General features: G+C 46.2%; 2 protein-coding genes and 1 long non-coding RNA gene across 3 annotated transcripts; all 3 read left to right on the top strand.

Moving 5' to 3' along the window:
* Positions 1 to 36252: 36252 nt before the first annotated feature.
* LOC135401549 (uncharacterized) lies at positions 36253 to 36821 on the top strand. Its single transcript, XR_010424841.1, has 2 exons — positions 36253 to 36327; positions 36750 to 36821. It is a non-coding gene; the product is annotated as an uncharacterized LOC135401549 (long non-coding RNA).
* Positions 36822 to 46930: 10109 nt separating this feature from the next.
* LOC135401539 (solute carrier family 22 member 3-like) lies at positions 46931 to 114696 on the top strand. The gene is made up of 10 exons (XM_064634008.1): positions 46931 to 47285; positions 48454 to 48557; positions 54530 to 54684; positions 58442 to 58610; positions 65785 to 65932; positions 80377 to 80474; positions 83055 to 83278; positions 97604 to 97791; positions 104097 to 104239; positions 114454 to 114696. Exons 1-10 carry the CDS (start codon positions 47070 to 47072, stop codon positions 114620 to 114622), a joined length of 1614 nt encoding a protein of 537 aa, XP_064490078.1. The 5' UTR covers positions 46931 to 47069; the 3' UTR covers positions 114623 to 114696.
* Positions 114697 to 124144: 9448 nt separating this feature from the next.
* Positions 124145 to 125338, top strand: LOC135377675 (uncharacterized). The gene has a single exon (XM_064610270.1). It carries the CDS (start codon positions 124145 to 124147, stop codon positions 125336 to 125338), a length of 1194 nt encoding a protein of 397 aa, XP_064466340.1.
* Positions 125339 to 144179: the final 18841 nt, after the last annotated feature.

The following is a 144179-nucleotide window of genomic DNA, read 5'->3' as shown; positions in this document are numbered from 1 at the left end:
GATGGTGTGGACACCATCAATTGACTCATAAATAAATAAATAGAGCTTGGATTTTAATGCAAATGCACGTTTTTTCCACTCTCTCTACGGTTTCGTATCTGGACGATGAAAAAACACGTTCTTGGTTTGGGACCGATCAGAGGGTTCTATGGTCGATAAAAATGCATGTTTTGAACGATATGGCATATTTCGCGTGAAAATGCATGCATAGTGCATATTCTGCCATATTTTCCGGTGCGAAAGCTTCTTTTTTAATTGATGCTTTTGTTGGGTTCGTGGGTTCTTGCACGGAACTAAAAAGAATAGGTACAACAGCTGTCGCTGCATTCGCTCAATCCTCGGGTATGAGCGCTTGCGTATTTAAATGGGCATTCGATGCATTGCTTTCGTACCAGGAACAATGAAACACATTGCATATGTTCAGGATTTTTACCGCATATTTCGAAGAGTTTCAGTGCATAGTTGCATGCACATTTCGGCATGGCCATACACGAGGGAACAGAGCCTTGAGAGGAAGACGCAGTGCGCGTCGTTGACATTGCATCTTCCCTCCGGGGTCTAGAGTCTCATGTTATGACCCTGATTGACTGGGACACACTGGCAGGCGTTGCCGGTGGTGCAGACCTCAATGAAGAGGACGTGTCGCTGCCGCCAGAAGAACGTGTTCTGTTTCACTATAAATCATAATAATATCAATCATTGAAATACATGAAATCCACGAAACCCCAGTGCTAGGCACAAGAAAGGACAATAAACACACACAGGGCACTGAGCTGTCAACCAAAGGTCTTATTACCCGAGAGGGCGTGCTTTTATACTCTGTATTTCCGTTGTTCTCCTCTTGTGGCAGGAATTATTCCTTCATCTCCTCTCATAAAGTTCTGACGGGTAGACAGACTCCTTTCTTACACAACCATTGTCCGATTTCCTTGGCTTTGTTGGATGTAGCACACTGCTTTGTTTTCGACAAATTTCATTTTCCCCCTTAACGTTACCTTATTGTTGGCATTATTATTTGGCACCCACCAGTTTGGCTACATGAACTTTATTCATCATCGACGTTAGGTTACCTCCTTTCTTTTACACGACATGAAACCTACATCTCTTACGAAACTTTATTGACCTCTGTCACACTTTATACAAGGTATATCTAGACAGGTAGCGAAACTCCCATAGGCCCCTGAGTCTTCTGAATGACGCCATGATAGAGACCGTCAGCGCCATCCGTTGCGCCGACTACTGCGATTGTGAATAAATGACGCCAGAGATGACGTCAGCAGTATGAATAATAAGCAGTGCATAATTAGCCATGACGCGTTTACATTCGCGCACTTCGTTTGCGTTATATTCCAAACAGCTGCAACAGACATTCCAACGCCGTTTGCTCACCAGCCTAACGAAATTTTTCCTTTTCCTGATCGAACAATACTAATCGCCCAGGGCAACAATACCAGACGAGAACAAAGAAAAATAAATCACATAAGGTTTAATGACACATAACAATTCGAAACGCATGCCGTTATGGTGTTGACAACTCCAAGCAGAAGGGTATCGTGATGACCATCACATATATTATAAGGGTTCACTTAACGTCCACTTCTCACACAGAGCTAGATGTACACGTAGTGATTAGCCGCTTGCATTTCTTCAATGATCGGCCCTGTTCGCATACTAACTTCCGTCCCCCACTCCTTCCTGCTGTCCTCTCTCAATTTGTCCACATCTCTACCCGCTCATAGCCACAGTTCATTGCTTTCCGGTGCTAACACAGGATAAAAAAAATCTTCAGTGAGTGGCCATAATGAGTCCGTTGCAAAAACATGACATCGTTGGTACACAGCAGATTCCTGCTAGCGCTCACGCCTACATTATGGCCCGTCTCGCCATAACGGAAGCTTTTTTCGCGGGGCCGGCAACAGGGTATGCATTGCATTCATCCGTTCACACGTGTTAATCTTGGTCTACAGCTCCGAGATGTGAACCTTGCGTCCTGTTTAACCCAAAAAGTGTACTAACTCCGTATTACGGTGAACGGACACACGGCACGGATACGGGTATGCACGGGTAAACAAGCCCACTGTGACCATTCCGCAGGGGATCAGGATATGGATGCGTACTCGGGTGGTAGATGATTTCATATATGTGTACGAGTGGGACAACATATAGTGTATAGTGCGACAACATAGATCGCTCGCGCCTCATGATAATAGCCGTACCGATAGGCCTGATTTCGTATTCCCGCTAGCTTTCGCTACCAGTTTACATTTACCTTGCTTTATGTACATATTAAATTACCCCTGTCTTTTCCTTGGGTTCACCTTCTTCCCTTTGTCTTTTGTTCAGTGCTTTTTGATATAACCTATTGTCGATGTCCATAATTAATTATTTTGGAAAACCTACTTCCTCTACTCGTTCAGTCAGTTCAGTGCTCTGTGTGTCTGTGTGTGCTGTAATTCGGTGTGGCAGCACTGGGGGTTATGTTTTACCGATTTTCACAATGTATAACCAACCTACCAAACTTTTAGCTCTTTCCAGTCTCTGAAATCTAGAAGCGTAGTGCTTTCGCATGCCATGCTACTACCCGATAGAGATGTTTCACATCATCGGTTGACATCATCTGCACTGTTGTTTAACATTACGTCCACTGTGGCGTTTAACAAACTCCTCCCCAGCCACCAGAAAACAAAACCACTGCACGAGAAGACGAGGATCGTGCAGTTGTGGTATATACATAGTAAAGTATATGGGAATTCCTTCCCATTCCCCAGGCCGCGCACGCCCATCCAGCCCGTGGAGGGATGCAAGACAAGCAGTCAAACATCGAAAGGTTTATTCCATACCTGAACACACTAAGGCCGCTCCCTCGGCAGCACCCCGTCCGATCGTGTCGCTAGCCGAAAGTGACACCAGTCCCAACTCCTGCCGTCCCTTTTACCGGTTCCCGTGTCACTTCCAGGGTGTCGAACCGAAACGTTTTTCGTTCCGGTTTTCGTTCCGGTTCTATCATAAACGGTCCGGTACCGGTTCTGCTCCGGAGCAAAAAAATAACGGTTCATACCGGTTTTAACCGGTTCCGCTTCTGGTGGGCATATTTATTCCCAGAAAAAAAAAAATCAATCTTGCAAACTGTAAACCCGTTTATTCCGCATACATGGTATTTAATATGAATAGGCAGCTGTGAAATTGGTAGTTCCTGGCTCCTGTAGGTCTGTTCAAATAAGCTTTCTCCTTTCTTGAAGCGCATCATACAGACGGACTTGTTTGTTGTGATGTCATACGTAAAGTACTTTCTTGCTGGATTGGTGCGATCGTGTCCCATTCGAATGTTTGTTGCTGCTTCAGAGCCAGCAGGCACCACCGCACGAGTACGACGCAAATCGAGGAACACCTTCACTCAGAACCGCGCTTGACGGCTCCGTTTTCTTTTCCTCGTGTCCTGTCCACAAAAGAGGCATCGCTTCGCACGCGCTTCCCCTCGGGGATACATAAATGTATTCAACTTCGCTGCTCTCAAACAAGGGACGCGTTGCGCGACATTATTATTACCGATAGATAATCTGTTATGAAGCCCCCTTGCTGTTTAGTTGAGGAGAGTTTGGGGGTATGAAATTAAAACGAACACTACGGGCACATCGGTAGAGAGTCACAACCGGTAACATGTACCTCTAAGCCTTTGTGCGCGAACGATAAAACGTTACAAAGGAAGCCTAAGGGTCATGGTATACCTGCATACATTCCATCGTAACCGTAACCTTCGTAAAGTATCCATGACATGACTTGAGAGCACATGTGCCCTGAAGTCATGTAGCAGCCTCTGTCAGTCTCTGTCATCAAGCAGCCCCTCAACCCGTCCCCTCCAGTGGCACACCCCACCCACCAGGCGTGAACGCTCCTCAAGCGTCCACCACCGCTGAAGGGGCCGCACATGTGCCAGGAGCAGAAGTAGTTTACGGAGTCACTGAACTCGTGAGAGATGCACATGACGGTCCGTTCAAGAAGCCACTGTCTGGATGTACTTGCAGGCTAACTGGGACCTGTTGACAACGACTGGTCAGGCTGTCATATTGGCGACGGGACCAAGAACTCGATACTGTGAGTTGATTCGTCTGCTACTCGTTGGAAGATTGCATATCGCCGCAGGATGCTCACGTTCTGGAAGCTTGAACCGTTTGACGAAGGCGCGGATTGGTCAGAGTACCATCAAAGGGTTGAGCAGTTCTGTTCGGGAAACGACGTCCCCGCCGATAAGAAGAGAGCAGTGTTTTCAAGTTGCTGCGGCGCAAATACTCACTCTATCCTCGGAAGTCTCCTAGATCCCGCTAAACTAGCAGACACAGTGACGAAAACGATCTTCAGTACGTTAGATGATGCTCGCTTTCCACGCCGAGACTGGGAGGTGACACGGGTTCGAATCGTGGCACCGGCTGTGCGGTCTGAGATTTTCCCTGGGTTTTCCGAAGACTTTCCAGACGAATGTCGGCACAGTTCCCCCTGAAGCCGTCACATGACGCATACTAACCCGCTATCCCCAACTCCTTCCTGTTGTCCTCTCTCCATCTGTCCACGTCTATATGCTACTCATAGCCACAGTTGCTTCGCGGCGGTAACACGGAAGTAAAAGAAAAAGTACGTTAGATGCGCACTTTGCGCCGAAGCATTTGGAAGTACGAGGGGCGTTCAAGTCAAACCGGGACTTTCTGTCTCCTGATGTACAAATGGCTCGCGCTACTTATTTTTCATCATTTTCACACGCGACAGGCCTCCGCGTTCACCACGTAGTGGTCCAAAGTTTGTGCAAAACAGAAGACACGTGCTAGACAAGATGGCCGACAACGAGGTGAGCGCACACATCGAACAGCGAATTGTCATGAAGTTTCTCGTGAATGAAGGCGTAATGTCATCTGAAATTCACAGAAGACTTCAGGCCCAGTATGGCCACGATACACTTAGCCGCAGCCAAGCGTTTGAGTGGTGCAAACGGTTCTGAACCGGCAGTACATCAGTGAGAACGATCCCGGCCGGGACGGCTCAGAGCCCAGTGTCACAGTTCCTGAGAACATCCAACTTGTGGAGCGCCTGATCCTCAATGACCGACGGATAACATGTCTCGAACTGGCTCGAAAGACGGACGGTATTTCCTGTTGTCTTAGCTCCGAAACGTGATGGTACGGCTAGGTTATGCGTCGACTGCCGTCGACTTAACGCAGTAACTGTAAGGGACTCTTACCCCTTCCCGTCCATTGAGTCAACCTTGTATTCCCTGGGCAACGCAACTGTGTTTTCAACGCTTGATTGTAGTAGAGGATTTTTACAAACCCAAGTTACCCCGGAGCATGTCCCAAAAACAGCCTTTACGTGTCATAGGGGTTTGTTTGAGTTTGTACGGATGCCGTTCTGTATGTCGAACTCTCCCGCCAGCTTCCAACGGCTAATGGATACCGTATTGGGAGATGTGAAGTATAACTTCGCGATGGCGTACATGGATGATGTCGTAGCGTTTTCCAGAAATTTTCAGGAACACTTGGAACACCTGTCAATCGTCCTTGCAAGGATGAACGAAGCGGGCATAACGATCAACCCCCGCAAGGTGCAGCTGGCATCGTCGTGACGCTCGCCTACATAAGAGACCACAGGCCTCGTTGGGGAGGCTCTTTTCCCGCTGGGAACCGATGCTGTTGAAAGGTGAATAAAGCTATGTTGTTTGTTTGAATCTGCTTTTGTGCTGCTTGTTCCTTCGTGTGCGGAACGGACGGGCTGACGCCCCGAGGTTGTGGGAACTTAGGTTTCCACAAGTTATAGGTATTTGTGCAGAAATGCTGGTATCCGAGCGTGGAGTAGAAGTTCCTCCAAGAAGTAAAGCACGTCACCTTGTGCATTCCTGAGCTGCAATATATATATATATATATATATATCTGTGTGTGTCTGCGCGCGCTTTTTGTACCTGATTTGGTCATGATGGCATGTCTGGACTTGTTTAGCAGTGTCTTTCTTGTTGTAATTTTACCCGCCGCTAGTACCTTGTTGTTGTCATCTTGTGTTAGCCGTTGAGTTTCGTAACGACGTGCGGTGACCCTGCGATTATTCCTGAGCGCTCCGTCTCAAGCCTTTTTCCTGCTTGCTTAAAGATATCTGTGTACCCGTGTCCTGTGCTTTCTGTACGCAAGGACAATGCGACTGTGTACGTAGAATTATGCAATAATTATCCGATAGCAGAAATGGGTGTCTTTTTCTCAGTTTGTTGCTTCGGTTTTTGAAGTCATAGCAATTCCAGCACAAATGCGTGCAATTTTTCGCTGCTCTTTCCTCCTTTCACTGCTTTTACGCAGAAGAAAGCCACTTTGTAAAGCTGAATTCATGAGAAGTGGCTTTGTTAGATTTTGTTATTAGCTCGGTATGTTGAAGAAGTAAGCGGTTTGCAGTTATAGGTATTTGTGCAGATATGCTTGCATCTGAGCGCAGGGTAGAAATTCCTATGAAGCACGCCACCCTCAGTGTAAATTAATTATTTTGGATGTGAGTCTGCTTCACTGCATGACAGGACACGGTAGGCTGAAATGGCAAGAGAGAAAAACTTCGAGCGCTTGACTGATAGTAATCTAAGTAATACCGAAATTATAGTTTCCATAATGAGTAGAATTTTAAGCGCCCTTAAATTATACTTGAGAGTAGTACGGGCTTTTAGTGATAGTGTTTCTAAACTGCAACGCAGGAGTGAAAATCATTAATATAGTAGGAATGCAATGACATCATATATCTGTTCCCGTAACGGCGTTCTGTCTGGTCGTCCGTCGTGCGCCAATAGAACTTTGCTCCCAGGCTTTCGCGCCTTTTTGCTCGCAGGTGTAGCCTCAGACAATGAATATATGGGCATAGGAAGAGTTGAGCGCAGTGCATTACATAAGCCTGGTGATGATGTTGAGTGTTCCAGGGTCTCAATTCTTGAAAGTACCAAGGGTGTTTTCTGATAAACCTTTGGGGTGAAAATCGCTACTATCAGATGTCATGCATGGTACTTTTTTTTTTAAATTTTAATGTAAGAGTGAATATCATTCAGAGTAGGACAAAGAAAATAACCTTGCGGTTCACTAAATAATAGGAGGGTTTGTCTTTGCCGCTGCGTAGAACCACTCTGCACCTCTTCGGGCAGGATGTGATGACGTCATGCAGTGGCTGTATGCTTCAGGTGTCTGTCTAGCAATGGGCCGTAACTGGAGAAAAAGTGAAGCATCAGAAAATGGGAGGTTGGTCGATGGTGTGCATTGTCCTGGACGGATTTACGATGAGCACTGTTTTTGAATAAGAGGAGTGTGCGTGTGATTAGAAATAGTTTGATGAAGGAGAGTGTGTTTTTTGGATATCAGAAATATGTACTACATTGTGCGCGGAGACACAACTCTAATGCATTGATAGTGCAACAGAGCGGAATTCTATTGGGCAGTTTAGCATGAAAAGCAGAAGAACTAGCTGACACCCTTACTGGCACAGGAAGTACCAACACTGAACAGTTGAAATTGCTGCTGTTCATTGGACATGAAGAGTGATTGAATACCAGAATTGCTGTCTGTTACACATAACAAACAAATAGAGATCATGAAAAAGGGAACTGTGATGGAAGGACATGTAGGGTGTGCCTGAGCCAGTGCAAAGAGAACCAGTAACAAAATTACCAGTACTGTGAAATATATGTAGATCACAGGGACCTGTTGTTATTGGTAATGCTGTTTTTCCACCTTGTACTGCGGCGCACAAGTACATCGATCTGTCTGCAACGCAGCTATGCTGAGGACAGTCACCACGTGGCAGATTGACATTTGTATCGTCTGTGCTAAATCATGGGTATCATTATGATGTGACTGCATATGTATGACAGATCACGTGATCTGAGAATACAGGCATGCTCATTTTTTGCAAGATTTCCTGGCAAATCTCACATGCTATGCATTGTTGACAGCTGTCATGACACTGATGTCATGACATGGTGGCGACACGAATGTCAACGACACTCCAGCTTTACACTGGTGTGATCTGTGCATTTGTTGTGTAGTCTGATATGCTGCAAGGCAAATCTTGAAGAATAGAAAAACATGTTCCTGTGTAATCAGGTCACAAGATTTATTATATACATCTGCACTCACATCCACATTGCAACCATGCCTCTATTTATCATGAATGTCCCAATGCCTGTTCATTTCGTTCTGTTGTGTCTGTCTTCAATGTGTTCTAAATAGCTGAGTTCGAATAATAAGTATAGAATAGTAGAAATTGTAGTAATACTGCATGAACCAAACCAATGGACACTTCTAATATACACTTCACTGTACTTTCAATTATGTTGCAACTTCGTTCTCCTTACACCAGTACAGGTACGTGCTAAGTGCCCACGATTCTTCCTTTTTGACATGTCCTGTATATTACCTGATAGGAACAGGTACTCCCATTTCGTACTAGCTCACCTCTGCCTTGACTCACACTCCACCCCTAAATGCACACCAGTGAATGAAGGATGAACGAAGAATTCTCAAGAACGCTGTATAGAGTTGCTGATGTAATCGTGCAGTACCTTAATTTGCACAATTGGGCAGTGGCAGTTCTCAGAGCAGCCTTGCCAAAGGAGAAGCAGGGGTCACACGGGCCTCTCATGTGATTTTACTGTTAAAGTTCAGCTATCTGTGTCAAAGTGAAGTGGTAACTGCAACTGCATCACCATAGAAATTCTTTCTGAACAAAAAGCCTAAATTGAAAGTCTCAGCTGGCATATTATAGCATGGCATAAGCTGTGGGGAGTTTTTAGGCATTGGTGGTGGTGATTGTTTGGCATGTAATGGTGCAATGATAATGGAAGTGATGTTGTTTACAATGCCAGTATGAAGTCAAGAGAGGAGCTTATAAAGAATGTGCGCAGAAAAATACACAAGTCCCTGACCAGGTATGTAAAAGTGCTTCCTCAATAATATATGACTCTAAACAAGCAAGCACAATGCAAATAGCAGCACGGATTTGCTTGTAGCAGATGTTGCAGCTGTTGTTGTATGTGTTTGCCTTTGTCCATTGTATGTTTGCTCCACCCTTGAAACACCATTATTGAGACATATAAGACCTTCTGTACGAGATATTTTATCAATTTTAACAGCAAAGAAATGATTGTTTGTATTTTGTGTATGGTGGTCTCAATAAACAACAAATGCTGAATGGCTGGGATCTATTGTAACGACACTAAAGTGTGCCCTTTTATTTTTGCAGATACGGCATCTGTGATGTCAAGTGCGCTCAATATATGACTGTAGGCCAAGTGTGTACATTCCATTATATTAAGTTCCAGCAAGTGACAGTCACAGCACAGCCAGTCTTTGTTAGCTGAAGAGAATAAATCAATTCAGTGCTTGATGATTTGTACAGGAATGTTATATGCAGAGATACGCAGATAAAGGAGAACACAATTAACCATAGCACCGCACTGATAGACCACCGCACCGCGCTAACACACACACACACAAAAAAAAAACACAGTCTATTACTCAGGTTCTGACAGTCGGGCTTTGCCGCTTTCTAAAGATGTTTCTAGAGCCAGGCACATTCACCTCCAGCACCCATAGCGTGCGTCATCTGCTTGCGTAGACACGGAGGTCAAATCGTTCCCCATGATTCTTAAAAAGTATCGGTCATCGATTCCTACGGCTGGGGAGCGCGCCGAGGCGGGGAAAAGGTGCCGTGCGCAGTGCGGGCGAAGCGAATCGAGGAGGAAAGCGGGCGCATGTAGAAGAGCGACGCTACCTCGAAATATCTGGCTTTATCAAGGGCCCCAAACCTGCCAATTCCTTTGCGGGATAAAGTGAGGCGCTTCATGCGTTTCACGTCATCGGACGTCAGAAAACGTCATAAATTCCTGGAGATGTCATGGAGACATCCGGTGGCTAGTGATTACTGATTGGTTCCCACGAGGATGAATTCGTTTTCTTTGCGATGATTGGCCGTTTTCAAATTTGATCGCGAGCCCTCGAACAGGCGACAGTGCGGCAGCTGTGCCGGTTGGAACCGGCGTCCACGGAGTCGCCGGCGTCCGTTTCGGACGGCTCGTGTTGTGTAGCGGTTGTGTTGGACTATGAGTTCTGATTTTTCCTGTTTAAAAACGCAAGCTGTATCGTGAGTGTCCTCGAACAGTCACAGCTGCCAGGGAAGATGCCTGCGCAACATTTGTGCTCTGCTTCTTGGTGTAGAAACTATTCGAGCGTCAGAACGCCTCGTACCCGATACCTGGTCAACGACTGCCGAGAGGTAAGTCATTTGTCGTTGCTTGTTGACTTACAACACCGCATTCACTTCGTGTATTGCGAATAATTTGCTTAACAGTTATCGGAATACGCGGTGACCGAGACAGACAGCGTAGCTTTGCAAATACGATGGTAGACTATACTTTTTTTCGTGAAACAATATCATCTAAATGTTATGATTAAATACCCGTTCACGTCGTACTGTATAAATGTATGACGCTACTGTAAGTCTGATTCTCGGTGATTTCGCTCGACAAGTTTCATCCGACGCGTTGACTTAGCAGCTGTTCTGTACGTAGCGCCAAAGCCAAGATTGTCAGGCTAATCTGTCTGAATATATCATTGTGAAGTAGCGCAATAAAAGGTATTTTTGTACTGAGGTCGCTCATCACACCCCATGGATGCGAGCTTCTCGCAACCCTACCACCGTTCTTATTTTTCGCGTTCAATAGCACCTTTATTCTTTCTATTTACATTGCAACTTTCACATGCATAACTGTATATCTGATACCAATTTTTTTCATCTTGCAGCGACTGAGCTCCAGTTCCCAATAGCAGTCCTTGCCAGAGGCAGTCCGACATTATCAGGCTTCTTCAAGCAAAGTCTGGAGCAATATTAATGTCATCCTGTGTACGTCTTGCTTGCATAACCGTATGTCGCACAATAAAATACTTCATGTGACAAAAACAACCAAGGCTCGGTCGTATTCCTGTAACTCCCACTGCATTCCGACAAACGCGGACCAAAAAAAAAAAAACAGTGCATGGAAGAAAAAAAGGAACAACAAAAGAAGACGGGAAGCAGAGCAGAGAGGAGAAAAGTAGTGAGAGAGAAACGGATGACACGTCATTTACGTCATTCGCTATATAATCAAAAAAGAAAAAAAATAGGGTGGCTAGTCCCCAGTCATTGGTCCAGCTCCGGAGGTCACGTGAGTTTTCAGCTACAATAGATTTCTACTACAGCTTCGCGCCCCTGGCTTTATTTTTGGCCACCTCCTGATGTGACTGTCATCTAACTTAAGTTTTATTATGTCACTTCTAGCGAACTGAACTTGGAAATTTCCCAAATAGACGTAGCCTTTTTACAGCACCAATGTGAAGCAAGTGCGGAATTTATTCAAGTTCATGAGAGTTAACACGGATACTGAGGAGCTGCGCCATCGGGAAAAAATAGCCGAACATCATGCTTTTCGGAGCACGAAAAGCCTAGCGCTCGACGACTTTTTGAGCACCCTCGTTGTCAGTCCGACGAAAGCAGGTTGCTAAACCTAGCCCAGAGGGATAGTAGAAAAAGTGCCAGTTCTTGAAATTGGGAGAGGGAAGGCATGATCACAGCGGAAGCCAAATTCGATAAGTCATGCATGTCTCATCTTTTTCTCCCACCCTTTGTCGACTGGGTTTAGCAACCTCATTTCGCCAGACTGAGAGTGAGGGCGCGCAAAAAAGTGGCTGAGCGTTATGCTGTTTGCGTTTCAAAACGCATGATGTTCGGCAATTTTATTCGTTCTCAATATTCGTGTCAACAATCATGAACTTGAGTAAGTTTCGCAGTCCACATTGGTGGGGTAAAAGAGCGACGTTCACGTGGCAAATTTCCGAGTTCAGTTCGTAAAGAATGACACAAGAAAACTTACTGGAACTACTGGAGAAAACTTAAGAGGAGTGCTGGTAGATGACAGCCACATCAGGACGTGGCAAAAAACCGAGTAAGTACAAATGCCGTTGACCACGTTATTTTAGGTGGCGTAGTTTTTATTACAATTTAATGGCGTTTTATGGAACACCCTGTATGGCTAATGTGCATTGTGGTAAACGTACTCAACCGACAAGGATAATAAGTAACAACAGACAACCTTATCCACTTGGTTCTACAGAATTTGCTTTTCTAAGAACTAAACGCGTAATCGCCAAATCTACCACTTATTTGTGCTTTGTGGACAGCCCAAGGTCTTCAAATTTACGCCATCTTTTGACCGTCAGCGCCATGCACCCGTTGTGCAGAGAACTATAATTATGACGTCACTCATGACATCCGGTGACGTCACAGTCGACGTCAGTTGTGACGACAGTTTACGTGTTCACGTATTTCCGTTTGCTGCCCTTTCCCCTCACCCCAGACGCGCTTCGTTTTCCTTTGCTTCCATTATGGTAGCTAGAAAGGGTGGTACTTCGACCGCGCCGCTTCTCCCGTACATCGGAGCACGCTGCCGCTGGAAGACGGCGCCAGCGGGCGCTGGGAGTCTGAGGTATGCTTTGTTCGCCGCGTTCGCGCGTACGTTTTGCTTGCGTCCCCGGCCCCCGCGTCTATTTTTTTGCCTTTTTAGCGTTTCGTGTATCTCGGCAAGTGACCACTTGGTTCTCTCAGCGCACAGGGATGACACCTGAATGCCTGGACAACGTAAGCAGCGTGCCAAACACTGCTTTGTGCCCGGCTGCAACACTGGATACCGTTGCGCAACTCGAAAGTTCGCGCTCTTCGCCGTTCTGCAGGACCCAGAAAGGTTTCAAGAATGAAATCAGCGTACACAAAGTGCAGACATGCCTCTCCAAACGCATTCGTCCGTTTGCGAAATACACTTCGACGCGCTTTTACGCCAACGCACTTGTCGTGAACGTCAAGATCGAGCCGATGAAGCGTGACCGGCCTGCCCTGAAAGATGATGCGGTACGCACATTACCCCCGGAACTAAAAATTCCCGGACAAATTCCAAGAAACTGTCCGCTCAGCGCAAGAGGAGGAACCAAGGGAAGAGCAAAAAAAAAAAAAAAAAGAAAACGATTAAACGGTTTAGTGGAATCCTTTGGTGCAACTGGTTACCGGGTTCTTTGGACTGGATGGTTCCACGTTTATTATGTCCCTTCTCCCCCATTCCCAGGTAGAGTCACTAAATAATGAACGTTTCAGTGCAAGGAGTCGCCAGTGCCTTGCAAAAGAAGGAATACATCTGGTCCTGACATGGGTGATGAAGCTGTGGACGCCGGGAATACGTCGGCAGAGAAGGACCCTTCCCTTCTTCCTTTGAAGCAGCTTTTCACTAGATTTTTCAGCATGTACAAATTACATCCTGACAGCCTCCATGAGTTGACCACCAGTGCTCGAGCCTCTACACACCAAGTTGGTTGTGCAGCTCCACAGAAATGAACTAACAGGTGCTGTGTGCAAGTTTTATTTGATCACAAGGCTTTATTTTTACGTGAAGGGCGTAAACCTCGACAGACAGCAGAGAAGAGTACGCAGGAATATATGTCCAAAGAGTCTTGATTAAACTAATATGGCACGCAGGAAAACCAGGCCAAGCGCTTTATTTATTTATTTATTATTTGTTTAATATTTATTTTATTTCCGTTGCCGTAGCTGCCATATGCTAGTGGCCAATACTTCTGGGCAGGGCTGTAAGATTGTTCTAGTCATAAATAGTCATAAATGTATCCTGTTTGTGCAGTAAAGTGTCATTATTGCTGAGGAAAGGGCGGATAACCAAAAGGTATAATATGTAATTGGAGCAGCCGCGGCAGCTTTTTGCGCTCGCTAGAATCTGTCGGCTGTTATCGTACGAATTGCGTTTTGTTGTTATTGTTTTTCATGTGAAAGCCCCGCATTTGTTAGGAATACACGTAGCCCCTGCTCGTAGTGTCTCGGTTAAAAATAAACTCGCAAGAAAATGCTTCCGAACGCGATTATTGGCGAAACTCATCGAAATGCGAACCGCCGACTGGGGAAAGAACGCATAGCTCCGGCTCGGAGCGCCCTCTGCGCCTTTCTTCCAGCGGGAGCGTGCGCTTCTCTCGCCGGTCGGGGTACCACCCTTTCTAGCTACCATACTTCCATCGCGACATCGAACAGTTGTTCGAAGGCCGATGGATCGCCTGTTTGACCATAGAAGTAGCCCACCGAAGAGAGGAATGAAATACAAGACAGAGAAACCTTCATGTAAGAGTGCACTGGGAACAAGTTTAATGACAAATCACGCATAGTAACATATGACAACTAGTGCGAATATTGAAAGGTTGGTGTGTGTGGTAGTCTGCCGTTTACGGGATCCGCGATCAGCATAGACAAGACTATTCACAGTACAAGACATTGTGTGGCGCACTTATGATCTCATGAGGGATCTGCTCAAGTTTGGATTACAAGAATGCCTACAAAGAAGCTAGTCTATTCCACCATCACACGCCACCGCAACACAAGGTCTACGATCTGTGGGAGTGCACTGCATGCCACTGGTATGGCATGGTACCATATGTGACAACTTTCAATATACAAGCTGTATATCACCTGTAACTTTCACATGCAAACCACAAGTGAACGTAGGACACAACAAGGCAGCACTGGAAAGGGCAAGGAGGGTTACTTCATCTGGCACATTTGGCATAATGCTGTGCGGACATAATGCATGTCCGCACGCATGTGACATGTTTGGCATAATGCTGCCTTGCTTCACCGTTTTAAAAAGTGTTGAGTAATTCAAGGTAGCAATTCTCAGATGCTGAGGGAGAGCAAAAAGCAGCGAGTGTGCATGGCCCCCTGTACATGGTATATGCACATGACAGTCAACCTGAGACATTCAGAATAACAAAATGCCCATTAATAAGCACGAAGTCGCACTATATTACTCACTAAAGCAGTCCATACTACGAACAATGTTTCTAAGCTCCCCAGAAGCATTTACGTGGTCTTCATGTGCACCGAGTAAAATTATGAAAGAGGTTAAACAAATATGTACAAACAGCAGTCCAACAATTACAACTTCAGTATTGCAATTTGCCGTGCTGCCTTCAGATGCACTGTACAGTCTATCAACTCTGCATTTTTTCGTACTCGCGTACCAAAACAAACGCACTCGAAGAAACAGATTGAATAAGTCAGCATACACTGACGGAGAACACAAAGTTGGCGTGTTTCGTTAGACCATATCTAAGATTTCCCGAGAGCTTAGACCTGACCCCTTCGGCGGTAAGGAACCTGTCAACATTGCACTCAAAACCTTCTTCACAGGCGCTAACAAATGCAGCAAAGTTCTTTCAGACTCTGCACCAGTTCACTGGTTGTTTTTGATTGCTGGCGTCGCTGTAGATCTCTGTGAAGTCTTTTTTTTTTTTGTAAGCCTGGAGGCTGTGCAGCTTTCGCCGCAGCTCCTGCAGCTTGCTCCTTGGGTGTTGAAGTGCTGTCCCGTATTGCGTCACATGCTGCTGAAGAAGGAGGCATTGCTCAAGGAATGATGACAAAAGGAAGGTTACCGATAGCAGTAATTGCGACAACAAAGCAACTCAATGGGCGTGCATACCTGCAGCTTGGGTTGGTGGTCCTGATGGCACTTGTAGAACACCCTGAACTGCAGGTGCACAGACCCTGCTCGCATATCGCGGTGGTCCTGAGGGGAGGAGTCATACGTCATGACGCTCAGTAGCTTGGTGGTGAGACCTCTGTCCCATTCCCTGTTGCGCGATGCAAGGTGCTGCACTGTTAGCTTCAGGTTATGCCACTTTCTCGTGTCAGTGTACCTCTACTATGAGGGTGATGACGATGATCCTGAAGGGGTAAGCGTTGTGACCCAGTGCTCCCTGTATCACCTTCTGTCCTTGCAGTTTCATCACGTGTTCCTGCTTTGCACAGAGATGACGGCATATTGTCTGCTGTCCTCCCCATTGCTTCTGCTTTATGCTATATAGTGTCAACATACATCTGTACAACAATGCATGCATGCATTGTTGTACCATAGTACCATGCATCTGTTTTACTCCTTTTGAGGTCATACATATATGATGACAGGAACATAGAAAATATTGCTTAGTTCTATGTTTTTGTTTACCCCATACTTACCAGCACTATATGAAGAGCACTTCATGTGACCGCATCTCACCTGAGCCTTCCTGCGTGTAAAAGTGCAGTCTGTGCAAAGTGCTGTGTACAGAGCAACCCAAGGTGCCAAGGAAACAGAACGGCTCTGCAGCTTCCCGTCACAAAATTCCAGCCATGCTTAGCACCTTGAAAATGGTTCCCATTGTAAGTAGATGTCGCACAACAATGTATGCATGATATTATACAAGAACTGGCCAGTATCCCAAGCATGCATCAGACTGTGTAACACCAAGCCCCAGAGCACACTGCAACACCACGTTCAAATGCACGACCATCAAATGCCATCAGAAGCAAGCAAGCCCAAAATCATGGCCAATTGCCCACCAGGCAAACCACATAGCTCCAGAATCCGTCCAAGTATGAGAAGAAGAAGAAATCATGCAACAAGCTCGTGCCTCTATGGTGGTGGTGGCGCTGAAAGAGATCGCCAAGGTATATCTAAACCGGTAGCGAAAATAAGCGAAAATACTAAATCAGACCCGTAGGCAAGGCTACCATCATGAGGCGCGAGCCATCCTGGGTGTTGACAGTAGAGGTACGATCGTAAACACAAAAACGTTAGAACGTGGGCATGGGTCGTGTGCGTGCTAATAGGTTATTCATAATTTCAATGTAGAAAAAAACTTTCTGTTGCCCCACTCGTGCACATATACGAAATCATCTACCATGCACCCGAGTACGTTTCCGTATCCTGCTCCTTTGCGCATGTGTCGCAGTGGGCGTGCTTATCTGTGCACCTGTGTATCCGTGCCGTGTGTCCGTGCATTGTAATGCGGAGTTCGTATACTTTTTGGGTTAAACAGGTAGCGACGTTGACATCTCGGAGCTGTAGGCCAAGATTAACACGTGTGAACTGATGAATACAATACATCCCCTGTTGTTGGCCCCGCGAAAAAAAAATTCATGGGACGAGCGGCCATGATAGCGTGAGTGTTAGCAGGAATCAGCTGAGCACCAACGATGCCATGTTTTGTTGCAATGGTCACTCATTGAATAAATGCAAACGTCTAATCACTGCGTGTGCGTAGTGCTCTAGGTGAGAAATGGAGCTTAAGTGTACCTTCCTCGTTTCTGTGTGATATCACGGTGCCCTTCTGTTTGGAGTTGTCAAGATATGTGATAACTATATGTATTTCGTATTGATATGTTTCATTAAACCTGATACGATTTATTTTTTCTGTGTTCTCGTCTGGTACTGTTGCACGGGTGAGGAAAAGGAAATACAACGCAAACGAAGTGCGCGAACGAAAACGTGCCATAGCCAATTATGCACTACTTGTTATTCATACTGCTGACGTCACGTCTGACGCCATTTATTTACAATCGTAGTAGTCCGCGCAAAGGATGGATGGCGCTAACAGTCTCTATCATGGCGTCATTCTGAAGACACAGGGGCCTATGGGAGTTGCGTTACCTGTTTAGATATACCTTGAGATCGCCGTCGTCGGCCTCACAGAGGCCACGACTCAACGCTCTGGGGGGAATGTGTGCGTCCTGCGTGCTTTTATGTGAGGTGCAGTGGTGCACACTGTTCAAATTCGCGCGCCCAATAGCAGAAGCGGCAACACACGTGCTTAATATTTCGAGTGCTTACCAGATCAGTTGATGTTGACCAATGCGCAGTAACAGCGCTGAAAATCACATAATATCATTTATGCACCGGCATACTATCATTTGTAGTTGCTCGACAGTTCTTTGTTTTTTGCTTTAGCCATCGCATCATACTAGGGTTGCCACCTGTCCTGATTTCAACCGAACAGCTCGGAAATACACAGCTTCTGTTCGGTGTCCGAGTGAAGGTGTCATCCGCACATAAAATGTTCAGGAATTGGCCAAGCCGTACTAAAAACCTTACGACTTCGAGTTTTTCGTTTGCGTCATTGTCACCATAGATTTAGCAATAGCTAAAATGAGCAATCAATGCTACGTTGATCCACATGAAGATACTGTAGATGGCCTATTATTAAGAACCCTCTGTGCCCAGTGCTCAGCTTTCAAAACTCAAGAATTTCATACGGTCCTTCACAATCCACTTCGTCCAATCCACGACGGAGCAAAAACTGGAGAGTGGCGGAACAGTAACTACCCATAGAACGCATAGTTTGAGATGGTTCACACGGCACTGCAAATGAAATTGACAGGACCAATAAAGATGCAACGTTATGCATTCCAGCCGGCCAATTAGGGGCCTTCCTGCTTGTCTCGCCTTTCAGCGTGGCCGGTTTTCCGCCTGGCGCCCGGTTATTTGTAGTGTGAGATAACTACAGCAAGGTTTGGTAAAGAAAAATCTTTTCATACATCGTATTGATTCAAAAGTCTATGTATACAAAGCCCACTGAGCTGCGCTTGCACCCCCACCCCCACCCCGGTGTTCAGTATTGGAGGACGGGAAAGGTGGCAACCCTAATCATACCCAAAGCTGACTACTTGAAATATGCGTAGATGAGAATAACCGCACATAGGGCGCTTCTTGAAATAATAATGCTCTTCAGGTGCTCACCTGACAGAAACCTGAGGGAAACGGTAGCAAGTTGTGCCGGTTGCGTGGTGTCGTCAGCGACGGTCTCATCTGCCGTTCAGAAAGCACGCCTATGTGTGTATCTCGACATGACTCACGCCTTTAGCGGGGCCTGCAATAGGGAATATTCTGACTAGGTTCAGCTTCTCTACTGCACGTTCAGCTTACCTTCAAGTCCCTAAATCTGTAACTCGAGTGTTCTTGGACGATATAGCAATAAATACATGCAAAAAAATGTGACGCAGTCCGTGCGGCACAACAAACAGAGAAACCTAAGGAGTTGCACATCACGCAACATCGGGAAAGAAGCAGGATGCGGAAACTCGCTCACTCTGCATGACCTTGACGTACGCGTAGAGCAGGCAAAGTGGTACCTTTCCTATGTTGTATAACTGAGTAAGTCAGTAGTAGACACCTAATTTATCTCATCGATGCGAAATAAAAGCTGTTAACGTTGTTTACGTTTGTATTTGTCCTCGAAACATCCAGGTTCGCTCGCGCATCAAAATACCAGGGTTGCCTGGTCAGTGTTCGTATTTTTTCCCGCCTTCCCTACCTTTTTAGATTGACCTTGGACGGCCTCTCATCAGCTGGGTCAGATTGTCGGCCGGAAACATTTTGCGTGTGGTATATTCAAGACCCTCAAAAGCATTACTTAAAGCTCTCTACTTTTTGAAATTTGCGGGCAGCAGCTTGCTACTACTTATTTTCCGTAACAGGTATAATTTTTTTATTCCGTGTTAGCGAAGCGAAGCAACTGTGGCTATGGGCGGTGTACAGACGTCGACAGATGGAGAGAGGACAGTAGGAAGGAGTGGGGGACAGGGTGGTTAATATGCGTCCTGGGTCGACTTCAGGGGTAACTGTACCGACATTCGTCTGGAAAGTCTTCAGAAACGCCAGGAAAAAACCTCAGACTGCACAGCCGGTGGATTCGAACCCACCACCTCCCAGTCTTCAGCACGACCTTTGGCTACCACCATCGAGCGGGACGCCTTAACTCGCTCAGCCATGCCGCGAGCATGTAGCGGGTATAAAACTGCACAGGGAGCAGAGATCACCTATCGACGGGTGAAGAAGAAGACAGTGGGTGTAGTTTTCGAAAACGACATTCTGAATACGAGTCAGGGTTACAGTGCAGGTGGAAGGGGAATACAGTCGCGCGTCACTGGCCGATAGCCCTTTGGAACGATGGCTGCAGCAGGCACGTCACGACAAAGTGGTGAGCGTCCGTCTGCTGTTCAAGTAGATGATGCCACAAAGCATTCGTCGCGGACTAGGCTGCATCTCAGAACGGCTCTAACGGAAAACTCCCATATATGCTGTGGCGATATTCTCGACAGGTATGGCTCCGTCAGGTCCCTTAACTACGGCACTGTTCCTAATTATGATGATTTAAGCGACATCGACCGATACGCGAGCATCCACCCCCCACATCCATCAGAAGCATGCAATGAACATTGTTATTCCTGCGCCGTAGATCGTCAATCCGACCTCGACCGCTACGGAAGTCTCTCAGGTGGATCTCTTCCACGTGATACGCCCAGTGGTGCTGAACGGGGAAATACTGAAACTGCCACCACAAGAGTATCAAATATAGAGGAAATACCTGCACAGCAAGATAAAGAGCCGCAGTTCAACATCATATCTACGACCTTGAAGGACGACTTAGGTCGGGCGTGGACAGTTGTCACCTTCGAGCCCATTCATCGGCAGCCAAGCCTAAGTTCGATACTTGCTAGCCCTGGAGAAAGCGAAGTTCCTATATACACAAATCTCGACAGGATGAACCATATGAGCTCCCTGGGTAACGTGAATACGTCTCTAACAGCATTTCTTCCGGCTCCCTCTGATGTCACTTCCAGTGGATGTCCTGCCCCTGCTCGCACTGAACATTCATTGAAAAATACAGGAGCTGAATATTATACAGCACATCAGGATGGTTCAGAAGAGCATGATAGCCAGAAGCCAGCCCTCCCTTTAGCGAGCTCGGCTGCTACCAGTGATCTCTCAAGCACATCGTTTGATTTATCTTATTCGACATCATCATCAATATTCCAAAGCAAACCGTTTGACTCTGTGCTACCAGGTGCAGAACTACTAACTACGGAGCCCCTTTCTTATCATATAGGCAACCACGAAGGCTACAACGACGTCACTTCGGAGAACACTTGCCAAATTGCTGGTACTCTTGATTTTCCAACGGAAGTCAGAAAGTCATTATTTACAACCCACTCATTAGGGAAAGAGACAACAACAGCCTTCCAAGATGTACAATGCCCTGCCTTAATATCCATTCCCTTTACAGAACAAGTTTTTGCTACGAGTAATATCCAAAACATCAAATGCGACGATGATGAAATTTCTAGTGACCTCGTACCTATTGTGTTGTATGATGCTACAAAAAACGATTCCAAGGATACTTCGCCGAGACGGGCTTTCATGCAAGGTGTGCCACACGACGTTCACTTTGAGATTCCAAAGACACGGCCTATTCGAAAATGTTTCTCTCTCTCGACGGTTGATTTACCGGACATGAATGCTGCGCATCTGACGCAAGTTCAAGGGCCTAACTCACAAGGCTTCGCACAGCCTCCGACTAAGTGGCGTGCCATTTCGGATCCGGAGGCAGCACCTCAGCGAAAATCCTTGTTGAAGAAGAACCTCTCAGTAAATGCAGACGGTGCGGTTCCTTTACACCAGATGCCGATCATGCGGTCTCGCTTGCCGAGCAAAAGAGAACCAGCAAAGCAATCGACCGACTACGAATGCCTAGCTGTGGTTTGCGTGGCTTTGAACGTCTTAATGATCTGCGCATTTGTGGCCATTGTTATGTCTTACGTAGTTTATTCTCCCGAAAATGCGACCATATCTTAATGCCAGCGTTGGCACAACAGCGCTCTTGGCACATATTGGGTTAACGTAGAATGCCATGGGCGTCGTTCGAGAAAATATTGGCATGTGCCCTATGCAGCTGAAATGAGAAGAAACGAAGAAATAAATAGCTTTAGGCTTTCTCTGGCGTTGTATGTTATCAAACAGTATTACTGATCATAGACAACGGATGCAAGATTATAGTAAGCGTGAAGAAGGTAGCATGTTCTTTAAAGGCGATGAGAACTCCAGTCTGCAACTATTCGGTTGCAGGGGTAATACTGTTATCCTACGCTTCGTAATTTTCAAGTTCTTGTTCAATACTACTACTTCGTAACGGGTGCAGCGTTACTACAAAAACGCACTTTTTCCGGATACAGGCGACTAGAAGTACCACCATTCCAATACCTCTATCCATTGTTACGTCATTTGTAGAATTTTAGCACCCAATCAGACGCCAACTCGGTGGAACACATAACGTCGTCTGCTAGGTGGGTGAGCAGTCAAGACGTATATTCTTTTGACACGCCCTGTTTTCTGCGATGTGGTGTTTAGTGATTGCTCTAAGTGTAAGATCATCCAGTGCAATTGACGTTCTTTCTGACGACGACGACGGCACCAGACGCCGTAGGCATTTCGTCCACAAAGCACGCAGGCACCGAAACGCCATTTCTGCGATAAAGTCAGACACGAAGAAATGCATGCGCACGTTGATAACAGTGTCGGACCGACCGACTGCGGAACCGAGCTAACCGAGGTAATAGTTCTGTTTGTTCTGCCTCAGCGTTCAAAGCGTTTCTGCACTATCCGCGTTGTTTGCCAAGGGTAACGGGGAAAACACTTCACCAGCAGTAGGCAAGCAGAGAGATGCTAACTGAATGTGGCGCGAATCGTAATTAGCTCCTGCACAAAATATTGCAGTTTTATTTTGGACAGAAATCCGGAGCGCTGTGAAGTATTTGTTTCCGTTCTTTTTTGTGTTCTTTGGATACCTCGCAGTTTCAGGTGGGTGAAGCCGTCCGATGGCGACTGGATACGTCGGCACTGCATGATGACGAGATTCTTACTGACGTAGCAGGAAATATAGCGCAGTAAGAGGGTCGTTCAAGGTTGTCCGAAACTTTTGCTCGAGAAAAATGAGTGAGTGAATGTGATCAAATAAAACTTTCGGAGGACGAAGTGCAATCCTTCTCGGGTCAGTGGGAGCAGTGTGCAGTGGGAGCAGCGATGCGTAACCAAGCTTTTTGTGAAGGAGAACGTTAAACCAACTCAGATTTCGCAAAGGTTACAGGCACAGTATGGGGAACAAACAATATCAAGGGAAAGAGTGTACGAATGGCGCAGACAGTTAGGCAAAGGATGGAATATGATGACGGATGAAGAGCATGGACACGTTCGCCGCAGGCGTTGAACAAGCCATCCTCGACAACCAATGAGTAACAGCTCGGGACATTACAGCCAAGCGTGATGTTTGCAAGAAGCAACATGGGAAGCAAGAAGCAACATGGGATGGCGACATCAGGCTTTGCCACCACTTAAAAAAAAGCAAGATGCAGCCATCCGCTGAGAATTCCATGGGAAGTGTCTTCTGGGACATGCGGGGTGTCATCCATGTGGACTTCTTGGAGGAAGGGATGACGAGTAATGCCATGTACTACTCCACGCTGATAAGGGGTGCCGTGCGAAACGCAGTAAGCAAGAAAAGGTCTGGGACGTTTTACGGAAGGGTCATTCTTATTCATTTTGCTGGTATTTTGCTGACGGCCAACACGCAATTAGACAGACAAAATGAGTGGGCAGAATTAGTCGCGATATTAAATTCCCGGCGAAGTCCTATTCCGAGCTATATGGGTAGCACGAAGGTGTTGGGAGCGAGAGCACGTGGTATGTGACGCAACGTAACGCTAGCGATGAGAATTTGGTATTCCCTGCGCTCCAAACGCGTCGCCCGTAAACGACGTCGTCACTCACGGGAACGACAGCCTCCACCCTGTCGTTATGATGGGCCATGCTGTCGTTAAGCGGAGCGAGAGCTGTCAAGATGGCTGCAAGTTACTTCGCGTGGCTCCTATCAACACGGCCACGGTTAGCGCCGGTGTTTATATCGGGTGACATCGCGTTTGTATCAAATGAGACGTCTTTCGTGAAACTGCTTCACCGCGGAGGCTATACCGCACTATCATCCATGTCCAGATTATCAGCGCAATATGCAAAGGTCTGCCTAAAGCTTACATTTTCCCACTTGTCACCTGCCCTGACAGCTCCTTTGCCAGGAATTTACGACTACGCAACTAATTCTGCCCACCCATTTTGTCTGTCTAATTGTGTGTTGGCCCGTCAGCAAAATACCCGCGAAAAAATTGCGGAGCTCCATCACGTTACTGCAACAATTTCACATTATTCGTGCGTTGAGCGAGAAGCGCGAGACTTCTTCTCCTTGGTCAACGCGTCGTCGTCTGCTTGCAAAACAAGCCATTCCACGTGATTCTCCTTCTGCTGCGCAATTGGCTGAGAGTATGGCGTCTCGTTCCCTGACGTCTTAAAGGGACGGTCTCGTACAGCCGGGGCGATTCCGAAACTTAGCCGAAACTAGTTTCACGAGTACTGTACACATACAACCGTCAAAGTTTCATTCGGAATAACCAAGTCGTTTTCGAGGAATTTGTCGAAACGTGCCGTAGGAGCAGACGACGAAAGCTGCGCCTCTCTCATGCATACGTCACGTATGACGTCGGCCTGCGGGTGCGTCGTCGTTGTCATGGTAATTGTAACTTGCAGGGGCACCTTGGTTTGAGTAATCCCGGTGCCGTGTATGCCAAAGGGAGTCTGGCCATTAATGGGACCTGCCTATACCTGAGGCTCCACCCACTTTTTGAAGTATCTAGCCAATCACGGGTCGAAATACAGTTGTCTATTGTTACATCCATCCAGTACTTATACCTCACCCTTATTTACTGGGCGCTACCATTTTGGAGAAAATCGATGGATTTGGATTGAAACGGATATCTCTGGTGACAGACCAAAACGACGGATTTTGCGCCCACTTTTATCAACGCCATCTGCACAGAGAGAGGCATGTTGGGAAGGCTCAGAATTGCAGAAATGGTTGCTGGCAGAAGTGATTGGCCAGGATGGCGGTACAACCGCTTCTTCGTAGCAGACGACAGCCGGTATGAAGTTTTATATCACGTAATGTAAGTACATTGAATCAAAAAGGAGCAAAGGTGTATGTATAAATAAAATGCAATTATATAATGCAAAATCCTACGTATAAGGGTCGTCCTTCTTGCTATTTTCCTGGTATCACGATCTTAACTAGGCCTAACGTTAGCGACGAAACATCCCATTTTCACGTAAATAATGATGGCGGAGCGAAAGTTGAAGCTGATTTTGCACATGCGTACATGAGGATATATACTTACAGTATGAAATTAAAGTAGTCTGTGAAAATTTTTTGTCACGAAATCTCCGCTTCGCCGTTCCAAGCACCATCCTCCATTTTGGAGAAAATTTGGTGTCATGGCAGCTCCCATGGAAAACGGTAACCAATGAAATGCGCCTAAGTTTGATTGACAGGTCGAGCCTCGTTTTTAGGCTCCTCCTAATGGCCAGACTCCCTTTGGCATACACGGCACTGAGTAATCCCCTTTGCTCTCGAAATGGGGACACTCAGGCATATACCTCCGCAAGCGGAGAATGTAGTCCGAGCATTGACTGTGGGGTCTCCCATAATGTGGCGCACAATCGGATACGTGAAAGCTAAGTCACGTGTTTTCTTTCCGCAAGTATTTAATGCGGTTCTTAAATAAACACGTACTCCTTCTCCATGTACGTCGTCAGCGACACTTCATTTCGAAGCATGATCAGTGTACAACGGGGAGTGTAATGGAAGCGCGCGTAATATATTTTTGGTCGGAGCTGTAATGCGACCGCGCGCGCCGATGGCCAGCGACTTCAGATTTGTGATTGTGGATGGGGTTGTTCTGCGACTTTTAACTTGTTTCTGAGGATTAGCATAGTTGTTCTGAACCACCATGCTTGCCACTACTTAGAATGCGCGTTTTTTACCTGAGAACTGAAACAAAATGTACGAGAGTTGCCGCGGTGCCCAGTAACTTCTGAAAGTCGTCTGCTCACGCCGATGCATTAGCACGCGCAAAAGCAGACGATTTCTGTATCCTATCACGGACTTACCCGTAGGGCAACGTGGCCGTTCTTATTGTTGCCAACACAGATCGCGGCGTGCTCTGCAATATTTATCAATTTAATTCGGTTATTTAATAACTGCGGCGTGTTTTGTCGGGTAAATTAGCAGTATTCCATTTTCAACAAAGGGCAATCGAATGGTGCACTTTATGAAAGGGGCAGGGGGTACGAGACCGTCCCTTTAACACCTCTCGACAACAGCAAGCCCTTTAAGCACCACTACCACCACCACGTCTTAACCTCTAACCACAGTCAACAAAACAAGTGCACTATCGTTAAAAGCGACATGGGAATACCAAACTGGCAGATGTCGCTCCCGGAGCTCGTAATCGCCTTCTACCGACACTCCTCTATCGACACCGTCGCTGGCGCTCGACAGCGGCTAGGAATAGGGCCCCAGCAGTAGTACACGACTGATGAGAAACTCGCCCGAGCCACCTGGTGGCGCCACCGTCGCGTCTGTGCCGACTTTTTTCGCGATTTTGTTCCGTGACCGGTGGGTTGGCGCGTGAGCGGAGGGCTGCCCGTGCGCTTATGACATGCATGTACATGCAAAGAGGAGTCATACACAAAAGTACAAGTTGAAATACATTTATTAAAGCCCATTCTAATGCCGATAGTGCTGGGAAATGTGCCAATTGTGATGCCAATCAGGTAAAGGACAAAAACCGAAAGACCCTCACGACCTGGAGCAGAAGAAACAAAACACAAGATAGTACATGTAATAGAAAACATAGACAAAGAATATACTTACTCATTACCAATTTCGCAGCTTCCATATGGGTATGACTCAATGGCATTAAAGAGGCATCTCTTATCATCATATGGCATGAGGGCAAGCTTAGTTGTTTCCACAGTATACATGCATTGGCGCTTACTACATGTGGTCCTTTGCGGACGACTTACCTTCACACTATTAAACAAAACATCTTTATATACATCATGATGCAATTCCTTATGAATTCCTTTTCTTGACACCTTTTGCTCTAGCAATTGCGCTGAGGTTCCACTGAAAAGAGTGGCGGGTTACTTACAGAGGTGACGTGGGATTACAGAAGTGCTAAACACAAACATACTGCATAGCGCCAGTGTCAGCATAGCGGAGTCCCGCAGGTTAGCTGCCGTCTTCCGTTTCTGCAGTTGTGGCCGCTTCGTTTGTTTGCCAAACTCTCTCGAAAGGTCTGAAATTTCTTGCAGGAGCCTTTCCTCTTCTGCATATTGTTCCTCAGTGCCAGACCTACGTTGAGTACTTGAGTTCAGCTGTATGCACGACTAGGGCCCGGTTTCACCAACGCTGGTTAACTTTGAACCGAGATCAAATGGTACTAAAACTTGAGGCTAACTCAGTTCCTTTTTTATAAACGTTAGTTGGTGACGTGAATGTTTCAGTGACAATAATTTTCTTTAGTGAAGCAGAGTTAAGCGTCACATTCAAGTTAAGCGACCGATGACCTCGTTTCAAATGTTAATCGCCGTCCGTGAAACCGGGCTTAGGACACATAATTTACACTCCTCGCTGCACTGTCACCGACAAGTCATCCCGCTCCCGTACAACTCCAGCGTTGAATTCGCGCTGGCTGAGAATGTTCAAATGGTCTTTTATAGCCTCCCACTCTGATTGATCGTACGGGCTCGTAGCCACTACTTCCCGCAGCAAATGTAGGTCGTCTTGAATCGTAAATAGTTTTTTTCTTGCTCCCTTTTGCTGAAGCAACGCTTGACACGCTAGTTGCAACCGCCATCTTTACTACGTACAAACGGTTCCAGAGTGCTCCGTTCGAGCGCCTCCAACCGTTCCGAAATGAAGAAACGGTTTGGAGATGTGCCAACGGTTCGAGACGCGTATGCGCAAACGCGTCTCTGTCGAACCGTTCACGAACCTTTCGCTCGAAAACGATTCAATAAATCTCCCTAGTGGGGGATCATGAGAACCATTTCCGGCAGAATGCTCGGAATTCGCGAAAATCACTGCATGGTCCCCATAACGCTGCATTTCGAGACGAGCGATTTCGATACACGAGCGCGTGACAAAGTCACAGTTCTTCCTCTTCTCAAACTAGCGAGCCACTCAGCGAGAGAGTGAAACATTGTCAGCGCCCGAAAATCACCGTCTCACTGACATCTGCATGCGTTCTCTTTATATTCTCGTTCTCGCTTCCAAGATGGCGGACTTAATAAAGAAAAGTGAACGAAAACAAACGGCGCAAGCTGGCACATAATATGATATCGTACAATACAAACTAGTAATAAAATAGAAATAAAACACAACTAGTAATTGCGATAACTTTGACTGTAGTATATCAACAACAAAAGTTAACTCCAGTTCGCATGCGCGGGGCTGTTTCTACGGTATCCAATCCGCCAGGGTATCCAATGGCGCAGGAGGTAATCACAGAAGTGGTCGCCAATGATTTAACCGGTGACAAAAAGTTAGACTTGGATAAACAAATCTATATAAAAAAAGAAACGAAACCCATGCCGCAGTGAACACGCATGTGCGTGATTACAAGAGTCAGTGCAAAAGACACAAAGGACATTAAGAGCAGTTATACACAACACAAAAATTTGTGCGCTTGCTACGTGTAAATCTAATCCAATTACCTTTACTTTTTTGTGTGAGCTTGGTGGATGCACAGAACAAACAAACAAACAAAAAATCCTTGAGCATCACGTTTGCGTCGGTCTCTTATTGTACACAAAGTAAAATAAAAAATAAAAAATCTACAATGGCATCGCGTTATATGAGGAGGGGGAGGAGGAGGAGTGTCGTTGGGAGGAACCCGAGAGGTCTGCCTGCCTGATTAGGCGGCATGTTTCTCGGGAAGGGAAAGGTGGTGGAGAGGAGGAGAGGAAAGGGTGAAGTGGAAGACCAAGCGGAATCCGCTCGGGGGGAGGATAGCTGCGTCCATGGGCCGACTTCAGGGGAACTGTGCCGGCATACGCCTATTACACATCTGAGGGAAACCCAGGAAAAACCCCAGACGGCACAGCCGGCCCGCGGATTCGAACCGAGGACCTCCCAGTCTCCAAGCGCACGCGCTACCGCTGCGCCACCGGAGCTGGTTAGGTGGCGCAGCGGTAACGCGTGCGCTTGGAGACTGGGAGCGTTATATGACTCGGAGGAACTACACGCATTTCGGACGACATGATGAATACGGTCTTCTGCTCCACCGTTTCTCGCGAACACATGCTTGAGAACAGATGTGCTAGACGCGGTGTCGCCAAGCGACAGCCAGAGGTAGCGAGTCCTCGTCCTCGCGCCGCTTTGCAGTTCTCGCTGTAAAACTCTTTCATTTGGGAATATAACATACAGGGTGTCCCAGAAAACGTGTCATTGAATTATAATAGAAAAACTACGCCACCTAGAATCATGCGGTCAACGGCATTTGTTCTTATTAGGTTTTTGCCACCTTGTAAAGTTAATGTCATGTACCCCAAGTTTAATTATGCAAATATTTGCGAACTGAACTCAGAAATTTGCCAAAGGAATGTCACTTTTTTACCCCACCATTATGAAGAGCGTGCCGAATTCACTCAAATTCATGATAATTGACAGTGATATTCACGAGCAATCCCATCGGAAAAAATAGCCGAATATCATGCTTTTCGGAGCAGCGGACCATAACGCGCGATGCCTTTCTGAGCGCAATCGCTCGCAGTCCGACGAAAGGAGGTTCCGAAGCCAGCCCACAGAGTGATAGTAGAAAAAGTAACGGTTCCTAAAATTGGGAGAGGGAAAGCATTATCCCAGCGAAAGCCATGCCTGCGTTATCTCTTTCTGCGATGCCGGGGTGGGCTGGGTTTCCAACCTCCTTTGGTCGGACTGACACAGATTGCGCTGAAAAATTCATCGTGCGCTATTCTGTGCGACCTCCGTAGACCATGATGTTCGGCTATTTTTTCCGATGGGATAGCTCCTGAATATCCCTGTCAATTGTCATTAATTTGAGTAAATTAGACACGCTCTTCACATTGGTGGGGTAAAAAAGTGACCTTTACTAGGCAAATTTCCGACTTAAGCTCTAAAAAATTTACATAATTAAACTTACGTTACACGACATTCACATGAGGAGGTGGCAAAAACCCAGTAAGAACAAATACCCTTGACCGCATGACTCTAAATGGTGTAGTTTTTTTATTATAATTCAATGACATGTTTTCTGGGACACCCTGTATAATTCAAATGGAAATTGCCTCGAGCCGCAGGAGCGCCACGGGAGAGGCTTTCCTTGTAAGTCGAACGCAGCGACTTTCGGCGTCACTTTATGCGACACGGACAGGCATTGCCACTGTAAGCGTCTACTTATCTAAGGAAATTGAGTAGGTGACGAGCAAGCCTTTTCTACATTCCGAAGCAACACTTCGAGCTGCACGCACAGAGGTTTATCTCCGCCAGCGGTGAATGTAGTCCGCATATTGAGACGGGGGCATCCGAGGAGATGGGGAAACCGATCCGCATGTTTTGTTAACGCAAGTATCTTACGTCTTTGCTTGAAATACATCCCCCGGCCGACCAGACCTTTGACATCATCATGAGCGGACATGCAGCAATTTGAAGCACGCGGGAGCATTACGTTGGGACTCGGAGGCGTCACGCGCCAGCCAATACGAAACGTCTTTAAATTTGTGGGCGGAACTTACCCGTAGGAGTTGACTTGTCCCGCAGTATAGTTTTGATGGCATCAGCTGTATTCATCCCAGTCGTCGTCTCCCGCAACAGCATAACAGAGTGTACTTGAGTAAAATAATAATTGGGAGTATATCTACACGCAAGGTGTGTCTGCCTGTTTGTGTGACGACATGCTGCATGTGTCGTAGGGATAGGACTGCAGATAATTTGGACCGCCTGAGCTTCTTTAACGTCCTGCGGAAATCTCCCATTCACGGTACTGGAACCTGAGTTAGTATGTGTGCTGCCTTTCGTTTTCCTTTGTTGTTTCATTCACGCACACGATATCGTTGAAAGCGCTGGTGCTCGAAAGCGCACTCGCAGTGTACCTAGGAAACACCTGCATTTTTGCTAGTATGACTGCTCCTTGGAACAGCTACGTTTAGCCAAAAAAGTTACGCTGTACTGGCAGTGGAGAATTTTGTACATACGTAGAATAATTAAACCGCATCTGCGCCCGAGAGCACACAGAAAAATGTGTCGTTAAACAACATTCAGGTGACGTCGAGACTCCGGAGGCTCTGGTAGATTCGTGAAGTTTCCCATTGGATGCCGTGTGGAGGTCGCACATTCACCTACACTGAGCTGAATATCTGAGTCACGTCTGCACATCCACGAGCCACTCATTGTTGTTCGGAGAAATAACATGTTTCTTGTGCCCTCAGACAAATATAGTCTGAGTAGTGTATCTTGTAGGTACATTAGATATCTTCCTGGCGATGTCGCAATAACCACTTGTTTTAAGAAAACCATCACGCTGCGCCGAATCCACGGGAATTCGCTGCCTTCGAAACTGGACTCCGCAGCGAAGGTTAGAATATTCATCTGCACCGACGTCCACGTCAAGGACACATCCGAACCTGGGTGCATCCGAATAGTGATGCATCGCACATGCCGTCATAGTGCGCGTCACATGTGCGCCTTCGCGCTAAAGTATTGGAACGAGCACTGTGAGCACCGCTACGCGCGCCATCTGACGCTGATCGTCTGCAACGTATATTTAATAAAAAAGGCTCCAGAGGGCGCATAGTATGAGGGACAGCAAAATCGGCCATAATAGCAGACGACAAGAATTTCTCGGAATTCAGCTTGGACACCGAGGCAGTTATGGCGTTTTCATTTGTCTTGCAGTTTATGTGCATGCGCATGGAGAGAAGAAACGACGAGAACTCTGCTGCTAACAACAGTAGTGTGATGCAGTATCGGGATCGACTTGCTGCGCATTTATCCTGCCCAAGGCACACTGCAATCGTCCATGACGACTTTCATGCAACGACGTGGGCAACGGTTGTGTTCTGACAACGTATCCAAGGCTGAAAGCGACAATCCCGCACGGGAAGCATTTGTGTGTAGTGTTATTAATCTATTCGCAAATAAATCATAAAACCGTTGGAGAAGCTGACTGGTTTCGCATGTCGTTTAACATTTCTACTTCAATATTTGTTGGAGACTGGCAGCGACGGCGCCTCGCGGGTTGCTCATCACCGATCACCTCATCTTCTGGGTCTCTCTCTCTCTCCCCCCCCCCCCCCCCCATTTTCCAGATCTTCCAACCGATCTTGCGGCGTTTCTCATTTCTGTGCAGAAGTGCGGAAAACTCATGTCGCTTTCAAATTAACCAAAGAGCGAAGGATACAATGTCTAGTGCTAATACGTATCTAATGCAGATACTAAATTAGCAGTGTAATTGTTCCGCTCTGTTTCGCCTTCGCAGTATGCCCATTTACCTTGGTATGCCGCCATTTGTTCAATCAAAATAGCTGCCAGCCGCCGAAAACTGTCGTCTGCTAAACCCTTCAACGAACGCGCCCTCCCCCGAAACCCGGCGGATGCGGGAAACGCGAAGCGCACTCGGCAAAGCCTGGATCGGAGGAGGCTTCCCAAGTGCGCCTTCTGTGACTCTGTTCTGTGACGCACATGTGCGCCTGTGGAGAATTCGGATGACGCACCATTATGGCGGCACTTCCGGTGTGCGGTATGCGGTGGCGCATCTCGGACTATTTGTACGCACACCCTGTTACCAAATACAGGGTTGACCAGGCTGTAATGAGCACTTGGTGGCTTGACGAATTGCCCAGTCACGCTTAATGTATTATACCCTGGTACGCAAGTTAACGGACATTTCTTTCCTATCTTAATGCAGGGGAACAAATGCTTATGACGAGGGAAGCTTGAATAATAATTCGAAAATATACAAAATACAAAGATATCTGGAATATGGTTTTCGATTGGGCATTGGGCGATGTACCGATGCCGCGTTGGTCGCAACTGTACATCACATTTTCCCAGAGATTCAAGTTTCCGTAATCTCATACAGTCTACAAGGTGAGTTTTAATCAGGGTCCGATTCCGCCCGATTGTTCCCTCCTGGATCAATTTCGGACCAACTCAGATTAATATCAATGTCTCCCATGAATTCAAATCACGTATGACGTTGTATCATGTATCACGTACACGATTTAGTACAATCTGTGCACACGTCTGATGAAAATATCTGAGCGAAAGCATAAACTATCCTAAGCACATTACATGTTATATCACGCGGAGCTTGTGACTATAATTCGCGATGAATGCATGTTTGATCCACGTGTGAACCTGTAAGAACAGGTCGCTTACTGGACAGAAAAAAAAAAAAAGAAAAAGTGGTCAGATAACCACCGAACACCCGATTCTATCAATAGCACCCTGAATTTCAAATTTCAAAATTGCACCCGATTCCCCTCACCCCTTTCCCGGATGTGGGAAAAAAAATTATCCCAAGAAAGTAGAGACACTATTCTTAAACACAAGTGTAGTAATGTGCTTGTCAGTGCACACATGTTTTGGTAATGACTTGTTGCTGTCCACAATGACGCACGTATGTCGCAATCAATGTGTGGGACGTTCTCTTATCACTGGGCAACATCTCACGGGTCCCCTCCTAAGCTGGTTTCCATTATGTTTTCTCGGAGCTTTTCGAAGGATTGCATATTGTCACGGATGAAAACAGACGAGCGAGACGGCGAATACTCGGCGAACGCTTTATTCTAGCTGCTTAGCTCGTTAGCACAAGAGCGACAGCTCTTAGACAGAACTAAGGTAAAAGAATACTCCGACAGCGAAAGAAACGCAAATCGTGCAGAGATATTAGGACAAGTCCACTGAAGAAGAAACTCCGCATGTTGACAATCAGCAGATAGATCCAAAGTGCAAAGGATGATCCTCCTGCGATCTATAAATGTAATAATCAACAAGCTACCTAATCCAGCTAACCCCCTCCCCCCAGCCGACATACAAGCGAAGAAGAGGAACATACTCCTCAACTAAAAGAAATGGAGCAGCAGACCCCAAACTCGGGCGTCACCAAGCTCCAAAACGCAGCTACTTCTACTCTACTCTACTCTACCGACTGGGAGCTCACAAGCTTTTATACACAGCGGTGAACATTGTAGAAAACACGCGTCGGTGGAGAGAAGGAAATACAGAAGCCTCTCCAAGGTCGTCGGTCCGTCCTTGAGATTGATGCGCGCGAAGGAGCTTCCAGAAGGATCGCTTGCCATTTAGCGCGACGTGTCGCGGGCCCCAGCTTGTCGTTTGACGCCTCGTTGCCTGTTGTTGTTGTTGCGTGTGGTCGCCCCAAAGACAATACGTGGCATTGCCCCCTCCGTAGACGTGGCATCGTCCCGATGCCAGATCTTGTATCGAGGGCGCTAGAGCAGTTTCGGCTGGCGTTCCGGGCTCTCGAAGTACTCGAGGTAAAGAAGTAGCCAATTTTCTTCTGGTTCCGGGGATCGTCCAAACTACCTGAAGTAGTACGGCTTCAGGCGAATGACGTGAACTATTTCAGGGGTCAGGGTTCGCGAGAAGCTGTGCTGTCTTGAGGTACAACTTCGTAGTCCACCTCTCCTATGCGTCGGGGTATTTTGTATGGGCCGAAATAGCGTTTGAGAAGTTTCTCGCTTAACCCTCGTCGTCAGATTGGAGTCCACACCCATACCAGGTCTCCTGGGCTAAACTGTGTGTTTCGTCGACGTAGATTGTACCTTCTCGTATCCTCGCGTTGTTGCTGTCCGATCCGTAGCCTGGCGAGCTGACGAGCTTCCTCAGCTCGTTGGGTGAAGTCCAGGGCATCGCTTTCTTCTTCACTTGGATCGTGAGGCAGCATCGCGTCGATCATCGTTGCTGCATCACGTCCGTGCACAAGGTGAAACGGCGTGAACCCGGTTGTTTCTTGGACTGCCGTGTTGTAGCGAACGTGACGTACGGCAGTATTTCGTCCCACGCCTTGTGCTCTACGTCGACGTACATCGAAATCATGTCGGCAAGAGTTTTGTTTAGCGGCTCGGTGAGGCCGTTTGTTTGTGGATCATACGCCGTCGTTCTGCGGTGGACGGTATGGCTGAGGTGGAGAATTTCTTGGGTGAGTCTGCTCGTGAATGCTGTTCCTCTGTCGGTGATTATGGTTGTGGGAGCTCCGTGCCGGAGTACAATGCATTAAGCGAAGAACTTCGCCACTTCAGCGGCAGTTCCTTGAGGGAGGGCTTTTGTCTCGGCGTAGCGTGTTAGGTAGTCCGTCGCCACGATTATCCAACGATTTCCGGAAGACGATCGCGGGAAGGGTCCGAGTAGGTCCATCCTCATCTGCTCAAACGCAACGGCGGCGGAATCGGCTGAAGGTATCCAGACGGACGCACTGGTGGCGTGTTTCGGCGTTGACATTCCCTACAGGTGCTCACGTATTGGTGGACAACTTTGGCTAGCTTTGGCCAGTAGTATTTTTCTCTTATGCGGGCCAGTGTTCTGCTGTACCCCAGGTGACCCGAAGATGGCTCGTTATGACAGGATGCGAGGATTTCGGGGCGCATTTCTGAAGGTACAACTAGAAGCCATGTAGCGCCTTGTGGCTCGTGATTCTGCTTGTAGAGGACACCGTTACGTATGGAGAGGCTGGGGAGCGATCGTCTGAAGACGGCAGGGACGTTGCCAGCCCGAGTTTGCAAGTAGTCGATGAGAGGCCTCAGTTCTGGGTCGCTGTGCTGTTCTGAAGCCATAGTGGTCGCATCGACGAGGCCCAGGAAACTGTCGTCGATTTCGTCGCCGCTGTCTGTTCTCTGGAGTGGTGCCCGCGACAAGCAATCTGCGTCGTTGTGCTTTCTTCCCGACTTGTAGGTGATGGTGACGTCGTACTTCTGTAGCCGAAGACTCCACCGTTCTAACCGACCCGACGGATCTCTCAGGCCGGCGAGCCAGCATAGAGCATGATGGCCTGTCACTACTTTGAACGGGCGTCCGTATAAGTAGGGACGCAGCTTCGTGATGGCCCATATAAGTGCAAGGCACTCCTTCTCTGTGGTCGAGTAGTTTTTCTCGGCCCTGGATAGCGTTCTGCTTGCGTAAGTGATGACACGTTCGAGGCCGTCTTGTAGTTGAACCAGCACCACAGAGTAAGAAGACTAGGAGATGAAACTTCACTCTCTCCCGCGACCAGAGATTGTAAACTCGGTATCTGTTCGTACGTTTGCGTTTTTTCTAGTTGGTTGCGCGTTTAGCAACAACAAATTTATTCGAAGACGATAAGATACCGACAATGCATCACCGTACAGCAGCATTTACTCGTATCATTGTGAGCCATATTTAATTTGTTAAAATTTGTCGTCGTACTTCTTCAAAAATAAAAGCGCAAGTCGGCGTACTTGAATTGATCTCCTCGAACTGCTTACGTCGAACGTCTGCAAATGTTGTACTTATGTGCCTTCGCGCACCATACTAGGCACAAAAGCATATCTGATTAGAATAAATACTTCAAGAGGAAGTCATTCAAATACATTGTTATTTATAGCTGGTTTTCCATTCCAGGCATATGGTATGTAGCTGCACGGAGGATTCCGAAAAAGAAAAACAACAACATGGCTAATAGGATGTTGCTGCCCAGGGAGTCCTGGCCGAAGAGGTGAGCTGTTAAGATCATCATAAGGTTCTGTTGTGAAGTGAGAAATTTTGTAGTAGTGCACAAACGTTAATTAGTGCACTACCTTTATAAAAAAGAAACCAGAAATGGAAAGTTATGCATGCATCATTTCATGAATTGTAATGTATCACTATTTGATATTCACATGTCTCCATTAAAGGAATGAACTACTGAACCTATATTCATATCATGGTAATGCTCTGTGTTTACCTGGAAGTCACATTTTTAAGGCTTGTCATTCTTTTGTCTAGATGAAGATTTATGTTAACCTTATATGAAATAACAGACACGTATCAACACATGTGCAGCTTGTGCACATTAAAACCAGCCATGTAGAGACAAATGCTTGTGTTTTTTTTTTTAAATATTCTAGCCTATTCATGGTTGCTCTTCGCTTCTTGCAGGTTTACTCATTCCAGAAGCAAGAATTGTACAATTGTAAGGCGAATGGAAATAAACTGACATCGACTGAGATAGGTGTTCCGTCATGGCCAGTGACTGTAGGATGGCTCCAAAAGCGTCACAACAAAGCCAATATTCATCTAGCTCTCTACAAGTAGCTAACTCCACATAGTAGCCCGCTTCACAGCAACTTCAACACTACCTTGTGGGAGTACACATTACACAATATGTTGCATTGTGCTGTGGTACGATAACATACCGTTTGTCTCGCAATATGTGTATATAAATATGATAAGGGCCCTAAGGGCACAGTGCATGCCTTATACCCTGCTGAATATATATCCATACCTGGCTGTGACATTGCATATCAATGCAGGTTACAATACACATTTTCACATTTGGCCGTTATGAGACATCTTCGGCCGTAATGAGACTGCATTCGGCCGTATTGAGACTTTGGCCGTAATAAGACACTTGGGGATTAAAGGATTATCGGCCGTATTGAGACATCGGCCGTAATGAGATACAATCCCACAGTGAGAATCTGCAAAAATTTTCAAGATAGAAAAACAAGCAAAAACACGAGTTGAAGAGGTCGTGCCCTCTGGCCATCTGGTGTACCTCTTGTGCGCTTTTTGAGGCACGTGAAAGAGAGTACAATGTCATCGTCGCTTAGAACGCGTGCCGATTTCGACGACCATCTACGCAGGGGATGCGGCAAGCGACGGATTATGTCCTTCGGGCTTCATCCTATTTTATTAAAGACGAAATTATATTCTAGGAAAATATTACTACATTGCTGCATTGTGTGCTACCTTATGACTACGAATCATGACTACAACGTATACATTAGTTGTACAGCTGCTTCCCTTGGCAGTTGGTTTCTTGGTGGCGTGCCAGTGTAGAGCAGTCTATCCCTCCGATTATTCCCAGGCCAACTGGGCGGAGAACCGTGCCGACATTTCCCTTACAACGACTGAGGAAAACTCGGCGAAAATGCGGAGCCAGCAGAGCCGGGACGCGAACCCGGGTGACCTCTTTTCATTTTAATTGAATTTTATTTGTATTTATAAAATACTACGAACCCTGGAAAGGGTCATAGTAGGACGGGCACGGAAAGTGTTTTTTCATATAAGGCGGCCATCTTGGCCTTTCGCAGAGTTAACAGTACGGAGCCGCTGGGGCGTGCCAGGTGCTGACCGACGAAAACACGTCGACGAAAGTGTCCGCTCGTTAGTTGTACGTAGCCAACGTCATGGTGAAGGCTGGGAGGTGGTGGACCCTACCCCCGGCTGTGCTCACTGAGGTTTTCCCTGGGTTTTCCGGCAGCCTTTCCAGACGAATATCGGCGCAGTTCCCCCTGAAATCTGCGCAAAAACGCATACTAACCCCTCCCCCTCCTCGTCCCCTACTCCATCCTGCTGTCCTCCCTCCATCTGTCCATATCTGTACGCCGCTCATAGCCACAGTTGCTTCTCGGCGCTAACACGGAAGTAAAAAAAAAACATTCTTTTTAAATTCTTTGTTAGCGCCGCGAATCAACTGTGGCTATGAGCGGCGTACAGTCGTGGACAGATGGAAACAGGGCAGCAGGATTGAGTGGGGGACATGGGGTTGGTATGTGTCCTGGGCCGACTTCAGGGGGAACTGTGCCGACATTCGTCTGGCAAGTCTGCCGGAAAACCCGGGAAAAACCTCAGACAACACAGCCGGTGCGGGGATTCGAACCCGAGTCACCCCCTAGTCTCGGCGTAAAAGGCGGTCATCGTAACCACTTTGCCTTAAGTTTGGCGATGATGAAAATGAGAGCTTTTCTCCATGAGCGAGGCCCAACTGATGTATACTTTATACAATAAATACTGGGCAGGTTGGTACCTATATTGTGAGAAGCGACGAACAAAACAGTGACACACCGTCTGTGCGTCCTCCTTGTTTTGTTCGTCGTTCCTCACAAGGTATACTTGATAGTTTGGCTCCAGCTGGCTGCATCTATCATCATAGTCACCATCATACCTAGTTTATCGCAAAATGTAGAACGACGTATGGAGAACAGTGAGTAATATACGTACACTCCCTACTTTTTTTCTTTTATTACTGCTTTTATTACTATTTTTGCTCTGCATGATAGTCGTTGGTCTCCTGATGTAACCACGCTAAAAAATGTTGTGCTGCTGCTCTGTGAGAGCAGAGGCCTCGTCAAGCCACGTGAAGTGACTTTCTTGTCTCGTCCCAATCACTCTGATCATTAGTGATCGAATAAATATAATATTACTTCACACACGTCACACTCATTCTTCTAAGTACGAAATACGAATTGAGTAAGACAAATATCGTGGACTCTCTCTTGGAGAGACATTGAGTCAGCCGACAGACAAGCGAGCCGGGGCGAGCTCCATCTAGGGACAAGCACAACACATAGAGCATTCAATAGCCTAGGGAACAGAGTCAACAAGTAATTCACGAAAAAGCCAATGAGTGCCAGCGCCAGGGGTTGAACCTCAAGGTTTCGGGGTTGAAGCCATGTTTTTTTTTTTTTTTTAACATGGTACCCTTAAGCCCGGTTCACACTATTGCGTTTCAATGCGTGCGTGTGGCTGCGTGCCAGCGACGTTGAGCTGACAGGGAATCATTGCAACGGAACCTCCTTCAGGATAGAACGAAGGTACACGTAAGACGCTGTACGCAGCCGTAGACGCTGTAATGTGAATCCGCCTTAACACTACCATGCGCCACCGTGCCTCCTGTATGAATGTGTGAGTGAATGAGAAAAAAATCCAAGAGTGAGTGGAAATGATTGTATGACCTGTCCATCCCAATTACTTGAGGCTCACCAATTCACGAGAAGGCCATGCCAATGTGGTGTAAGGGTAGCATCCCTAACTGGTAATCAGGGGATCCAGGTTCGACCCCTGGCGCTGGCACTCATTAGCTTTTTTCGTGATGTACTTGTTGGCTTCAGCCGTATAACCACAAAGTTTTCCGGACTAAGAAGCCTGTGGTATCTTATTATTTTCCTGTGTTTATGGCTGGCTCACTTAGTTACTTCTGCTCTAGTACGTAACCTTGACATACACTTAGGCCAGATAAGGTGATATGTTTTCATTTCTACGTCCGTCATATAGCCCTTCGCAGGGCACGCACTTCTCGCTTACTCCGTGACCAGCACTGCCCTGAGACCTTCGTTGCTTGCGTCGGTGTGTATTTCCGTTTCGGCGTTGGGGTCGAAGTGTGCCAGCACAGGTGCAGTGTGGAGGCGTGTCTTTAATTCGTCGAAGGCCCGTTGTTGCGCTTCGTGCCACTCAAAAGAAGCTCCACCCTTTGTCAGTGCGTTGAGCGGTGACGCGGTTTTCGAGAAATTTGGGATGAAACGGCTATAGTAGGCGCAGAGACCAAGGAAGCTTCGTACGCCTTTAACATTAGAAGGAACAGGGTAATTGGCGACAGCCGCTGTCTTTTCGGGATCCGGGCGTATGCCGTCGCCGCTTACGAGATGGCCGAGAAACATTAGTTCTCGGTAGGCGAACAGACATTTTTCAGGTTTTAGCGATAGTCCCGCAGCTCTGATGGCCTCGAGAACTTGTTTCGGTCGTTCTAAGGTTCTTGCGAAGACGACGACGTCGTCGAGGTACACAAGGCAAGTTTGCCATTTTAACAACAAACAACGTTGGGCTAGTTGGTAAGGATACAGCATGGTGGAAAAAGCGCACAGAAGACACGGACAAAAAGGGAGACGACACCACTTGCGCTACTCACAACTCTATATTTAATCAAAAGACACAAAAACACAAAAACACGCACATCGCAACGCCCCTTACGGCAGCAACAGCTTCAGTCAGGGTCATCCCAAACAGCGATAAGAGGCCTCCACCCGCTGCTATCAAGGAAGAAAATCTCCCTCTCCGATAATGTTACCGATGCCTGACTCACACACTTAACGCCCATCTTACTGATAGCATAGGCCTCTACTAATTCTCTAGTCAAGGCATTAGAGGACACCGCAACAACTACAGTGTCTTGAAAAATCGGGTTGCACACACATCTACTGCAATGCAACGCAAGATGACCAGAGGGTGTGCCTCCCAAGGATGAAGCATGCTCTCTGAGCCTTATATTGACGCACCGACCCGTCTGGCCTATATAACATCGACCACATGAGAGGGGGATACTGTAGATCACACCCAGCCGACAGGACACAAAAGGCTTAACATGCTTGACATCACATATAGGCTTCCGTGCCGGAGACTTGACAATCGCCTCTTTGACAATGTGTCTTTTGATTAAATATAGAGTTGTGAGTAGCGCAAGTGGTGTCGTCTCCCTTTTTGTCCGTGTCTTCTGTGCGCTTTTTCCACCATGCTGTTGCCATTTTAATCCAGCCAGTACGGTGTCCATGACTCATTGAAACGTAGCTGGAGCTGTGCAGAGGCCGAACGGCATAACCTTGAATTCGTAAAGCCCATCCGGAGTAACGAAGGCCGTTTTCTCACGATCGCGTTCGTCGATTTCCACTTGCCAGTACCCCGTCTTGAGGTCCATGGAGGAGAAGAATTTCGCATTTTGGAGACGATCGAGTGTGTCGTCGATGCGTGGTAACGGGTAAACGTCCTTCTTCGTGACCTCGTTTAGTTTTCGGTAGTCGACGCAGAACCTGGGTGTTCCGTCTTTTTTCTTCACGCGTACTACCGGCGACGCCCACGGACTGGTCGACGGCTGAATAATGTCGTCGTCCAGCATTTCTTCTACTTGTGCTCGGATGGCTTCTCGCTCTTTAGGTGACACCCGATACGGCATACGATGAATCGGCCGGGCGTCTTCGTCGACTATGATGCGATGCTTTCCTACCGTCGTCTGTCGCACTTTGGACGAAGTGGCGAAACAGTCACTGAAAGCCTGTAGTACTTGCAGAAGGGTGTGCTTCTGCGCCGCAGTTAGTTGAGGCAGTCATGGGCAGTATCGAAGATACATGTATCTTCGATACTATCTTTCGATACACTTCGTGTATCGGTATTAGGTATCGCGTGCCAAAAATGAGAGTATCGGAGTATCGGTATCGAAAATACATTTTTAGTGTATCGTGTATTTTAATGATACTCGATACTAAAATAAAAGACGCAAATATTGAAGCTGTTGTGAGACTTGGTGTCGGCGGCGCTCGCTCAGGCGGTAGTACAAGCCAGGCCTCAGCAGCGTAGGCATGTCGACCATAAATTCGCTCGAAGCTTACCTCGCGCTCGCGCTCCATCGTCAAGGTCGCCGTAAGAGAAGGCTCTGGGCCGTGCTCTGGGTCGCGCTCGCGGCCGCGCGTGGCCTCTAGTTGGTTGCTGTTACTTTTTGTTATTTTCCTTCTAGCTTTTAACGAAGAATGTTCAACTTCAAACGTCTATTATCTCAGTGCTGGCAAAATAGCTGTTCGGTTCCCCAAGCGCACGGGGCTTGCACCTTTTAGCACAGAGCAAAGTCAGAGGCTATCGGGTAGGTACTGCAGTACCAAACCAAAAGCAGCAGAAAAAAGTTTCAGGTTTATTCGTACGTGTAGGCAAGTGCTCACAGACCGGTACGCATGAAGAACATTATCTTAAACAATTGTTTTTTGCTAGGCTGCTTATGGAAGCGATCGTTTCAACGTGCAGCTTCATTAAATCCGTGCGGTCAGATACGTCGAAGCCCTTCCAGAAAGAGTGCGCTAAAAATACACTATAGGTTACAGAAATAACTGAGAATTTTTTTTTACTTCCCTAATCATATTACCAGCTTTATTATACTGGGATTTCAGTGATGTAAACTTCGCTAATCATAACACCATAGATTGAGAAGTTACCCATCAAAAAGAACTCGTTACGAGTTAAGTTACCGTGTGAAAAATGTAACTAAGTTAGTAACGAAGTTCTTCAGCCTGAAATGTAAGTCGCAGTTACGGAGTTACTTAAAAAAGAACGAGTTGCTTCCAAGTTACTTTGGACACAAAATAGCACTACACAGGTGCAGCGCGCATGAGGAGTTGAGTTCGACCTTGCGCTGCCTGCAAGGAGTGCAGTACGCTTAGATCGTTTTCGTTTATGTCCAACAATTCGTACGCTTTGCATCTTACTCCCTGTGGGCGCACAATGGTGAGCTTCATTTCTGTGGCAGCGGTTCTTACTCCCTGAATAGAATACTGTCATTGATCGAATATCACGTTCTGCGTGGCATAAAATCCCATGAAAGAACCGGAGAGAAAGGAAGAAAATAAGTAGACGTGAGTGAAAAGCGAATTAAAAGTAACTTGGAACTTAGCTGAATTTACTTTGGCAAAGATACCTGAAAAAGAAACGAGTTCCTGTGAAACTTACCACGGCACAAAAGTACCGAGTTAGGTTACGAGTTACCAAAAAAAAGGAACTCAGTTACAGTAACGAGTTACTCGAACTCTGCATAACACAAGCTTTATTGTATACGGGATTTCAGTGACGTATCGAAGTATCGACGATACAGTATCGAGTATCTGTATCGAAAATCAATTTCGGTTCTGTATCTTGTATTGGTATCGGAAATAAATTTTTGAGGGTATCGAGTATCGGTATCGAAGATACTTTTTTGTAGTATCGTGTCCAGCCCTGAGTTGAGGGTTTACGTTGAACGGGCGGTCGTGGTGTTCTGTAGCGCAGTCGGTGCGTCCAGCTATTTTTGTGCCACTTGTGAGGTGCTGCGGTTCCTGGCTAAAGTTCGTAATCAGTAGCTGCATTTTTCCGTCAGGCACAGGCACAATTCGTCTTGCTATCCCGATGCCGCGTTGTAGGAGGAGATGAATGTTTCCTTCGGCCAACAGAGAGCCATTCGGGGCTGTGTCACTCACAGCAGTAATAATACGTGATGACAGGAGAGGAAGGTTGACCCGCTGACTTGCTATAGGTGCCACATGCGTATTTGTGCGCTTCTCCGGGCTTATACGCGTCAGCCACGCATTATCGTCGTCTTCCCCTTCTGGCGTCTCTAAGGAAATTACTCCGTTGGTGAAGTACGTTTTCGTTTTTGAAGTACGTTGGTGAAGACCGCTTTATTTTCTAGTAGAAAGCCAATTCCGAGGATGACGTCACGTGGGCAGTTCGGCAGGACGACGAAGCTGACGACGTACTGGATGTCGCGCACTTGTATGACTGCCGTGCATCGGCCAGTCGGTGTTACGACGTGCCCACCAGCAGTCCTGATGTCAGGCTCATTCCACTTCGTTTGCACCTTGCCAAGCTTCTTAGCCAACGTAGCACTTATAACAGAGTCGTCGGCGCCGGTATCGATTAACGCGGTCGTCTCATGGCCGTCGATGAGTATTTGCAGGTTAGTGGTAATTTTTCGAGCGTCGCGGCGGTGCTGCGTTGCTGTTCGTCGAGTTGGAGGAATTGTAACTTTTCGTCGGTCCGCACCTTCACCTCCCAGAGCTGCAGTCTTCAGTTTCCCGGTTAGGGCTGCGCCACACAGGTCGTCTTGCCGGTGACGGTGAACGTGCTCTTCCAGGCGACCTGCTGCGGTGGGGGACGCTCGGGGACAGGTCACGTCGTGAGCCAGCAGAAGCATTTTTCTGCCGTAGGTAGTCTTCGATTGCGGCGGGGCGACTACTGCGCTGAGGGCGGGGGGCGTCGGGTGAAAATCCGGGTAGACCCAGTCGTCGGTACGGGCAACGGCGGGAGACGTGATTGGCTTCGCCACAGTGGTAACAAAGCGGCCTCAAGTCTGACGTTTGCCATACGTCTGTCTTGCGAGTGCCTTGTGCGCGTGGCGGGTAGCTGAGTGGTGCAGGTTGGGCGGGTCGCGAATGCGCCCAGCTGTTGCCGTACCGCGCTGCCTGTGGTGGCTGTCGCAGTGCAGCGGCGTAGGTTGGCTTTGGTACCTCGGCGACGGGTGGCGGCGCTTGGAGTGCCTGCTGCACCTCCTCCTTGATTATCGCCCCGATGGAGGCCATAGGAGCTCCTGTTTCTTCTGGGCGGAGGAGAGCTCGTACTTCTTCCCGGACCACCTCTCGGATCAATTGCCTGAGGGAGTGTACGTCGTAGCCTGCAGGCGCGGCGAAGGCTTGGTAGTCCCTAGGTCGCTGTCCGACGGTGGACCGAGAGAGTAAAGCCCTCTCAATCCTGACGGCTTCGGTCAGGAAAGCTTCTGTCGTCGTGGTGGGTTACGGGATAGGGCGTGAAAAATCTCCTCTTTCACACCTCTCATGAGCCGGTGAACTTTTTTTTCTTCTGAGGCTTTCGGATCAGCTCGGTTGAGAAGCCGCAGGACATCTTCAACGAAGCCGGTGACGCTTTCGTTTGGTAGCTGAACCCGACTCTGGAGTAGTTGTTCGGCGAGTTCCGTTCGTTGCTCAAAAGTGAACGCCTCACGGAGCTTGTCCTTGAATACCTTCCAGGACGTAAAAAAGTCCTCCCTGTTCTCGAACCAGGTCCGCGCCGTCCCGTCAAGAAAGAAGTAGATGTTGACGAGCTTCTGGTCGTCGTTCCACCTGTTAAACCCAGCGACCCGATCGAAATGGTCGAGCCAGTCGTCAACGTCGTCGTACAGTTCTCCAGTAAATGTTTTCGGCGATCGTGCAGGGGCGACAGGCGCGGTGACCGGCTGCGCCGTTTGGGTGGTACTTTCCGTAGTCATCTTCTTGCGGGTTGGGGGTCCCAATGGGCCGATTTCCGCAGGTAGACCACGCTGTCTTCGACTCAGTCGTTGGTTTTCTTCCAGGCCGTTGAGCAGGGATTGCCCCGCACCTTCACCAGATATGTCAGGGATGAAAACAGACGAGCGAGACGTCGAATAATGGGCGAACGCTTTATTCTAGCTGCTTAGCTCGCTAGCATAAGAGCGGTAGCTCTTAGACAGAACTAAGGTAAAAGAATGCTCCGACTGGGAGCTCACAAGCTTTTATACACAGCCGGTGAACACTGTAGAGAACACGCGTCGGTGGAGAGAAGGAAATACAGACGCCTCTCCATGGTCGTCGGTCCGTCCTTGAGATTGATGCGAGCGAAGGAGCAGATGCTTCCAGAAGGATCGCTTGCCATGTAGCGCGACGTGTCGCGGGCCCCAGCTTGTCGTTCGACGCCTCGTTGCCTGTTGTTGTTGTTGCGTGTGGTCGCCCCAAAGACGGTACGTGGTAATATGAGTAATTAGTATCTATCTTAGGCATATTCGTTTCATAGCTGAAATGTGTGTTAGCTCGTTGTGAGGCGAAACAGGGGCGTCCCTGTGGCCGTTTCCCTTATACCTTCACAACGACCTTAACCCAGCTTGACAGAAGGGCCACCTTTCTGGTATCGGATGTCTTTACCGTGCTTGTGTTCGACCAACTAGCACTACAGACGACTAGACACTGAAACTATAACATCACAACGAGAAATGAGGCACTGCTAGCTATCCACCTTCGTAGCCATTGGTATCTGTTCTGTTGCTGGGAAGGATATACGACAGCGACACTTTTCATCCGTGATCGAGGTATTAACAAACGAGATGATGATGATGATGATGATTCGTGTTTTATTGGCGCAGCGGCAACTACAACAAACGGGAGGAACGCTCTTTCTTTGCAAATAAAGTTTAAAAGTAAAGCAGATCATATAAGTTGCCTCATTTTTCCACTGTCGGGTGCGACAGTCGCAGACCTTGCTGCTGCTGCCACCTGTGTGCACCGGACACCTTCGCTCCACCGGCTAGCCACGTGGATGTTCGATTTCCGGGTATCTGACACACACAACACAAAACCCTAGAAAATACTTCCGCTATCATAATTGTTTTGCATAATACGCAGATCGATATGCACTTATCAAGAGCTTTATCAAATCGTTTATCGAGCAGTTCATTTCACAGAAGCATCAACTTCCTCAGCGTTTTCGAGCCATATTAAATCGAAGGCAGGAAACAGTTGATTAATTTGGAGGTACAGTATTGATTACAGGGGGTACAGTATTATTGATCGATTGATAGTAAACGTCGCACAGAAAACGAATAAATAATGATTAACGCAAGGGGAAATTTTCTTTCGGGACTACGCGGACTGATTACCTTTGCTGGGTATGGCAGTAAACAAAAAGTAAAAGACGCGCTAGTGATATAAAATGTGTGATATAAATGCTAGTGATGCAACTCAACAGCGTGCTGATATTATCCATAGTTGAAAGAAGAGGAAAAGGAATGGAACGTTCTGCTTAGTCTTCGGCGCCATGTCAAGTACTGAGACGTTACAGTGCGCGGGTTCCCCTTCATCGAGTCCATCGCCGTTATTTGAGAGGGAGTTAAGGGCTGTCTATGGCATTTCCGGTCCATTTCAACAGCACATCTTTCGTTTTACGTCCCTGGTATATTTTGTGATGTCGCTTCATACTCTAGTGGAGAGACCTTTACTCTCTGACATGGACTATTGGTGCGTGGAGGCAGGGTCTGTTAACGTGTCGGAAGAAGAATGGAAGAACATGAGCCTCCAGGCTCATGGATCAAGGAATAGATGTCACATAGTAGTCGCAAATGGAACCGTAGTGCACTGCAGCCAGTGGGTGTTCAAGAAGAAGAACTCCTTACGGGCTGCGGTAAGATGAAGTGATTGTACGTGCGCTAAGTGTTATCCTTTTCTTATGGAATGAAAGGGTAATATGTACACTACCCTGGGTTGATAATTTGATAACGTGTCCGCCTGCCGATTCCAAGGTTACTGGTTCGAAGCTGACCGACGGAGCCGGTAAAGTTGTGGCAGGATGCATGTTTGCTGTCAATGTTGGAGACATGTGATGAGATCTTTCAGCACAGCTACGAGACCTTAATTCATAAATCGACTGCAGACGCACTGGTAATCATATAGTTGCCTCCATGAAGGAAGCAGTACTCTCTGGCGTACGTACGATGAGTCAATTCACACGCTTGTAATGAAGTAAATGATCTCGCAAAGAAACTATTACCAGATTGCATCAGCTACTATTGTGGAATAGGAATCGGGGTGGACTGCGTCAATATAATCGCACTACTACTATGAGAGAACTGATGTTCTGAGGCTGGAACAACATAGAAGGGACAATCACATTTTCATTTCATCTTTCAGCACTACGACTACTATTTTTGTAGGCATGTAAAGATATGATTTTGTAGCACGTTTACGCATGAACACTACGCGAGCTATTGTTGCAGATCCCGCATTCTGTTTGCTTCAATTGCAATAACAGAACTTCTGTACAATTATTCTTGTCTGCAATGAAAGCTTGGAATCGGAAGAATCGAGCATCCAGATTCCGCTAAAATAATACGCGCTCACTTCAACTGCATGTTCCATAAAATACATCTGACCTAAACGACACTCAAAGCGTCCTTTGCGCAATTTGAGGACTGAAAAGAGATAGCATAGAACGTAATCAGCACGCTTTGTAACGAATCAGTGGCTTGACTGATGGCTTCATTGACAGCGACGTCACGGGATCATAAGTTCAATTATCATGATATGCTACGAATTTTCTTGAAATATTTTGAACGGTGATGCTGAGCATCATGAAGCAGCACATGACAGGGCTTGGTTTATGTCCAGAATGTCTCTTCAAATAGTGGTGTAAACGAAATGGGCAACGTCTTAGGTGCCCATCCTTTGAATAGTCGAAAGCAAGCACTACAAGGGGTGACGGGAGCAGACCAAGACACAGAGCACCACTGGGTGTCCTGTAAATGCCGTTCCCATTTCTGGTCGTCTTCTGAATCTAACAAATTATGTTTCAGTTCCAACTGGTGTGCGAGAGAGATTGGGCGGCAAAACTCATCGACGCAGTTTTCTTCGCTGGCTGCCTTACCTCGGATACAGTCATGGCGAAGACAGCGGATGTGTAAGGACACATTCTATCTACGAGTCTTCTAGAAGTAGAGCTCTCTGTTTGAAATTAATATGTGGCACTAGTTAATCTGACCCAACTACTCGTGTGGTTAAGTTTCCATGGTTGGTGGCTCTACTTGGCCAACGGAAGGCATACGATACACACAGACGACGTAACTGTTGAGTAATGTATGCGGCTCCATTGGCTTAGTCAATGGCAGCTCGTAACGTTTGGCCAGCTCGTGTTGCAGTTGCTGTAGAAATTGTTGTAGAAATTCGAAAATTACTCACGGGTTGCGAGTAAAAATTTTTGAATCACTCGGCGTTCAAAATGGATTGGGTTTCACTGGTCACGTGGCAAGAAGGTGAAAAAACACCCTTGAATGTAATAGAGCAAGAAGGTAGTCATCACATGGACAATGCGACTGCGAGTCGCCAACTGCAATGCTTACTCAAATGACCACTGCGGTGACCCTCCCCCCCCCCCTTTTTTTTTCTTTCGCTGCGGCATGTGCTGAAACGAATAAAATGAGTGAGGTGACCTATCTGTGACCTATGAGGTGACCTATGAGTGAGGTGATCGCGCGCGAGGTCCTCTGTTCCGCACAAAAAAAAAAATGTATCGGAAAAAAATGTATCGGAGAACGAGATATCGTCGTGACGTAACGTGGTCCCCGGGCACGTGACTTGTGACCTGCAGCGGCATAGCTCAAGCAGGTACAAGCGCCCCGTGAGCTGAGGTGAAGGAAACAAAGAAAAAAGGCAAGGGGCTTTGCTACGTTACTCGAGCATCGTGTCTGCCGTCCGCGGATGCTTTCTCAGACTGTTTTCGTAAATTTGATTGTACAGTGAAAATACATCGCAGAGCGACATTTTTTTGCATGGTCGCTCCTGATCGACAGCTTGACGCATGAAAGGGGTTCGAGCCATGTTAAATGTCACCCCGCTGCTACTTTAAGATATGCTTCCCACTGACACGTCTTCCTCTGTACAAAGGTCGATTTCAGTCTCAGGGGAAAATGTGAACTACCGAAGGACTTGTTTTGTAGAGAAAAGTGATATTAGATGCCATACTCGTCTGCAAATGGAACTACTCGAAACCAGCTATGTCGTTACCGAAGATGACAAACGTTTGCATACTGGAAAGATAATCGATCAATACGTATCGGCATCAATAAGTCTCCTAATACAAGAAATACAGAAAGCATAAAGCCGTAGGGTACGCAGCTACATTAGAAATCGGCTAGTGACATTATTAGATTGTGCAAAAATAATATCCTGTAGAAGTAGTTAGGTCAAACACTTCGAATACTCTTCACATGCATGATAATGTGGTATAGTTGCGCTCGACATTTGATGAGGAAGTATTTCACACATGAGAACAAATTATTTAGCGCATCCCATAACCGACTATCTAGGACGAAAATACAACCGAAAATTGTATTCCTAATTCTGTGTTAGGGCCGCGAAGCAACTGCAGCTATACCGGCGTACAGATGTTGACAGATGACAGGTGGAAGGAGAGGGGGACAGGGGGTTCGTATGCGTCTTTGGCCAAATTCAAGGGAAATTCTGCCGATATTCGTCTGGAAAGCCTGTCGAAAAACCCAGGGAAAACCTTAGACAGCACAGCAGGTGCCGGATTCCAACCCACTTCACCTCCGAGTCTCTGTGTGGAAGGCGATCATCCTGACCGCTATACGGTACGCCAGATGGTAAACTGAAGATTCGCGCCAGAATTTGGCAAATGCTAGGTTCACTCCACCTAGGTGCCAGTCCAATTATTTACGAGATGAAGCTGCATGTAATGAACCCATTATGTCAGAATTCTCGCGACTACTTGCTCTTGACTGAACTGAAACACCTTTGCGTCATGACATGCATAATCTCAATTTCGTCAGCGTTACTATGTGAAAAATTACGAAATAACTACGTTCTTAGCGACATGTTCACGACATACAGGGTAGCGAGTACATATTTTCTTTTTATTTTCTTAAAAAAAAAGGCTATGCCAGCACCAGATGTCAGTTATGCAGGAGTTTCAAGATGGGCGTTGTATTCCACGCGGACCCTGCGCTCCAGAGAGTATGTAACGGCTAGGTTGGGAACTAACCTAAATTTCGGAACGGCTCTGAACAGTATAGATCTATTGGGACCTTTTGGAACTTACAAGCAATTTGATCGAATTGTAATTAAAATAAGTTTAACTTCTTTATTTGAATGAGGAAATTTGCTTAGTGTAAGTAGCGTTCCCTCCTGAGAATCAGGAAGCGCATTGCAAGTTTATCCAAACCACTACGAAATACGCTACCAAGTGTAATGGTGACTTGTTGGGAATATGGTTGCTTGAGAAGTGCTACTGCAGCCTGGGTAAGAGTCAGTGCTCCGTCAGGTGAGAGAAGGAAGCGTCGGAACAAAACGTTGGCCCTGGTTCTGTTGCCTCCTCACAGTAGTTACTTTGAGAAAGAAACTGTTGAAGGAAATATCTATGCTGTTGTAACCTTGGTGGTGTTCAATCGACACAAGCATGGAAACTAAACTGAACTACGAAAGGGAAACTAAAGGGGCAAGTCCATGTGCTTCTCCTGGCGCAGAGCTGAGTGCGGCTTAAGCTTCCACCACCTGCCACCATTGCACTTCCTGGCGCGATGGATTTGGGAAAATTCGCCGTGCGCCTCATGTGTCTGATAACAAAACGTTAATGTAGCTTAGCACATTTACAGAGTTCAATTCGAGCAGATTCGTTCAATTAAATTTTTAGAAAATTGTACGTGGCAAAGTCCCCCGCAGATAACTGCCGTTAACCGTATAATCTGTCATAATTATAATTTTTTGACATAGTCCCCATCTGTATGCCATACAGGGTTGCCAGGTCGAAACTCTAAAAAGTCACCAACGCGCAACGAGAAAGTACCGAAAACTGTAGCCTGTTTCCCTTTTACATAGCCAGTTCTGGAGCCAGTGGTTATACAGAGTGTCTCAGTTAAATCCCCGGGCTAAATAATTCGCGAACGGGTGCACCAATCAAAGAACGTTCTTTTTTAAAAGTATCTGTCTGATACCACCTACAAGCTGCGCACCGTGCGAATGAGTGGGAGGCAGTCATTATTTAAATAAAAATTCAAATGAGTTTCGTGAAAACATAACTTCTACAGCAGGGCGCCGTTGGCATTAAAATGGGTACTACCCGTTTTGGGACCTTTGGTGGGCACCTTTTAGAGAAAAATCTGCCACCGAAGCGGGTCATTAGTTCCAGTAATTAATTGGTTTTGATTTACATATCTTTGCCGCGGCTGGTCGCGGTGAAGCGCAAAAGGACACTCTTCCGCTCCCTTATCCACCGATGAATTACCTGTTCGTGAGCTTACTTCGCAACGGGGAGTGCCGAAGGAAAACTAACAGCGTCAGACAGACTTCGTCAGTCCCACACCCCGCTTATCTGACTGATATGCGCCCTCTCTCTGTTATGATCGCACGGACGGAACACAGTTAATAACAAAATACCTTGATATCACATGCTTTCCACTTTTTCTTCAGCACTCCCCGTTGCGAAGTAAGCTCAAGAACACGTAATTCATTAGTGGATAGGGAAGAGCGTCCTTTTGTGCTTCACCGCGACCAGCCGCGACAAAAATATGTAAACCAAAACAATTTCGCTACTGCAACTAATGACCCGCTTCAGTGGCAGATTTTTCTCTAAAAGGTGTCCACCGAAGGTCCCAAAACTGGCAGTACCCATTTTAATGCCAACGGCGCCGTGCTTTAGCAGTTATGTTTTTAGGAAACTCATTTGAATTTTTATTTAAATAATGACTACCTTCCACTCATTCGCGCGGGGCCCAGCTTGTAGGTGGCATCGGACAGATACTTTTAAAAAAGAACGTTCTTCGATTGGGGCACCGGGTCGCGACTTATGTAGCCCGGGGATTTAACTGAGACACCCTGTATTGGCATCATATATTTAATGAAGGTCTCTTCAAAGAGAACGCCAGCATACAAACAAAATAGGCCGAAGAACATCGTGCCGACTGAGAGAAGGCCACTTGTCAAGGGAAACAAGAATGAACGGACTGTGCGCACTTCGGCATTCTGTGGTGCACGGTGAAAGCTATATCGATATAAGTGCACAGGAGTCTCAAATGCAGTGTGAAGAAGTATCAAAGAAGCCACAAACTAGCAAAGTCGCCGTCGCCTGAATTTCGGCGCCACGACAGTCAGAAATTAGCCAATTTGGCGCAGAGTAACAAAATCTGGCAACACTAAACAGCTCGACGATTATTTCCAGTTATTATGCTCCATGAAAGAACGTGGCTCACGATATCCAAATATGGAATTCATTTACCTCTAGCAAGCGTCTTTGCCACGAAACAATGCCATTCATAAGGCATAAACCTGATGACTCTCTCCATCCCTGGAACGGGGTCACGTCACCACGTTCCAACGTATAGCAACACCGCATTCCAGGCGCTGTAGATGGGGGACATTTCGCTCTCCTATAGCCAATCACAGGGGTGCCACCCAATGCATTTCTCCATAGAGTAAATTGTGCTGCGCGAACGCAATGCAGTCTGGACAGGTCATGGTCACACGTCAGAGCAAACGTCACCGCACACGTGACCTTAAAGATGTCCGCGCCGGTGATCGGTGGCCAAACCGTTTGTAAACAACGCGTTAGCTCAATCTGTTCGCCGTTTTGGACGTATTTCGATCCCGGTAATTATTTTGATCATATAATCTCGCAGTAAAAGGCACAGTTTTGTACTTGAGGGCTCGTACTGTTGACCACTTCCAAACATGTGAAGACGACCTCGCGGTAAGATGCACTGAGCCGATGCCATGTACTTAAAGTAGTATAGAAGTCATTTTTCACACCCTGTTTTCTTCCTATAAAACCGTTAAGCAGGCCAGTAAGATGCACCATGCGAAGTAATTCACACCACAGAGTCATAATTATCGCAGAAAGTGAATTTAACGTACGCCGCAAAAAGCGACCGTGCGCAACGGCGGTGGAGAGCAGTACCAGCCTGTGATCTGCCTGGGATCTCGCGCTGACGCTACAAGGATCACGCCCGCTGACTGGTCCAGAGAAATGCTGTCTGCTACTCGGCTGTTCGGGGTTCTGAAAAAGCATTGCTCCTGGCTCGGTCATGATTCGGTCGCTCCTTCTATCCCCAATTCTCCATGAGAACTGGCAAAACTGGTTTACGGCGGCAAAGGGACAAGGCGCTGACCCCCACTGACCGGCGGACCAGAACGAGTTCCCCCTGTAAAGTCATCGGTGACGTGCATCATACCTTGTTTTACCCGGAGTGGCGCGTTAAGGGTGAACAGGCGGAGCCATGTTTATGTGAGTTTTTTTTTTTTTTTTCTGGGAAACAAATTGCACACATCAAAACCTTTCGCGCTATTCGGTAAAATGACACACACACTTTCATCAGACGTCTTAACGTTTTTTTTTTTTTATGGAAGAAGCATAGTATAGTTTACGTTGGTAAAATACGTTCATCTCTTGACTTTATGCCAACGGGAATATGTCGGCAAGAGCTAAAACGACATATAAAAAAAGTCACATGACCTCAAAACTACGTTGCCTATGACGTGTGACCGCGACGAGATGGCGGTTTTGCTAAAAGCACCCGAGGGTTAGAGCAACAGAGGGTTATTTCTCGAGGTTATTTCTCGCAAAATTGTGCCCTATGCATGTCGCAAGGCTTTATATCACTCGACATATCACGGTTGACGGTTTAGTCCCCAGAAGGAGTAAAATCACTCCATTTTTCTTACAGTGCATACAGATGGGACTGAGTTCGAAATATCGGCGGCTCTCATCCTGAAGCTCTTCGCGAATATTTTCTGCAATAGTAATTCTTGAAAAACACTTACATATTGATACTGAACTGAAGTATGCCACTGAGCGTTACGGCGCTTGTGTTGTGTTTGTCCTTCTACGTTTAATTGCTCCCTCCACGACAACGTTACGTGCAGATATGGTCGCTATCCAGTCGTTTCCATCTGTGCCTTCGCCTTGGTATTTGGAGATCTGGCCTTCTTCTTCGTGGACGACCTGACCTCCTTCCTGATATGTCGCTTCACCGTCGGCTTCGCTTTGGAAAGTGTCTGCAACACTGGAACCATTCTATGCAAGTCTTTCTCAATCAATTGGCACGCGTGTTCCATCTATTGTCCATTCTTGACCGGAATAAATAACGCTAACCCTTTCAGCTATTAGTGAATGAGTAGCTCTTAGTCAGGTATACATGGCGTTTCCTTTATCTCTCACACAATTTTTATCATAAAGCTATGAGAGCAGCATAGATGTCGTTTTTACAGTTGAGTTATGCGGCCAGACGAACATCCCCTCGAAGAGAGTATGTAACTGCAAGATGACCCGAAACTAATTTTTTAACTCTTTAATTAGGACATTCGTGTAAAAGTGACGTTGTAGAATGGGAGGCAATCCTCGCTGAAAGACATTCTACCCTGACAAAAATCCTGAAACGAGAGCGTGTCGTAAAATATCCATAGCTGAATTTCGCTATCCAAAAGAGCCGAAACCAAAACATTGCGCCTGAAGAGTGCATTACCTTCGCAGACGGAAGCTTATCAGGGCCGGAAAGCGGTTGATCTGCCCAACAGATCACCACCTGCTCCAATCAACTACGCCTCTCCTATACTCACGTGGCCCTCTAACGCGGAATGAGCGCTTTCCTCCCTGCTCCCCCGGCGGTCGCCGCGGCTTCGAGTCATTTGAATATCAAACTTCGGCGATGGACATTTCAACGCACGTACGCGTTTCAGGATTTTTTAAACGTGCAATGACTGACTTTTAACGAAGATTGTCTCCCATTCTGCTATCTCCCTTTTGCCCGAAATCCCCTAATTAAACAGGTAAGTAATGAATTGTAATTAGTTACACACTTTCTTTGAGAAGATGTCCGCTTAGCCGTATAACTCAATCGTAAAAACGACGTTTATTACGCTCTCATAAATTTTTATTTAAAAAACGTAAACTGATAAAAAAATGCCCTGTATATGAACACAAAGAAAGCTGGAGCTTCGATGTCATTGGCAGCTGCTGAGTGCGCACCAAGAAGGCCGAAACGGCTGTCCAGTGGTGGTATGGGGACGTTTATATCGACTTAGTTATAAACTTGTAGAGTTAGATATCTGGGGCATGATATTTGCAGTACTCCAGCATGTACCACTGCATGAGCCTTGATTTATCGCTCTTGTCCGGCCCCTACCCTAAGCCCCAATGCCATTCTTGGCCTTTGCCTGACCTGGTTGCCGAGACTAAGCTCGGCTACCTTGGGCCACATAACACTTCCCTATACCGGAATATAAGGCACGGAAGTGACAAAAGGGAGTGAATTGGTGCAGCTCTGAAGCTCGTAATGAACCTTTCCCCAACGCTTCTGGGCATGCTCTGTGACCTTGACGGCGCCGAAGAAGGTTCCGTACATATTCAACAGATGGCGTCAATATGGCGCCGGCTGTGCTTTGGCGCGCGCCGATCGTGTTTCGCTGGACAGTCGCTAGGATACGACGCAAGTGTGAAAAAGGTCCATTATCTTCATAGAACTACCTCTGCCAGCGGGGCGTACATTACCGCGTAGTACAGTTAAACACTCCGTACCGCTTTTGATTATATATTGTGTAAGTACAAAGTGTAGGATAAAGTGCGATGCTCAAAATGAAACTTAAATGATTAAACGTGGTTCTTGCGTGCTGCATGATACGTCGAACACATAGACATCAGGCTGCTGAGCCCTGTGGGTGTGTCTGCGTGTTGGCGCCAGTGCTGGTGTAGTCTCATAAGAATCGAAAGTTTGCAGCGATTTTATATTTGCTGCCATTTGAAAATTCCGACGCATAACACGCACTTCTGTTGTTTTACTGCTACTATATATGCCTTGTAGCGTTAATCGGAAAGTGTCAAAGTGTCAGACAATTCAATAAAATACGCTGCTAATAATTCGTTACTTTCCCTACGTTTTTTAAATTCCGAAGCTGAAATTTTTCGATATCATTTTTTCGTTGTCTAAACATCACTTTCCGAAGTCTACATATTTTTTGGTGCCACAGTTAACAAAAGTCGCACAAGATGACGACCGACAAAAAAACGAGCCCGACTCTGGCGCGACAATTACAGGACTGGACACAATCCCACCAGTCCCTGTGGTTACTGTTTTTAGACTAACATGATCGCCTTCCACATCGAGACCGGGAGGTGATCCGGGTTCGAATTCCGGCACCAACTGTGTTGACTGGGAGTTCCCAGTGGGTTTTCCTCAGACTCTCACAGGGTTTTGGGGATCAGCCTTCCTCTCCTGCAGTGCTACACTCCAGTACGCAATATATTTGCAGGTAAATATGGGACACTCCTAGAGACACACACTCCCCAGGAGCTGTCCTATTAGGTGTCCAGAAAAAGTGTGTAAGCTCCCAGAGTAGTCACGATTTTTCTACGTATTTAAATCCATTGAACGTTTTCGAAACCATGAAATATGTATTTCCTTTCAAATATTATGTCGTACGCGTTTATGCTTTTCATGCAAAGCTTGTGTTTTCAGTGATATACATGCAGAAGTGCTGCCGGCTTTGCGAACAGTCCAAGTGTTAAGCGGGAACCACTGTCATCAAAAACCACCATAGTTCTCCCCGAACACATGTAGGGACCAAACTTACATTCGTGCATAATAGACCTCTACCTGTTTGTAAACAAATGGCGTCATACTGTTCGACAGCACCACGAATTTGGTAGACTTGACCTACGTTCAAAGCTAATGGCGAACAAGGTCGCACCCGAAAGCCACGGTCTTGAGGGGATCACGGTGGTCTCTGAAAGGGACGCGGCCTTCGGTTCTACTTTTTTTTAAATAGGAGGCTGCGAACAAATGCCCATTCATGGAACCCAGCTCTCCCCTTCCGATCTGTTTCGGTTTCAGTCTGTCTACCAACGTCATGATGACGTTTCTCGGGTAGAGGTTTATTACGCGCTACCAAACTGGAAGCCGAAGTTCGGCCGATGACTTCTGACCGCAGCAGCTGACTTTGAGTCACATTTCCCTTCCAGCCCAATCTGATAATCCCTGTATCCATAGGAGGATGAGTCGCCCACGTAGCAAAAAGGCAGCGCGTTTGCGACGTCATTCTTGCTATGGTTCCCCTTCGGGCTCATCGGCTGCTTGCTATTTGTTCGACTAGTCCCAGTTTCAGCGCAGAAATCTAGCTTTGCCAGATCGTACCAGATTGGGCTTGAACTCCAATCTTGGAATTCGGTCCTGATTTCGGTGCGGAAACAATTCGACTGGTTTTCGTGCCCGGTTCACACTTTATATCTGTCTGTCTTTGCAATCCTCGTTTCCAGTAAAGTCGACGGAACAATGGCAGACAGTGCTCATCATTATCAGCACAATGAGCTCGTGGAGGAATAACAATAGTTAAACAACAACTTTATTTTAAGATCATGAATGGAGAACAATAGTTCAAAAATGTATATGAGTGGTACAGAGAAAGGCTCCGCTTGTGCAAAGTTGCTGTAGTAGACGAAAGGGACCGTTTCACAAATGCATTACATGTGTATTCACCCCTACACAATTATTTAATATTATAATATTATGTTATTTTATTTATTATAATATTGCATTATTATAATATTATTATTATAGAATATATATATATTTTATTTTATTTTTATGCTTAGTATCATAATGTTTCATTAGAATTCCCGTAAGCGTCAAGAAACTATTAAAAGCTACAAATTGATATTATGCATTAACTAACTGATACGGGTTACGCCTCTTGCTCGTGAGCCAGTTCCTCGTCGGACAACAATGAATGTCATTTCCCGTCTGGTCCACCGTAACATATCGATGCGAGAATTACCTTTTGCAGTATGCGAAGTTGCGGACAGAAAAGATCGGTCCCTCATGATATTGGCCTGCTTTCTCTCATGGGGCATCGGATATCTTGCCATGTGGCCGATTGCAGCTCTCATTGACAGCTGGAAACTCGTACACATCATCATAATGCTACCGACCATGCTCCTCGTCCTTGGAACCTTGTGAGTCAATATAATGCTTTCTATTATCACCTATAATAATTTCTGCACTGGGCTACCAAATATAGAGTATTGTGTAGGACACGGCTGCTGCAATCTCCAAGCCGTGGCGGATCCTATTGGCGAGAGCCGTTTATGGAAAGAGTTTGCCCATTAGGGTGTGCCGAACTTGAAGCGCGGCGTGCCACGTCGCGGCTCAACGACATCCCGCGCCGTGCTCTATTGTAGCCCCGTCGTCAGCCTTGCCGCCGACGCGATTTTGGTGCGGAGCGTTGTAAGGAGGGAAAACACGTGTGTTCTTCGTCTTTCGAGAGCTCTTCGTCATATAAAATTCTTTCAGTTTGGCAACAAAGCCCCCTATATCACAGGCGGCTGCGGGTCATTAGCCGACGATTCCGGCAGATTACATTGAGCGCAACAAAGCACATGTCGACCAGTGTCGTTTATAGACAGGGTTTGGCCATTTTCTGATATTTTGCCGCCGCGTGGATGTAGCCTGTTTTGACGTCACAGTCGTCGTTGCGCCGCCCAAAAAGCCTGAATCCAAGCGGAATTCGCGTATCAGCCATCTTGTGGGCGCCATTTTGGTGTGGCATGCGTGTTGTTCGACACGTGCTTTGTTGCACTTACGTAATCTACCGGAATCGCCGGCATATGACCAACAGCAGCCTGTGATATGGAGGGCTTCGTTGCCAAACTGAACGAATTCAAGGACGAATACCTTTCGAAGGACGAGGTACGCAATTGTCTTCGCTAGCATCGTAAACAATGCTCCGTATCAAAATGGCGTCGGCAACATTCTGACGACGGGACAACAATAGAGAAAGGGAGGGAGGTCGTCAGCCGTGACGTCGCATGACGCGCATCAAGTTCGGCTCCTCCTAATGGCCAAACTCTCTCTATAAACGGCTCTGGTGTCGACCATCTGCAGACACTTGGCCTTCGGGAGAGGAAAATGAGTTGCGCTGCGCATGCGCTAGAAGTGATGTCACGTGTCTTTCGTTGCCGCCGCCTTGCTGTCTGCTCGCTTCGCGTACGCATGCGCTAGCAGACAGCGGTTTGTTTGCTTGAGCTGCTTGAGCATGGCTTGAGGATGAGATTTGTGGTAGTGGTGAAGCAGCTTTGCCAGATATTCCGTTCAAGTTCCTCGCTGGATGTCTGGCTCGTCCGTCAATGTTCAACAGGTGAGGGAACGTTTCAGCAACGCCTGCGAGTTTCGTGATCGCGGTTCAAAAGGTGAAGGCGTCTGTACAAAATTGTAAAATGGGCCGCTCTGTTACTACAGATGCAACAAGTGCCAGTCCACTTTTTCTCAGCTGCACCTTCTCAGTCCAGCAGCAGCACCAGGTGAATGTAGGTACACAACTTCCAAGTGAATTAAGACGCACGAGTGCAATTCTGGTAAGTACGTCTCATGCTCTGTTACACTAGTACACCTATACCATTCGCATTCAACGCCCTTATTTTGCATGTGTTGTAGCAAATGATTCAGTGGCATAAACGGGCAGGCTGATGCGTAATGTACGCCCATAGTGTCGAGTTGGACTAATTCGGGTGGCGTGTTCGTACAGTCTGTGCAATCGGACTGTCTAACTACTACCTGTTCTATCTTAACACCGAAGTCGGTATATGAGTAAGAAATATCGTGGTTTCGACAATTATCAGTAATCTTTCGTTGTGCTTAATGATTCCTATTATTTTATACTTGTGTTTTTACTCAGAATTCTAATACTGTATTCTTAACTGGAGCAACAAAATTACGAAACACATGAGGATGGTGTTGAAACTGAGGACATTGCTTATTTTTACTGATTTCAGCTTTTCAGGCATGGGGAGAAGAAATGCGGGATGCAGCCAAGAGTCATTTTACTAAAGGCACAGGGGTAAAAAGATTGAAAGATGGAAGTTTAAAGTGTTATTATATTTGTAACTGATCGGGTGCTTTTACAGAGAAGAACATCTAAGGAAAAAGGTCCCCAAAATCATAAGGTTCCGTTAGGCGTGGGGTAACCTGCATTGATGATTCGTCTGCAACGTTCCAGACTGGCAAAGTTCCAGGACATAACGGGACGTATGCTCCGGGGCCCCATCTCGCTCATGATCAGAGCCGACAGTTAAGGCATAATGGTTTCAAATTTCCAAAGATTGCAGTTGAGAATTTGTATGAGTACAACACAACAGCGTGTTCAGCCCGAGACAAAAGTTCACGGCACTGCGCTTTTCTTCATCGGAGCGGCCCCCTGCCAGCTACCAGCAAAAGATCGAATAAGAAACGGGTCTATCTCTCAGTATGTGCGTCCGCTCTTGTTTGATGCTAGGGTGTCACTCCAATGGAGAAATGTGACACCATGGTGGTCCGTAAACATTTGTACCAAGCTGTACACTGCACAACCTCGACAACTAACAAACACTGCTCGGTAAGGTCAGTGTTCCAATTTGAGATTTTGCTGCCTATTTCTTCCCAAAAGGCTGCTCTTGCAAAAATGCTTAAGAAAGTCATTTGGGTGAACTCTGGTGTACCAAGAAAAGTGCAGAACAAAAAAATTATAGTAGTATAGTTAGACTATATAGTAATTTATAGTATGCCTTAGTATAGTTAGACTTTGAAGGCAGTAGTCAACATAAATAAGTTTTACCTCTGAGCGATGATGGCCCATTCAAGGCAACAACAAACTCATAGGTTCACCACATCATCTAAACTTCCTCGGCCTGTTACAGCTTGTTTCTGTCCACAACATCTTCAAGGTGCATATTCTGTGCCATGCAACCAGAGGAGTGGTTACATGAGCTATCATTCATCGAGCATTTGTGAGGAGATTGTTAGAGGAATCAGTCAGACAGATGTGTTTCAGATGATTTTTTTTTCATGTTTTTATTGTTATTTCATGACAGTATACTCTGATACTGGGCAAGCCCTGTTGAACAGTCCAAGACACAGTCAATGCAAATGTCTACACAATTTGAGGGGAACAGAAATACCAAGAACACATGACAAGTATAAGAAACAAATAGCAAAGATATTGCACAAAAGAGAAATGCACATAATCAAAAAGTAATTGCATGTCACCCTACGTATCAGCAGAAAAGTCCTGTTTGATGGTGTTTTTGAAGGATGCCAGATTATTGTTGGAACGAATGCGTAGAGCAGTGTTTCTCAAACTGTGGGTCATGACCCCCAAATGGGTCATGAGCTGTTGAAAGATTCATTGTTTCACGCCCAACCAGAGGGTAAAGCTCAATTCATGTTCAAAGCATTAGTGGACTGTCATGTGTTGTCACATGACAGCGCTGCATTCATGAGTAAATGATGTAGATGTGAAGGTCCTTAAGCATGAATTCAACAGAAATCCTCTGGCTGGGTGTATTTCCTGCTGCTTGGCACACTCTTGGAATCTGGTTGAAAAGCTGCTTCTGAAAGCTGCCCTGCTGCTATGGCTTTCTTCACACCATCTGTGCATCAATATTCGAACAGAGTGGGACAAAAGTTTATGGAGCACCGGGGTGTTGCATGTCTTTATGGGAGTGACACCCTAGCAGCAAACAGAAGCGGCCACAGACACTGAGAGGTGCACAGAACAGCCAGTCACCTGTTTCTTATTCGATACCTTCCTGCTAGCCAGCAGGGGGCCGCTCCGATGAAGTGCAAGGCAACAGGCTCATTGATATGGTGTCCAGCTGGAATTTGTGGTATTTTGGAACAATGTATTGCTAACGAGACCAGTAAAAATATCGAAAACTGAACCTGGACTGCGTGTTTGGCTCACTGAGGTTACCGAAGAGCGTTTCCTTGAGGTGTGAAACAAAGCTTGATAAAATGAATCAACCAAGTTGTGTGATCTAACTGGCCAATACTGAGTAGATTTACAATATAGATTTTCAATATCTTGAGGACTTTTGCCTCTCTTGAAACAAATGCTAAATAAATGCAATCAAGCATACATTGGAACTCAGTTGCTGAGACAAGACACATGAACATACAAACATATGTGATTGTGCTAGTTATTTTCATGCATATAGTATGATCTTCTGAATTCCCAGTAGCTGTTCGAACATCAGGTTCCAGAACTGTTGTTCCTATTTGCATTTCTGCAGTGGTTGGCATCTTTGTTGAGACAAAGCGGAGTTGTTTGGCAATTTTTGTTCAGTAGTGTCACAGCATGTTTAGCATAGCATAGCCAACAGGGGCATAGCCAGGCGGGTTCAAACCCCCAAGATCGTACCTTTGGTAGTGCATCTGGGAGGTCCCCATAGAACCTCCCACAATATTTTCTGGCTACCGCACGGATATCAAACGCTAGCATGAGACAAGATAGAAGCAAACTTGAATATACAAGGCGTACTGATGTGCATGAAAAATTTAAAAATGACTGAGCATTGTATGTGGATTACATTATCAGAATGTTGATGAGAGTCATGTACCCCGGCCACCATACTTTTGATGACAACGAAAGACTGCAATTGAGCTGGTGTGATGGCAATATATTTGTCCTTTAATCAAATTAAATAATTATGCGTTATATAGTCATGAAGAGTTTGCTCGTGGTTGTTGGAAGGGTGTACATTTCCTTAGATAAATCATTCACAAGAATACACACAGCGGCTTTGAGCTCACCAAGGCTTTATGCGTGCAATGCCAACTGATGTTAGTATTTTCATGGTAAAAAGCATCTGTTGCAGCTGAAGAAAACAATACAATCAGTCAGGGGGCAGTTGTCTCGTTATATTGCAAGAGAGTACTCAGTACTGGAGAGATATAAACACACAGAATAAAACAAACTGCCTAGTGCAGTGAGTGGAAAGTTTATTCCACTTCTTATTGGCAGAATATTAACACAATTTTTTCTACAAGATTTCTCAGGTCAGAGCACTTTATAGGATATACAAATTGCCAATTATGTGTGTTATGTGTATGTATGTCACCACACTTAAATGTATTTACCTGCTGTAATATACCCCAGACCAAGCTCAAAATGGGGCATATTGTCTTCAGTTGAAAAGTCAATGCAGGAGAGCATGCATTGCTGTAAAGTGTTTCACCTGAACCATTACCCAAAATGTATGAAGTGGCAGTACACAACTATCACATTGAATGACCCATCTGTGGTGCTATGTGTAGAATCTATGCACACTTTTCTTTTGATGTTAACATTGCCTTGAGTTTGAGGGAAAACACAGGACGAACACGGGACGAGACGAACACATAGACACACGAACCAGCAATGAAGATTTAATACACAAAGTGCAAGAGGAGACAGGGTAAAAAGTGTACACTTCGGCATTAACATCAAGTCAACACCAGCTAGCTTTCCTGCTCCTCCTATGTTCATCACACTTTTATTTTGCCCAAATGCCTTAACAGCTGTTTTTGCATGCCTGTCATGAGAACTAGCAAGAAATCCTCACCTTGCAACAACTCAGTATTTCCTCGTTGAAAGACAGTAGGATCATCCTTGCCTTTGTGTGTGAGGGAAGGCACTGGACTGTTTGTTTGGGCTCTGATAGAACTGAACAGGGCAACACTGTTTTGGTTGTCGTCGTGTCTCCTCTCACCGTAACATATATTATAGTCCCTCATGGTGGTGTACAAGTACTGCCTTGTAGTGAGGTGAATTGGATCCTTTGAAACGTGCCATCCAGCACACCCCGAATACTGAGCTGCATAGTACGCTGAGCGCACTCACCCGTCACATAGATTCCCTAACAAAAACAAATAGTTTCTTGAAGGTAAAAAAAGGGCATTCCAGTACAACATAGTGTTTTACAAGTGCCTGCACGGGCCGCCTCTATTGCATCTTCCTCTGTTTTTGTCAATGGGGTGTGGGACAGCCCCAAAATCATGTGCATAATAGGAAGATTGGAAGACAAACGAGACCTTGCCAGTTTGGAACATTGCAGACATATCAGCAAGGCTGGTGTCCCCACGCCTGACGGAACCGTGTAATTTGATGGACCTTATTTCCTTTGATGTGTCCTCTCAAAAGCACCTGATCAGTTACAAATATAATAACACTTTAAACTTCCATCTTTCGATCTTTTTACCCCTGTGCCTTTAGTACAATGACTCTTGGCTGCATCCTGCGCATTTCTTCTCTCCATGCCTGAAAATCTGAAATCAGTAAAAATAAGCAATGTCCTCAGTTTCAACACAATCCTCATGTGTTTCGTAATTTTGTTGCTCCAGTTAAGAATACAGTATGATAATTCTGAGTAAAAGCACAAATACAAAATAATAGGAATCATTAAGCACAACGAAGGATTACTGATAATTGCCGAAACCAGGATATTTCTTACTCATATACCGACTTCGGTGTTAAGATAGAACAGGTGACAATTAGATAGTCCGATTACACAGATTTTACGAACACGTCACGAGAATTAGTCCAACTTGGCACTATGGGTGTACATTACGCACCAGTCTGCCGGTTTATGCCACTGAATCATTTGCTACAACACATGCAAAATAAGAGCGTTGAACGCGAATGGTGTGTAGCATGAGACGTACTTACCAGCTTCAGAATTGCACTCGTGCGTCTTAATTCACTTGGAAGTTATGTACATACACCTGGTACTGCTGCTGCCTGAACTGAGAGGGTGCAGCTGAGAAAAAGTGGACTGGCACTTGTTGCATCTGCAGTAACAGAGCGGCCCATTGAACAATTTTGTACAGACGCCCTTACCTTTTCAACCGACCATGAAAGGCGACAAGTAGCACACAGCTACCACGAGCCCTGTGGGAAGCTGCACGGCACAACTGACGCCGTAAAACTGACGTACTTAAGTTTTTATCTCATTTTACATCGATAGCGGTTGTAAACTGGCAGGATTTTCTTCCTTACCCCCAGCGCTGAGCGCACATGCGGTAAGAGTTTTGTGCGGACATGCGAATGCCGACGACGCCGACGCGATCTTGGAAAAGTCTCCACTATACAGCTGACGCTGTAAAACAATCCTGAAACTGAAAGTTCTCAGTGTTATTTTTACGCCCTCCACATGTCGTTTACCAAAGTTTCGGCGCCTGTTGTTCCTGGGATATTTTCTACGAAGCTGAAGAAATGCCGCACGTAGTCTCGGGAAACCTCGCATATATCTAGTAGAGTTTGACCCCCGTATAGCAACAAAGAATATTTGGATGTTGCGGGAAACACTTTTTTAATGGTCCTTGTCCGATCCATTCTAGCTGTATTGACGAATCGCCGAGGTTCCTGGTCGCCATGAGCGCCGTGGAGGATGCAGAGACTGTCATACAACGAGCTGCTAAGAAAAACCAAGTGAAATTAGACACCAACAGCCCAAGGTGGAATAAGACGATGGACCGCATTGCTAAGGTATTCCTGTCGATCTTATACCATTTGCTTCCCGTGGTTCAAAGCGAGATTTTAGCCACCTACCAAAGAAAAAGGAGACTCAAAAATAACGCTTCGTCACGTCAGAAGTTAAGGCTGGTTCACATTGCTGCGTTTTACGCTTGCGTCTAAAGCTTGCGTTTATGTGCTTTTCATCGCGGAGCAGATTCACGTTGCCGCTCTTGTAGTCCCCGTTCACATTAGTGCATTGTAGCGTCACGTTCCTGCATTGAACGAGTGCCGTTCACAGCGAGCCCGCTAAGACGGAAACGGAAACTCCGCAGATCCCGTGAGCTCCGCCGCGCACAGAGTGCGCATGAGCTATACTCTCCTCCTATTGAACACTTGGCTTGCGGTTGCGATGCTTGCCTCGAGAAAGTAGAAGTTGGCTGAATTCCTTCTATTCCGTTTACGTACTGCGTTTGCGGTTAGCGGGGCTTTGTTGCCATGGCGATGATTCGCCGCAAGCACAAGCGCAACCCTAAACGCAGCTATATGAACCAACCTTTAGGATTACAATCGCTGGGATACATATTCGAACAAAAAGTCACGGTACCCTTCGGTGCACTGCCAAACGCGTACGAAATGCGACAGCATTGCGGAACGGGAAGAACGACGACTGCATTTCGGGTGCTCAGGCCATTCGTTGCTCAGTCCATCAACGTTAACCGTGAATCAAGAGACACCGCTTCTGTCTACTGCATATGTGTGTGTGTCATCATGCGAGACGCGCTCTGCAGACACTGAGCGAGCGCGAACGCCGCAACGTTGCTTCTTCTCAGCAGAAGCGGCACAATTGTACGATGCTTTCGTCGTTAAAGGGGCTATCGAACCCGGAAACGTGTGTATGAGACCAATTCAGTAATGTTCGGCACAACTTCAGTCTACTTGGCTAAGTTTCTCTTCCAAAAACAGCCAGCATAATAAATAAACAAGTTTCAAAGATTCGCAATCCCTCAGCAGCTAAGGAAGCCCCAGCGATAGTAACATCCTGATGACTTAAGCCAGGCAAACGAATGAGAGCGCAGCGCAAGCGATTGTGTGCGAGCCATCTGCTTCGGGTTCGCACCGCAATACACTAAGTGGAAAGCCCTCGGTAAATACATATCAGTGATGGCAGTTGAAGAACAGTATGCGACTGAACGTGGTCATGCTTGTGTTGTGTTTATTGTTCTATGTTTAATTGTCTCACCCACTCGAACGTTACTCGGTCAATAACGTTCGCTTAGCAGTGAGAGCTCTGACTCGACCATACCATGTCGAACATGGTGTTACGCTCCTCGCTGTACGAACACGTCCGACGCTAACCCAGAAGTAACATTCCATAAGCCGAACACAGACTCTGTGCGACCTGCAAACGCCCTCCTGCACGCTTGCCGATCGCCAAAGGCCGGCCGCTCCCTGACTGCACTTGTCCATGCCAATGGCCGCTCTCTGTTTGGCTTTGTCCGAGTGACGTTTTCTCCGATTTCCAGAGAGGAAATTCCGGCATACTGTCAAAATCCGTCTTCCGCCCTTACCATACATCAAATTGCACATAACCTACTACACTAATCAGCGTCACACTTTCGGCGTTATTGCCGGTGAAGAACGAGGAGCTTCGGAATCGACCGGGACGGATGCGGCGTCACGACGTTTCCTCATTCCCCGATACGGTTTCCAACATTGGAGGATTTTTGACAGCGTGCGGAATAGAGGCTTTCGCGTGCTGCAGGTCACCTGCGCACGTCGTTATTTCGCAGGAGCTCATTTCTCCGTTATTTTCTCCGTGTGAGTCTCCTTGTCAAGTTCGTGTCCGCTGTCCCTTGTCCCGTCCTCAGACTCAAGGAAATGTTGTTCGCTTCATCTACACACCAGCTCGCTTGGCTTCTTCTATTTTGCTCTTCATTTTATTCGTTGCAGAACACGCCGCAGCCAAAACCAAAATCACGCCAGTGCTCCTTCAAAGATGACGGAGAGGGCTCAGAGCAGAGATATCACCAACAAAGTTCCACCAAACGGAGGGCTCGTTCGGCTTCTTCTTCAGGGCAGGTTTGGTGGAACTTGGTTGGTGATATCTCTGCTCTGAGCCCTCTCTCTTATCTTTGACATTGGTGTCAAACCCCCTCACGTACAAGGGTGAGGTCGCGTCGTGAGGGGACCACACTCCGCCTCAGGCTACAGCGAAACACACGACGCGGCTTCGACAAGGCTTCCAAAGAGTGTTAAAGAGTTAAAGAGTGCTATCTCATTTAAAAGGACGAGTACAACTCGTGATTCTGCTCTGCAACGGAACTTTAAATCTCGCTGGTCGGAAAAATTGCTTCCCTCTGCTGCCAGTCCGCGACGTCACGTCATTCGCCGAGTGGCCAAGCATGAGCATTCTTTTTGAATTCGATAGTATTCCGTAAACGCACTTTCGAAGCTTCGGTGTAGCCGTGTCGCGTCAGCTAGGTTGTAGCCTGAGGCTCACTCTCGCGAGGCGCCCTCTCCTCCCGCTGTCTGTAACGACGAGGGTCCCGTACTCCGCGCCGCCTCGGCTGAGAAGAAGCGTCGCGTCGGGCGCGCCCGTACGTGCTTTGCAGTGCGCTAAAGATTACTGCGTGTTTTCATTTCTTTTCGCGGCTGTATTTGGCACCGCCCATCCCGCGTCTGAAGAAGAGCAGTAGACCCGTCGCCATCCTCCTTCCGAGCCAATAAATGTGCTCCGCTGATCAAATGTAGCAACACGCCGGGAGGAGCTGGGAGAAATCTCCACCCCAGTGTTGCCAGGTCTACTGAAATTTCAGTAGATCTACTGGACTTCGAATTGGTCTACTGAAATACTGGGAAAAGATCAAAACGCGCTTAAATCTACAGTTTTTTCGCCTGAAGGGTGATTTTACATAGCGAACTCCAATTCACGTTTGCTGACACTGTCGGGTTGCATCGTAGTCCGCGTACGAGCGAGAAAATCACGTCGTTTTGACATAGTGAGGGGTCTGCGCGTTATGTGGCATCTGCAAGCGGTCACCTTCAAAAAAGCTAGCAGCTGCCCAAGTAAAACAATTTATAGCAAATACACTGCAGAAGTATGCATATTCCGCAGGACACCCGGTAACGTAGCAAACATGAAGACGTTCCGACGAGCTTATGTTTCCGTCGTTAGGAAGTTTCGTTGTAAACCTCCTCTGCTAGCCACATTCGAGCGCGTGCGTGCAACGGATATTTTCTTAGGTGAACCCAGTGGCGTAGCCAGACCTCCAAAGTATGGGGGGCTCGATACGAAAACTCGCCCCCCTCCACTGATCCTGGGTGCAACAGCACACACATACTTGTGCACACTGCAAAATGCAGATGAAAAAAAAAAAAAAGGAACGCAAATAATTGATTTGGACGTCCACAATACGATTACATGTATAGGCCGTCATGAAGTGTTGTACATAGCGGCGGTACTAGTAGCGCCGCTACCGTATTCGGTACTTTTTTCACTAGCGAAGTAGCGATCGCGCTACATTTTAAATTGGTAACGGAAAAAGTATTTCCGCTAGAAATACGGGTAGATGCGGACTCTTTCTCCGCTACCCCTTTCATAATATGGAAGACGTGGAACACAGAGAGAAAAAGTGAGATAACGAAGAAGCAGAATTTCTTCTTGTTATTCCTTTTGGTTACTTCTTAATCACGCAAACTAGTGTGACAATCTTCCTCAATTTCACTACCTTCCATATGCTAAGGGCAATTGAATAGTTAGAAAACGTACAGAATAACCCAGATTATATTCCTAACTTTTTAGCTCACATTGGCCAAACACAAACAGGTATGTATAACGTACTGCAAAATATTGGCTACGAAGCTAGTTTCCGTCATACAATCAGTTGCAGAAGTAGTGTGACCGTGAAGGATGAAAGTCACTGAAAAGGTTAGCCAGCTGTAGGGATCGAACCCACATCTTCTGGATTACCGGTCCAGGGCTCTAGTGTGACCGTGTTGATAGCACATTTAAAACTGTGTTTTGCAGCTTCACTGTTCGGAGCAGATAAACAGAACGTCATTTCTTTTGGAACAGGAATACGAAAATATACCTGAAACACAATGACATACCGCTATAGTCATTCATTACACTCGAAACGTATCGCCAACTTTGGTCTAAGGTGTTGCGCCCCAGGTGAAGCGTTTCTAGCGAGATAATGCGGTCTAGTTATTTTCTCACATTCCATACGTTACACTGTGGGTATATGAGCCGCACAAAATGAATAAGTAATGTTATTGGGGAGTCTGTGTACGCCAACATGCTTATTAATGCTCTCTGCACATAACTTGATGGCGCTAAATAGGCGATTACCCTTCCAAGCAATTGATTGCTGACAGCGTTTGACATGTTCAAGGAAAAGCTACATGATCTTTTTTCTCTCTCTCTAAAAGTTTCTTTACGGAGCTAATCTCAGACGGGTAGACCCTTCCTGAGGAACTCATGCTCCCGGAAAAAGCGCCTTAAACGCAGATCTTCGTATAGTCGAACGCTTTGTAATAGAAGCCAGGGAAACTGAGTGTAGGCAACAATATTAACGCCCAGTTTCACCAACGCCGATTAATATTTGAACCGAGATCATCGGCCCTGTGCTTAACTGTGCTTAACTGTGCTTCACTAAAGAGAGTTATTGTCACTGAAGCAGTCCTCATGTCACCAACTAACGTTTGTAAAAAGGACTTGAGTGTTAACTTGAAGTTTTAGCAACCCTTGATATCGGTTTAAAATTAACCAGCGTTGGTGAAACCGGGCCTAAGTCGTAATTTCTGTGATACCTAAGTTTTGGTGCAGTATGCCAACAGCACTATGTTTGACCCTGCCGAGGGCAAACAATATGCCATTATTTGATCTTTTCACTTCCTTGTAGTCACTTATTGAGGGCTCGACCAGTGCTCGTTTATGATGGCAGTTGCGCCACTTGATCACAGGGAAAACTGATGAATCCGTCGACAGGAAGCAGACGGAAGAGGTTGGGATCCGCGGATAGCAATGACAAAATACTGTCATTGCAGAAAAAACGCGTTGTGTTACAAACATTCTGACAGCAAAAATTAAATGCACACATGCGCTATGCGCAGTAAATTATGTCTTAAATGCGCATAATCTCAAGGTCACGATCAATGTGAAGTAATATATATTGGCTGTAAGTAGTGGTATACTTTATACTGAATGTGAGGCAACTTAAATAATGCACCCTCTTTAGAGACTTTTGACATACGTATGCCTATATACGGTAAGGTGTTGCATAGAGAAGGGTAGAATAGTGGATAAGTAGCCGCATAGTATTTACGTTACTTTTATTTGGTAACGGTAGCGGTATCGCGTTACTTTTTCAAATTTGTAGCGACGCTAGTATTGCGCTACTTCTCTGTGGGGTAGCAGGTAGCGGTACAACACTGAGGTGGTGTCACGAGATTGGAAGTATTCTGAAAAGCTCATACCTTGAAAACCATTCAAGACTGCTGCTTAGATAGACGCCATGAACTGCAAGAACTTTCGCGATCGTCACACTGCCCCCCCCCCCTCATATATTATGTTCTCCTCGGATTTGCACGATCTGCATGGGTGGGTCCGTGGCAGGTAGGGGGGCTTGAGCCCCCCCTAGCCGCCCCATGGCTACGCCACTGGGTGAACCTCATGAAAACGAAAGAGCTCTCCCCAGCAACTATCACTGGACTGCTGCACACGAAGCGACTGATAAGAGACAAGGGCTGCTATAACTTCACTGTGACTTAGTAGAAACTGAATATGTATCAGCGAGACTATGTGATCGAGTGACGGTGTGCAAGCACGTTTTTACACCAAACGTGTACACCAAATAACAAGTATATTTTACTTATGCTATCGCCTATATATCGTGATAGTTCATGTTTATTTATCATATGGCCCACTAGTCAGGTAGCCGTGGAGTGTTTCGCCCTTGTTTTTAGTACATCTACTGAATTCTACTGAAATTTCTGATGCCGACCTCCTGGATTTTCGCCTAAGTGACCTGGCAACACTGCTCCACGCTTTCCAAAAGAAATACTTGGCGTGGCGGTTCCTGAAGGTGGTATGTTCTTACCACGCGGTAAAAAGATGCACTTTGTATTGTATTTATTAATGGGAATGCTTCATGTGCCGCTTGATGGTGCATTACATGGGAGTGTCAGAACAACGCAGTGCATATAATGCGAACAAGTGTACGTCCGGTCAATGCAAAGGAAAATGGCAAGGTCCTCCCTAAATTCATCAAACTCTGCCATGGCGAATGGCAGCTGTGGACGATCATTCGATTCATTGAGAGTTTGTGGAGAAAATGAGTAGAGGACTGCGCTATAAAAAACGCTGAATTTTATGGTGATGGGAACTTTAAGTACAGGGGAAACGTAAGAGGCCGGCAAAGATGCAATGCGATTTCAAGGACTGATTAGGAAGATATTTATCAAACTATATTCCTACATCGAAGGCCATTACACCCACACTCGACAACACTTCTCCCGTTAGTCAGATCACGGCATCACATTAACACCAACAAAAGCGGAACCACATCCTTATACTTCTTGGCCGACAAGAAATCACCTGACGGAATTACGCCGCTTCCTTCCATGGTGAAGTTTCCCCGACCTACTGCTTAAACAAGATCCGCCAGTCCTTGCGCGGGCATCCTGCGTCCTCTTGAGAATTATCTCTCATCCAAGACGAACGCCCCCCAACCACTCACCTCGACAACCGAGGCCACCGGTGCGTTCTTGAGGAGTAAAGAAGCCTTGGCGAATGCTACTCTTCTGGCCCATCCCCAACCAGATACACCAATCTGCATAATGGTAGACGCGTCTGCCATCGCTGTAGGAGCTGTGCTCGAGCAGCGGCTGTCCGACGACTCGGAAGATTTCAAGCCGATCGGGTTGTTCTCCCGAAAGTTACGTTGGGCGAATATTCGTTAAAGTACATTCGGCCACGAGCTCCATGCCATCTACCTCACTGTCAAGCACTTCGGACGCTTCATAAAGGGACGTCAGTTTACTATCTGCACCGATCTTGAGTCGCTTGTTTATGGATTGCTGTCCTCAGGAGCGAACTATGGTGCCAGGGGAACAAGCTATCTTGTTTTCGTCTCGGAGTTCTCGACCTGCATGCGTCACATCCAAGGTCTTCTCAACCCTGTTGCAGACGCTCTCATCCGAGACCAGCAGGAACCAGACATGTAGGACCAGAGATGTCAATCTCTGGTCCTATCTCAATTCCTGCTACCACCACATCACTAGACTCATCGTTGCGCAGCAGCTACACGATGAAGAGTTTTGGCCAATTCGCTCGACTACATCAAGCCTGCAACTTCAACATGTCACCCTTAATGGAGCTCATCCCAAGATGTGCTGAGACATGTCATGTGGCACCCATAGGTGGGCATTTTGGTGAAACATCACTCGCCCTCACCCTCACGACCCTCACAAGCGCAAGCCCTCACTCGCCCTCACCCTCACCGCCCTCACGAGCACATGCCCTCGCTCGCCCTCGCCATCAAGGCCCTGACAAGCGCATGCCCTCACTCGCCCTCACCATCACGACCCTCACAAACGCAAGCCCTCACTCATGAGGGTCATGAGGTCTCCTGTGAGTGCACTCATGAGGTCTGACAGGCCCCAGGTCTGTGTGAGTGAAGTCATCCGTGAGGCCTGAGGGGTGTGATGTCAGTATGAGTGCATTCAGAAATGAGGTCAAATGACGCATGCGACACGTGCGCAAATTATGAAGGCACTAACACGTGAGGACGCGAAGCCTGTTGACGGCGCTCAAGCCATGAGGCCTATGGTGAGTGCACACACCGATACTGTTTAACACTCAAGCAGTTGCAAAACCGTATGAAGGCTCGTATATGACTGATAGCAGTGAAACACATTATAATGAATTTTTACTTTTCTTATGGGGGGGGGGGGGTGGACAGGGTATCTATTTCTTGGTAACGAAAAAACTAGAAGGAAAGGTCGGCAGGGACCACTTTGTTGTGTTTGCGGCGCAGCCATCTGAAAGGTGTACATACAGGCATGATGCAGTTTAAAGGGCTGGTGTGTACGTTTTTAGCAGTTTCCTCTATGTCGCACTGGGAACACAGCGAAGCGTCCTGAGCTGACTGATTACTTGGTGATATGGCTCCTGCGACACAACTACCGGCAGGGTGCACTTTAAAGGGCTGGGGTGCATACTTTTAGCAATTCCCTCTATGTCGCGATGGGAACACAGTGAAGCGTCCTGAGCTGACTGATTACTTGGTGATATGGTTTCAGCGACACACCTACTGGCAGGGTGCACTTTAGAGGGCTAGTGTGTACGTTTTTAGCAATTTCCTTTATGTCGCACTGGGAACACAGCGAAGCGTCCTGAGCTGATTGATTACTTGGTGATATGGTTCCTGCGACACAACTACCGGCAGGGTGCACTTTAAAGGGCTGGGGTGCATACTTTTAGCAATTCCCTCTATGTCGCGATGGGAACACAGTGAAGCGTCCTGAGCTGACTGATTACTTGGTGATATGGTTTCAGCGACACACCTACTGGCAGGGTGCACTTTAGAGGGCTAGTGTGTACGTTTTTAGCAATTTCCTTTATGTCGCACTGGGAACACAGCGAAGCGTCCTGAGCTGACTGATTACTTGGTGATATGGTTCCTGCGACACAACTACCGGCAGGGTGCACTTTAAAGGGCTGGGGTGCATACTTTTAGCAATTCCCTCTATGTCGCGATGGGAACACAGTGAAGCGTCCTGAGCTGACTGATTACTTGGTGATATGGTTTCAGCGACACACCTACTGGCAGGGTGCACTTTAGAGGGCTAGTGTGTACGTTTTTAGCAATTTCCTTTATGTCGCACTGGGAACACAGCGAAGCGTCCTGAGCTGATTGATTACTTGGTGATATGGTTCCAGCGACACAACTACCGACAGGCTGCACTTTAAAGGGCTGGTGTGCACACTTTTAGCAATTTCGTCTATGTCGCGATGGGAACACAGCGAAGCGTCCTGAGCTGACTAATTACTTGGTGATATGGTGCCAGCGGTACAACTACCTACAGGGTGCACATTAAAAGGCTGGTGTGCAGGGTTTTGGCAATTTCGTCGACATTGCGCTGGGAACACAGCGAAGCGTCCTAAGCTGACTAATTACTTGGTGATATTGCCAGCGGTACAACTACCGGCAGGCTGCACTTTAAAGGGACTGTCGCATCCGGAACCGTGGTTACGAATCCAATACCAATGTGTTCGGTACACTACCACGAGCTATTTGCCAAATTTTCTCCTTCCAAAACGGACCGGGTGATGAGGAATCGAATTTAAAAGATCCGGTTTCGTTTTGATCCTCGAAAGCGCCAGCGCCAACAACATCGCGTGACGCAAGGTCGAATCTGGCTAATCGGCTGTGAAGGACGCTGTCGTCTGCCGCCAAGTCTGGGGCTGCTTTGTTTTTTTTGCGGCACGTCGCCCGTATTCACATGTGACACTTTCTAGTGACTCGGATACTATCGCTACGCTTGCATCCTTCGCGTGGGATGTCGTTTGGAAACCGACGCAGCGTTCCCGACTCCAGGAAAACATCCTTCGAAAACCTCGATGTTTTATTTCGCACGCCAAGGATACAGCTACAGCCCGACCACAGACGAAGCGAAAGTTGGAAGCAGCTACATCACTGGCGGGTATCCAGATGAAGCAAGGAGTGTTCATGCTGTCCGTGTATGCTCCTCGCATTTCACCGATAATGTGTACCTGGATGAGAACATCATGGAAGTGCAACTTGGATTGACACAAAAAAGGAACGAATTGAAACTTGACGCCGTTCCGACAGTGTTCCACGAACAAAGCGAGCCAGCAACTTCGACAGTAAGTCACAATGTCTATGTAGTTTTCCAATCGGGTCTGTCACTCTTGCGCGTGAGTAACTTAGCAGCAAAAGACGAAATCGGTACAACGTAAGGTATCCCCTAACCTATGATTAATAACTAGATAAATAAAATACAATAAACAAGTTCAAGTGATGTCATTCATATGAACGTGATTGACTTTTCTCGTTGTCGGACGCGTTATCATGAAACTTTCACTGTTACTGAACCTGTGACTTTTGTGGAATGTGGTAGACATGATTGGTTTTCATGTGTATTACAGCTGCATGCAGTTCGACAGGGTCAAGCGCAAGTGGTACGTATATGACTTAAATACATATAATGTGTTTACAATTTTTGGACACAGAACAATTCGCAAACTATGAACCCCGATCACTAAAAGGAAGAACTGACGCTGTTTGTGTGCTGGTGTTAGAAACAGGCACTATACAAACAGTACCTCTGTCCGTAACATAAGCGCCATAACCCACTTCCCAGTTACCTTTTATCTCTCTGTTTGTGAACTGTTTGTGCGCTGTAGGGCGGCGGTTTTTGCGGTTGTCGTAGCCAACTTGAGGTGCACTTTTGACGTTCTGTGTTATAGAAGGACCAGGTGCTGCTGATCAAGTCCCATCCATCCATGAAATGGCATCAAACAATGTACGTGTGTGCACGGCAATTTTGCTGAGAGACCTGGTTTTTACACTAATGTCTTTACGACGCCTCTCACAAATTAGGATCTTCCAGAACAGTGCTTTCTTCATCCAAGTTCAAGAAGTAAAGAGAATGACTTCATGGCTTCTACTGACATCTCACAGCTACATGCCAAGACAAAATAACTTGACAGCAGGAAATGAAAAGAAAAAAAAAAGGTCCGTTTCAGGTCCACCCAAATCTTTGTGCAGAGGCTGACAACAACAACGCTATTGTGAGATGATGAATGATGCTGATGCAACGTCGAGATTAAGCCCCTGTTTCCTTTTTTGCAATGCTATACATTACTGCTGGTTAAATGTAAAATGATGCACCTACCTCCAGACATTAAAGGGGCTACCAGAGATGTAGTGTCAATTCAACAGAAAACCTGCATGTTCTACGAGGCACTGTCACATAAGCATTGGCCAAATTTGCTGTCCTGTGAGCTTTGATAGGTTATGCCGTAGATAGTAAGAGGCCTCTTACTGTAAAAGGGAGGTGCATTAATCGAGTAGTGGGGTCTGAGGCATGAGGGCCATTTCAGAATGTACTAACCCTTCTAAAATTTTACACTTGGTTATGCCCAGAGATCGATCCAGATCCCCCCCAACACCCCGAGTTTTTTTCCTGTGTACCACTGTTATAATGAAACCGTCCAATTTACTGTCCAATCGTCCCGTTTTCATTGCAATTGAAGTACATACAAAACTGTTTATTTTATTTTTTATTTTTGTGAGTCCCCGCTTCAGATCCCAAGGGACATTGCCAGTGTGGTGCACGCTGATAACTGTCTGTGCATAGCAAATAATAAATATCTGTGCGTGAAGAGTTGGATGTGGACTTGTGCAATGGCTCTTGAATGGACAATACTCAGTCAACACAAAGATTTATTCACATTTGCGTAACTTATTGCCTGTCATTATAGTAATTATTATAATACATAGACAAGAGGTAATGCTCTGCCAAGGATCTCTGAAGTTACAGTCTTGAAAGCTGTTTTCAAGACAGTGGTGCTAAAAATTGGATCAATGGCAGGTATCAAAATTTGTTTTGCTGTATCAAGGCAGAACAATCTTCCGTGGGAATGACAAATTTTGGACATTCCCAGACAGATGTATCACTTACTATGATAATGAGGTGTAACTGTACCATTAGTGAGTTATGAAACGTTACCTGAAATTATTTGACGTGTTATATCCCTCACATGCTATAATACTGCCAACGATAAGAAGCATTACACTATCATTAAAAGTATAACTGTCACTTATGGCCAGGTAGTTTATTGCTCCTGCCTATTCCTTTGCACTTCTCGGGATTACTGTGGTAACACAGATTCTGTTTCACACTTCTCAATTGGAAACTACGCAAGTCTATTATGGTGTAGGTGTGAACAGGAAATGAGGCACACTAAAGATGATAGTCCTGATAGGACCAGGATGGAAAAACGTTGGCGAATCATGCGGACGACACACCCAGGTATCTGTCATCTGTTTTTCCGTCCAAGGAATCTCCAAACTCAGCTTGTAAACACACAATAAGCAGTGAACCTGACGTAGCTGTAAAAAGAAAGGACACTTTCCTAAACACGTAGCATAGTTAATTTCCTGACAATCATTCTAATTCTAACCCGGCCCTTGATTTGCACAGTTGGTTAGAGCCTTCGTAACTTTCATGGGGCATTCGTCGTGTGTGCAAACAACGACGACAACTACGAAAATAAGGATTGCTCGACGTACCTATCTATCGTGGGCACAGTAGGCGAAGACTGTGATCGTCGCTGCAATACTGCGGTAGATACACCACTAGAAGTTCTGGCCGATGACAGGGAGCTGGGAACAAAGTGTGATGCGTGCGTGTGGTGCGTGCCGTCATTGCACAACTCTACCACTTCACCAGCACTGCAGCATATAGGTACTCATCCAGTTCCTGAGGAACACAGACGCCACACAAACACTTGGATTGTTTCCTGCGTCGTAGTGTGAATGTCACGGGAGTAAGTATTGAGCACTCCGATCATGAACGTACCTAAAGCAGTGGTCCTGAGGCTCGTTCTGTTGCGCTAACGCAGCTGCGGCACGTACATCACCAGCGACTTGCAGAATAAGCGGATCCGTCGAATATGGGCCGTCATCAAACATGTATATTCGTCACGGGAGCTATTACTAAAGGCATTTGAACAGCACGATTCGCCACTTCCGCGTTCCGAGTCCGCCATCGCCGTATGTGCCTTCGCCTTCGTCTCCCTGACCTTGCTCATGCAAGCTGCAAGCCGCGGGGACTCCTCTGGCTCGCCGCGTTCTTATTGGTCAGATTCCATGTGACGTTGCTAAAGATTCTCAGCAGGGAGTTCCGCTTGACGCCCGCTTCCGTCGTCTGATGTAGCGCCGCTTACACACTAATTATGCAAAAAGTCTTCCGTCGATCGGAGCGGGACTTTCGGAGTCATGGTCAGTGAAGGACGGGGAATCTCATTTCACTGTGGTTTCGGAATCGATCTGTGATCGATGCGATCGATGTGATCGATGCGACTGCCCCTTTAAAGGGCTGGTGCGCAAGTTTTTGGCAATTTCGTCTACGTCGTACTGGGAACACACGCAATATCATCAAGTAATCAGTCAGTTCAGGAGGCTTCGCTGTATTCCCAGCTCGACATACACGAAATTGCTAAAAATGTGCACACCAGCCCTTTAAAGTGCACCCTGCCGGTAGTTGTGTTGCTGGAACCATATCACAAAGTAATCAGTCAGCTTAGGACGCTTCGTAGTGGTCCTAGCACGACATAGACGAAATTGCTAAAAGTGTGCACACCAGCCCTTTAAAGTGCACCCTGCCGGTAGTTGTGTTGCTGGAACCATATCACCAAGTAATCAGTCAGCTCAGGACGCTTCGCTGTGTTCCTAGCGCAACATAGACGAAATTGCTAAAAACGTGCACACCACCCTTTTAAACTGCATCATGCTTATATGTGCACTTTTCAGATGTCTGCGCCGGAAACACAACAAAGCGGTCCCTGCCGCGGTCTAGTTTTTTCGTTATCAATAAATAGATACACTGTCCACCCCACATATGAGGGTGAGGGCGTCGCGCTACTCAAGGCCTCACGTGTGAGTGCATTCATAATTTGCGCAAGCTTCGCATGCGTCATTTGACGTCATTTCTGAGTGCACTCATACTCACCTCACACCCCTCAGGCCTCACCAGTGACTTCACTCACACAGACCTGGCGCCCCCAAGACCTCCTGAGTGCACTCACAGGAGACCTCATGAGGGTAAGAACCTCATGAGTGCACTCACAGGAGACCTCGTGAGGGTAAGAACTCATGAGTGCACTCACGGATGGCCTCATCGCGGGCTTGCCGTCACTCACCCTCACCTCAAAGGCGAGGGGCACTAATGAGGGCCCTCATGAGTGAGTTCGCCCAGCTATGGTGGCACCCAGCGCCCGCTTTTGCCATTCGCTTCCTTATGCCCTACTTTCAAGCAGCTCCACTCCATGGCTCATGCTGGGGATCCTGGCTGCTCAGAAATTAATTTCTGCTCGTTTTGTCTGGCCTCGCATGCAGAGTCACATTTTAACCATTGGGTCCAACCCTAGTGATTCCACAACTCTGCCCAAACACCGTCCCCACGTGAAGTGCACTAGGCGTCCCCTCTCTGCACCTTACATTCCTACGACCGCTACGCTGAGGCAGGGGACGGGGGAGGGGGTTCTAGCGGAATAATCATCACCACCGTCTCGCGTCGGCGTGAAAGGCCATTCATTAAAAGATCAGTTGGGGACTTGCCATCATCCTTAGTAGTCGTGATTTTTTGTGTCCCAAGAGAACCCTATTTGCCTCAATGTGAACCTGCAGTCCAATTCACGAGCGCGCTGTGTGCTCGTGCAGGAACTGAAACTACGTCCGCAGCCACCGCTCACTTCTATCCTCCTCGACAGGAAAAACACAAAGTTCTTATTCGCGTTACTCTGCATCAACTTCACGTGGTGAGCTTTCGGATTGCCTTATTTCCAGTGATTTATCCAGGCGCCATACACTCCCATTATTGGCGGCACCCCCTGCCCTCCTTCCCTGTGCATCAGCTACAGGAGGGGTCTTTGGTTTCAGCTTCGACACATATGGGCGATGATGCATAAAGCTGTTACTTCGTACCTGTTATAATCACCACAAAAAGAAAAAGAAAAAAGGGATCCAACGCCCTCCGTGCTGGCGATTCTGGATAAACCACTGCTTCTTTCTACAGCACGCAACACATTTACAGGTTTTCTTCACCCTTGATTTATGACCACGTAGAAGATGTGGGCTTTCCAAACACTTATGATGCCTGTTGACACGGGTATATAATATCTATACTCCGAGACAACTCATGAGCTAAGGCACAGAGGTGTATCTCCAGCAGTGAGGAATGTAGTCCACGCATCGAGATTGGGGTGTATGAGAAGGTGGTGAACGCCAGGCAGATGGGGAAGCCGATTCACATTTTTGTTAACGCCAATATTTTATGTGTTTGCTTTAAAAACACGTAAATGTTCTCTCAGTACGTCGTCTGCGATGCGTGGTTTTCGCAAGATTATCAGTATAAAAGCAACAGTTCGAAGCAAGCGGGCGCACTACGTTGTGACTCGGAGGCGTCATGCGCACGCATAGGCGCCCCTAGATTTATGGGCGGGGTTGACTTTTCTCGAAATATATACTACCCCGCAATTGAGGTTTCTGGCATGCTTTTGTCGAGAGCTGTGAACATCATTATTCGTCGATTTTTTTTTCTTTTAACCTTCGCCTAACCCTGCGTACCGGTCCATCATACTCTGCGTGAGGCATTTCTTCATCTACAGGGTGTTGTTTTACCCTTATATTTTTGTAAAGGTGGGAGGGCAGCACTGATGCTATTTCTCCAGGAGGGTGATGCTGCGAGGCGGGCAGCCTGTGCGAAAGCTCCTGTAAGTACTGTGCGACTAATTACCTACAATTTATGAATTAACTTGTTAATTGGATGTTTTCGGCAAAATGCTAGAGAACAGAATTGAAGGCAATGTGTACTTTAATCTACCCTCTTCTTCAAAAATCCAGAAACGAACACCTACCTTGAGATATGAATCGCCCAACTCTGATATGCAAATGAGCTGAAACCAGAATTACGCACTTCTCGAACGCAGAAACGACGTGATTTTTTGCTTATCTGGCCAGAAAAGGTCTATCTGGCCGTCAGATCAGCGCCTATTCCAGTCAGCTTCATCGCTACAAAACACGTGGCACTCTGACGCGAACGCCCGTCGCTCATGTACATAGCGAAATTTAGCGATGTATAAGTACGTTTTCGTTCCACGATATTTAAAGAGGTGAGCAGATTTCAAGAATGACTCTCTCCAATTCTGCTATCTCGCATTTCCCTGAAAACAGCTAATCAAGGAAAACAATAAATTGTATGTAATTAGCCGCCTAGTAGAGACGTACGCTTTCTGACAGGATGTCCCCCTGAACCCCTAACCCACCGCTGAATCCCATCTAGTTACCCATTTCATACTTCTATCATAAAAACTCTGTAAAAGAAAAAACATCACCCTGTATACTTGATTCTACACATGCCGAGCATGGCTGTGGGTGTAGGGCATGCACATATATCATAGGTAGTTTTAGTACCCACTATACGATAACACGTCGATTGATACGATCTCCGAGAAACAGAAACGACTCGCGAGTCAGCGGGAGTGATTGGTAAAATGCTACTCCGCAGTTTTAGTTTGCAAACGAAAAGTCACCGAGAACGGCCCCACCGATGCGGAAAATCAAGCGGGACGCCATCTGCCCGCACAAATCATTCATTTACTTGATTTACTCGTATCATAATTTAGGTTCCAGTTAAATTATGCGCATAAAACGCGAGTTACAAGCATTTGTCTCAATGCTTGTGGAAGACGTAATGTTGCTAAATGTTCCTCTGCGCATTTTCTGCGTCGGCAACAGCTTGTGGTCAAAAATCGTCCAGACATCCAGACGGGGGAAGTCACACACGGCGTTAAGTACACTACGACTTGTCAACAGTCCGATGTCCTTGCTTGAGAACATCCACTACTGTCCCAGTGGTTGTCACCCAGCCATGATTTCGGGAAGTTGCAGGAGAAGATCGCCGCGAGCGAACGATGTTGTCTCTCTGGTGGTCAGGCATCTTGTTTGTAAGCGCACGCTCTGCGCATGCTCCAGCTGAGTAGGAGCACGAAAGCGCGCACGAAAGAATTCCGATAAATTCGGGATGAGTGGGATGCCAATATTTTTCGTAGACGATAGAGATCTCCGACTCAGCTTACGGATGCGCACTTTGCGGAAAGCTGAGTCGGAAAGTTATCGGAGGAGCAGAAGCGGCTAACTAAAACTCCCTTGTTTCTCCGGTCTGCCGCATTGTTTATAGCGTCTATTGTACCACAGCGGAAAGTGTTACGCTAGCTCTTCTTGTTTGCTTGCCGTTTGCGGAGCGACAGTATACCCCCTCTCACTGAGGCGTCTACCTCCACTTTTTCAGTTATTTTGCTCATATCTTCATTACCCTGACAGTTGCTGATTATTCCCAGGTGCGTGTCAACATTTATGTATTACACCATGACGGTGATGAGCGTCAGGGAATACAAAGGACAAATATCCATCAGCCTCGGGGAAGCAGAAGGATCTGCTCTAGAGTTGCTGGCTTTTGTGCTCGCAATAATGAGCATGAACCGATTCGGACGCCGTAAACCAATTGCTGCTGCCCTGATCAATGGGGGACTCCTGGCATACCCAGCGTTTGTTCTACACCAGTGTAAGTGCTGCTTTATAAGTTGATGGTGATGGCGAACACGCACATTTTAACTGCTGCGGTATATTGAATAAGAGGTTGAGAATCCATGATATGAACCAGATTTCATAATGCTCAGTACTTAGGGGCATACTTCATAATGGGGCGTGTTCAATACGATTCGCCCAGGTTATAATAGCTCACCCCGCAGCGCTTTATACATCCCGCGACCACACGACCACTATCGACGGTAGTATCCACAGGTATCAGACTTGCAATACAAGTAGGTATTTTAAACTATTATACGTTTTTCAGAGCTCATTACGGCCTTCCGGGGTAGAGTTACGAATAGGCCATTCCTCTCTCGGGACACTCTGTTCCATAAATAAATGGTCAATAAACTGCTTCCTTATAAAAATGTTAACTAAGACCGCGTGACTTTTTACGACTACCGCTTGGGTATAAACATAACCGTGAAGCCTAAACGTCACCTAAACCTAAAACCGCGTAAAAAGCCACACGCATCCTTTCGGGATGTAAACCTTTGAGGATTTAAACCTAGTGTGCCTGCGTAGTCCCACAGCGGTGCTTGGACCCGCGTCTGGCACTAGGAAGCAATCGTTTCCATGAGCGGCGTACACACGTCGAGATATGGAGATGCTGTCTTGGGTCAGAACTGATACCTCTCTTACGAGGGTAGGGACACTTGCGATAGATGTGCGTGATGACATCATTTACACATTGTATCGAACACTAGAGCACTCAGAAAAAAAAATGAGTATTTTACTATTTCTACGCGTCCTGCCTAATGACATTTTCACTACATATAACCAGCAAACACACAGGTATAGACACCACAACTACTAGTGAGCTCTGACATCAGAGCCCTGGTGTTGTGTCTTTATTGTTCGTGCGCGTGCTGCGCGAGGTGACCAGGTCGCTGACAGAACACAGATGGCCATGCCACTAATACACAACACCTTTCCCCCTTAATCCAACGTAACCGTAGTTAGTGCACACTTCACGTAACTTTTGAAGTCCAAGAAATTACCAACAATCCATTGAACACGCGCACTCAGTCCAACATCAGTGTTTGCAGTGGAAGTCGTTCTCTTCGGGGGTACCTTGGCCTGGGGTTTCCCACTTGGTCTGGAGGCTGCTGAGCATGTACAGGAGACGCCGACTTGATGGCTGTCGGGGTATGTGCCGCTTCTTTCGGTGAAACCTTTTTCTCAGATGCTGACTCCACTAATTCTCGGGGTGAAGGTAGCTCACCTTGTGAAACATCAGTCGCTAGCATCCTTGAAGACCGCGGTGTGTCGAAGGCGGCTTTCCGGTCGGCGATAGAGCTATCTCGTGCGACCGGAGATCGTGGGCAGTCGACACGCCAATCTGTAGATCCTTGGTCTACAGGTTTTCCCGCTCATTTTAATCCATTGGTCACTCAATTTAATCCAAGTGCTACCCAATTTAATCCAGTGGTGAACCAAATTAATCCAGACACCAACCAATTTAATCCAAGCGCTACCCAATTTAATCCAATTGTGTACGACTGTGTATTCAGTCATGTCATGACCGTGACTTTAATGATTTCGCCAATGTATCATGAGTTCATCCATGACAACTGATTCAACCACCCCTGGATTTTGCAGTGTCATGCCGTGTTTTATGACTGCCTTTTGTCATTATGACATTTCATGACTATTTTGAAGACATGTGCCATGAATCGATTTAATGGGACTACCGCTGCTTCAAACAGTGTCTTACGGTGGTTTGTGACTACCGAGGGTCATTGTGACATTTCATGACTATTTTTCATGATATGTGCCATGAATCGATTTTATGGGAATACCGCTGCTTCAAATAGTGTCTTACAGTGGTTTGTGACTGCCGACGGTCATTATGACGTTTCACGCTATTTTCGTGATATGTGCCATGAATCGATTTGATGGGACTACCGTTGCTTCAGTGTCTTACGGTGGTTTGTGACTACCGACGGTCATTGTGACATTTCATGACTATTTTCATGATATGTGCCATGAATCGATTTTTTGGGACTGCCGCTGCTTCAAATAGTGTCTTACGATGGTTTGTGACTACCGAGGGTCATTGTGACATTTCATGACTATTTTCATGATATGTGCTATAAATCGATTTTATGGGACTACCGCTGCTTCAAACAGTGTCTTACAGTGGTTTGTGACTACCAACGGTCATTGTGTCATTTCGTAACTATTTTCATGATATGTGCCATGAATCCATTTTATGGGACTACTGCTGCTTCAAACAGTGTCTTACAGTGGTTTGTGACTACCAACGGTCATTGTGTCATTTCGTAACTATTTTCATGATATGTGCCATGAATCCATTTTATGGGACTACCGCTGCTTCAAACAGTGTCATGCGGTGTTTTATGACTGCTTTCTGTCATTATGCCATTCCATGACTATTTTCATGATATGTGCCGTGAATCGATTTTATGGAACTACTGGTGCTTCGAACAGTGTCATGCGGTGTTTTACGACTAACGACGGTCGGTACGACATTATATGAGTATTGTCATGATATGTGCCGTGAATCAATTTTATGGGACTACCACTACTTCAAACAGTGTCATGCAGTGTTTTATGACCACCGACAGTCATTATGACATTCCATGAATATGCCATGGTATGTGCCATGAATAAATTTTTGTGTGACCACGCTTGCTTCAAACAGTCATATAGTGTTTTATGACTACTGATGGTCATTATGATATTTCACGACTATTTTCATGATATGTTTTATGAATCGATTTTATGGGACTACCGCTGCTTCGAACAGTGTCATACAGTGGTTATGACTACCGATGGTCATTGTGATATTTCATGACTATTTCATGAAATGTTTTATGAATCGATTTTTTCTAACTACCGCTGCTTCAAAGAGTATCATACAGTGTTTTACGACTATTCTATGACTATTTTCATGACATGTTCTATGAATCAATTTTATAGGACTACCAGTGTTTGAAACAGTGTCATGGAGTGTTTTATGACCAGCGTTGGTTATTATGACATTTAATGACTATTTTTATGATATGTGTCATGAATCGATTTTATGGGACTGGCACTGTTTCAAACTGTCATACAGTGTTTTATGACTTCTCGCTGTCATTATTACATTTCATGACTGTTTTCATGATATGACCATGGATCAATTTTATGGGACCACCACTGCTTTAAGCAGCGTCATAGTGCTTTCTAACTACCAATGGTATTTAATACATTCCATGACTATTTTCATGATTTGGGTCATGACTCGGCTTCATCCAACTACCGTTGCTTCATACAGTGTCACGAGTGTTTTAGAGGCAACAGACGGCCATTATGACGTTACATGGCCATTTCCATTATATGTGGCATGAACCGACATTATTTTATTTAATTTTCTTAAAGACCCTTTACGTAAAGGCGTTACGTAGGGGAGAAGGAACAGAAAACAGAAATTTTTAGACAAGTCCGTGTGTTACAATCAAAAGAATATTTTCTCAAGTGCTATCTGAAAGCTACCAAGATCTGACAGTGCGACAACGTCTGCTGGCAAGTCATTCCATTGGCTAATACCTAGCCACCAGTGTGGAGTATTTATGTGTGTCTGTGTAACCTTATTTTGATTCTATCTTGTAAGGATACACCACATCTCTACACCACGAGAGCAAAAATGAGCAGGGGTAACATATCAACCAGAATTATATAATTTATATATAAGAACAAGCCTGGCTATTTACGTCTCACTGCCAATAACGAAATTGTATACCGCCTTTTAATCTCGGACATACTTGCTGTGCGATCACGTATATTAAAAATGAACCTCGTAGCATTGTTCAGAACAAGCTCTAGCCTATCACACCTGATAACGACTCCGCATACCGGCTGCGTATCCCAATATTGACCGTACCAACGTGTTGTGCGACTACCGCTGCGTCAGACAGTGTCACATAGTTTTATGATTACTGACGCTCATTATGACATTCCATGATACTTACATAATATCTATCATGACCGACTCGATGCAACTCAGCTGCTTCACATCGTGTTATACAATGTTTTATGATTATCTACGAATACCTTAGTGACCATCGGTATTCCTAAAACTGCATGACACTGCGTGAAGCTAAGGTATCTGCATAAAAGTCGAGTCATGACCCGTATCATGAAAATAGTCAGAGAATGTGAATATGACAGTGTTTGAAGTGCCACAAATTGATTCAGGGCACGTATCATGAAAGTCCTCATGAAATGTTATAATGACCATCAGTAGTGACAAAACACTGTACGACACCTGGTGAAGCAGCGGTATCCCCTAACATAGGTTCATGGCACGTATTGTAAAAGTAGTAATTGAAAGTCATAATGAGCGTCGGTGGTCACAAACCAGTGTATGACACTGCTTGAAGTAGCGGCAGTCCCATAAAATCGATTCACGGCACATGTCATGAAAATAGTCATGAAACGTCGTAATGACCGTCGGCAGTTATAGAACACTGTATGATACTATTTGAAGCAGCAGTAGTCCCATAAAACCGAATTATGGCACATATCATGAAAATAGTCACGAAATGTCACAATGACCGTCGGTAGTCACAAACCAATGTAAGACACTGTTTGAAGCAACGGTAGTCCCATAAAATCGATTCATGGCACATATCATGAAAATAGTCATGAAACGTCATAATGACCATCGGTAGTCACAAAACACTGTAAGACACTGTTTGAAGCAGCGGTAGTCCCATAAAATCGATTCATGGCACATATCATGAAAATAGTCATGAAATGTCATAATGACAGAAAGTGGTCATAAAACACCGCATGACACTGTTTGAAGCAGCGGTAGTCCCATAAAATCGATTCATGGCACATATCATGAAAATAGTCATGGAATGGCATAATGACAGAAAGCAGTCATAAAACACCGCATGACACTGTTTGAAGCAGCGGTAGTCCCATAAAATGGATTCATGGCACATATCATGAAAATAGTTACGAAATGACACAATGACGGTTGGTAGTCACAAACCACTGTAAGACACTGTTTGAAGCAGCAGTAGTCCCATAAAACCGAATTATGGCACATATCATGAAAATAGTCACGAAATGTCACAATGACCGTCGGTAGTCACAAACCAATGTAAGACACTGTTTGAAGCAACGGTAGTCCCATAAAATCGATTCATGGCACATATCATGAAAATAGTCATGAAACGTCATAATGACCATCGGTAGTCACAAAACACTGTAAGACACTGTTTGAAGCAGCGGTAGTCCCATAAAATCGATTCATGGCACATATCATGAAAATAGTCATGGAATGGCATAATGACAGAAAGCAGTCATAAAACACCGCATGACACTGTTTGAAGCAGCGGTAGTCCCATAAAATGGATTCATGGCACATATCATGAAAATAGTTACGAAATGACACAATGACCGTTGGTAGTCACAAACCACTGTAAGACACTGTTTGAAGCAGCGGTAGTCCCATAAAATCGATTCATGGCATATATCATGAAAATAGTCATGAAACGTCACAATGACCGTCGGTAGTCACAAACCACTGTAAGACACTGTTTGAAGCAGCGGTAGTCCCATAAAATCGATTCATGGCACATATCATGGAAGTAGTCATGAAACGTCACAATGACCGTCGGTAGTCACAAACCATTGTAAGACACTGTTTGAAGCAGCGGTAGTCCCATAAAATCGATTCATGGCACATATCATGGAAGTAGTCATGAAACGTCACAATGACCGTCGGTAGTCACAGACTACAGAGGGACACTGTGTGAAGCAGCGGTAATCCCATAAAATAGATTCATGGCACATGTCATGAAAATAGTCATGAAATGTCATAATGATAAAAGGGAGTCATAAAACACGGCATGACACTGCAAAATCCAGGGGTTGTTGAATCAGTAGTCATGCATGAACTCATGATACATTAGGGAAATCATGAAAGTTGCTGTCATGACATGACTGAATACAGGGTCGTACACAAATGGATTAAATTGGGTAGCTCTTGGATTAAATTGGTTGGTGTCTGGATTAATTTGGTTCACCACTGGATTAAATTGGGTAGCGCTTGGATTAAATTGAGTGACCAATGGATTAAAATGAGCGGGAAAACCTGTAGTAATGTATCCTCAAGGCAACAGCTGATCTTGATGTCTGCGCCACGTCCTACCTGGAGAACCTTCGACGTTGTATAAGAGAGAACCAGTGTTTCTGGCAACAGCAGCAGATACCCATTTTGAATTCCCATATTCGATTCCCGTATTTCAGCTATTCCCGCGAAAGGACTTCATCTCCCGCTGTGATATGCCTCTCGCGACAAGGCTTTAGAAGGGCTTGCCGAAACTGAGACTTTATCTTTTCCTCAAAGTTAGGTTTAAGACAATCTATACGGTTTTGCAAACGTCGTCCTAACATTAAACACGCTGGTGACTCCTCTGTTGTCGCATGTGGTGTATTTCTGTAGGACATCAGAAATCGAGATAACCAGCCGATTTCCTGAGCCCATCTTTCTCAGTCTGAATAAACCTTTCGGCCAAGCCGTTTGTTGATGCATGGTACGGTGCCGAAGTGATGATGGTAATACCTTTATCCAATGGAGGAACATTGAACCTAGGAAGGGTCCAGCAAGCTCGATATGGATCCTTTGCCATAGCCTTGACGGAAAAGACCTTGGATGTAACGGGGCTGGAGAAGGGTTCTTGCAGTGCAGTTGACAACGAGGACATGCTTTTATACCACTTTCGGTGTCCTTGTCAATTGAAGTCCACCAAACATAGCTTCTAGCGCCTTCTTTCGTCCGCACTATCCCGGAGTGGTTCCGCTGCAGTTCTTGTAGTACCGCATCCTGCAGACTTCAAGGAATCACTACTCCCATGTCCTAGGCACCATTGGTGCACCGAAAGTTTGTGTCGCCGAACAAAGAAACGTCTTAGCTCCGGGCTTTTCGGCTTCTCTTCTTTCCACCCAGTCAAAGTGAATTCTCGTACTTTACTTTGGAGGACATTGCGCGCTGTAGCTCGGGCAATACTTCGACTGTCGAGTGGAGTGTCGTCCAGATAGTTGCACATGACGACTGTTACTTCCTCTCCTGAGTCCCTAGTGCTGTCAGTATTGGCCCGTGGCGATCAAGACAACAAATCACCCATGGCATCTTCTTCTGACGAACGGTACACGATGATGAACTGATGCGCCGATAAGATACACGACACTCTTTGCAGTCTTGCAGCTCCCATGAAAGGAATATTAGTCTTCGGTCCTAGAATGGTTTGCAGAGGTTTGTGGTCCATTATCAATGTAAACTGATGACCATACAAGTAATAGTGCAACTTATTCACTGCGAATATTATGGCAAGAGCCTCCTTCTCCAGTTGCGTGTAGTTCTTCTCGTGCTCAGTAAGAGTCCGAGATGCAAAAGCAACGAGCCTGTCGCTCCAATCCGGAAACTTGTACGAAGTTACGGCTACAACGCAGCACTCAGCAGGCGCATCACATGCCAACACTTTTGGCTTCTCTGGGTCAAAAGCGCACAAGACTGAACTGAGGCCACCATTTTCTTCACGTCGTTGAATGCTTCTTTACACTTGGCGTTCTAGCTCCAACGTATTCCTTTGTGCAGTAGCTTATTCACTGGCTGTAACTTTGTTGCGAGGTTCGGGAGGAACCTTCCGTAGTAGTTAGCGAGTCCCAAGAATGATCCCAACTGCTTTACGTTTCTCATAGATGGTGCGTGCAACAGCGCGTTCACCTTGTCGAAACATGTGCTTAAGCCGTCTTCACTGATCATGTGTCCCAGGTACATTACTTTCGTCTGCAAAAACTGACATTTTCCTTTCTGTAGCTTTAACCTCTTTTATTGCAGTCGGCGCAGAACTGTCTCGAGGTTACAAAGTTGTTCCTCTTCGTTCCTTCCCGACACTAAGCTGTCACTCATGTAACAGACAGTTTGTTGCATACCTTGTAACAGCTCATCCGTCATTCTCTGAAAGATAGCTGCATTATCGGCATGCGATTTCCTGAGCGCCGTAATGCTCGTCCAGTCGCGCTTGATACTTCTCAACCACTCCCGACCAAGTAAGGGTGGTCCATTGTGTGCTACAGCTTGCATTTCGAGCCGATAGCTTTCATTGTCATGCAGCACGTTGACTTGCACTTCCCCCAAAGGCTTTATCTTTTCCGCTGAGAAAATTCGTAGAAGCACAAAGCTAGGCTGCAGGGAAGGTTTGCGAAACGTCTTTGATATACAGGGTGGTCCACCAACCGTGATAGAAATTCATAGTAAAAAACGTAAGCCCCGGAGAGACATGCGGTCAAGGGATTTTTTTCTGCCAATAACTTTTGCCACATATTGGTAACATTTTTATTTCATTTCAATTGACGGAAAGTTAATTTCTTGAATTGAACTGCGAAATTTCCCAAGGCAACCTAAAGTTTTCTTTGCGGAAATGGGTTCCCCGTGCTCACTTTACTCAGTATAGCACATAATCCCACTCGTAATGCAATGGCAATTGCCGAAATAAATTCGCCGAAAATCCGTGGAAATGAGCCCTTGGCTTCGCCTCTTTTTTGACGGCTCGTAGTTTGAGCGCAAAGCTGCGAAGAAAGGAGGTTACACTGGCAGGCCACACGAGGGGGAAAGGGTTACAAGCCTTAGGGTACATTTATGCTGCAGCATCGCTGCTGGCACATGGCACATCGCTGTTTGGCGATGACGAAACAAACACATGTATCTCTGTGGGCGCGTTCATGCTGCAGCATCGCTGCTTGCCAAAGATGCACGCCATGATCATCGCCACAACAATGCTGCCAAACATGTTTGAACATGCCCGGGGACTACCTGACTTCTGGCGATGACAGGTCAAACACAGAGCTTTCTGTTGGTGTATTTACCCTGCAGCCTGGCTGCTCGCTTATCCTCGCCGCTGCTTGCCGCTCTGCTCGCTGCACCTAGGAATGTAAACATGTTTGTCTTCCTGGTATCATTGATGACTGGCGTCTTGAAATCCGACCTGCGATTGGTTGTGATGAAGTCGGTTTCCTCCTTCCCACTTTTCCTCGTTTCCATCCTTCCACAGTGAACGCTGCTAGGCGACTGATATAGCGAAAGCGAGCAGCATCTTGAGCAATCTGCAGGGTAAACGCACCCTAGCGGTTATGCGAGCAGCGATGTGCTTGAAGCACTGATCTCTATGTATAAAGGCTGGATCGCGTATGGGAGAGGGGCTCGTGGGAGAGAGGTACGCATTCGGGCCGCCATGTTGGTGGGCCCTAAAACGCTGTGTGTGCCCATTGGAAACAATGGGAGGCAACAGAGATTGTGAGTATTTATTGCGCTACAGGCGTTGATCATTGTTTGTCGTCACGCGATTTTGTAAGGTGCCAGTATACTGATGCATCCTAACAGTGTTTTGCAGGTGCCCTGCTTTTCGATTCTTAATAACGTTATGTTTTGCATTCCGAAACTAGACTGTCACTGCAGTGCAACGCTGGGAATTGTACTACAGCACGTTTCCCAGCCAATATTTCAATCAGAAACGATGTGAGGTTAACAACAACCATGTATATAATATCCTGTGCTGCGTTCTGGACAAATATTTTTCCGTCACGAACGGTCCGGGAAAAGATATACTCGCATGACAGAAAGATATCGTTCTGTAGACTCTCAGCCGTTGTTTTAGCCGTGTATGCGTTTAGTATGATTTATATCAAGCATCGCCGCAGAAAGAGTCTTTTAGTGAACGACATGGGTGCCATGCCTCGCACATATGGACACACCGTCAAGCAGCTCAAATAATTACTTCACGCAATTCGTTCGCGCTCGTTAGAACAGTTAGTCAGGTTGTGATGTAAGCTTAATCAATTAACTTACTTAGCAAGTGGTGACACCTGCTTGAGACACAGGACTTATCTCTTTTTGAAGTACAGCCCTTCTATGTTTGTTTGTTGCTTCCTTCATTTGTTCTGCGTATTTGCAGGCGCGGTTGTGCCAAACTGAATGTCCATCCAGCACTGGCTTTGTCATGTTTGTTATGTGAAGCACGTTACAAAAAATGCAGCTCCACATCTGAAACACCAATCAGTATCATCGTCATCTAAAAGGGGCACCGTTGTGAGACCAGACACGCTTTCTGGAGATCTTCTATGGCACTTTCCGCAGTTTGCACAATTTTCTTGCAATTCAACAATTTTCTTTGCACATTTCGATGCTTCACAAGCATCGAAGTCTCTCATAGGAACCACTTTCATTAATGACTCCCATCTTACCCTTTGATGTGCAGGGGCCCTCTTGCACTACACACGTATGGTCTGCAAATTGCAACAGAACGATTTGGAGCTTGAAACAGTTGTGCTTTTGTCATTTTGGACCTCGTATATCCTGTCTGTGAAGCGTAAACAAAAAAGTCTAACACGATATGCTTTTGTAAAGAAGATCACTGATGATGAGTAAAGAGAGTATACATTTTTCAAGTTCAACATTTATTTCTTGCACTTATGCATCTCAGGATACAATGAACGTGCAGGGAGGTCGCAAAAGACAACATTTATTGTTTTGTGACCTTCCTACAATGACAATATATATTTTAGGGATGACAATGGACAGGTACACTCTCTAAATTTGTAGCACTCAATTTTAGGTTGGAATGAGCAAAGAATAGCAACTTCCCTCCTGATATTTTCTCATATATGCTGAATTTTAAATTTAATGTGATCAATGGTAGATGTAAACAACATCAGTACCAGATAAATGCATCCTCAATAAATAAATTTCTTCTTATAGCATATATGTGCATGCCTATTAACTGAAACGATTATCACAGTTCCCTGACATGTTTTAATTTCTGAGAGTGTACTGTAGAGGCTGCTTAGATCTACAACAGTTCACACAAGGTATTATATACTGTGAATGCCTTTAAAAATCCCATGTGACACATATGCTTTTACTTTCTGGAGGTGCTGTGGTAGTCAAAGTTTGTGGGCATTACGAAGGTTCTGCACCCATTTCTTGAGTATGTCGAGGCAGCTGTGAAGTAACCTGTATTGATGATTATTCCAATTTTTATGGTGCATCGACAACAAAGGCAATATAATACATCAGAACATTGGTTTGGGTGCAACCAGTTAAAAATGAATGTTGTTTATTAAATGCATTGGACAAATGTTAAAACATCAGTTTAAAACATGGCTTACAATCCCTGTATCTTCTAAAAATTGAAAATATTAAAACATATTCTAAAAAGAATATGGGGAACTCTTCTAAAAAGAATTATAATTATTATATTGCTGGGTGAAGGAGCCTAAGGTGTGTTTCTGATGTCAACATGTATGAAAATGTGCAAATTTGAGAGAGGCTAACCACAGTGCGTGCACTGCGGTGGTTCCTTCCTGTAAAGTAGAAACCAGTGGATGAGGAACTTGATACTTATCTGTACACCCAGTCGTATCACACTGCACAGATTATTCACTGGGTAGTCCACATGACGAAACCTGTATTGACGAGACACCACTTTTGTCTTAAAAACTGCTACAAATAGCACGGCACGCTACAAATTATTATTATCGTAAGCTGACGGTACAGGTGAGACACAAGGCGTTATCCAAGTCGCGCCACACCACCGTCACGTAGCATTCTGTGTCACAAATCAAACCAAGGCACAAAACAATACCAATACATGAAAAAAGGTGACAATCTTGGTCTAGTTACGACGTAATACCGAACTTGTGCGCGAAGGTAATTCAAAGAAATGAATGTGCACTCGCTTCCGTAGAGAACACCGTGTACCATGCTAGCAATGCATGCAAAAAAGCGCTCGAGTGCTCGCACATATATTGATGACAACACTACCAGTGTACTATAACATGTTCTTTCAAGCACATTATGCACTCAAACTGTATTTGTCACCAGGTAACATGCAAGTGTGCTCGATTGAACCTCGGAAGAGCGATCAAACAACCTGCATCCAGTGCTCGTTTTGAACAAAAAAACACTTCATAATGGTCAACTAAATATACAGAATGGACGCCTATTTATTCCTTGATAAAGAATTACTCACCTGTAGAAATTTAGGCCCTGTATCCTTGCCAGTACGGTTGGTACGACCGTAATTGCAAGAAGTTGCCATGATCGCTGCGGCGACTGTTGTGGGTACAGTAAGATGGCGGCCGGTTTCCTCACGCTCGCGCTCCCCATCCGCGATCCAGCCTTTTACAATCGAGATCAGTGGCTTGAAGCTGCAGCGAGCAGCGAGCAGCGATGCTGCAGCATAAATGTACCCTTACCCACGGAACAAACACGCGCGGTGAATGCGGGAATCAGAACTATCTTATCAAAAATAAGGTCACCCGACGGCTTGTAACCCTTTCCCCCCTCGTGTGGCATGTCAATATAACCTCCATTCTTCGCAGCTTCAGAAGTTCGATCTGAAGGAACCTCCCCCCCCCCCCCTTTTTAACTTAGTTAATTTTCTAGTTACTTTCATATGACTGCTTGCGACAGCGCTGAGCGCACACGTTGGCCGGTGGAAAAGTGTTCTTGAAGGTGGCGCCAATCCTGAGCATTTCTTTTCCGTCAAGCGTCCAGTGTTCCCTGCTATACAGGGTGTCTCAGTTAAATCCCCGGGCTAAATAATTCGCGAACGGGTGCACCAATCGAATAACTTTCTTTTTTACAAGTATCTGTCCGATACCATCTACAAGCTGCGCACCGTGTGAATGAGTGGGAGGCGCTAGTTTACAGAAAAATTCAAATGAGTTTCGTGAAAAACATAACTTCTAAAGCAGGGCGCCATCGACATTAAAATGGGCGCTATCCATTTTGGGACGTTCAGTGGACACCTTTTCGATAAAAATCTGCCACCGAAGCGGGTCATTTGTTGCAGTAATTAATTGGTTTCTGTTTATATATCTTTGCCGCGGCTGATCGCCGTGAAGCGCAAAAGGACGCTCTTCCACTTCCTTATCCACCAATGAATTAAGTGTTCTCGAGCTTACTTCGCAACGGGGAGTGCGGAAGCAAAAGTAATAGAGTCAAACCTGCTTCGCGAGTCCCCCACCCCGCGCATCTGACTGATATATGCCCTTTCTCGGTTATGATCGCACGGACGAAACACAGTTTATCGCATAGTACCTTGTTATTACATGCTTTCCACTAGCACAGTACTGGCCCAAACGTTTCCTTCAGCAGTCCCCGTTGCGAAATAAGCTCAAGAACACGGAATTCATTGGTGGATAGTGGAGTGGAAGAGCGTCCTTTTGCGCTTCACCGCGACCAGCCGCGACAAAAATTTGTAAACCAAAACCAATTAATTACTGCACCAAATGACCCGCTTGGGTGGCACATTTTTATCGAAAAGGTGTCCAGTGAAGGTCCCAAAAGGGGTAGTACACATTGTAATGCCGTCGGCGCCCTGATTTAGAAGTTGTTTTTCACGAAACTCATTTGAATTTTTATTGAAATAATGAGCGCCTCCCACTCATTCACACGTTGCGCAGCTTGTAGGTAGTATCGGAGAGATACTTGTAAAAAAGAAAGTCCTTCGATTGGTGCACCCGTTCGCGAATTATGTAGTCCTGGGATTTAACTGAGACACCCGGTTTAAGTCCTTCAAAAATCCGTGTGCCAAATAACCCAATCAACACACCTTGAAAGAATCGTCGCATGTTTCCAATTCGCGAATTTCAGAGGGCAAACAAAGTAGGTGTCAGAAAATTAGTGGATATATGAACAATGAAAAAAAAAAAAAAAAAGAGTTCCACAAGTACGCAAGAGGTGCAGCAAGGTGTCCATGATTTGTAAATGGGTGTTACCACTTTTATGGAAATGCAGTGAGCAACTGGTAGGAAAAATGAGCTAAGCAAACGAGTTTAGATATACTTTACCAACATTTAAAACAGCTGTAAGGTGTATTCGTAACATGTTTCTGAGAGGGGTCCCTGAAGCTGCGTACAACTTCAGGGCCGGTTGCTCGCTAACTGTTAACAGAATGATGTAATACCTCTGGAACACGAGCGCGTTCGAACTCCTTTTCATTAGGGATTCTTTACAGCTGTAAAGAGGACACCTTCGCGAAGGGAGTTCGTGCCGGTGATACACGGCAAGAGCGAACTACTTCTGTTGTTTCGCTCTTGGAGATTCGCCTTTGCTGCGTGTCACGCAACGCAACGTCTTTCCGTTAGGTGTCCCTCTGTGTAGAGGAGTTCAAGCGTGCCCGTGTGTCAGGGATGTAACCCGTAACGTTAACCCTATACATGCAAGGGAACGTTTACATCATTCGTCTTTCCTTCGTCGTTCGCTTTTTTGCAGGGTTCCACTTTCCACAGGTCTCCATTCTGGCGCTGGGAATCTCTAAGGTTTTCATAACCACTGCTAATAACATCCTACGTATGCAAACATTGGAACTGATTCCAACGGTGGTGCGCAGTCGAGTGTATAACATGTGTGCATTCTGCGGCCGCCTGGGAGCGATTCTAGCTATATTTAACGACGAAGTGGTAAGAGTTGTAACATGTCCTTCCTCTTTAAGTGTTCGCTATGTATCGTAAAATGTGACATAAAAGAAACGTTCTTGTGGATGAGGCAATTAAACACAGAAGGGCAAACCCGACGCAAACTTTACAACGCCCAGTTGCATACAATTGAAGAAAATGCACTAGAGGGTGCGGGTTCGAATCCCACTGCTGGTGTCCTGTCTTCAACTGCCATCATTGAACATAAGATAAGACCAGACATAAGAGCCCTCCGTGACTAGCGCGCTCGCGCAAGAACGTGCGCATTATTCAGTAAGGTCGCTGCCAGCATGATTGAAAGATGTATAGCTGGCAGGAGCGTACGTCTCCAAACTGTTAGGAACCCTTACTACATGTTTTGTCTCCGTATTATTCTCCGCAGCAGGGGCCTCCTAAATAAATCAGTTACGCAGTGCTGTGTATTAAAAAGGAGTCTGGCCATTAGGAGGAGCCCAAAAAACGGGCTCGACATGTGAATCAAACTTGGGCGCCTTTCATTGGCTGCCGCTTTCCATGGGGGCCACCAAGACACCAAAATTTCTCCAAGATAGATGATGGCGCATGGAACGGCGAAGCGGAGATTTCGTGACAAAGAGTTTTCACACACTATTTTAATTGCGTGCTGTGAGTATATATCCTCATGTACGCATTTGCAAAAGCAGTTTCAACTTTCGCTCCGCCATCATCATTTACGCGAAAATGGGATGCTTCGTTGCTACCGTTATGCCTAGTTAATGCCTCTATCCCAAGAAAATAGCAAGAAAGACGCGCTTGGTGTTAAAGATTTTGCATTACATCATTGCATTTTATTTGAATTTTCGATTCAATCTACTTACGTTACGTGATTTAAAAGTTCATACCGGCAGCCGTCTGATACGAAGAATCGGTTCTGTAGCTTTCCTGACCAATCACGCCTGCCAACAACCATTTCTGCAGTTCTGAGTCTTCCCAACATGCATCGAGAGATGGCGTTGATAAAAGTGGGCGGTCTGTCACCATATCTGTTTCAATCCTAATCAATCGAGTTTCTCCAAAATGGTGGCACCCAGTAAATAAATGTGAGTTATAAGTATTGGATGGCCTGCAATAATAGCAAACGGTATCTCGACCTATGCTGATTGGGTAGATACCTCAAAAATTGGGTGGAGCCTCAGGTATACGCAGGTCCCATTAATGACCAGACTCCCTTTAAATATACGGCCATGAAGCGACGTGAAACACAGCGCCCCAGCATCGTCACAATGTCGTCACACTGATGTCTCACATACGCTTCTCCGCGCGGCGACAATTTCGAAAAGCGTGTATTCTAATGAGTTACACTGACGATAATAATTTATACCGCTCGAATCGACGAAAAGCGAAGCAGGGCTTCCGTATACAACGAGAAATGTCCGAAGCAGACCACAATTAGGGACGACACAGATCCGTAAACCTCAAAGGCATGCCTCGCATAGCAAGCCTCTTATTATTATTATAACAATAATAATAATAATAATAATAATAATATTAATAATAATAATAATAATAAATTTATATATGTATTTGTTTATTTCCACGAATAAACCGCGGAGGGAGAATGAGAGGAAAAGTTAGAAATGTGACTTGACAAGCTCGCCGCTCCCATACGGACTGGCATGTATTAATTTGGATAAGAAAGAAAAGGAAGTGTAACACAAATGAAATCAATACCTTCCTTGAGCGCTTAAAGGAGCATTAAAGTGGTATACAACACGGCCAAAAACTGCTGTCATCTTGTAAAGCAGTATGTGAAAAGCATTCCTACAAATATTTCTGTCCAAAGTTGTTTCACCGCGGCGCAACTAATTTCCAAAATCTGCTGCCGTGGATACAGGTCGGAGCGCTCCAACTGCAGACCACACCCACTCTACTAGTGTGACGGTTGTGGTAGAGAGCCCCTTCATTCGTTGGTAGAAAAAAAAACCGTCTGCTACGAACATTGCGTATTGTTTCTTGTTGACTGCTATTCATTATATGATTTATATCACGTTTTGTGAAAAACAAAGCATATATGCAGCCCGACAAAATAAGATTGCGAACACAAGAGTAATACCCGTGGCTTCTGTGCAATCTTTCATTGTACGGATACAACTGGGGAGCGACGTACGGGCCAATGCTCCGTTCAAAGCCAGATTACTTCCGAGGCATTTGCTGCCGCACGTCTCTCCGATGTATTCGCTAATTCACAGTCTGTTTGATCTGTCGTGTCCCTACCTACATCAGTAAAGTGTGTGGCCGTATAGCTCACCAGCGCGGAGGTCAGGGTTGTGGGAATACGAAAGGCAACGCCTGACTGTCGCTTGCACAACGTTCCGCCGAATGGGCCAGGAAGAAGCAAGACGCTCGCATTAATTCAATGTCAGGACAAAAACCCTGATACAAACCTTCGAATCTGCATTCTATACTTCAGCGAGAGCGATCATCAATCTCCGCCGAGCGTTTTTGTCGTACGTCAACGATGGAACAGTCGCTCCCCCCCTCCCGCTCGATCGGCATGGCGATGCAACTACCACACGTACACACACGTGCACGCACGTCCTCACCAACTGCCACGTCCCGATGGCGCCACTGAAGACCTTCCTGTTGCGACAGCACAGTACACAGTACCTGTACCACACAAGGAAAAGGCACAGGACGCACTCGCTGCTCATAAAACTCACAGTAGCAGAAAGCAATGACAGCGCTATTGTGGCGCCACCTGTTAGCCATTGAACCAACTGTGCGGTGAAAACTGTCAGCCAGGCTGCACACTGTCGGGAAGCGCTGGGGTATCGCTGTACAACACATTGTTAGATTCGTGCTGCACCACTCGTTCTTTCCGTGATGTCAGCGGTCCCAAAAAATCGAGGTCGTGTCGTTGATAGCCTTTAAATCCTCCGTTTCGGACATCACGCAACCAGAAAACGCCTACAGTCTCCGAAGCGGTAGCAGACGCTCCGGCGGCCTGCGCGGTGTTGCTCACCTCGATCATCTGCTCTCAGGTCCAACGAGGAGCGTCCTTACCACTCACGTCACATAGTGACGCGCGTGGCGGCGCTCCTCACGTGTCTCTCGTGAAGGCGAAGGAGGGTGCCCTCCGAGGGTGCCGATCAAGTGTCACTTCCCTGCGCCGGGCTGACGAGCTCCAAGTACAGCGAAAGAGCTGTCCTCGGCTGGGAGTGCACGATCAAACTGTATATTTTTCCCTTATATATATATATATATATATATATATATAAGGGAAAACAATTAGCAGAAGAAAGAATTAGCATCTTTGGCTGCACATATAGCATATGTTTGTAAGTCAAACGTCGCCATTCCAGTACTGGACAGCTGTTTCGGCCTTCTTGGATCTCATCAGCAGTACGCAGGCAGGCAACGTTTGAGCGGATGGCGTCAGAAGGTCACGTGGCACCTCCCGTCAGGGTGTGATGCCTCCCGTCAGGGTGTTTTAAAACACCTCTGAAAGCCCAGTGCAAAGCCAGTCAAGCATATAAGGGACTGGTTTTGCACTGGGCTTTCAGAGGTGTCTTAAAACACCCTGACGGGAGGCATCACGTGCCACGTGACCTTCTGACGCCATCCGCTCAAACGTTGCCTGCCTGCGTACTGCTGATGAGGCCCAAGAAGGCCGAAAGGCCGAAACAGCTGTCCAGTACTGGCATGGCGACGTTTGACTTACAAACATATGCTACACGTGCAGCCAAAGAGCTCCTGCTAATTTTTTTTCCCTTATACACTTGACTGGCTTTGCACTGGGCATTCAGAGGTGTCTTAAAACACCTTGACGGGAGGCATCACGTGCCACGTGACCTTCTGACGCCATCCGCTCAAACGTTGCCTGCCTGCGTACTGCTCATGAGGCCCAAGGCCGAAACAGCTGTCCAGTACTGGCATGGCGACGTTTGACTTACAAACACACACACACACACACATATATATATATAAGAGAAAAAAATAGCCGGAGCTCTTTGGCTGCAGGCAGTACGCAGGCAGGCAACGTTTGAGCGGATGGCGTCAGAAGGTCACGTAGCCACGCGATTCCTCCCGTCAAGGTAAGCCAACTCACCACTAAAAGCCCAGTGCAAAGCCAGTGAAGTATATTAGGGAAAAAATAGCCGGAACTCTTTGGCTGCACGCACAGCATATGTTCATAAGTGCTCAAACGTCGCCACGCCAGTACTGGACAGTTGTTTCGGCCTTATTGGGCCATCATCAGCAGTACGCAGGCTATTTAATTAAAACTAGTTAATTAAAAAGCGCTAAGAGAAATTTAAATTCAGTCTACGTTGCGGCGGAGGCTTCGCCTCCGTCAGCCTCCTTCGCAACGTAGACTGAATCTAAATTTCCCGTAACGCTTTTTAATCAACTAGTTGAATTCATAATAAACCATTTTTTACTTAATACTCCTACTTCTGTTGTCCACTTCTCGTTTATTTTGTATTTATATCATTTCGTGCCCATCCGACTTTTCATCTCTTACCGTATACGTATATACAGGGTGTTCAAAATTAAGCTTTCACGAGCGCTACGAAAACACAGCTATGACAGGAACCCGGATGATAACTTTACGCTACTTGTGTAAGAAACAGGTGCTGCTAATTACGTAGCACCTGTTTCTTACTCAAGGAACAGAAAAAATAGCACCAGTTTTCTTTTGTTCGCCTATTTATAAAGTGCTAGTGAAAGCTTAATTTTGAACACCCTGTAGTAGTTGTTTTAGTTTACAGTTTATTGCTTAGTTTAGCTTATAGTTTAAGAGGGCACCAGAAAAGTCCCAATGCAATGTCCTAATTAAGTTTCAATAATTAACGTTTTAATTATAAAAGCTACGAAGTTTTCCCAAGGAGAACATCTAGACCCTACGGTCACCTGATACTGTAGCCGTTTTCAGAACAAAAATCCGTTCGATAGGTCGTCCGCAAAAAATTCCTGAAGGAACACCATTTTTTCTTTATTTTGTTCATTGCGTATTTCCAGAGATGCGTCTTCCCTTCACTCCCGATGTGAGAGATATTCCTTCACGAATTTCTTGCGGACGATCTATGGAACGGATTTTTGTTCTGAAAACGGCTCCGGTATCAGGTGACCGAAGAGATCCGATGTTGTCATTGGAACAACTTCGTAGCTTTTATAATTAAAAAGTTAATTATTGAAAGTAATTAAGACATTGCCTTAGGGGTTTGCTAATGCCCTCCTAAGGAGTGCACTTGAGCCTATCCTATAATGCATTTAGCTGGGACACCCTATATATACATAAAAACGGACGTCCAATCTACCCATCTATGTTTGCGCAAAATGTGATTCTTTCTGGTGAACATATTTTCAGGCTTGAAACAAAAAGGCAGTAGAGAAAGCTTCCGCGCGCCACATTACTTTGCATGCATTCAGGTACTTCACTGAGATATATTACACTGCCACCCTGCAGATATTGCACTTCTCTGGGAACCCTGAACATATGATGTGCTTGACAAAAGTACTGCTACGAAAGTATGTTGGTGTAGGCGTGGGACAGGCTGTCTTGAGGGGTAGATCAGATAGCTAAAGCACCATACCTGCGGCATGTCGTGGCAAAACGAATACAACTACCCGCGCAATTAAATTAATGCACAATCACAAAGCACCACCAATCAGCGATGGACGCTATACAATTTCGACGATTCCTCCACTGAAGCGATGACGGTACGGTTGCCAACATCAGGTCTATATCTCGTCAAGCCTAGCGCAAATGCTCTGAAAGCACACAGCAAACCACGAAGAAGACCTCGGTATGGCTGCCCCACAGTTGGCCGCTGGCTTCCCATAGGAACGCGTGGGGTAGTGGGGGAAGTTTGGCTTCTCTGTAACTCTGCGGTATAGGGAGTCATAGCCGGGGCGCGTTTACGATTCTCTAAACCTCTTTAATATCTCCCCATATGATAAAAGCTTCCAAGCGTGCTATGTGGGCGTGCTTCTTGGGGTGCCCCTTGGGAAGTGGGCTCCATTTCTTTTTTGTGAGGTGATAAGAGTAGACAGCTCCGGCTGTGACAACCATGGCTTCCCGGTGCATGGGTATTTGCTTAAATGGCGGGTCCGCACACGACACATCAAGACCATAAACATTCCGCGAGGGAGTTTCCCAGCACCCCCTCCCCTTCCCCCCGCAGGGATATTCCCGGAAATATGCCTTACCATGGTGCATTGACAATGAGGTTTAACGTATAGTGTCAGGTTGGGGTTTACCACTATTTTATAGGCGCGCCCCATTTAGATCTGTATAGTTCTGAATGTGATGCGTTTTATCCCACTTACAGGCTTACTTGTCGTCGATATCGGGAGGTCTTCTTCCCATGTTTTCTCTGCTCTGCATAATTGGAGGCATCATGCAGCTCCGCCTCCCGGAAACGCTGCATAGAGCTCTTCCTGACCATTTTTCCGACATCGAAGATATATTTGGGTGAGATATGCACTTGCAGCGTATGATATATTCCAGCGTTCCCTTATCTCGCTTGAGCGCTCCAAGGGTTTGCAATAAACAATAGGGAGAAGCCGCAACTCATATATTACATTTCAAGAAGGGAAGGGGGTCAGTTCCAGGCCACCACCGCCTTGTGAGCAACCAAGTCTGGCTTGCAGATGGCATTATTGCTTCCTAGAATTGCCCCCGTCACCTTTAGTGTAGCTAAATTGAGTCACTACGGGCGAACCCGAAACGTTGTCCGACGCTCGGCGATGCACTCTTCCATGATAGCGAAACCCCGAAGGGAGCGGCAAAGGAGGGACATACAGACACAACCTTGCTCCTCCTCGTCCTCGTCGCTGGGTTTCGCTATCATGGGTACCTGTGGCTATACATGGGTAGTCGCTTGCTTCTTAAAAAGGACGACGGAAACGAAAATAGGCTGCAAAGCTATTTGCCTCATATTGCGATGTGTACCAAAACAATCCGGAATTCGACTTAGATTTGCGTATATTAGTTGAAACGCCGCCACAATCGCGATATAAAATTCGGCCGTGGAGCACTCTGAGCCCCTGGTGAGCGTCGCCGCGCCGCCGTAGCAGACCACGGAAGTGACGCACGTTGGCTCTCCTGTTGGAGTTCCTGACTTTCATTTCGCTTCATTTCATTTGGGGTTTCGGCGTACGTCTAATTCCTGCTACGGGGAAAGAACGAAGACGAAGAAGCATGTACGAACCCATCTCTCATAGGATATATCGCCTTCAGACTTCCACGAGATCTCCGAATCAAACATCTTCAGGCGTTATTCAGAATTCGCCGTGTTTGTACCGGGCAGCCGCACATGGAGCGCGAGAGATATTTGACGTCACGCGCTCCTCAGATTTTCCCGCAATGCTTGGCGCGCTCCATGGGCGATCGTGTCGAGTGGGCTGCCCAGCGCTCTCGTAATCGTCAGAAATATGGCCATCCGCACAGCGTACTTGCAAAATACTAGTGGCACCATAATTTTACATAATATTTACACCTTGTTCGGTCCTCTTTTTGCAATGGACAAATTTCGTTTCCGTTGTCCTTTAACCATCATTTCAGATGTGTATATGATATATACCTATATATATGCTTCCTATGAGAATGTGCATATGCATGCATGCTCCCGGGATGGAGAGCTTATACGCCACGTATTTAACGATTTTTCATGGTACTACATTGCTAACACTCGGGGTTGGTGTCTTCGAAGTCGTGTAGATTAGTGGCTTGGTGTGGCTTAAGGGCGAGACATACGGCACGACAATACACGACACGTCGTGCGACGAGTCGCGCAGTTTCACCTCACGACTGACCGAACGCTGCATTCGCAGATTTATTGACGGCGACATCCCTACGACATATCACTATGGGATACCACTTTGTTAGAACACTGTGGCCAGAGGTGCACTTTCACTCGCTTGCACTTTATTTTCCGTAGCTAAATTTGCTGATATTATCGAATATAGTAAGCGAGAACAATTCGTTCCTTATTTCGTTTCTTCTTCACTACGCAACACGACTAAATCAGCCACTCGTTGTACTCTGAACGTACACTGTCCGCCATTTTCTTCTCGGACCCATCACGTCTACGAGATAGGCAGCATCGTTGGTTGCTTTATCTTGACCTCACCACCTCCTCACGACAACCCGTCGAAAGGCGCGGAGAAATCCAAGCAGTTTTGTCGCACCATGACATGTTTGGCGAGAGCTGCTGCGACCATAGAATTAATATAGGAAGACTCTTGTGAACGTACCTGGCGCGCCATCAATGGGACTATCCTATCCCCGAGCGTGACCGCCCGGGAGCAGCCATCCGTTGGTCATGGACAGTGTTAGTGGACGAATTTCTGCCTCAAGCCGCAACTCCACTCCAGCGGAGTTGCTCCTTTGGTTGCCAACCCTGCACAGTTACGTGGGATAACAAACGGGGAAACGGGCCGATGGAGGCATGTGAAGGAGGGAACGACGTCCAGCGAAGGAAGCGAGGCAAGCAGTGTAAAGCTGGATTCACACATGCGTTTCTTGAGGCGGCGCCGCGCGCTCTGAGACCGCAAGCAAGCTGTCGCGCGGCGTTTCCAGACGGTTTTCGAGAACCGCTCCGTGCGTGCTGCATCTCCGCAGCACTGTTCCACAAACGCTTTTTCATCCAGCCAATCGGAGCGCTCGGAGGGGTCCTCCCGATACCGCGCTGGGACCTTTTGTCATTTGTGTCTGTGTTTGGTGCTACCGTGTGAGTAAATTTTTTGTCACCAATAGTTGTCTGTGGTCTGACACACACACACACACACACACACATAAATGGGATGATGATGTGGTGGTGGTTTTGTTGTCTGAGCTGTCAACGATGAGCTGGGAATTTGCGCAAACCACGGAATCGACGAAAATAAATACGACTGGTGTGTGACCGTGTGTTGGTCGTCGGTAGGTAAACATGTGTCTCGCTTTTTCTGCCGTTCTTTCTCTGCATCCGTGTTATATTGCGTTACGTCTGTCGTTACAACGAGTGATGATTCCAGCAGAAATGCTTCGCAATAATGGTAAAATAAATAACATGCTTCACCATGTAAATGTGGAGGAAGAGAGCTCGAAGTGTCGGTGCGATCTTGACGTAGCAACAACAACAACGAACCGTTTGCACCACTCAAACGCTTTGCTGCGGCTAAGGGTATCGTGGCCATACTGCGCCTGAAGTCTTCTGTGAATTTCAGATGACTTTACGCCTTCATTCACGAGAAACTTCATGACAATTCGCTGTTCGATGCGCGCGCTCACCTCGTTGTCGGCCATCTTGTCCAGCACGTGTCTTCTGTTTTGCATAAACTTTGGACCACCACGTGGTGAACGCGGAGGCCTGTCGTGTGTGAAAATGACGAAAAACAAGTAGCGCGAGCCCTTTGTACACCCAGGAGGCAGAAAGTCCCGGTTTGACTTGTGACAGGGCCCTCGCGGCGCCGCTTTTTGAAACTAAATAAATAAATAAGGGTTTACGTCGCGAGACAACTGAGATCATGAGCGACGCCACAGCGGTCGGTCTGTGGATTGCTTTTGCCCACCTGAGGGTTCTTTAACGTGCGATGAAAGCTCATCACACGGCACCCCGTATTTAACGTCCCTCGCGGAAGACGGCGTGTCTAAGCAACTTGTACCCTGCCACGAAGTTGCTGGCGTCCTCGGCCGGGTTCGAACCCGCGATCTCGGGATCAGAAGGCGAACACGCTACCGACTGAGCCACCGAGGCCGGTTCTTTTTGAAACGCATGTGGGAATGAACCTTAAAGGCTGGTTCAAAGTCCGACGTAGACTTCACCCGTCGCCGCCCGCGTTCCGCGCCGACAGCCAGTTCGCTACGCCACGCTTCTTCATCCTACCGAGATGATAGTCTGACGCCATTCGGGGCAGCGCAACGAAACCACTACCGGAAATTTTCGCATTTCGTAGTGGGAAAGCGTATCTGGCGGCTGTACCCACGTGCTGGAATCCGGCTAAAGACAATCCGTGTTCCTCATGGTTGGCACTTATGTTATGTTTTTATATGTTATGTTACGTTTTATGGCACTGTTGTGTTTTATACTGTAATACGGTTGGTGCCCCCTAACATGGACACTGAATTGAAGAAGAAAGCCGCACGTCTTCCCAGCTGTTCTCCTTCTTTTGCTTGTCTATATAGTCAATCCGTCGTGTATTATACAGGGTGTCTTTTTTACGATACAGATTTTTTATAAAAAAACTATAAGGGCCATAGACATGCTGCTTTCACTTCTATCATCTCTGGTCCGGCGGACGTTCTTGGCCATAAGTGGCCCATCCGTCAAATGACTAATTACCTAAAAATCGTTAATTAACTTGTTAATTATAAAAGCTACGAAGTTGTCCCAATGAGAACATCTGTTCCTTTCGGTGACCTGATATCGTAGCCTTTCCAGAACAAAAATCCGTTCGGTAGATCGTCCGCAAAAAAATCGTGAAGGTACACCTTTTTTTCTTTATGTTTATTGCGCATCTTCGGAGACGAGTCTTTCCTTCACCCCTAATGTGAGAGGGGGGACGGAGCCTCATGCGTCGAAGATGCCGCCACCGTACGCGCGTTTACATGAAGGCGACATAGGTCGACCTAGCCAGATAGGTCGACCTCCGTTCTTCATGTAAACCGGCCTACGTCGACTGAAAAGGGAGGTCGACGCAGAGGAGGGAGGTCGCTAGGACGGGGTAGTTCAGCCGACAATGGTCGACTTCCCTTTGCCATGTAAACCGGTTCAGTCGACCTGGCGATCGGTGTCCGTTACGTCATCAGCGAGCCCTTCCCATATTGCCCGCGAAATTCCGGATTCGCGGAGGAAAGCAATCATGGCGACGGAAGCAAGCGATGTTCCCGCTACCCCTTCGCGATGCGTATGGATCGACGAAAGCACTAAATCAATGTTGTCCATTATTCGGGAATTAGACATCGCATCGCAGCTGGATTCGAAGGGGCAGCGGAGCCAAGCTATGTTTCAGACTGTGGAACGAAAAATGGCAGGGGAGATTCCGCGGAAAGCCTGTAAAATGCGTTATAAGACACTTCGTAAATAAATATACTGCGAAAATACAATATATTTACTAACATTTTAACGACGTGGCGGCGCTGCTGCTGGCGAGTAAGGTCGAATGAATTTCGGGACCACTAAGGCGCCTTATCTAGTTGCCATGTAAACCGTGGATGGTCGACGCTCCCGATCAGTCGACTGGGGACTTCAGTCGACGTTCGGGCCCATATAAACGCAGTTAGTGCTGCCTCATGCCGATCATGCGTCAGAGATTAGCTTTAACTTGCGGATACAAAACAAAAACACATGTATCGGGTGACGCTATCAGAACTGCCCTTATCTTGGGTTGCATTTCCTGTTTTCTTTTAATCTCTTTCCAGGACGCAAGAGGCCACAGTGTGCTCTTTCACCCTCTCAGATTGGGGGTGAAGTAAAGACGGGTCTTCCAAGATGCGCAATGAAGAAAATAAAGAAAAAAAGTGTTCCTTCACGATTTTTTTGCGGACGATCTACCGAACGGATTTTTGTTCTGAAAACGGCTACGATATCAGGTCACTGAAACGAACAGCTGTTCTCATTGAGACAACTTCGTAGCTTTTATAATTAACAAGTTAATTAACGATTTTTAGGTAATTAGTCATTTGACGGTTGAGCAACATATGGCCAAGAACGTCTGCCGGCCCACAGGTGATAGAAATGAAAACAGCATGTATATAGCCCTTATAGTTTTTAATGAAAAATCTGTATTAAAAAAGACACCCTGCATAGGCACGGATGTTCCTTAACAGGTCCGATCAAAAGTGGGCGACGCCCTGTTGGGAAATGCGAGTCCACCGGAGCTCACGCCGCGCACAGCTCGCTGGCCACCTCCAGATGTAAAGCATTGCTCTACTTCCCTGACGGCGGCTGACGTAGTCGCGCGTTGCCGCCGCGCCGCGCTTCGCCGAGTGTCGTCGAACTATGAACTCACCGGCGACGGCTCGCGATGCGCGGGGGTGCGCTGCGCGTCGTTACGCCCCGCTCCGTCGGACTCTAAACCAGGCTTAAACCAGCCTTTCTTGCGTTCAGTATGTACGAACCTTTTGGATACGTGCAGAATTGAGTAGTGCTATCGGAATCACACGGGAACAACAACAACAATAAATGAAGGATAAGTGATGATGACATGTAAACATATGGTAAACGTTGTCATATCAAACGTGAATCATATTTTATCTGTGAGATTGCCTGCGACACCACCAATCCTTTGCTTTCCACCGACACGGATAAAGATGTTTACCGCCTATGACGTGTTGAAGTGGCGTTTGTATGTTTTGCGAGCGAAATCAATAAATCGTTACCCATCGTAACCGATGTAGGCATGTATTTCCGAAGACAACAGTAATCGAAAGATACACAAAGAAAGTACACAGTAAACAGTCATTTTCGTGCTGCTCTGCGAACCAACCAGAACCGGAAATGGCAAAAACGAAACCACCCGCCACTCCATGTTCTTGTCTGTCAAGTTTCGTGATAATAAAGTCACGAACGAACCACAGCACACAAGCAAGTGATGTAGTGGGAAAATATTCACTGCTTATTTGTTTAACAAATACATATGAGATACGCACATACTACGGCGAATTTAGATAGCAAGGGATGAATTTAGGAAAACGAGCACGCCAAGTTTAGCGGAATGAAGAAGCCGACGAAACGCCTTCCATGACCAACGGATGGCAGCTCCCTTGTGGTCGCGCTTCCTTGAGCGAGTCCGACCCCCCTGGCTGCGATGGCCTCTTTCTCCATAATGCGTCCGGGATGCTTTGCGTTGTGAGGCGTCTAACGACTCGTGGCGCTTTTCATCGTACGCACGTCTCGCCCTTTAGAAGCACTGTACTGCGTGGACACCAAATATTTGCCCTATCCACGTAGGTAATGGTAATCACTCCTCCAACTACTACTTGACATAGTTCACCTACCATCAAACACAGGTGGTTCTTCTTTAGTCGCGTGAATAAGCCTTTAAGTTCGCATACCCGAAAAGTCGACCATAGCGGAAACATGTCGGATTTGGGACACTTATAACTCAACAAAGGTAACAGATTTTGACAAACGAAGCATGCCGTTGTGTAGAGTAAGATGAGAGCGTCTAACCTTAGTTCCACAGGCCGCGGTTATACATGAATGCGACAGAGCGGCATCGTATCGAATTATCGCACCTCCTTGGACCTATGCCGTCTAGTGGATTGTATGACTTGGCCCTGTTGGAGAGGAAATGAGAGTGAGTTGAAATGGCGATGCGACAATGGCGATGCGTCAATGCGACACGATTTTGGACGCCATCGAATTGAAATGGCGATGCACAAATGGCATGCGACAAGACATCCCGACCTCGCGATGCGACACATAGATGAAGACAATGATATTCTTCACATCATTGCAGCAGGGCGCAGCCTCATTTTGCCTTCCAGTGCTGCAGCAACGTAACTGTACGCTGCAAACGAGATCGGGATAGAATGCAACCCACATTGCCATCTATGCACTTATCGGTCGTTCGCGTGTCTTCTTATTTATCCATTCATTCATTATTATTCTTTCTTTCTTTTCGTTTTTTTACTACTGTCACTGCATTTTTGTCGACATATTGTCCCAATTTTTCACTTCTTGACATGATCTGTGGTGGTGCTTAAATGCGTTCAGCGTTACCGTGATTTTCTGCGTTGACACTTTGGATGATTTCTTGCAATGCATGTAATGCTAGATAAGTCACGAGCCCATCTTCCTAACTTTTTAGCTCACTATCTTGGAGAGCCATACCTATGCATTTTTCCGCGCATCCACCGCGTGCACCAACCCAGTTTGGACTTTTCGTCTTCGTGACGTAGAGTTTGTCTTTCTGATCGTTTCTGTGGCTATTAAGAAATTTCGTGTAAGGTTTTCGTTACGGTTGGGGTGCGGTTAAATTAATTAACTGATGCAATTAATCTATTTGCTTAAAGGTACTGTAAAGCAGCACCGATCAAATGTCATTTAGTGTGGCTATTCGATAATCCAAGCTACCAGGACAAAAATTGTGCAAGTTTCATTCCAATCGACGGTGCAGTTAATTAGAAAATTACAATTAAAGGTTACGGACAACACTGTACTAGGTATTCGAAATGAATCCGTACTTCTGACACATACGGCGGCAACAACATTGCATGCGTAACACACTGGGCCCGACATAACAATCCACCACAATCCACCATAAAATCCGCCCCTGCAATCCACACAACGATCCATATCTGAGGATAAACGGATAAGCGAACTGAAATGAAATGCTGAGCCGTTGAAAAAAATGTGTCAGACGTTCAAGAAGCCAGACAGCGTCGGGACTTGTTTGTTCACAGAGGTTCACAGAGAAAGTTTGTTCGTTCGAAAGAGGTCGCGAACAAAAGGAGCGCGCAGGCGCAGCAGAGAAGTAGAGAGAGCCCCCATCGAACAGCGGCCAGCACTGGGTTACTTCGCAAAAACAGGGGTTAACAGGTTAAACTGTTAGCAGGGGTTTCAGAATGCATAGGTAAACAGGAAAACTAATAATATGATTACTAAAATAACGAAGTTCCGATGTCATAGTGTGTAATACCAATTTTCAGTGTTGCCCGCTGTACAGGGGGTTGTTTGACACCAGGCGTCGCACCGCTCCACTACGCCGCATCTTTCATGGCAAATTAAAAATATTTATAACGCGTTGTCGGTCGTATGGGTCCGCATATGGTATTTCGAAGCAACAAAGTCTCTAGTCACATCTCCGGCATATCATGCTTGTCTACTGCTTTACAGTACCTTTAATTGAATAAATCATTTTGCTGGTTCGAGCTGTCGTCTGTGTCGTCCTTGTTTTGTTTGCTGCCCGAGTTCAAGCTGTAGCCAGAAAAATATTTCGGAAGGGGTTCGATGGGAACTTTACATGGGGGAGGAGGATTTCGCACTCGCTTCCCTCTCCCAAATGCACTAACAAAGGTACGCTATCCGGAGGGGTTTGAACCCCCCCCCCTCTTTTGCGCTACGCCAGTGTTCTCCATGAACCTGGTCCACCAGCTGAATTGATAAAATTGAATATGTAAAACAAATTAAAAGTCGTCAGCTATACGCTCAGAACCTCGCGGACCTCTTCAACACAGAGAAATCCCCCAAATTGTTATATCCGTAGCTACAGTGCTAGGAGTGGCGGTCGCAGACCACATGGAGGGAAATCCCTCCTCGTTTTCGTGCCATCTCAGCGTCCTCTGTGGCGAATGTGATTGGCTATTAACTGACGAACACAAGGAGGGAACGAACACGTCTTGTCAGGTGTCGCCGTGGCAACCAGGGTTGCGAAATGAGGTCACCCATTTCATTCCAATTCAGTTCCGAGGAATGGAGATTAGTGATTATTCCACTCCTTTCAATTCCTCGAAATGGAAAGGTGTGGTCCATTCCTACTCCTGGAATGGCTCGACAATCCCATTCCATTCGTTTAATTCCATGAATAAAAAAGAAAAGAAAGAAAGGAAAGAAGGACTGGTAACTGGTACTGGCTAGCCCAGCAGTGTTAGAAGAGTTTGGCATTACCCAGCACGGAAAAAGCACAATGACAAGGTGTGGTGAGGTTGCCAACATCAAAACAACATCGATACGCTACTAATTGTGATGATAAAAATTTTTTTCTAATTCGGCCACGTGAGCAATCTTGCCGATCACGGATATCGTGTGTTCACAAAGATGAGGTGCTGAAAGAGGTGCCTGATAACCAACTTTGCTGTGCTGTCATAATATGCGAAGATACCGCGGTGATGGTGATGTGATAAATAAAAACTGGGAGAGCGAAGAGTTTCCCTGTATTATTTCCCAAATGAAGGAGAAAGGAAACCCCGTTTCTGCATGACGAATATTCAACTATATTTTTGTGCTAACTATATTCAACTATATTATACTATTCATTAACTATAGTATACTATTATACTATGTTCAACTATATTATATGTGTGCAGGTGCGGTGCGTGTGTGCAAAGGGCGCGAGGGCAGAAAGTAGTAGGCTGAAATCAAAACTACCACCGGAGCACCCAGACCATTCCATTCCATTCCAATTCCATTCCTGCGAAAAAATGCCTAATTCCATTGTCATTACATTCTTAGGACAGTTTCTGCTGTTCGATTCCGATTCCATTCCAGGCTCTGATAAATTTGGAATGATTCCGGAATCATTCCAACTTCGGAGTGGCATCTCCGCAACCCGGATGGCAACGAAGAAAATTGGGTAATGGAGGAGTTTTCCCTCGGAGGGAGTTCTCACGTAGGAATCTCTTCACGAGCATTTCGTGCAAACCAGTTTGAGGGAATTCTTTCGGGAGGAGAAATCGACGCGTGAGTGCCCTCAGCCTGAGGGTATTCCCAAGTGGTTAGTGCAAATGGCCCAGATCATCCTCTGATCAGAGGGTGTGGATTCGAATCCCAATGCACGTGTTGGTGTCGTCCTTCCGTTTGTGCCCATGCTCAGGCTCTTGCACTTTTAGAGTATATATAGCTATTTTCCAGTTTAAGGACTGCACTTCAAGACGTGTATAGTGTCTGGTAGTGTCTTTAACAAGATACGGAAAATGCGTGTTTATCACTACAGCCCTTTGAGGATACATATTTACATGACAATGTTATTTTGTATCAGGCCTTTCAAGACTTCAGTGCAAGCTCTTTCTCCGCGCCGTGCATCCTTGGAACTTCAACGTCTGCGAAGCTTGGAGCGGCGAACTGGAACTACGTTGACCTCAATAGCTTCGAATGATATGGATCAGAGTGCACAGAAGAAATCCAACATTGACAGCTCACTGCGCTGAGTGCGGCTGGAGTGCGCTGTGAAATGTAGTTTAATAGTTTTAGTCCTCTGATTGAAATACACGTTCTTGTAGCACAAGAAGCAATGCATAGGGTCTGTCGTTTCCAAGGTAACGGGTTTACTCCTAAGGGTGGTACAAAAGTAAGACACAAGAAAGGTATAATCCTAGACCTATTGCCTGAACTGAGGGATAAAATTAGTCTAGCGTTCGGCTTTATGTGTAATACCTAGGTCTGGACATACACGTCTGGAAGTCTAAATCTAGACGGCCAGGTAGCGCTACGTTCGCACAGCTAGAGGAAGGCTATTTGACGGATATTTGCCACCTGGTGTATACCTACGCATCCTTTAGTGGTCCCTTTTTTTCTATGTTTAGACATTATATAGGCGTCTACAAGCCCATCATGTGCTCCCTGGGTTACCATATATTGAGCTGTCGTCCGTGTTGTCAGCACTGTGAACCAGGTACTCATTGATCGCAAAAGAGAAAAACACTGTTACGGTAGCGTACCGTCTTCCGCATGACGTGGAATACTCGGGCACCTGGTTGACTGGGAGTTTGCCGAGATTATAACACTACTATGGAGACTAAGAGGTCGGCAGTCTCTACCAAAGTTGGTCAGTTACCATAGATGAAGAAAAGAGAAATGTCAAGCACCTTAACATTTATATGCCGTCCAGTGCTTTGAGGATACGTTAAAAATATGCTTTGGAATAGCGATCCGTTTTTACAGCCCTAGGGTATCGGGATATTTAAATGTGCAACCCGGGACTGAATCGGGATTTTTTTGCAACTGCCCCAGGATGTCGTACAGGACTGTATCCACATGCACGTTCATGGTATCACAAATTACGATACAGGGTGCGTTTCCTGTCGTCCTTGAAAAAAAATTCACGGGGTAAAATTTGGACGCCTATTATATTGAGAATTCTCACCGTGCCGAGATACTGACATTGCGTTGGAATGTGTGTCTAAAGGCCAGTTCCAACATATAGCGATTTGCTATATAGCGTGAGCAAATAGCGCGATATTTTCCCCCTCGCCGTGCTCCAAACCGCCGAGAATTAGCGCTCGTCGGAGTTGAGCTCGTGTCAACTTTTTCAGCGCTAATATTAGCACTACATTCGTGTTGGCCAACGAGGAGGCCCTTCAGCGATAACGTCGCGGAAGTAATGGAGTTGTTTTGGTTCCGCATTTCACGACACGGCGACCGCATTGAAACCGGCGAGTCTGTCACCCAAAATGTCTGGTAATTTTTCTTCTTCTTGATAACGAGTTTAGTCAGTTGAATGAAGTTGAACTTGTTCGTCCGCATGCTGTCGAACTCCGGAGGCGCCATGATGGGAGCGACCGGAAACTACAACCGAACTTCTGCTAAATTATAGCCCTAGCGCCCCTTTGCAAGTGCGAACCATCCAATAACAGTGAGCGCTGTTGTTATTAGCGCGCTGCTATAGGGAGTGTGCGACAAACTGGTGGCGCCGCGATGCGGCCTCCGGAGAAAGTACCTTGCGTGATAGCCGCCGGGTAGCCAGCTTTGTTTACATGTGAAGTGCGGGCGTCTTTTTTTGCCACACTGGAACTGCTGCATCGCTAACTGCGCCAGCACCTAAAAGAACTCTTCATTAGGGACCAGATGTTTCATTTCTCGTGATTTCTATGCTTCCAATGCCACCGAGGGCACTAGACTCGCAGCGAATAGCGTTTGTGACGCGCGTTCGGCCATTGCATGAGGTGTGCACAACATATTCTATTTCTTTTGTTCTAGTTTCAATGAAACTGAATGAGGACCTGCGAAATTATCAATGATTTACAGTTGCCACTTTCGTGACGCTGAAACGCCGCTGGATACTGTATCACCGTCAAATGCACCGACCAAACGGCAACCTATTTCGAGATAATGATGGAGGTGTTACATCGCCAGTGCCCAGAGCCGATATTGCTCATGGTAATCTGGTTGACGAGTGTCACGGTGAGAACGGAAGTTCTACGTTGTCCAAAAGGTTTAGTTTTAGTATTTACGCACCGACCATTTCACAGCTGTCGTGCCGCAAGCCTACGGCGGTAGCCGAAGTAAAAACTCACAATTTTTTCGTTGAGGATCTCTTTAGCGTTATTGTATCTGAAGATACTGGAAAAACTGCAGTCCAAGTTTAGACAATAAGTTGTGACCTCACGTGCTTATTTGTATGGATAAAACGGACGCACGATGTAGATTTCAGTTGATGAAGCTATGTGTGTCCAAAGAGGACGAAAGGAATACAAGACTCAGTCAAAAACATGATATTACAAATGGCTGGAATCAGAGAAATACTCGTATATAGCCTTCGCTAGCAAGCCAGGATTTTGTGAGGCGTCAAATAACCATCCTCCCGACGTATCACTTACAGGCGTTTTGACCAGACAGACGTGAGTGGCTGTTCTCCTACCGCACTGTTAGATACATTATAAATACGGTGGTTGCTTCTGTTCAGTGCGTCTCCATTCGCTTCGTTCGCGCCCCAGAATGGTTCCACATTATTTGCAATTCGAAATTAGCCCTTCTAATTACGGCGGTCGCCACGCAAGCTACGGTTCCACTTGAGAATGCATAGAACGGGCGACGTGGTGTCACGTCGGATACTTCCAAGACCGCCACTAGCAGCGCTGTCGCGACGGAGCAGCGCGCCCCCTTTAGGTGTCGCACGGTCCCTATACAGGGTGTCCCAGAAAACGTGTCATTGAATTATAATAAAAGAACTACGCCACCTAGAATCATGCGGTCAACAGCATTTGCTCTTATTAGGTTTTTGCCACCTCCTAATGTGAATGTCATGTACTCCAAGTTTAATTATGTAAATATTTACGAACTCAACTCGGAAATTTGCCAAGTAAAGGTCACTTTTTTACCCCACCAATATGTAGAGCGTGCCGAATTCACTCAAATTCATGATAATTCACAGTGATACTCACGAGCTATCCCATCGGAAAAAATAGCCGAATATCATGCTTTTCGGAGCACCGGACCATAGCGCGCGCGATTACTTTTTGAGCGCAATCGCTCGCAGTGCGACGAAAGGAGGTTCCGAAGCCAGCCCACAGAGTGATAGGAGAAAAAGTGACAGTTCCTAAAATTGGGAGAGGGAAAGCATTATCCTAGCGAAAGTCGGACGTGATAAGCCGTGCCTGTTTTATCTCTTTCTGCGATGTCGGGGAGGGCTGGGTTTCCAACCTCCTTTCGTCGGACTGACAAAGACTGCGCTGCAAAATTCATCGTGCGCTATTCTGTGCGACCTCCGTAGAGCATGATGTTCGGCTATTTTTTCTGATGGGATAGCTTCTGAATATCCCTGTCAATTATCATTAATTTGACTAAATTAAGACACGCTCTTCACATTGGTGGGGTAAAAAAGTGACCTTTACTAGGCAAATTTCCGACTTAAGTTCGCAAAAATTTACATAATTAAATTTACGTTACACGACATTCACACGAGGAGGTGGCAAAAACCCAGTAAGAACAAATGCCATTGACCGCATGACTCTAGGTGGTGTAGTTTTTTTATTATAATTCAATGACACGTTTTCTGGGACACCCTGTATGTCGGAACAGGCCCTTATTGTCGTCTACTACGGAATATCTTGTGGCTGCGCCCGGGGACATTGCCAGCCGTTAGCGGTGCACGAAAAAACAATAGGTTCAGCACTTGTATATAGTTACGCGGCAGCTAAACGCAATGACGTTTTTCCTGTGATACGAAACTGTTGAATTTCCGATGTCCTGTTCTTCCTGATGAGGGTGTATGGTGCCATCGTACTCTTAACAACTTCAATGTGACACAAAACAAAACAAAAACTCACTCCGGAAGCACTGTGTTTATCCATCCTATGGCAATACAAACTCACTCCGGCTCCAGCTAACAAATTATCTTACCCAGTCACAAAATACAAAACTTCGCCAGGAAAATAAGGATACACGATAATATAACACTCTGCGCTGAAAAGCTGCTCATAAAAATTAACGTCAGCGCAAGGAAATTCGTTTGGAAATTCAGTTTGGAAACGCGCTGCAGTGGGTTTCCAAACAGGCGGTTTTTCGATTCCGGCTTTAGCAATAACAGCTGTTTGTCCAGGTCCACATTTTTCAAGCACCCACCCCTGGCACAGCGGATGACCACTTCTTTCCGCATCCCGAACAAGACTGTGGTAATTATAATTCGTGGCTTACGTAGACAACTATGATCATGAGCGACGCCACAGTGACCGGTCTGCGTATTGATTTTGCCCATCTGAGAGTTCTTAACGAGCTCTGATATCTCCACTCACGGCACACCGTACCGTACACGGTGGACACACCGTACAGACGGCGTGCCTACGCAACTTGTACTGTGCCACTAAGTTTTTGGTGTCCTCGGTCGGTATTGAACACACAACCTAACCGCACTTTGAGAAGGGTGTGTGTCTGTTAAGGCGAAGTCACTACCTCAAAAATGATGCTCTTCAACCATGCGTCCTTCCTTCTACGTCCACAATAAGTGCTCAGCCAAAGACCCAAGCTAACCGTTGGATACCGATGTCGCTTCTGATTCGTGGGAAACACAGGGTTTACTCCTTTTTGTGACAAATATTATAACTGCTTAAAGGTACCGCAAATCAGTTGAGGTGCACTCTCACAAAACGCGCTTGTTCAATAGCGTAAGCCCTGATGTATGCAACCTTCATCATACGCACTTCAAAGCACACTCCGTAACCCATAAATAGAAGTAAAAAACTTGCAAACTTTTTACCTCTATTTCTAGAGGTAACTATGTTACCTATACTCTGAATAAGCCATAACCTGTAGTCACTTTCCACGTTGCTGCCCATGTAATTCTTACACAGAGGTTAAAGTGTAACCTATACCCACCCACTGCGTTGCTACGTTTGTAATCTTTATAAAGTTATTCAGTGAAGCCATCTACACAGGGAGGCGGGGTGAGGCGTCCCTGAGAACATTGCACGAACTCCTAATAAAAGAAGCACACCACAGAGAAATGTGTCCTAACAGTATTGGGTAATCATAACTATGCGCTCGCGGATGCCGATTTGCCTGTACCTGAAGCAGAGTAAGCTCTACACGCGCATCTTTTTGGAAAAATAAAAAAAACACAATACTAAAAAAAATTGTGGAGCTCAGTTGCAAAAAAAAAAAAAAACGAGTAAGAATGGAACCACTGAAAACAAATTAAACGCATGTCACGAGTTTCCAAAAACCTCACGGAACTAAATATCGTTCACTGCATGCCGCTATGTAAAGTATTTCATTAACTAAAGGGTTGTGACACGTTCTCAAGGACACCTTGCCCAATAAAGCGCGGGAAATGCTAAACGAAAATATGAAGCTTTTCTTTGCAAACACAGCGTTACTTTATTATCAACGGTTCATACTACATAGTATTCTACGCAAAATACTCGAAAAATATACTGTAAAATTCTTTATCATCTTCATATGACACATGGAAAGACCATTCAAACGATGAATTGTAACATATTAAATAGGAGTAATATTAAAAGTTCAAGATGCAATACACTTTGCACTGAAAGTCAAAATCGAGTTCACAAGTCTCTTCTTCAGTGGAGCAAAATATCTCCGAAGGATCATGCAGAGAAAAGGCATATATGAAATATGAGTATTACTAAACTGCAGAACACCTTGCACTGAATGTACATATAACGGAACTGAGTTGACAAGTCACTTTTTGACTTTAGCAAAATAGATAATTCGTAGTCATCTTCACATGACGTGTAGAAAAATTATCTAAATGAAAGTTTAATGAGATAAAGAACCCCAACGCATTTTGCACTTAAGGCACGTTACAAAAAATCAGGGGTTCCTCATAATGCAACTTCCGAACCTGATCTGATTTTACCAAAGTGGTGTCAATCTGCACACCCATTTCCTGAAACAATTCCTCTATGCTGCTTACAACGCAATCGACAACCACCTTGGAGCACATGTGGTGGCCCTCTGGGTAATGGCATAAATAGCCTTTTTTTTTTTCAGATTATTCTTCGAACTTTGATCTGTTCTTTCCATCTGCTCAAGTAGCTCACCTATACATTGTGTTGGCTGGCTCATCCTGTCATGTTATGTCATCCTGTACTCGTGTGCTTAACTAAATACAAAAATTCAAATGATGTATGTATCTTTAGATGGTTTCAAACGTTGTTCGACAAGTATCACAAGAAGGGAGAAAGCCACACCCAACACACTGAACAACGTGGTCACAAAAGCACTGGAAATACCTAGTCGACAATCTACAATGTTGGCAAATATAGGTTCGTACATGGCTGGCTGGCTGGGTTTGCGACGAATCCCGAGCTTGCGGAGTTGTGGGAAGGACCTGGTTTGCTGCTATCTCTCTGAGCCTCTGCAGAGTTATAGACTGGGATTGGGCTGCTGCTGTATTTCTGCTGGACTGTTCGTATGTACTTCTGTGGCACAAGATACCTAAATATAAACCGCAACGTCAAAAGGGGGCGCGCTGATTATTTAATTTTTACACGTATCCCCACAGTTTACGAGTGCAGGAACCATTACCCACACTATTCACTTACCCTCTGCCACAATACTGCCAGGTAACCCATGGCTGTGTCCATCAAATTTAGAACCAGTGGAGCTGCGCTATAGGTTACCTGCGAAGAACAATCTTTTTTACTGCAATATTCTGCACAAATTGCAAGGCCATAATATATCGGGTGCTTTTAGTCCTACCACTTTCTGTGCTATTGCGCCGAATGCAATTGTAACGTTAAAAATGCTTTGCTCATGACGTCTCAAGTTCAAAACAACCTGCGAAGAGCCAAATGATAACGGTTACACAAGTCTGACGTGGAAACGCGCAGCTTGCTTATCCTCCTTTCCGGGATTCTATCATGTAGTCACAGGCAACCAAGTGATGATAACCGACATTTCAGTGCAATGACAGAAGAAAAAAAAAAGACCATAAGCGACCGTTAAAATAACTGGTTAGGAATCGACTTAAACAATAGTGAAGGAAAAGAACGAATGTCTAATTCAGGATGAGGAAGAAGCAGTCGCAATTATGATGCGTCTTTGGGATCACTAAAAGCGAATGCATCAAGAAGTTTCACGCAACGCAATCACTTGCTCAACGCATGCATAAAGCGCGTTCCTCGTGTTACTAACCTGTTTCACTCAGTGCTGCATGCTTGGCTCGTGCATGGTGACAATAACAGCATGCTACTTCCAGTGCATGTCCATTTTCGTCCATTTCTCCAATAAAAGCATCACGATCACAGCCGGCGTCCGTGCAACGTCCCTGTCTGAAACCTCGAATGTCTGTGTGCGTCCGTCACATCATATATCCACCTGCGAGCTTCGCCCATGCAACATTGCACTAACATGAGAGTGAACTACGCAGGAATGTAATAGCAAATGCAGAAGGTTACTTACTATGTGACTTTGAATTCCGTTGTTTCCCATGCAACGGATGTCGAAGCGGCGAGGTACCACACAGCAAGCGAAACGCTCCTCCCGCTTTTTCCTGATACACGCGGTTGCCAACTGCCACTTGACGTGCAACCTCCACCTGCCGACGTTCGCGAAACTGCGGACCACTTCGCTTTTATAAGTAACGCTGGTAACTTCTCCAAAAGCGTAACGCCGTCCTTAGGGGTAACATTCATCGTGATAAAGCAGCACAAAGACGCGGACAAAGAAGGAAGACAGGACGACTGCTAACTCTCAACTGGCAGTTTTTACTAAACAAAACATGTTTATATACACAAAAGAAAGGGGGGGAGCCTGCTTCTAGTCACATGACACCATCGGGTTACACTGCAACGTGTTCCCGAGATAGCTTATCTCCGCGGGGGAGAGGCTCAGTGACGGAGCGCTTACGCATTGATCATCATCGTGTTTTGTAATGAAAAATGCCTCTACTATTTCCCTTGTTAGCTGCTCATTGTGTACTGATAGTACATCTGTTCGCGCGAGGTCTGGTTTGCACCCACAGTCACGACAGTGCAAAGCGAGGTGCCCGGATGGTGTTTTCTTAATGGATGCCCCATGTTCTTGAAGTCTGACGTTAAGACATCTTCCGGTTTGCCCTATATACACGCGTCCGCACTGCAGTGGGATCCGGTAGACCACTCGTTGTTGGCATTCTACATGTGGGTTCCTATGTTGGATGGCACACCCTTGTCTTTTCTTCGGTCGGTTGACCTTGGCGCACAGGAAACTAAACTTGACGGGTGCTGACATGACGACGGGAACGCCATGCCTACTGGCGACGTTTTTTATATTGTGGGCTATGGCGTGAACGTAGGGGATACACACGGGTCGACCCGGGGGTCGCGGTCTCGCTGGCTTCGCGCTCCCTTTGATCTTCTTCAGCAATGTCTCGGCCACTTTTATTATCATCACCTCTGGGTAGCCACCCTTTCGTATCTTTGCTACCTGTGCGTGAAAACTGTCCGTAACACAGTGCTCGCATGATCTGGCAAGGGCTGAGTCCAGGGCGTTCATGACAATTCCCCTTTTGACGATCTTAGAGTGGGCTGACTTGTACGGGAGCACTTCCTTCTTTGACCTGGGATCATATGCCCAGCACATATGGAGACCCGCGTCATGTAGGCGAAGGTCAAGAAAGTGAATGGTCCCATCCACGGGGATCTCGTATGTGAAATTGAGTCCCTTTGCGCACGTTCTGAATGTATTTAGGACGTCCTCTTTTGAGATGGGGTTACTACTTGTCACTCCCCGAAAAAAAGACCAGAAAGTCATCCACGTACCGGAAGATTTGAAAGTCACAGGTCCCTTCGAGAGCCCGGTTGATGTTAACGTCACAGGCGCCGAGATATATATCACATAGCACGGGCGAAAGTCCTGAGCCGATGGGTGTTCCACTCTTTTGTATGAAGAGCTGATCTGCTTGCCTGATGATGGTTGAAGACAGATATGCTGTAAGAAGCTCCATGAAAGCCGACGTCGCCATGCCTGTGTTGTTTTGGAATGCGATGATTCCAGACCTGTCGATCACTTCTTGCACCTCGGGGAGAAGGACCTCTTGAGGAATGGAATAAAATAGGTCTTCCACGTCGATAGAGAAGACGTTCATGTCCTTCGAGGAGCCCTTCTGTAGATATTGTATCACAGGGTCCGAGTTTCTTACGAGGAAGGGATCCTCTATCTCTAGTCTGGACAGATGTTTCTGTAAAAAGCCCGAAACGCACTTCTGCCACGTGCCCTTCTCCGAAACAATGGCCCTGAAGGGGATGCCCTCTTTATGTGTCTTGGCCGTGTAGAAAAGTTCCAAGTGCTGTTTGTTGTTGCCGTCCTTGATGCGTTTAGTGATCCTTTCTAGGTTGGATTGCTTGCATATTTGCAGGACTTTTGAACGCGCCGTTTTTTCTACTTGCGTAGAGACTGGGCGAAAATTCTTCTGCAGGGCGGCCTCACTTTTCTGCTCATACAGTTGGGTTGGAATGATGACGAAACCCCCTTCCTTGTATATATATCTACAGAAGGGCTCCTCGAAGGACATGAACGTCTTCTCTATCGACGTGGAAGACCTATTTTATTCCATTCCTCAAGAGGTCCTTCTCCCCGAGGTGCAAGAAGTGATCGACAGGTCTGGAATCATCGCATTCCAAAACAACACAGGCATGGCGACGTCGGCTTTCATGGAGCTTCTTACAGCATATCTGTCTTCAACCATCATCAGGCAAGCAGATCAGCTCTTCATACAAAAGAGTGGAACACCCATCGGCTCAGGACTTTCGCCCGTGCTATGTGATATATATCTCGGCGCCTGTGACGTTAACATCAACCGGGCTCTCGAAGGGACCTGTGACTTTCAAATCTTCCGGTACGTGGATGACTTTCTGGTCTTTTTTCGGGGAGTGACAAGTAGTAACCCCATCTCAAAAGAGGACGTCCTAAATACATTCAGAACGTGCGCAAAGGGACTCAATTTCACATACGAGATCCCCGTGGATGGGACCATTCACTTTCTTGACCTTCGCCTACATGACGCGGGTCTCCATATGTGCTGGGCATATGATCCCAGGTCAAAGAAGGAAGTGCTCCCGTACAAGTCAGCCCACTCTAAGATCGTCAAAAGGGGAATTGTCATGAACGCCCTGGACTCAGCCCTTGCCAGATCATGCGAGCACTGTGTTACGGACAGTTTTCACGCACAGGTAGCAAAGATACGAAAGGGTGGCTACCCAGAGGTGATGATAATAAAAGTGGCCGAGACATTGCTGAAGAAGATCAAAGGGAGCGCGAAGCCAGCGAGACCGCGACCCCCGGGTCGACCCGTGTGTATCCCCTACGTTCACGCCATAGCCCACAATATAAAAAACGTCGCCAGTAGGCATGGCGTTCCCGTCGTCATGTCAGCACCCGTCAAGTTTAGTTTCCTGTGCGCCAAGGTCAACCGACCGAAGAAAAGACAAGGGTGTGCCATCCAACATAGGAACCCACATGTAGAATGCCAACAACGAGTGGTCTACCGGATCCCACTGCAGTGCGGACGCGTGTATATAGGGCAAACCGGAAGATGTCTTAACGTCAGACTTCAAGAACATGGGTACAGTGCCCTAGATGATTGTAGTGGAAAATGCGACGCTCCCTCTGTGAGGCTCTTGAGGCGGATGCCGCTTTGGGGCGCTGGCGTAGTTACCCCGAGCAGAAACTGGCGCCGGCGTATTGGGTCATCGCTCTTCCTATGATTGTTATTTGTGTGTGCGTGTCTCTCTGTGAATTATTCCTTGTTACCTCTTTCAAAAACTTTTACTGCATGACACAGTTCTACCGGCATATGCCACATAAAACAGGAAGCACACGCAATGAGGGAGACAGGTTTATGCTTCCAGTTATCGAATGATCGCAGGCTCTGACGATGTAAATTTGGCTGACAGGTACAAGACACAATATTATAACGACCACAGAGTATGAATATATAAAAAAACAATGAAACTGCAATTAAATGCAACATTGGATGCACATAATGTAAAGAACAAAATTAATTACTGGCAGGTAAAAATGACAAGTTTTGTGCAGCGACTGCTTCGGATATTTTGCACAGTAGCGTCTCTGTGCTTTGGCCTAGTGGTGACATAAAATACCATAACTTCAGCATTCAGTTGCTTGCTATGTTCAGTGCAACCAATGGCATCCTGTCGAGTTCTATGAAGAAGTGCAATGACGTCCATAATGCTTTCATGGTGAAGTTCCTGCGTACTGAAGCAGCTGATGGTAAACACGTTTTCCAAATTTTCCACGAACCTAAGCATAAAGCCTGATGGATACAACAGCCCCCCCCCCCCTTATCTTTCAGCTGGGACGTTAAATACGGGGTGCCGTGTGATGAGCTTTCATCGCACGTTAAAGAACCCTCAGGTGGGCAAAAGCAATCCACAGACCGACCGCTGTGGCGTCGCTCATGATCTCAGTTGTCTCGCGACGTAAACCCCCAATTATTATTATTATTATTATTATTATTATTATTATTATCTTTCAGCTGAGTCAGCTGAGCTGCCTGCAGGTTCTGTACATCATTCTTGTCACTAAGCAACAACTTTCTACACATGTCACACTTTGATTTAGACAGGAATTTTCTGGCAACATAGCCAGAGCTCTATATAAAAAAAAATAGTCTCTGGTCGCTTCTTGAGGATACATATGCGACATGGTCTGTTGACTTTTCAATTACAAGTTCGGCGCTGCTGAGGTCACCATCTCCAATGAACTTGTCTATCAGAGTCTGCTTTGCGCATTTGTATTCCTCTATGCCGTTTGTACTGAGCAGAGCATATCTAACGCATTTCCATTTGCAACAGATTTTGCCATACTATAAAAGCTAAGGCAAGAAACAGTTATCAAAAACTGTTGTGGTGTTGGATGTGACAGCCTGAGGATTGCCTCACGATGCCAAAAACGTTGTCAAGCGGACCTTGACTTCGTGATGTCACGATGAACTTATACCCGACGTGCCTTGTTAAGTAGTCCATCAGGGATATCGTGCTGGTAATGGTGACCCTTAAGTCCACAGCTGTTTTAGGCTCGACAGAAAGCTACCCGGGTAGCCAGTCTTGCAACGGGGCGCGAAACAATGTGTCTCTAACTTCTTTTTCTTCTTCTCCATCGAGGACTAGCACACTCAAATACCAGCAAAATTTACAGGAAGCTTCACTATTTTGATGCGTCACACATCGCCTTCTTTCGGAGTCACCAAAGCATCACGCAAACCATGCAAAAATAGCAAAAACGCTGCAGCGGACATAGGCGCTTCACAGTTTCTCCTCGGGAATTCGACAGCAGCGCCAGGAGATCCAGCAGCGGCCGTCCGCTCGTCCTTCCTCAGCTATCGGTCTGAAACCGGTTCCGCTCTTTCCACTATACTCTTCTAGGGCACTGTAACATGGGGCATCCATTAAGAAAACACCATCCGGGCACCTCGCTTTGCACTGTCGTGACTGTGGGTGCAAACCAGACCTCGCGCGAACAGATGTACTATCAGTACACAATGAGCAGCTAACAAGGGAAATAGTAGAGGCATTTTTCATTACAAAACACGATGATGATCAATGCGTAAGCGCTCCGTCACTGAGCCTCTCCCCCGCGGAGATAAGCTATCTCGGGAACACGTTGCAGTGTAACCCGATGGTGTCATGTGACTAGAAGCAGGCTCCCCCCCTTTCTTTTGTGTATATAAACATGTTTTGTTTAGTAAAAACTGCCAGTTGAGAGTTAGCAGTCGTCCTGTCTTCCTTCTTTGTCCGCGTCTTTGTGCTGCTTTATCACGATGAATGTACACCAACTACCCCACCTTCACACACTCCTTAGGGGTAACGCCACTGTTTCTCTCGCAATGTAACCTGTAAGAGCTCCCGTACGAAACTTCCTGAATAACCTGAATCAGACCTGATTCCGGGCACTATCCGGCTGATTCCGGCGGAATCCGGCACTGTTCAGGACATTCCGGCATAGGTCCAGCCGGATTCCGGACGGCGCTTTCCTGAATCCGCCTGAATATCGCCTGAACCAAACCGGAAGGACGTGCCTGATACTTGGTCGTCAACCGGGATTCCTTTGATAATCTTTGAAAATATGTCAAGTGTGGCAATAGATATTAAGTAACATGATTACAGAGATCCTCGATCACGTTGCCCTCAAAGTCTGGAATTATTAAATTATATGTAGCGTATCTACGACCGTTATCGACAGAATCCCGCAAAACATTTTTTCCCGATTATAGCAGCAGCAGAAACGGAAATACATTCAAGGTGAGCAAATACTCGGGATCCTTGAACACAATACACTCATGGACATTTTTCTGGAACCACGTGCTGTGTGTACATTATTTCGAGATTCCGTGCATGGCCAGACGAACCAGCGATGAGATGATGTGATTGCAGGACGATCAGGTGAAGTGACCTTGGTAGCGCGGGACTATGTTATGCTTATGTTTGATGTAAAGCTACGAATTAGTCTTATTTCTTAATTTTCTTTCTTTATTTATTTCTTATTCCTTCCTATTTCTTTCTTTCTTTAATTCTTATCTTTTCTTTTTATTTATTTATTATTATTTCTTATTTCTGGAATAGCAAGCCGACGTCCCGGTTGGCTGACCTTTCCCCGTTTTTTTTTTACTTTTCGTCTAATAAATATACCCCCCCCCCCCACGAAATAGTATTAATTGTTATTGCTGAGATAACTTTCTGGGCACGGAAAAGGGACACCAGTGAATGCCGGAAATGCACAGTATGATATGATTGATAACTAATGCGTAAACAGGTTGACAAAAAGCAGTAAAGCTTAATATATCATGCTTATTTTTTTTTTCTTTTTGATAACTTGATAATACGGATGTGTTGCAAAAGTTCCGTTTGGCTTCGAAATCACCAAACCACATGTACATTGCAGTCCCTCTGGACAAAAGTGTACGAGGAGCTAAACTGGTTTTGACTTTTTAGGTCAGCGGGAAATTCCAGAGCTCAATGGGAAGCATACACTGACCCTTCCCCTTCTGCACTGCTGCTCCCTTCGGGCTGATAGGGAACATACTTATTCTTGGAATATTGTCAGTACTTGGAGTATTGTCAGTCACCTGACCTCCGTAGTCATTTGAAGTGCTAGGCCCCGACAGGATTCATTCCCCATCGTCAGCATCAAGACGTCCTCGTGTGAGACAACGCTTTTTTTTTTGTGTGTGTGTGCGTGCTCCACATAGAAAACTACAACAGTGAAACGTGTACAGGTTTGGGAGTTAGAGTACGCTGACAAGCAAGAGGAATATTTGATGAATATTTCTGGTAAGTGGCCGCTTCTTACTGCGTGTGTTTTGTGTGCGCGCTTTTTCCTTCATCACTTCGTCTTTCTTTCGTGCAGACGACAAGACTGCACTCCAGGATGAAATTGACGTTTTAATAGAAGAATGCAACAGGAATTTGCTTGCGCTTCCTGAGAAGGCGGTTGTGTGTGTGTTGTGTCGTGCGTTCTGTGTTCCATGCCATGTCGTCCATCGATAGGAACCAACTCGATCGCATCAGCGCTCTCTTGGATTACCAAAAGACAAGCCTTCTACTCCCAAAACGGTAAGTTGTATAAGTATTCATGCCGCGATTCCGCTTAGTGACTTCTTTCTCTGTCTTCATGTGTGTGCCTTATTTGCAGAAGTCACTCTTGCACACAGCGTAGGACGAGAGGAATGGAAGGCGTCGCCCCGGCTCTACTGAAATCTATTGGGACCAAATTAAGTGAATTGAAAGGCAAACGAAACCATGGAAATAAAATTGTCGACTGAATCTTATCTTACACTTTGTGTTCCATTCATGCATGTAGTATGTAAAGGCACGACAAGGGCGCATGGTCAAGTAGCCCGATTTCAGATTTCACACTAATCCTGCATGCATCTCTTGCTGGTCTAGTCACATTTTTGTTCTTTTCAAATAGATCCACTCGAGTAAAGGTTTATAGCAAGCGAATGCATGCACCACCATGGATTCAGCATTTCTTCCGAAATTATTCAGGCGCTCTCCGTTTTCATTCAGGAATCATCCTGTATTCTATCAGGCGCGTATCCGGGTATGATCAGATAAATGGCGAGTTTGTTCCGGTTACATTCAGTTTCGAGTTCAGGACCCATTCAGTCCCGGAATAAATTACCGGAATAGATCCTGATACCCCATTCCTGAATAATTCCTTATCGTCATTCCCGCCCAATTTTGGGTTCAGTCCGGAACCAGGTCTGATCGAAGAAACCTGATTGGTTTCGGATTCAGGAATTTTCGTACGGAAGGGCAGCGCACGTCCGCATGTAACCTTTGAATGGGCTGTAACCTTTACATCGAGCACAAATAACTTGTATTTCACAAGTTAGGTGCGTATCAGAGTAACGTTAGAGGGAACTAGATTAAGAGTGCAGCACCCAACAGCCAGACAGAAAAGAACTCGAGCGACACAGACAACTGCTTAGTTACAACTGGCCAATTTTATTTACACAATACGGCTAAAATAGAAGTTGAGGGCTTCGAACTGGTTCCATACGATGGGAAAAGTCAGACATGCGGAGCGCAGTGTGCGGACGAGACAATGTTATCATTCTCTCAGATAATCCACCTCATCTGATAGTATATCGATGGGGGGCGAACTTATGCAATATTGTTGTGTATTCTGAATGAGATATACCTCATGAAGTTCCCTGCAAACTTTGTCTTTGAACGAAGCAACGGCCTCTGTATTATAGAAGATTGGCGAGCAGGAACACTACTTGCAGTGTACTTGGACAGTACTTGCTAGGTGACCGGTTGGTGTGTTATTGCTAGTGGTGAGGGCGTGTTTCCTTAGCCGCACATTCATGCATCTGCCTGTTTGGCCTATGTATGACTTACCACAAGAAAGCAGAATTGAATATACGGATTTTTGAGTGGAGTCCACATGCTTGTTCGTGTGGTTAACCTGGCACTGTGCTGTGTTCTATGAGTTGATTATTTAGCACACAAAGAGAGAAGCTTAGTGGTGGAACATGGGTCGTTGGAGTATGCCTCTGCCGTATGGGATCCATCTACTGCTTACATTTTGCGCGACCTCGAAGCCGTTCAAAACCGCGCAACCAGGTTCATCACTAGTAACTACACACCACATGCAAGTATCTCTTCATTAAAAAAGCACATCAACCTGGACGAACCGCACGTTCGTAGAAGGGCCGCACGCTTATCACTGTTTCACAAGTTCTGCCATTCTCCTGCCATCAGGTCATCCTACATCAATCCTCCTCACTGAATATCATCTCTCATCGACCACGAATTCAAAGTTGCCCGCATAAAATGTAACACTGAATCATTTTCAAATTCCTTTTTCCCCCAAGACTGCCATTGATTGGAATAACCTCCCGCCCCACATCGTTACCATAACTGACCCGTCTCAATTTCGTAATTCTATTTCCAGTGTATGAGTCTTGCGTCATTTACGATACCTTAACCTACTTGTATAGCGTTGTTGTTGTTTCCATTTGTTGTTGCTGTTTTACTGCCTTTTTTATGTATTATTTTTTTACACTTCCTGTAACCCACTCCTCCCATGTAACGCCCGTATGGGACTTTTGGGAGCTCAATAAATTGATTGATTGATTGGTACTTCATACCGGTGACCTACCTTTTTATCTTGGTTTGTATGTCCAGCATATATGTTGATGGGACCTTGAGATCGTGAGATCAAGAATTGCAGTTGGTCCCCCTCAGGTAACTCGTGAGTGAATTGAGGCCTTCTACATATGACGTAAAAATATCCGAGATTCTATGTGCATCTCCATTTTGCTTATTATTACTGACCGTTTTGAAGAATAGAAAGTCGTCCACGTACCTGAACACCCGGTAGCAGATCATATCCTCCAAACGCCCATTTCCACCGACGTCCCAATTCAACCAAAAGCTCATTTCCTCCAAAAAAATATTCGGAGGTTCTGGGCTCTCGGTTGATCTGGGCATGCGGGTGGCAGTGACCCATATACCCCAAATGATCTTTTCATCCAAGCGCCCAGAACCACCGAAAGCGGGATACTTCAAAGGACACGCTTCACCCGTTTAACAGGGAGAGGGGGAAGGGTGAGCGGTTCCCAAATATGCGGGAATCCGATGTACAGCTCGAGGCAGAATTAACTGGTACGCCATTTCGACTGGCGGAGCTATACTCGGGGAGAGAAAAACCCTAGCGGCTCTTACGAGAAATAAAGGCAAATAGTGTTCCGACTGTCCCACTGTTGCTGTGTTGCTGTGGAGGTGTAAGCCTTACCATGAGCTATTGACTCGTCATTGCCCTTAGCTGTGGTTATAGTCGCGATGTTTGTTTGTGTTTGCGGCGATTATGTGAATTTGTATGCCGCTGATATCGCACGGATACGATGCCTTTATCTCATTGATACACGCGAAAGTGGTCGCGTTCGCTCAGTGGGGCATTTTCAGATTTGTGATAAAACAAATGAGGATGCACGGGGTCTAGTGGAAAATTTATTGGAGTTGCTGTCCACCTTTGCGCGTATCAATGAGATAACAGCACCGTATCCGCGTGATATCGGTCAGCGTACACCTTTACATAATCGTCTCAAACCCAAATAAACATCGCGATGATAAATCCCGTTGAGAGTAATGCCGAGTCAACAACTCATGCCGAGGAGGACACCCTCGTAGCATCATGGCGAGTGGTGGTCACCTTTGTTTGTCACCAAAGGTTTGGTGGAAACCTTTTTTCTTTTTTATCTTTTTTGCCAGATCCCAACCAGTCAAGCAATCTTGCATGTTCGCGTGGCACTTTCCCAGCAATTACTTTTTTCGTCCGGTCTCGAAACCATGGAGCAGCGGGTTGCCCAACTATATCCGGTGTCGTCAAATCCGCACTGCAACGGTGGCGAGTGCTCTCATTGAACTGCACGTCGACGTTCACGTGATTTAGCAGACGGCGGAACCCGAAGACAGGCGGCTGCGGTGGCCCTAGCGTGATCCAAGTGTACGAACTCTTCCCTGATTCAAAAGGGATGAGACGAGCCTGATCCTGATCCTAAAACCGCCAGATCCCTGGCACTCATGTTCGGGTGGCAACTGTCACATGATCCAGCTCCGGAGCCGACCTAGCAATTTCCGAGCGCCATGCAGTGTTGTAATTAAATGACCACCCCAATTCGCCATAAGTAGGACAGTGGAAACATTATTTCCCTTTATTTCTCCGCGCCGTTAGGGTGATTCTCTTCCCGATTCAGCGGTCGAAGTGGCGTTCCAGTTAACTCTGCTTCGAGTTGTACTTCCTTCAACTCGCCAGAGAGGGTCACGTGGGTTCCTGACTGCTGCTCATCCGGTGCTCGAAATGTTTTGTAGCGTGAGGTATGCGGTCCGTTGATTTGCACAGCTTCCTTTGTTCCCCTGCTTACTAATAATTCTCCTTAGAGATGTAACATATATGACTAATATAAATATGAGAGCTGATGCACGAGATCTATATTAAAGAGGCTTCAGCGTAGTTGAATAGGTGGTGGTGGTGGTGGTGATAGGGCTTGCCGTTGTCGGCCTCACGTATGTGGGCAACGTCACGGCGTAGTTGAATAGAAATGACACGACACTCGGTGTGTACAAATGAGATCGCGTTCAAGAAGTGATCTGAACGGAGAGGTATCCCGAAAATGAATTTTATTGGTATGCACGTTGCTGACGGGAGAAGCACTATCTTCGGAAGGTCATGGAAGTTGGCGTCATGATTCACGGATAAAGAGCATGGTGGGAGTGGTATGTTCTGTGGCTGGAACATTTAGCGGGACGGCGGAAAACACACAAACCTCAAGCGCCTTCAGATGAGATCGACAGTTCAGACGATATGTTGGTTTAATGCATTTATAAAGTTTGCAAGCTTTTTCTAGGGGTTGTTTAAGCCGGTTACTAGTGTGTTTCCTGAACGTCTGAACTGTATTAACAGAACGCATAAAAGAAAAGTAAAGGAGGAGGTCCTTTTTGTAACCTTCTTCGAGAACTGCGAAGTGGGCGCTTTGTTGCTATTTGCTTTCCACTATGATGACCTACACAGTGCCTGGAGCCAGGTCACTCACATGGAGAATATCTCTCTATTCGGATCGGATCATTTCCTGAACGCGATCAACATCAATAATACCTTTCCTTTGCAAACTTCACTTCTGACTCAGTTGCAGGATTGGATTCCCGCACACTCAAAAACCGCTCAGCCTTCCTCCTCTCCCTGACAAACAGAGGAATCGTGTCCTTTCAAGTATCCCGCTTTCGGTGGTTCTGGGCGCTCGGATGAAAAGAGCTTTTGGGGGATATGGGTCACTGCCACCCGCGTGCCCAGATCAACCGAAAGCCCAGAACCTCCGAACATTTTTTCGGATGAAATGAGCTTTTGGTTGATTTGGGACGTCAGTGGAAATGGGCATTTGGAGGATATGAGGCCTAACCTGAACACCCGAAGCACACCCACTTGTTCGAGAGGCTTAGCTATTGCTTTGTAAAATGCTGCAAGAGCGATATGGCACAGTATTGGGGACATTTTTGATCCTATTGGGCTCCCCCTGTTTCGAAGATGGTAGCAGATCATATCCTCCAAACGCCCATTTCCACCGACGTCCCAATTCAACCAAAAGCTCATTTCCTCCAAAAAAATATTTGGAGGTTCTGGGCTTTCGGTTGATCTGAGTATGCGGGTGGCAGTGACCCATATCCCCCAAATGACCTTTTCGTCCAAGCGCCCAGAACCACCGAAAGCGGGATACTTCAAAGGACACGCGTCCAATTTTAACAGGGAGAGGAGGAAGGGTGAGCGGTTCCCAAGTATGCGGGAATCCGATGTACATCTCGAGGCAGAGTTAACTGAAACAACACTTCGACTGGCGGAGCTAAACTCGGGGAGAGAGCAACCCTAGCGGCTCTTACGAAGAATAAAGGCAAATGGTGTTCCGACTGTCCCACTGTGGCTGTGTTGCTGTGCAGGTGTAAGCCTTGCCATGAGCTATTGACTCGACATTGCCCTTAGCTGTGGTTATCGTCGCGATGTTTGTTTGTGTTTGCGGCGATTATGTGAAGGTGTATGTCGGCTGATATCGCACGGATACGATGCCTTTATCTCATTGATACACGCGAAAGTGGTCGCGTTCGCTCTGTGGGGCATTTTCAGAGTTGTGATAAAACAAATGAGGATGCACGAGGTCTAGTGGAAAATTTATTGGAGTTGCTGTCCACCTTTGCGCGTATCAATGAGATAACAGCATCGTATCCGCGTGATATCGGCCAGCATACACCTTTACATAATCGTCTCAAACCCAAACAAACATCGTGATGATAACCACCGTTGAGAGTAATGCCGAGTCAACAACTCATGCCAAGACGGACACACTCGCAGCATCATGGCGAGTGGTGATCATTTGGTGGCAACTTTTTTTTTCTCTCTCTTTTTCTTTTTTTTGCCAGATCCCGAGCAGTCAAGCAATCTTGCATGTTCGCGTGGCACTTTCCGTGCGCCCGGAATTTCTCAGCTATTACTTCCGGTCCGGTCTCGAAACGATCGAGCAGCGGGTTGCCCAACTATATCCGGTGTCGTCAAATCCGCACTGCAACGATGGCGAGTGCTCTCATTGAACCGCACGTCGAAGTCCACGTGATTTAGCAGACGACGGAACCCGAAGACAGGCGACCGCGATGGCCCTATCGTGATCCAAGTGTACGAACTCTGCCCTGATTCAAAAGGGATGAGGCGAGCCCGATCCTGATCCTAAAATTGCCAGATCCCTGGCACTCATGTTCGGGTGGCAATTGTCACATGATCCAGCTCCGGAGCCGACCTAGCAATTTCCGAGCGCCAGGCAGTGTTGTAATTAAATGACCACCACAATTCGCCATAAGTAGGACAATGGAAACATTATTTCCCTTTATTTATCCTAAGCGCCGCTAGGATGATTCTCTTCCCGATTCAGCGGTCGAAGTGGCGTTCCAGTTAACTCTGCTTCGCGCTGCACTTCCTTCAACTCGCCAGAGAGGGTCACGTGGGTTCCTGACTGCTGCTCATCCCGTGCACGAAATGTTCTGTAGCATGAGGTATGCGGTCCGTTGATTTGCACAGCTTCCTTTGTTCCCCTGCTTACTAATAATTCTCCTTAGAGATGTAACATATATGACTAATATAAATATGAGAGCTGGTGCACGAGATCTATATTAAAGAAGCTTGATCGTAGTTGGATAGAAATGACACGACACTCGGTGTGTACAAATGAGATCGCGTTCAAGAAGTGATCTGAACGGAGAGGTATCCCGAAAATGAATTTATTGGTATGCACGTTGTTGACGGGAGAAGCACTATCTTCGGAAGGTCATGGAAGTCCGCGTCATGATTCACGGAAAAAGAGCATGGTGGGAGTGGTATGTTCTGTGGCTGGAACATTTAGCAGGACGGCGGAAAACAAACAAACCTCAAGCGCCTTCAGAGGAGATCGACAGTTCAGACGATGTGTTGGTTTCATGCATTCATACTGTTTGCAAGCTTTTTCTAGGGGTTGTTTCAACCGGTTAATAGCGTGTTTTCTGAACGTCTGAACTGTATTAACAGAACGCATAAAAGAAAAGTAAAGGAGGAGGTCCTTTTTGTAACCTTCTTCGAGACCTGTGAAGCGGGTGCTTTGTTACTATATTTGCTTTCCACTATGATGACCTACACAGTTCCTGGAGCCCTGTCACTCACATGGAAAATATCTCTCTGTTCGGATCGGATCATTTCTTGAACGCGATCGACATCAATAATACCTTTCCTTTGCAAACTTCACTTCTGACTCAGCTGCAGGATTGGATTCCAGCACACCCAAAAACCGCTCAGCCTTCCTCCTCTCCCTGACAAACAGGGGAATCGTGTCCTTTCAAGTATCCCGCTTTCGGTGGTTCTGGGCGCTCGGATGAAAAGAGCTTTTGGGGGATATGGGTCACTACCACCCGCGTGCCCAGATCAACCGAAAGCCCAGAACCTCCGAACATTTTTTCGGATGAAATGAGCTTTTGGTTGATTTGGGACGTCGGGGGAAATAGGCATTTGGAGGATATGAGGCCTAACCTTCGAAGATATGTGCACGATTCTTCCATGACCACTGTGGAACTTAGGTACACTCTCAATAAACCCCGAAGGGTATAGGAGGCGAACCGGTGTTATTCTGGAACGAAACGGCTCCAGCTTGCTGAATACGTGCATGAACTTCTACTACCACTTCCACTGGACTTGATCAACTACTACAAATCAGTACCTTAGCTCTGTAACGTCACAGTCTTCGTCTCAATCACGCTCATCCGAATCCAGAACATGCATCGAAAATTGCGGGCAACACTGAGCCGAAGCAGACACTAACTTCGCATTGCCCGTAAAGTACGGCTGCAAAACTACATTCCACGCGCATAACACGGGGTCGAAAGCAGAGACGTCTACGGCGCGCAGTGTGGCGACCAAAACCACACACACACACACACAAAAAAAATGCTACACACCTCAGCATCAGTGTTGCTAGCTAAAATTCGGGTTGTTTCACACCTCGTGTCGCACCAACTGATTTTATGGTGTTTTATTTTTTTATTTTTCGTTTTAGAGTGCGGACATATTCTCCTGTGCTACGTTGAAAGGAATTTATCAGACACACGTTCTTAAGACACCTAACATGTAAGCTGCTTGTTTGCCTTTTTGTTTCGCTTTACGGTGCTCCAGAAACAGGACTTGACCACGCTCGAGGCGAACAATTGCACAGAATGATGAGGCTATCACTTCTGATTGTTGAAACACACAAATCAGGAAAGAGAACGATGTCATTTGGGATTATAGTTGGCTTGTAGCGCGTCCTGTGGTTAGGTTTTGTTTTTAGAGTGCATTATATTTAAAGACCACGTGACCTCCCTTGTTACGGTTAGGTTCGTTGCCCCCGCACCGCTGTAATCTGAGCAGCTCTGCCAACCAGGACAGAAATTTCAGCTGTCAACGAGCCTCATTCAAACGGATCCCAACACGTTAACACAGCAGCGAAACGTAATAGAGATACATCACGTATACCTGCCATGAAAGCGGAAAATGGGCGGGGGCCTTCGACGCCCATCTCCACAAGACACAAAAGACAGCGGCCAACAAAGGGAGACCGCCAGGGTGTTATGACTGTGTGTGTCATCGGCCACTAGGATCGACTGTGATAGCTCAGGATACAAATTCACTCAGCTAGACAAAAGGGACGGAAATAAGAGAGACGAAAGGGAATAAAGACGGAGTGAGAAATGTTCCGGGTATAAATGCAATCGGCGATGGTTAAGTGTGCTGTCGAGGAGCACTGGAGTCGTTTTGTCCATCCTGCTTTTTCAACGCGTAACGTCATGACACTGTGTCGTAATGCTGATCTGTAAAATACCTGTCGTGTTGTAAGCCCCGCTGGTTTTCAGAATGTGGAGAGCAAAATGGTTCGTGTGCTGCATTTGGGGACTGGTTCACATGAAATGTGGTAAGCCTTTTCTCTTCTTCTTCACTTCTTGTCATTGCTGATCACGAATTAACAACGACGCCTGTATAACGCATCGTGCAGTTCTCAGTATGTGACCCAAGTGTTGATTTTTTTCTTTGCTAATTCCACAGACGGATAAAAGAGAAGCCACGGAACACTCGAAACGTTTAGGCGGAGCAAAAATCAAACTAAGCCGTGCATAGAGGGCTTGAACGACATGTACTATGGTTTAAAATTGTTGAAAACGCCGTATGGACAGGCAACTATATGCACAGCAATATTTTTTTGGCAACTATTGCAGTCGATTTTAACTTAAGAGGGCCAGACGTTCGCAACATTGTCATTCGATCTCGTTGTCTCTGCGTCTGTGTACGCACAGACTATCAACTGTCTAGGGGTGATCACAAAGTACTAACACCGGCCTCGGTGGCTCAGTCGGTAGCGTGTTCGCCTTCTGATCCCCAGCTGAACCCGGCCGAGGACGCCAGCAACTTGGTGACAGGGTACAACTTGTTTAGACACGCCGTTTTCCGCGAGGGACGTTAAATACGGGGTGCCGTGTGATGAGCTTTCATCGCACGTTAAGAACCATCAGGTGGGCAAAAGCAATCCACAGACCGACCGCTGTGGCGTCGCTCATGATCTCAGTTGTCTCGCGACGTAAAACACCCAATTATATTATAAAGTACCAACGACGTGTGTTTGAGCGCATGGCTGTATGACCAGAAGTAGATCAGTTATCTGGCTCGGTTTCACGCTTTGTCCTTTTTTCCTGTATCGTGACACATTATATCGTGAGCTTGCTTAGTGAACTCATGCTGTGACGTCTCACAGCGGTACTAACGGGAACCATTGTGTGTGGCTTCGAAATCGGTCGCTTCAATGCCATTATCGCGTGAGTCCGCACTCATCTGGCCGCTAGGTCGCTGTTATCGCTACATCGGCCTGACGTTGATGCTCAAAGTGCTGCTGCACATTCACACTTGCTTTCCGGAGCGTTCCGCATACGGACATCTTTATTTTAATTTTTGCCTGTTAGGGACAAGAGTACCGTAATTCCACGCGTATTAGCCGCGGCTTATGCGCAATTTTTTTTTCACACGGGGCTCTGCGGCTTATCCACCGATGAGGCTTATCTGATGACCATTTGTCCCTGGCATTTTCCCCATACGTCGATTTTAACGAAAGGGCCGACAGTGTCTCTGGAACAGCACTGCCCTGCCGATGCACGAACAGTGCGTAACAGGGACGGGTCCACATTCGAGTAGATTGATCTTCCTGGTGCATTCCCCCAAGCAGCTTTAACGAAAGTGGTGACAGTGATTTACGTCTACTGGAAGACCACTGACCCATCAATCCATGAAAAACGCCCAACAAGGGCACAATCCGATATTGGTAGAACTCTAGAGCTGACCTCCTTTGTTGTACACTATGCCGACCCCGGAGTATGGACCACATGGTTTATGGCCTTCTTTATGGTCTCATATTTTGCCCTCGGCTTATCTGCAAGAAAATTTTCAAAACGTTCCTATTAACGCGTCGTGCGGCTTATCTGCGGTGCGGCTTCTACGAGTGAAATTACGGTAAATGCTGTAAATATAACCAATAGGCATAGGGTACCTGTGCGTCTATGTTGTAACCGCGTCTGCCACTTACTCACTCTTATGCAGAACTTTAATTTCAGTTTTTGAGTAGGTAATCTTGGGCTGGCACTCGTGCGTATACACATGACAGCCGGGATAGTGTGTGGTGTATTAGGGATGATTAGTTTCCTCTGTCCATTGGCAGTTCAACAGGAAGCCAAAGGAAATAAAACTGATTGATTGGATGCGCTCATTCCGGTGATCAAGGGTGTATAAGTCATTTCCATCGACCGCGTGATGAACTATAGCGGTCTACGTTTATTGGTGCGTTTCACTATTATCGAGAACCAGACATCTTCGCTACTGAACTAGACTGCAAAGAGATTTCTAAGACTGCCTTCGTCCTTTCAAGTACACGCTAAAGAATTTTGTTAATTTCCTTGTCGCTCTAACACTGCATATTCGGGTGGCTATAATTGTCATGATGCATTACGGCTTTTCGGGAATAAAGCCACGGTGAATAATTATTGTGTTCCCAATCTGTTTATCAAGGTTCGACGCCATATATGATTCATCCTCCATAAAACATACAGATAGTCGAACACCGCCTTCAGTCGAACACCGCCTCCGCATGACATTCAGTTTTGATCAAGGTAATTAAAAACACGTTTCGTTATCAAGTAACTCACTTGTACATTTCCATGTGTGATCTTTTACATTATCTCGTGAGTGCGCTGATATGCCGTAAAAAATATTGGGCGTGCTCTTGGTTCTTGATTTTGTGATTGTGAAAGTGCGGGAAATCATAATCACTCGTCTGAGAGCCGTCTGGCGGCGTCAACGTCTACGGTCACCAGCTTTTATCGTCTCGACTCGTCTGATAATATAAAGCTTCTCAAAATATTGTGATCATGGATACGAGATACAGGGCGCGATATCGACCTTCGCTGGAGTTCACAGTGACTGCGAGGTCGACAGGCCTTATTAGATGATTGTGATCGTGAGCCAAAGATGCCGACCTCTGGCCCGCACTGTGAAAGCGACAAGGCAAATAAAATGTGGTGCATAATACAATAGTCACTAGTGTATACTAGAAAGGAGGAGGAAAGAAGTTTGTTTGTTTGTTTGTTTGTAAGAAGTGTTGAACAGTTTGAAGTATCCTTGCGTACAGGTTAAGTCAGTGGGTATAGGGTTTCTTGTTTTCGGTATTTATCAAAAACCAGCACTGATAAACGTAGACCGCTACAATCTTCCCACGGTGGACGGAAATGATTTGTACACCATTAATCTCCGGAATGAGCGCTTCAACTCGCTCAGTTTTATTTCATTTCCTTTGGCTTGATCTTGAAGTACAATGGACGGAAAAAGTGAAATCATTTCCGGAAAAATAGTAATCAATTATGCTCCCACCTATCGCAGGGCTATGCTTAGGGTCTGCCCAGGTTAAAATAGTCCTGTTTCATCAAGAAGTAGCCTAGAGCGTAGAGTGGTGCGTTCACTGTGTGCATGGGAGTGCTTTCCACCAACTGCCTTCCAATGTAAAACGTGACCATCAAAAGCCAGTGACAGGTGGTGGCCGGGCGAAATAATCACCGATCAGATCCGAATTTGCACGCAGAACGTGTCAAAAACCAGAATCAAATACCACAGATCCTACCAGTATCAGTGCACACGCATGTCATTTGAGGATGACTTCACAGGTTCACTTCACCGAACGAAGTTCCTTATACATCATATTTGTGTATGTAGTTGGTGACATAACAACAACAACAACTTTATTTTCGGCCTTGGAGAGTGGGGAGTTTCATCGCAACAGGCGATACCCTACCCCAGTGCTTGGTGGAATGGGGGGAATAAAATAACGAGCCCCTTTACAATAACGATCGAAGTCCGATGGTGTCCAGAAATGTCAGAAGAGCTTTGAGCGCAGAGCGTTGCTGGGCTGGATTGGGCCAGGGACCAAGCAATTTCGGTAGGGAGAAAGGGCGAGAGTCCAGCTGACGAAGAGACTCGGAGAGTGTGATTCGGGAAGGTTCGTAGTGAGGGCAATGAAGAAGAATGTGCTCCAGATCCTCAAGAGCACCACAGTGGCAACAGGTGGGAGAATCAATTTGTCTCAAGCGGTAACGCCACTGAGCTGTAAAGGCCACATCGAGGCGCATGCGGTGGATTAATGCAGCATCCTGACGAGATGTGTTTCGTGGCATGCGGAAAGCGAGCATGGGATCAACTCTGTTCAACATAGAGGGGGGAAGAATGTCGGTTGTCCGTTGGCGGGAAGCCAGGGGTGTCACTAGACGTCGCAGAATTGAACATTGAATTGAATTGGTGACATAAATTGCTGCAGCAACTAATCAAATCCAAATACACAGGTGGAATGAACAGCTTGGCAAAATCATAATGCATACGCCTGCGTGCCTGAAAAAAAAAAAAAGAAGCAAAGTCGGAAATGTGTGAGTAAGCGTCATGCGCGATTTCAATACTGCACAGGTACCCTATTGGTTAATATTACAGCGTGCTCTCTTGCCTCTGGCAGGGAAAAATGGAAATAAAGATACACCAGAGCAAAACGTTCCAGAGAACAAGCTCGAATGTGCAGCAGCAATTTGAACATTAGCGTCAGACTGCCGCAGCGACAGATAGCGACGCAAGGACAATGATCGGAGACTCACGCGATAATAGAGAGTTTTAGTATATCGTACGCTATCAGTTTTACGTACGTAAGGGATAGCGTTGGTGGTCCTGCGCACTGCGCGAGGCTCTCTTTCTGCCATGGGCGTGCGCAGAACCATCAACGCTATCCCTTACGTACACAAAGGCGACAGCGTACGATATACTAAAACTCTCTAATGGCGTTGAAGCGAACGATTTCGTTCGAAGACGTACACAGTGGATCCCGTTACTACCGTTGAGAGACGTGTCAGCATAAGTGCACTAAGCGAGCTCACGATATCTGAGTTCAGCGTGAGCGCGATCACAATAATCGCCGTCCTTCGCGTTTCCATGCCAACGTGATGGCAAATTACTGCTGAGGTGCTGCCACGCGGTGTGAAAACACGCGGGCCTCACGCAATCGGCCACTATGATTGTGCGTATAGTGAGTTATCACGATCATGAGTTTTCTTTGCCGAGCTCTGATTAGCATTTATTTGACTCCATGTGCTTGTTAGCAATGTTTGTTACTTGTGTTTAAATGCACCTCTGTGTAGGCCTTCGCCGTTGGGGGTTACGTACAATACAAATACAAAAATAGAAAGCACAAAAATGTCTCCTCGCGAAATTAGATACTGTTACTTTGACACCAATACAAAAGGAACGCGATTCATGCGTTTTGTCTTGCGGTTTCCCTTCGCGCTTAAATCACGAACGAGGAAACCGACGTATCCCGTTCATTTATTGCCGTGAATGTAACGCTATTGAGTACCGCTTTAGGGATAAATAGACCTACCCGTGTTATGTAAACATTGCAGCGACTGTAGCGTCACAGCGGTGGGCGCCAGCCACCCTTGGAAGTATCCCGTGTTCTGGTGTATATGACCACGCGTGTTTGTTTTGCCCACCAGTGGGCGGTTCACGTGCCGATGGCGCAGTGCCGTGTATGCCAAAGGGAGTCTGGCCATTAATGGGACTTGCCTATACCTGAGGCTCTACCCACTTTTTAAGGTATCTATCCAATCACAGGTCGAAATACAGTTGTCTATTATTACATCCATCCAGTACTTATACCTCACCCTTATTTACTGGGTGCCACCATTTTGGAGAAACTCGATTAATTCGGATTGAAAGGATACCACCGGTGAGAGACCAAAACAACGAATTTTGCGCCCACTTTTATCAACCCCATCTGCATGGAGAGAGGCATGTTGGGAAGGCTCAGAATTGCAGAAATGGTTGCTGGCAGAAGTGATTGGCCAGGAGAGCGGTACAACCGCTTCTTCGTAGCAGACGACTGCCGCTATGGAGTTTTAAACACGTAATGTAACTAGATCGAATCGAAAATGAGCAAAGATGTATGTAAAAATAAAATGAAATTATATAATGCAAAATCCTACGTATAAGGGTCGTCCTTCTTGCTATTTTCTTGGTATCACGGTCTTAACTATAGGCCTATAACGTTAGCGACGAAACATCCCATTTTCGCGTAAATAATGATGGCGGAGCGAAAGTTGAAGCTCATTTTGCAGATGCGTACATGAAGATATATACTCACAGTATGAAATTAAAGTAGTCCGTGAAAATTTTTTGTCACGAAATCTCCGCTTCGCCGTTCCAAGCACCATCCTCCATCTTGGAGAAAATTTCGTGTCATGGCAGCTCCCATGGAAAACAGTAACCAATGAAATGCGCCTAAATTTGATTGACAGGTCGAGCCTCTTTTTTATGCCTCCTAATGGTCAGACTCCCTTTGGCATACACGGCACTGCGATGGCGTAAATCACGGAGAGCTCTATATGGAGGATAGAGGTTAGAAATCACGTGTGTTAG

This window comes from Ornithodoros turicata, chromosome 1 (genome assembly GCF_037126465.1).
Source record: "Ornithodoros turicata isolate Travis chromosome 1, ASM3712646v1, whole genome shotgun sequence".
In the NCBI taxonomy this organism is placed as follows: domain Eukaryota; kingdom Metazoa; phylum Arthropoda; class Arachnida; order Ixodida; family Argasidae; genus Ornithodoros; species Ornithodoros turicata.
This window is presented reverse-complemented; position numbering and strand designations above follow the sequence as displayed.

Bases quoted from the DNA above. Each gene is read 5' to 3' on its own strand.
- LOC135401539 (XM_064634008.1), top strand. From the start codon at position 47,070: ATGTCGCTTCATACTCTAGTGGAGAGACCTTTACTCTCTGACATGGAC. The intron at 48,558-54,529 runs GTAAGGACACAT...CGTTACGTGCAG, and splicing joins ATGGCGAAGACAGCGGATGT to ATATGGTCGCTATCCAGTCG. The intron at 65,933-80,376 runs GTATTCCTGTCG...GTGCTCGTGCAG, and splicing joins CGATGGACCGCATTGCTAAG to GAACTGAAACTACGTCCGCA.
- LOC135377675 (XM_064610270.1), top strand. From the start codon at position 124,145: ATGAACGTCTTCTCTATCGACGTGGAAGACCTATTTTATTCCATTCCT.